At 42.6% G+C, this 144,179-nt stretch overlaps 6 protein-coding genes across 8 annotated transcripts in view; 1 reads left to right on the forward strand and 5 right to left on the reverse strand.

Moving 5' to 3' along the window:
• Positions 1-1,419, reverse strand: part of LOC141925628 (annexin A8-like protein 1) — a 13,944-nt gene extending 12,525 nt beyond the window's left edge. Inside the window, exons 1-2 of the mRNA XM_074830040.1 lie at positions 1,252-1,419; positions 1,095-1,141 (exon numbers count right to left, since the gene is read on the reverse strand). Coding sequence (XP_074686141.1) covers positions 1,095-1,115 — 21 coding nt within the window. The 5' untranslated portion in view covers positions 1,116-1,141; positions 1,252-1,419. The remainder of the gene's footprint in view (positions 1-1,094; positions 1,142-1,251) is intronic.
• Positions 1,420-7,736: 6,317 nt separating this feature from the next.
• On the reverse strand, positions 7,737-78,987 carry ANTXRL (ANTXR like). Of its 2 annotated transcripts, XR_012623995.1 has the most exons (19): positions 78,219-78,987; positions 65,429-65,500; positions 65,220-65,291; positions 62,956-63,037; positions 62,819-62,852; positions 60,781-60,860; positions 60,604-60,672; positions 60,326-60,406; positions 60,155-60,215; positions 53,279-53,377; positions 50,893-50,962; positions 49,672-49,750; positions 45,293-45,388; positions 44,552-44,590; positions 41,325-41,423; positions 39,495-39,662; positions 38,235-38,315; positions 17,565-18,341; positions 7,737-7,791 (listed from the first exon to the last, which is right to left on the reverse strand). XR_012623995.1 is itself a non-coding variant. In XM_074830833.1 (18 exons), the coding sequence occupies exons 1-18, from the start codon at positions 78,377-78,379 to the stop codon at positions 18,111-18,113; spliced, it is 1,674 nt and encodes a 557-aa protein (XP_074686934.1). In that variant the 5' UTR covers positions 78,380-78,987; the 3' UTR covers positions 13,177-18,110. The 2 variants fall into 2 exon arrangements, 1 of the variants encoding a protein (XP_074686934.1); XM_074830833.1 differs by lacking the exon at positions 7,737-7,791 and having other exon boundaries at positions 13,177-18,341.
• A 4,053-nt stretch (positions 78,988-83,040) lies between these two features.
• ZNF488 (zinc finger protein 488) lies at positions 83,041-102,700 on the forward strand. The gene is made up of 4 exons (XM_074830041.1): positions 83,041-83,113; positions 95,362-95,584; positions 99,668-99,896; positions 101,262-102,700. The coding sequence occupies exons 2-4, from the start codon at positions 95,366-95,368 to the stop codon at positions 102,422-102,424; spliced, it is 1,611 nt and encodes a 536-aa protein (XP_074686142.1). The 5' UTR covers positions 83,041-83,113; positions 95,362-95,365; the 3' UTR covers positions 102,425-102,700.
• A 1,313-nt stretch (positions 102,701-104,013) lies between these two features.
• RBP3 (retinol binding protein 3) lies at positions 104,014-125,726 on the reverse strand. 2 transcript variants are annotated; one of them, XR_012623996.1, is made up of 5 exons: positions 122,589-125,726; positions 114,819-115,009; positions 111,846-111,988; positions 108,905-109,991; positions 104,014-107,342 (listed from the first exon to the last, which is right to left on the reverse strand). XR_012623996.1 is itself a non-coding variant. In XM_074830834.1 (4 exons), exons 1-4 carry the CDS (start codon positions 125,634-125,636, stop codon positions 109,663-109,665), a joined length of 3,711 nt encoding a protein of 1,236 aa, XP_074686935.1. In that variant the 5' UTR covers positions 125,637-125,726; the 3' UTR covers positions 108,326-109,662. The 2 variants fall into 2 exon arrangements, 1 of the variants encoding a protein (XP_074686935.1); XM_074830834.1 differs by lacking the exon at positions 104,014-107,342 and having other exon boundaries at positions 108,326-109,991.
• A 10,531-nt stretch (positions 125,727-136,257) lies between these two features.
• GDF2 (growth differentiation factor 2) lies at positions 136,258-139,145 on the reverse strand. The gene is made up of 2 exons (XM_074830042.1): positions 138,800-139,145; positions 136,258-137,198 (listed from the first exon to the last, which is right to left on the reverse strand). The coding sequence occupies exons 1-2, from the start codon at positions 139,143-139,145 to the stop codon at positions 136,258-136,260; spliced, it is 1,287 nt and encodes a 428-aa protein (XP_074686143.1).
• A 4,964-nt stretch (positions 139,146-144,109) lies between these two features.
• The window catches only part of GDF10 (growth differentiation factor 10), a 12,819-nt gene continuing 12,749 nt past the window's right edge, over positions 144,110-144,179 (reverse strand). The window contains exon 3 of the mRNA XM_074830043.1: positions 144,110-144,179. This exon is cut by the window's right edge and continues 960 nt beyond it. The gene's annotated coding sequence lies outside the window, so the exon portion shown is untranslated.

Raw genomic sequence — 144,179 nt, forward strand, 5'->3', positions numbered from 1 at the left:
CTATGCCTTTCGGGTACCTTTGCTAGCATGTGGCAGCAGAGGCCCCTTGCCCGCTACTCATCTACCAGCACTAGCACTGCCAACGCCCCGGCCGGGAGAGGAGCAACAGCACTGGAGCCTCAGTGTAGGCTCAGCCTTTGCACAGGCTGCTGAAACACGAAGCCATCCTCACAAGAAGCAGCAGGCAGGGACTCTGGGACAATTCTTCCCACAAGCAAGACAAGAGCAGTCCAGAGAAAGCCTGTGCACTATTGGCAGTGGTGCTGGGCAGGGGACGGGGCTGGGAAAGAAGACTTCTCTACCACTACTCCTCCATTGCATGTCTCCAGCAGGTCTTTTCTAGGCTATGGCTTATAGTTATCTGGAGATAAAGTCTGGGGGTAAACCTGGCCTTCCACAGAGGCTAATGGGAGAGCTGCCATGGATGGCAGCAGAGCTGTGCACATCACCAGAGCTGCCCGCTGCCTGGCCTGAGCCGTACCCTAGAGGCTGCCTCAGTGCACCCCATGAGCATCCCCCCATCCTGCCACATTCCTCCCAAAGCCACAAGAGTTTAAAAGAGAACATACACAACATTTCTAGCTCCTAGCAGACAGACAAGGTGTTCAAATACACATTGTCACTGCAATATTAAAAACTCATCAAAGATACTGTGGCTTGACCACATCTCCCTCTGTGACCACAGCCTGCCAGCACAACTGGAGACCAAAATGGGGATAGGCCAGTGCCCTGAACTCACTGCCACAAGAGAAGGGAGCAGACAAGGAACCTGCAGCTTGCAGACCTCAGCTGTAACTTTGCTGTTTCCTGGTACCATCTCCCCCTGTACATAGGCACACAAACACCCCCCTGCACCGCTCTCAACTGAAGGATGGGGAAGACTCTGCTCTTCTTAAAGCCAGTGATCACATTAACACATTCCTTAATCAAGGTTTTTGAAGTGCTGAATGCACTTATAGTCAGAAAAACAGTAAATAGGTCTTGCTGATTTTTAAAGGGAAACATTTCATTCCCACACAGTGCCTGATGCAACTTATAAATTACCTTATTACGGTGCCAAAAAAATCAGGGTGTTCAATATTTCCTCTACTTACCCAGGCCTTCCACCATGCCATTGCAGTCTCAGTAGTGATACCTGGGTCTGTTGATGAAGATAACCACACGTATCACACCTCACGGTTAGGGAATCTCAGATTTGAATGGGGTGGAAGGAGAAGAGGAAGAAATAAAAGTTATTTTCAATAAACTTACCACAAGAAAACTGGAATAACTGTACTCCTCAGGAGGCTTATTCCCTCTAGAAGCTTCAGAATGTAACTGGCCTCTCTGTGCTGGGAACACGCAGGTATAAACCACCCTTATCTACAAATTCCATGGGGCAACACCCTCGGACATGGCTCAACCTGTTTTTCACATATGATCTCACAGGAAGAGATCAAGTTGCTTAATAAACAAGGCTTCCCTTGTGAGGAGCCCTATATTCAACCCCCTTGACTAAAGCTCATTATAATTTTTCCACTGCTTCTCCCCACACACACCCTTCCCTGCTAACATTTTGGCCTCTGGCACAGACACAACATGCAAATTATACTAGGTAATTTCTCAGCATAAAACTCTACTGAGACTCAGTGAGTTCTGTTACAACAGAGTAAGCCACTCACTCATTATTACCAACTCTTTCTATCTCTACCTATCTGGAACACAGCAAAACAGGACTCCAGAAACTTAACAAACCCTCCTCTACCTCCCTTCCTTCAAAAAAGCTTATTTAAAAAAAACCAAAACAAAACCCAAACCCACACCACAAACACAGCCACATCCCACACCATACATGTCCTACACCCTACAGTAAAGCTCAATAAAGCAGCAGACTGTACAGAGACTTGGGAGGTCCCCCCCCACTCCCATACCAAGACTTGCATGGCATGACTCAAGAAGCATCTCTGGGCTAATAGGACCAGTGCATTTAAGGCTAACAACTTTCAGTAATGCCAACCCCAGCAAAGTTGTCACAGGGTTTGCAGTAGCTGCGTGACATGTTAAGGCTTAGGAGTAGAGTCTGAAATTTTTTTTTTCCTTTTTGTGTTTGTTTTAAAAAGAGCTGAACAGCTCTGAATACCTTAATTCAGAGAAATGTTTCTGTGAAATCAGCTGAAATATCATATAGTTTCCATCTAGACTTTTGTCAGAATCCACCCATGCCAGCATTTATTTATTTATTTTAAACGGAAAGCTGCCTTGATGGAAATGTTCCCACCAGCTATATCTTAACTCTTGGTATATAGGAGCTTTGTTCCCTCTCACATTCACAGACTCACATGGGACTCTGGGTAAACACCAAACTATGGGCCTCTTATTTCCTTCCCACACACTGCTATTTCACTTAACCCAGCAGGGCCCCTGACGGCCTGGGAAGATGCCCTGGCTATTCCCAAGAGAATGAGCTGTGCCAGCTGCTCCTGCCTCAAACACATCCATCACATGGCGAGAGCAAGTTGTGAAGCAGGAGGCATTGACCTTGGCACAGTAAGCATGCCGCTAGAGTCTGCACTGTCTTGGCTTCTAGCCATGTTTGAGAGGCAGGTTCATTAACAGAACACAACAAGGAGAGCTCATGAGTGGTTCTTCATTCCTCCTCCTGGGGGTAAGGTGGATTCACAAGCAGGGTGGATTTGCTTTTGCTGGATCCCAAGGCTGTGCCTGGCTAGCTACATATGTCTTTTCCCTGTGTTGGGATTTGCTTGGGTCAGCTTGCCATGGAGGTCAGCTTTCTTGGGGATGCCAAAGAGGGCCTTCTAGACAGAAAATCTCAGAGTTACAGCAAACAGCTGTAGGTCACAGAGGGGAGCAAAGACCAAACCAGACAGAAAATGGGAAAAAGCTCAAGTGGTCATTCTTGCCAGCATGAACTAATAAGGCTGCTAAGGGACACAACAGGGGATTTTAATGCAGAGAAACACTGGCCAGATTTTAAGAAATCAATATGGATGGGCTAGGAAAGGTCTGGAGAACCTGAACCCTGCAGCAAGGCTCAGAGCAGCACTGCACGGTCTTAATAGAGACCAGAGCAGTCAGCACTTGCAGGCCAGTGGAGCAGGAGGTAGATACTACAGTCCAATATCCCTTTTGCTTGTGCAGATGCTGTTGAACTGAGCAGCTTTAAACATGAACAGACTCATCTTCACTACACTTCTTGTCCCTCCCTTAACACACATGCTGTATATGCGATTGAGCTTATCTGTGTAGTTCATGCACTTCACTACTGTGTGCCAGAGACACAGACACATCTTTTACCAGTAAGTTATGTAAGGCACAACTTCACATACAGCTCAGCGATTACCCTCAGGAACATGCAAAACTTCAGAAAAGGAGCAGAAGATGATGCACATGTTCTCCCAAGCTGCACTGTCTCTCCCCTGCTGCTATGCCCGGCACAACCATCAGCCAGCAAGAATGGGCAGAAACCTTCAGCAGCAGCAGAACATGCACCATAATCAGGTTTGGTTTGTGCACTTTTAAGCCATTTGGTCCAAATCAATTTTCAGCTAGACAAAATGAAGAAGCTACCAGTGTACTTACCTCTTCTTGACTCCATCCCTGGGACTTTCCAAGCTTGAATCAGTAACATTGGAGCTGCCCCTAACACATAACGAGCCAACATAAGGAAAGTTATAAAAGAAATCACAAGCAGGATTTTGCTCAACTTCTTCCAAACCCCAAAAATATTTAAGGCATGACAAGAAGGTGTTGATAGCCTTAGAAATGTCCATTACTGACACTGCTTCAAGAAGCTTCTACCACCCATTAAGCTCTGGCTGTTCCATTTTAGGTTGAGAGTAGTCTAAAGCATGCTCTAATTTAGATTGAGGATGACTACAGTCTTGCAGGGTGCAGAGGCATCCCCCTTTCCCATTTGTAGGTTTGTAAAGTCTGACCCTATGCCTGAAAAGTTTCAGGCCTGTAGCTGACTGCTTTGGAACACAAAAGCTTTTGAAAACCAGGTTCTCAACTGCTCAGCAATTTCACTTACTCCATGACTTTCACTTCTAATAGAACTTTTTCAAACCTTACAAGAATAGCACAGCTCATTGTGAATTTCACCCCAAAGTTTGATTTATTTGTTTTTTCAGCCAGGAACTTCAAAATCAAGTTAAATCATTGTGAAAACAACAGACCAAACACTTAGAGATAATTTCATGCAAAGCAGTAACTTGATAATTGTATAATATAACTACTTAAATTTGAGGAAGTTAGAGCATACCCCTCAGACCAGACAGGAGAGAGGTATTCTGCTACAAGGCTAAAAAATGGCTAACTTTCTCCAATCCAGTCTGTAAGCAATACCACGTAGAACTGTAGTTCTGGTGAGGACTCAGTTCAGCAAACTGCATTTTTTGTTGGTTTTTTTTTTTTTTTTTAAATGTGTAAAAGAAATCACCAAACTCATGCAGTACTATGCAATCCAGGTATGGACACTACCCCCTTACTTACAAGTCTTTTAGCTCTACACCCATTATTAACAACACTTTGCCCTACATTCTAGTGACTCACACCAGTCTCTTGCCCCAGCAGCTGATATGTTTGTAGAAAGGCTTGCACTTTCTCACTGTGCAAACTACACTAGTTTCATCCTGCAGATTTTAAGCCACTGTGTAAACAAGTCCAGAGACCAGGCACTACCTTCTTCTACTGCTGCTACTTCTACTGCTACTCCCTATTTTTTGTCCTTTTCTTCCTGTTTATTACTACTTAAATGGGTACAAGCAGCTGAATGCCCTCACAATTCTTAAGACCAAATGCCCTTACATCTACTAATCAGCTCACCATCACCTGAAATCAGATCATGATACGGGAGAGCTGTGTAAATTTGCCAGCAAGCCAATCCAAACAAAAAGTTACTGTCTGTTTATGAAAGAGGGAAAATGAGCAGATGGGGAAGGCAGCATTTTTGAGCAAGGAGAGCATCTGTAATGCAAAACTAAAATCACTAAAGGTTAAAAAACTTGTACTCACCTACCTGCCAGCTCAGTGTTCACCTTACCCTTTCCTCTTGTGCCTTTGAACCATCTTATACAGTGAAAATGACACCAAAGTAGGATTATTTCCATCTGAAAATCACTAGTGTAGCTTAATTTTACAAGTTTCCTTTACTACCACAAGCAGCTTTGTGCCAAGTATTGTAAGAGAAAATTCATGTCTATATGTTGAGGGGGGTGTTCAATCACAGAAGCAGCAAAGAAGTAAAAACTGAGGGCTTGATTCCTCTCAGCACCCTTGTAGCTGTCAGCAGGGACAGCCAGTGCTGCACTGAGGTTTGCAGAGGTTCATGAAGGCTGTGTCAACTTGGCCTTTCCAGAGCACCTTTGCTGCACAGGGCCTCTCTGCCACCCGTGGGAGAGCCAGGGTGAGGCACTAACACAAACACAGCAGAGCACGTCCCCTTGGCTTGCTCTGCCTCTGCTCTGCTTCTGACTCTGGCTGAGCATTTTTCTGCTCATTCCTTTCTTGCACTAGTGCTGGTGCCAAGGAATTCCTCCCAGTTGCCCTAACAACCGTTCCCCACACAAAGCAGGCAATTGCTGCTCTTGTTTAACCCCAAAAGCCAACAATGAAAGCACCCTCTGAATCAAAACGGGCAACGGCAGCTCACTTGGGTCTGATGGGGACATGACAGATGCCAAGAGTTCACATGCCAGCAGAGGGTGGTAGGCAGCATTCGGGAAGCTTTCGGATGCTTGTGTGTGAAATACTTTGTGCATGTCCCCACCTACCTCTGCGGGGATGGTTTTCTGTGTAGTCCTTGATGGAACAAGTACAGGTGTCTGTACACAATTAAAGACAGTCCTGTTGCTTGAAATGACCCTGCAATGGAGACAGACTTAAACAGAACAGCGTAAGGGAGAAGCTTAAAAAGTCCCTGGATGTGTCTGAAGTCCAGCTGTTTGTGGCAAGGCAGCAACACAACCTTTACTGCTCATATTGTTTGGCGTATTGGACAGCCTTTCTTGGTAAGATACGCTTTTCTTCAGCTTTTACACACTTAGTAGTAGTGGTGGAGACACAAAGTACCAAGGGCTTAAAACACGAGATCATGGCCCTGTTGGGTTTGAAGAAGTAGGGAGCCAAAGAGCAATCACTGCTTTAAAAAGCTGACAGACTATTAGGGCACAATGTTATCATGACCTTGTCATGAAAAGAAACAGGTATAGGGTTGATACACTAGGAAGAACTTTTCCATCTGGTGTAGATGTTTCTGTGTGTTCCTCTGTCACCTGTAAAATCAGTGGAAAGTCTCCCAGTTATTTCAGTGAGCACTCAGCCAGACCCATGGCCTTTTGGTTGACTTTGATTCACTTCCCACTGCTGTAGAATTGCAGTGATACTACTGAAGTCAGTGTGGCCATGCCAGTTACACTGCAGTTGGTATCCAGACCTCTATCTGTGTACAGTCAGATGTCTTGGTGGACATAGCAGTCATTTGTGTCTCAAAATCTTGACAAAGGAAAACAGAGGCAAAGAGATATGAAATATTGCTTGTCTCTCTTGGGGACATGGCATTCAGTCTCTACTCAAGTACCTATGATATTCATCACCTAAGCAGACCATTTGGGACACTTTACATGAGCACTCACTTGTGCTCATGGGCAGAAGCAAGGCTTTGATAAATGGGTCTGCCTGTGCCAATTTGTCATTCACGGTATAGGCAGGTCACTGAGCCAGATCTCACAACAATGTGGACACTTATACATCCTCCCCCCTCACCTGATGTCAGCTTCAAGGACCCGCTGAAGATTTCACAGCTACTGGAAATGCATGAGGGGAAATTGTTTGGTTTGTATTTTATTGTATGCTTACACACAGCTGTTGCTTTCTGAGAGAAATCAACACATTTCACAAATTGTTTTTGTAACAAGAACGGAAAACGGGGCAAATAATCTCATAACAGAGAAGACTTTTGCATTAAAGGCACTAAAAATAGCAATAGTGCTGCTAAAACAGCCAGCTCTCCTTAAGCTGAGGGCTGTGGTCTAGCTGTGTTAGTTGAAAATCTTCCAAGTGTTCAAGTTTTTTCTTGGAGACCTCTGCCAGATATGGGTGGATGATCTAAGACCAGCCCCTCTATGGTACTGAGGTGATTAGAGTCCACTGGGTCAAACCAGAGAGGATGTGTTCAGGGTCATGGAGAGAGCAAGAAATCAAAACAAGCTCTCCCAAGAGCCAGACTCACAGTGCCACTGTGTCTCAATTGCAGAATGTCAGGAAATATTAATTCATGCCTCAACAGACTACCTCGTGTCCCAAACTGTGGGTTATTTTCAGCACCAATTTTTGTCACAAAGGTGATAAATGAGGGCTGAACATTTCAGACATGGAATCTTTGTCATCAGCTCATAGATCAGCTCAGTTAGGTGCAAGAACAGAAGAGGACTGGTAGTCAGGGCTTGTTCACCTGGAGGATTTTACTCAGCACATGTTTCAGGGTTGATCTGTGTCTCTTCGATAGTGATATAGCAACCTGGTCACAGCTCACCAGTGAGTGTGCCTGTATCAAGTGCTGTGTAGAGAGCACAGCACTGGCTCATGCAAGCTTGGCTCTGCATGGAGGCTGCAAGAGGCAGGGGCATGGCCAAGGAAGGAGTGGCTCTAAGGAAGGTGAAGGAAAGAGCCTGGAAAGAGAGACTGACCGTGGAAGGAGCTGAGGAGGGACCAGTTGTGGAAGAGGTCCATGAGTGCTGGAAGGACGAAAGGTGGCAGCCTCAAGGTCTGTCCAAGCTTCCTTCATGGGTCAGCCTGCAGTGGAAACAGAGAGCACTGAGCAGTGGGATTACCAGGCTACAGTTCTCTAGCTGTGATTCTGCTATTGAATGGCCCAGAAATGCTGAACCCTTCCTGGTCCAAGAACTGAACCTTAGTGGGAGCCTTTAGCCATCAGACCATTTTTAATTGAAGAGAGCTAGTTCGGTACAAGATACATAACAATAGATGCTGTGGCTTAGGAGACAGTCATCTGCTCCAATGCTGGGCATTAGGGAAAGCATCACATTGCTGCAGAAGCTGTGTGATGTCTGGAAGATTGCTTTTGTTGGGTCAGCATGTCTGGTTCTGGTCCTGTGAGCTTTTGGGAGTCTCAGCAGAGACTTTGGCAATTCCTATATGAGCAGTAAAAGTATTGCATTTCATCCCAAGCCAATGGTAACTGGGAAACAAATGGAAACTCTTATCTCAGAGGACTTCTACAATTCCCATTTCCAACTTCTATTTCTATCAAAAGGCAGTTCTCTCTCCTGATGTGAGTGTGCATGCATGTATGTCTTCCTGAATCAGTTTAATCACATAGATACTTACCTGCATAAACTCCCTTCTAAGATTACAGGCGTGCAGCACTATGGACAAAAGCAACCTGACCTACCAGGGTGAGCACATATTTCCAGCAGCAAGCTGCTCCCTGCTTAGTTAGTCCACCTGAGCATGTGGACCTCATGTGGCTCAGGTGAAGGCTGGTCAGTGGTGAAGGTGAGGAGACCCAGAGAAAGAATGGCAGTGATGTGGCCTACAGGTTTTACAGCCAGGGAGTTGCTCCTTGGCAGAACTGATGAACAGAGGGCACCTGGACAGCACATGCACTTTGTGGGCAGTAGAAAAGGCTGCCGCTGGAGCTGGAACTGCTGGTTTAGCAGGGTTTCCACAGCAAAACCAACTTTAAACAGGTTTTTTTTTGTTGTTTAAAAGCAATGCTGATTTCCCACTCTGCTCTGGAGAAGTCTGAGTGGGTTGCTTCACTGTGGGAAGTAGGCTGTTGGGTCCTGCCCTCCAGCAGCAGTCCAGCCAGGCCTGCCTCCCTGACCACCATGGCCACTGTCCCCCTCCTCAGCCCTGGAGAGAGCTGTACTGCCCTTATCAGAGCACTGAGTGCTGTCAGGGGGGTGCAGCCCAAATGGCCACTTGGGAGTGGTGCCATGTGCCATAATGTCCCCACACCTGTGTGCAGTAGCCTCCCTTCCACAGGTGACAGCCCTGCCAAGGAGCATCTCCTGGTTGGCATTGATTTGGGTGTCCCAGCATCCATGCTGGGAAAGGCTGTTAGCCCTCACTGGACAAACCCTACAATAACAAGCCAACAGGCTCTGAGAGCTGATGTTTGCCCTCAACCTGCTGTCTGAGCAGCAGCAGACTTGTGGAGGCAAGTGCTTCTCCACAGCTCGTCCTCTGCATGCAGCTCTCCAAGAGCGGGTTAGGAAAGGGGCTGCTGGGGCCAGATCCTGGCAGAGAGACATCATGAACTTCGCTTGGCTGCACACACCAACAGGCTATTTTTACACTTATTTTCTGCTGTTCGGTTGGGGCTGTTCCTGAACTACCAAAAATACTGGAATGCCAGACGTGAGTCATGCTCATGTCCAGCACCAGGAGACTGTCTCACCTCTTCCCTCTGCCCCAGTGGGAGCTGCAAAGGTACCCAGAGAGGAAAGCTGGCAGCTGTTGAGTCTGAGAGGAGACACCATAGCTACAGTTGCAGAAACTGCCTAGCCAGGAGTGCTGAGCTGTACAGTTCAAACAAACAGAGCTGGGCTCTGCCCTCACAGCAAGGGAAACTGAGGCACAAAACGGAGGGCAGAGAAACAGCCATAGCCTGATTTGCCTGCAGTAGCATCACAGGAGGGAAGGAAAGGCTTAATGCTGGCTGTGACACCCCACAAAAATGGCTCTGCAGAGTTGGTGAACCCAGGGGCACTCCATTAACTCCTTGAAGCCCCTCTTGGCACCAGCAGGCTGCAGCTCAGGCTCCTGGGGAGCAGACAACCACTACCTGTGTGTGGCTCAGGAAAAGAAGAAGAACAGGATTCATGAGGGATGCAGAAAACTCACCCTCCAGATACACCTTCCAGGAGACATGGCAGAGCCGCTGCCTGAGGCCACCTGGGAAGCATCCTGCCTGCTCTTCCCTGGGCTAGGTATGGCTGGCCTGGGTTAGAGGCAGACCTGCTCCTTTGCTCCTGCTTGTGGCCGGGAGGAAAATGAGCTATTTCCTATTTTGACCTGTGAGTCACTTCAGCAATGCAAACCATTAGAATTGGCAAAAATAGACAGAGGGCTGGGAAACTCCAGAGCCTGCAGAGAGCTACAGTTTCTCTCTGCACACTTTTCCCCTAGAGAAGGACAAGTGCTGTGAGGCACCAGTAGTACCTGGCCATATCTGCTAGTTTGGGAAGAGACAGACCCCACCAGGGTCTCTGTGACTGTCCTGGTAGACAAGCTGTCACTCGTGGTGTCTCACACACAGGCTTTGTGCATTTCTGGAGCAGGTCACTCCTGGTGACCCACAGTAGACCCAAGTCTACCATCATGATGACGATGGCTTGTAAGAATTATTAACTACCTTCTGAAGGCACTTGTCTGCTGAGAACATTGCAGCATTTCCCAGTTGGAACCAGGCCCAACAGTCTCACTGCACTGGCATCCCCTTATCAGCAAAGCTCCCAAAACACCTTACACAGGTGGATCAGAAATCCAGAAAAGAAGAAAACCATAAAAGTAACCAGGACTAACCCCCACCTCTAGGCATGTTCACTTTTAACTAAGCTATTCCTGATGCACAAGGAAAGAGAGACACAAAGCAGTCACAGTTGTGTTTTTGAAGAGGATGAGCTGCCACATATGCTAGCCATATTTTCCCATTGGTTTTGGTTGGCCAGATATGCCTTTGATGATGACGGGGAATCTTGGGACTCCTGTTTTCAGCTCAAAACATCTTCCTATGTACTGAAAAAGTGGAGACTACAAAACATTTGAGGGCATTTAGTATTTTACCCTAACAGTGCATGAACCATGATCAGTAAGGAAAGAGTCACTTTATTTAGTAACCTGTTTCAAACGCATGTGTCTTTATTACATGTGGATATGTCTTGACTACTATGTTCCTCTGTGCCCTCTGTGAAGACTCATGCTCTAAATCCATATCCCTCTGCCATCAGACAGAAAAATGTATCCCTCCAATGTGAGGTGTTCTGGGTCACAGGACCTAGGAGATTTCTGCAGAGCCCCTACTTCTATCACAAAGGAACAGACAGTCTGCACCCAAGAATCATGGCCCAGAGGCTCAGCAGGATGCAGGACACCAGCATGGACGAAGGGCTGCTGCATGGCAGTGATAGGCTGGCATGAGTAGAGCTCACTTCAGTGAACTTTGTGGCAGAGACACAGGTGGGGTTATCCAAGGACCTTCATGCAGCAGTTATCCATGCATAACAATCCTGCATCCCTGAAAGTTTAAAAAGAAACATTTCTCAAGCTATGTCACAGGCAAAACCTTTCAGCAGGATGTTGCTTTCTTTCAGGGAACTCTTTCATCTCATTGTCTCACAGTTCTCCTGAGCTGCAGTCACAAATCAGAGTAATACCTGGCTAGGAAACTTCCAGTGTACCCTCCCTTGCAGTGTAAAGAGGGGTCCTCAATGTGCAGGGAGCAAGGAACTTTGCTGTAGAAACCAATGAAGCTTGAGATGAGTCCTAATCCAAAGGGCAAAGTACATTCACAGAGTAAAGATCAGACAGCTTCCAGCACGGGCAACATGCTCGGCCTGTGGTTTCTTAAGGAATGGGAGGATAGGGGGAAGGGCATTTTTTCAGTTCCTGGCTCAGATTGCCAAAGCCAGTAAAATTCTTGCTGCTGACTTCCATGCAGCCAAATAGGGTACGCTGGTGCATGTTCACATGTAAAAGCCACTCCTGAGACTGTGAAGTATGTTTGATGAAAGATGCTATATCAGCACTAGAGGCTATTTATAGTCAAGTCCATAACCAAAGCCCTGGATCTGCACATTCCCAGTCTCTGGGGAAGTTCAGGTCAAATCTGAATTTTGTTGTCTCAGGCATGCATAAACCTAACCAGCCACAGCTGCAGCCAGTGTCAGGGTTTTGTTAATGCAGAACAAAAATGCCCAGAGCCTTGGCTGCAGGACTGCTTTTGTTTATCTGATCTCTTTTGAGAGCCCAAGCCTGCTTTTTGCGTAAGAAGCAGATGGAGGAACAAAAAAGGAGCGAAGGCCACAAAACCATTCTCGGTGAGTATTGTCTTGCCAGCTTGGGGAGCAGACTGAGAGCAAGCCAGGCTCTTTGTCAGAGCCCCTGACTCCACAAGGGAAGAGCACAGCTCCAGGCAAAGGATTTTGGCTCCCATTAGCAGCACAGCCAGTTGGAGCTGCCAAGAGGGAGGGAGGTGCCCGGCTCAGCCACCATGCAGCTCCAACCTGCTTTGCCATGATGACTTCATGTGGCCAACAGATCCCCAAAAATCAGTGCCCACCGTTTTTGCAGATGAGGCTTACATGGGCTCAGGGGGCTGCATGAGTGCAAGGACCAGCTTCCTTTCCCATTGCACACAGGGCTGTGGTGGCCATGCTGGGCAGACTGAGCGTGTAGCACAGCTCAGCAGCTTTGTAGCAGCCTTGATTACCCATAATTGCAGCCTGATGGGTTGGAGATTTTTGTGGCCTACCACTGTTGACCTTCTTGCCTGTCTTATGTTTCCACCAGTTCCCCACCAATCCTCAATGGGGCTTAAAGAGATACAGAGGAAGCATTAGAAGCAGGGAGGGAAGAAAAAAACTAGCCTCACAGACAGTGAGGGAGAAGGGGTCTTATGGTCCAGTCCTGTGTCCTTCAGGCAAGACTCCTAAATATCAGTAGTTGTGTTTGAAGCCTGGTGACTCTGATGTTTTCATAGGTGGGATTTGCCATAGAATTTCTCTTTGCTAAAGTCTTGAGTTCTAGCATCTTATCTTGCATAGTTTTCACTTTGTTTCTATGTGTTAGACAACTTCTCTTCAAGATAGCAGCGGTAAGTTCAGATCCTGTCCCATGTGTTAATCAATGTTTGAGCACTGACTCCAGTGGAATTTACTCAGCATGTCTACCCTGGTACCTGAAATCTAAAAGGGTTTCCAACAAACGATGGCTTACTTCTGAATTAGGCAAAGATTGAAATTCTCATGCTACAAACAGGAAACTGAGGCACAGAACATATGCTTGTCTCTACTCAAATAATGAATCAGTAGCAACTTGGGGATGGGAATTCTGATAGTCCAACCCCATGTTCTCCTCCTGGCTGTGCTGATTAGACACCAGGTACAGAGAAGCTTATCCCCTCTTAAAATGACCCTGCAATGAAATTCTTGGTAGTGTTTAACCAGTAAGCACTTTTATTGGTGATTTTGAATCCATTAAGACTACATTATGTTGGATTATAAGACTTTGGCTACATCTCCCACATTTGCATGCAGGCATTACATTTGCAAGGTTTTCTCAAAAAAATGGAGCAGGCGCATAAAATGCATAAAGGTTATATGATTATAACATGGAAGCAGCATGTCAGTTACAGAAATTTGTACCACATGTACCAGTAACAAACCCACAACCCCAAGTAAAACTTCTTTGTCCCTCAAAAACCCAACTGCTTCCTCTGTCCCTCATCTCCATGTCCTGGCTGTCTGTCAGCCTACATCCCCACTGTTTCTGAAAACACACATCTTTTTCTAAAAAATATTTAGTACAGTACATTTTTCCCCTTGAAAACAAAAACATTTCTCCTTCACTACCCCCTCCCCCCCCAATGAAAAATCTATCATAATCTACACATCTGTTCAAGCACTGTTATATGTTAGGAATCTCTATTGCATTATTCAAAAGTATCAGATCAATAACAAACTTCTAAACAAACTAGGATGACTCAAAAATTCCCCTTCCCCCCAAACTACAGAGAACTGAAAATGCTATACTGCATTATCACACTTGCATGCATGTATCCTGAGCCACCTGTATTTATTCACCTTAAGCCCCTTTTAATAAATAACTGTCCAGCAGTAACATCCAGAAGTGTGCTGTCTCCTCCAAATTAAACTCTATATTTACAGAAGTAGGGCTGTTTTCTCAGTGAAATGTGTTTTTTTAAAAAACAAAACAAAATAACAACAATAAAAACAGCAAACTATTAAAGAGAGAAAGCATATTATTGATCATGTTGTCTAAAGACCAACAGGAGTAAAAAGCATTAGGAGCACCAGGTGCACATGCATTTGAACTGGTACAGTTCATGAAATAATGTCATTCATTGTTATGCTCGCTCATTGAGATGAGGAGCTGATTCTTTTCTTTTTTTCCTTTTTACATTTAGGACCGTCTGCTCTGTAGGCTACGCCCACAGATGGCAATACATGCACTGAGGTTGAAAGATGGCTGTAAATATGCTTTGATCATTGTGGTTCTGTATCAGCTTTAAACACATGGGGTTTCCCTCCCTGCTGCTTTGCACCTTGTGTCATTTCACATCTGTGCTAAGTGTGAGCCAAAGGTCCCTCGAATCCACACTTTTCTCTTGGATTTGGGGAAGCATTAGATACTCACTTTTTGCAAGTTTCAAATGATGCTATATGCTGGAAAATACCATGGAATCATCCCATATGAGAACATTTCTGAGCAGTGTAACTACTGTAATCATAACTGGCATACAAGCATACTGAAACAAACATTGAAATATCAAGCCAGTTAGAGGGATTTTGTCCCTTCATTTATTTTGAGCCAGCTCTCAGCTGATACACACCATTATTACTGCTTTGATTTCAGTTCGCCTATGTTGATTTACACCAGGTAAGGATCAAGCTCAACAGACGGTAAAATAGCAACCAGTTTCTCCTATTACATTGTTATAGTGCCTGAGATCACTGCAAACAGGTACATTTCTACACAACCAAAAGGCCTTTCTGTAGCCAGTGCAGCATATTCACTGCCCTCACCTTTGCAAAGGCAATTCAGTTCAGGTCCACTTTCTCCCCGCTTTACTGGCAAACTAAGCCCGCAGTGCTCCCATCCCAGAAGCTGCAGCCCAGACTTGAGTGATACACCAAATGCTCAATTTTTATATAGTGAAAACGCTAGGGACTCCATTTATGCTGAATCTAATTTTCAAATTCATGGTGCTTCCTGCTTTATCAGATACAGATCTGATCACCTGGAGGCCAAACCATTCCTATCCTCACTGCACTTGCAAGTTATGCAGAAATTGCTAGTATCTATTATCTCTGCAAGACTGGCTGTTCCAGCAGAGAATATGCCCCTCAACTGCAAACAACAGGCATGCTGGGTGTGTGATTGTGAGAAGCTCTCCCTAAGCCAACACCTCCATTCTTACTGGAAGTCAGTCAAATTCTACCAACATGAACATCAATGCAAATCTGCAACAATTCTACTGACGCCTCTTAAGATCTGTACAGGTGCAAGACAATACAAAATCTGGCTTCCAGGCTTTTCCATTAGCTAAAGTTTACTCCTAACCCATCAATTCAACTTTATTAGCAGATACTAATTCTGTAAGCAGGTTTTCCCCTTTATTATTACATCACATCACTTGTGAGATCCACTACTGTTTCAATCTCATCACCACCTGCTCATAAGAGACTTGGCATCTACAGAGCAGTGGTCCACCCCACTCCCAGAAGCAGCTAAACCTCAAAAGCCATGTTTTGTCCCAGCAGGGGAATTGGTTTTATTACCTTCTGCCATTTCAATTCCTGGTTAGCATTTGTTGGCTTAACTATTCTTAGACAGCCAACGTGAGAGGCTGTTAGGTTCAACATTACAACTGGTCTTAGGCCCAGCAAGTTTATTTCACATAGGCTTCCATATGACCAAAATAATGTCAGCCAATGATCTCTGCTTGTAAAGCACCTTCCCCCACATTCAGGTCTCTATCCCCTCACTACAGTCATCCAGTTCCTTTCACTGGTGTCAAAAGTGGAGCTTCACCAGAACTGCAGTGGAAAATTGGACATGTTTTAGTTTTACCTTTCAGCTGAAAGCAACAGAGATAAGTAAGTGATGGCTGTGTGTCACGCTGGCTGCAAAAGGCCTTTCCATTCATAGGAGTACTACTCTCCAAGCAGTTTTTGTAAAGGAAGAGAAACCAAACAAAAACCTACACAGTTCCCACACACAAACACAGACACACACACACACATACACACACACTTCTCTCTCCTCCAAACAGAAATCCATTCTTATGGACCAAATTATGCAGACCCTATTCAAGTGACTAAAAAGAATGAGGATAGGGTTGAGTGCATCCCAATTCTCCTTTGTGATCACAATGAAGTCAGAGGTCAGCAAAGTACTTGGGCATAAGGATGTTCCTCTTGACTTGCAGGACATTTTAATGCATGCAGAAGTGCTTTGCTGGCTCGAGCCTAAATTAGGAACAGCTCCAAGGCCAGCTTGCACCCACAACTGTGATTTCACTACCTGCACCAATATACATGAGGTAAGAGCATAACTCAAGAGAGCAGAGCAGTGCAAGAGGAGAAGGAGGCTCTGTGGTTCTTCTGAGTTTATCTTTGACAGCCTCAGCTGCATACACACGGCATGTCACAGTGATCAGCATAGACCAATGAGAGCTTGGTATGGTGTTCTGCAAGTGGGACTTCCACTAGAAATAGTAAGCCTGCTTTCTATTTGTACCAGTGCAACTTTACACGCCTGTAACAACTGCATGAAGAGGCCTTCAATCTGGAGTAACTGCATGACACAGTTAGTGTTTTATCTTGGACTTCTGTGCCAATAACTACTGTGATGTGCTACACACCCGCACCTACACACAGATGGAGAGATAGGTATATGCTGTGTCATAATGCAACATAAACCTTATTTCTACACCTATCCTAATAACAAAGCGAACCAGCATAGGGATTTGCAGCCACCCTCTCAAATACAATATGATAGGTAGTGGTGGAGAAAAAGCAAGCTCAGGTCTTATTTTGATTCACTAGGGAATGATCTGGGCACAACCCACTCAGGTATTGCTTAGTGAACACTATTCATGGGCTGTCCCACAGTCCCGCGTCATAGCTTCCCACCTCTGTGTGGGTGCTCGCATCACTTTCTGATGACACACAGAATTGAGGTCATGAGTGAGCAGTCATAATGTTTGGGAAATCCTCTAGCCAAACATTATATGAAACAGGGATAAAAGCTCATACTGACACTTCATGCCACGCCTCTCAACCACAGGTAGACTGCAAGGTTACATATAGGTGGGATCTGGACTGTCTAAAGAAAGAGCTACTCATAGAGGAATTCATGGTTGAATCACAAAAGGATCTAGTTCTGCCTGGCAGTAAGATCAAAAGGAAATTTGTCGAATTGAATAGCAATGGAATCAGTCTCTCAATGCTGCTGATAGAAAAAACATCTGCTGTTTGTGTATTACAGCATTCATGCTCCAATTGCACGTATATTTGCTCCATTTTGGACCATGTTTTCTGTACATGAAAACTAAACACCTAGCCAAAATGTTTTTCTCAAAATTCCTCTGAACTTTGGACAAAACTGAACCCAGGTCTTGTTTAAGGTTTGGATTTCTAGAACCAACATCCAGCCTTCAGTTGGCTATCCTATGCAGCCAAGTCTAAACATATGCAGAGATGGCAGGCTCAAAACTATTTTCTCAGGAGAAAAAGATATCCCTCTTCTGTGATAGATTATTGTTGCTAGATTATTGGCACATAGTCTCATCTTACCTCATTATTGTTATAGCCACCTTATAAACTTTTATGGAAATTCCACCTGCAGAACCAAAGGCAGAAAGTTATCTTTCAAATTATTGTTCCATATTAACATCTGGATGCAGTACTGTTGGGGAAAAGAAAGCAAATTCCTCAATGAACTATGTTTAACCAACTTGCAGGTGGCAGCTATCAAAACAACTGATGCACGTGTACCGGCTAAGGTTATTAAAGAATGATCTGACATACCAAGTCAGACAAATGTCATATGTAAATAGATCTTGAAATGTATACATACAAAAGCTGCTACTGTATCTAGATGACCATTTTGGTTTGTTTCTATACCCCATAGCTCTGAATCTATCCACTGCATGTTTACTCAGCACGTGTGGTATAAATATATTCATACACTAAAATTGACACTTGGCAATTTTTTTTTTCTTTCTTCTTTTTTTGCTGACCAGCAACAAATTCTGATATCTTTAACTGTAAACCAATACTCAATAAATATGCTGTGTTCAGCAAAGAGACATGTTTTGTCGAGCAGGGTTTTGCTGCACTCTAAGCCATGGGCTGCGGGGGTGGGCGTGAAGGAGGAGGTCCAGGAGGGGCTCGGGATGGGGGTGGGCCAGGAGGTGGCTGCCTGGAAGGGGGTTGCAGAGACACAGGAGGAGAAGGATTCCTTGGAGCATTGTTGAGAGGAACATCGTTGCGCCGTGGCAGCTTTGGCGGTGGGCTGTAAGGGGCAGACGTTCCATCCGATTTCACCCGAGTGAAGTTTATGCATCTTCCCTAGAGGTAAAGAGAAATTCATTATTCATAAAAAGCAGGTGTTTTGACTCATCAGCAGCTAGCCACAGGGACTATAAGCAGAGGGGCCAGGCTGCACTTAAGAGATCTTCATCCAATATCATTCGCTGGATGAATATCATACACATGACATTCAGACCATGCTGTACTAATGGTCAGCATTAGAAACTAATGCTTTCCTTGGGTTTCAGAGCTCCTGTCTACAGAGAACAGCCTAGGATTGGTTTAAACCAAAAGGGAGCCCAGTGTGACTTTGCTCACATGTGCACTCTGCTCTGCTGCTAGAGCTATGCAGAACATGCCTTAAAGCCACAGCTACTCCAAAGTCATGCCTGTCTTGGTGAGATCCCTGAATGACAAAGCTGTGCTTGAAAAAGTCATAGCAGAGACACAATTATACCAGAGGAACAACCTTAGCAAAGACACCATCTGTAGCTTTCCTTTTCACAGTGATGCTAGCCTACATGGTGTCCATGCTTTGAACACTACACTGGGATAGTACATCTGTCTTCTGTTCTCCAATGGAGATGTGGCTTCCCTCACAAACACCAACAAGGTGTGGGACTTGCACAAAGAGCTCTCCAATGAGTGTGTTTTCAGAATGTATGTAGGATGCAGATAGGCAGGACCTGATGGGAGAACCGTGGATGGAGATTTTAAAACAGGAGTAGCTTGGGTTTGGAAAAATAGCAAGCACTGGAACGTAAATGCATCAGGATTTCATTTAGTCAAAACAAAGCCTTGCATAGGTTCCCACTAACCAAATTCCAGACAGGAAGAAGGGCAGACAGACCCCAAAGACCACCTAGCCCTTACTGTGGGGAGCAGCCAGAGGCTCCTGGGCACTTCAAAATATGGATGGCAGCCTCAGTCAGACACCAAGATCTCTGCTGTCTGCTGTCCTTGTTCCCCCCCACAACCCCTAAGTTTTGTAACAAACTGCTCCACTATTTCTGCAGAGGCCTCATAAAATCCTGCAGGCACAACCTTGTGTGAGGAGATACAACACTTGGCATCACTGTCTCCACCTCCTCACCTAGGGAGGTGGGAGGAAATGCAAGAACCCAGCTGCTACAAGCTTGGCAGAAGCCTGCACCTGGAAGTCAAAAAGGCCTCTCATCATCATGTACAAAGGCTGGAGATGAAGACTTACTTAAAATACAGGAGCGACACTGCCAACAGCCCATTTACAGAAGTTGGGATGTGTTTTCAAATAAGTAACTGTGGGCTGGAAAGTACCCATCCCATCAGCGACAAACTCCATTTGCCAGGACCTTTTCCTTTCTGCAACAGGCTTATTTTGTTCCATGTAGCAATCATCCTAACGAAAATGGCCTCTATAGTTTAGCATGGGGGGAAATGTTACCTGTTTCTCTCTTTTCAAGGCAAACACTAGCTGGGGGAAAAGCAAAAAACCTGTTTGGTTTGTTCAGAAAATATCAGTCTCAGAAGCTATCTTTCCTCCATTATTTTGAAAGACCCACAGAGCCACAATGCTGATGACAGCCAGAGGTTTAGGTTGCACACTGGAATCAACAAACCAAATTCAGCTCAAGGTTATGCCAACATCCCCCAAGCAAAATTCAGGAGAAGGACTCCAGATTTAGAAAAGCTTATCTCAGAGCTAAGAAGATGTAGATCATGAATCCCATAGCTACCAATGGCTGTGGTAACAGGGGAATACAAGAACCCACACCAGTGACAGATCACTGCTAACTCCGTGTTGCCTGGCATGAGGAAACTCTGAAGGTGATTAGGGAACAGGCTGAGTTTCTGTGGCAACCCCACAAAGCACAATTTCCCCTGGAATTCAGGCAAAAGCCATCACAGCTGAACCACCACTATCTGTTTTAAGAGACTTCCAACGCCTGTTCCTTTGTTCATGAAAACTATTTCTTTAAAAAGAAGGGAATCACTTAAGTCTATGGCTTTTCTGAAAAAAGGCAAGCAGCATTATCAAGCGAAACTACTTGTGCAAGGTCTAGAGAGCTCAGAAAATGATTCAACAAATGTACTAACACCCAAAGGGTATACTACCCTACCACTTACTTGGATTGGATGGCTCAGGGCTTCAAGAGCTCAGCTCCAGTCAAGAGTTGTTTGAATGGGCATGTTGTTGCCTGTACATGAGACATACTCAGTAGTTCTCAGTCCCAGCTTTCACCATAACAATTCACCACTACACTTAACAGCATCAGTAAGTAGGATAAAATCCCCTTTCTAAAAATCTAGGCTTGTTACAGCAGGCTTTGGTTATGAACCAGGTTCAAGGCAATATACTGGGGTCAGAGCCTTTGCATGGAGACAAAGGGCAAAAGCCAAGGTCTTGGTTACTTCTGCAAGAAAGATAAACCACTAGATCAAAAAAACCCAAGTGGATGCTTTGCTCTACTCCATCACAGAACTCAAGTCCTCACCAGCACTGCAGAGGCTGTGCTCCATTGTATTCAGAGCACACATGGAAATTCTGCAATACTTACTGCCATGCAATGAACATTACAGATATATTTAACAGCTGTACTGCAAATACATTTAAGAAAACTCAGCCTTAATAAAGTTATGAATTTAGAACAGCTAAATAATCACCCAGGACAGAAAAAAAAAAAAAAAAAAAGTCAGAGATACTCAGATGAGATACACCATATGGGGAGGGAAAAAATTAAGGATAGAACAATCTCCCTCATAGTAAATGCAAAGCTGCAAACCCAAGTAGTGCTTTTGCCTACAAGCCTTTCCTGCCTCTCTGTTGTGTCTATCTCCCAAACATCTATTCCAAATATATTCATAGTATATAATCAAAGGGGATCCCACAAATCTGTTTGCATTACTTTCACTTCAGTTAAAGTGATAGGCGACGTCAAACTGCTGCCAGTTTCTGCCACACTCACTGATTTGTCAGACAGATGGGTAATTTAAAGGCCATGCACTGCATTGTGTCATGAAAAATACGGTTGGGTTGGGAGAGTCTGACAGATATAGGCTTGGATGATCGATGTATGTATTGTGACACTTCCTCGCTAAAGATTATTGGTGTTAGCCTACAATCTCATATTTCAAAGACTTCTGGTGAATACTGGAGCAAATCCTCCTCAGCACTTCAGGCAGCCATTGATAAAATGAGGCCAAACTCTTAGCCAGTGTTAGGATTAACAGCTGAAAGGGAAAGGGAGGAACAAATGATAATAAATCATAAGTCACAGTTTGGACTTATCAAGCGTATTTCATCAAAGGATTTCTAGGTTGAAGAATTAAGACCTCCACTCACAATACTTTCCTAATAACAGAGTGCCACAGCTATTCTACCTAACATACACATCCCTCTGGGGTTAGTTTATGAAAAAATCCATGATGTTTCTCAAAGAAACATCCTAACCACAGGAGTCACAAGAGTTTTAATATTCTGTGTTTGAAAGGATTAAGTAATTTCATCTCCAAAGGCATATAAAGGCTTTTAAACCATAGAGGACATGGACAAAAATCAGGTATCCTGAACATTCACCTATGCTCTCCTTGCACAGGGAATTAACAGGCATGAAGAGCCACCACCACTTTAGCAGTGGTAACAGTATTATTTTCCCTGAAGTGGTGTATCCACTTAGTGTATACACTAAGTGTTTTAGGGAAGGTGTCCAAGTTGCAAGGTGTAGTAATACCATGATGATCTCAGGAACAACAGCTGTCAGTAGCTGCTTTATTGTTTTCTAGGAAGCAGACGATCTGCATAAATCCAGTTCTGTCTGGTTCCAGCCCCGCTCTCAGTACAGCATCCCTCAGATGGTACGACCTGCAACGCATACTGTCATTCAGGCACCAACTGAAGGTCAGCAGTATGCCATATGGAGTTACGCCCTTACTTCAGCTCACATCTGCACAGTCTTCCTAATGCACAATTATTTTGCCTCCCCATATGTCCATCTACTTGTTAGGCTCTTGTTATGCTGCTTGCCAAATTGGCTTTTCAGAAAGTACAAATACTGAAGCAGCGGGATCTGCTGCTGTCCCGACTCCAGCTTTTATCCCAGTGTAACAATCACATGTGCAATTCAGGCACTTTGTACTTCTAGGCAATGCCTCCTCGACCACCTAGGATGTGGTTTTGTGTGTGGTTTAAGGGGGGAAAGGAAGGGAGGAACCTCCTGAAAGCCACTGCATCTTGTTTTTGGGCTACTTTCATCATAGTGCTCAGTACATCGTTCCCCAGAGAGCGCTTGTTCCCCCAAAATCTTTAGCTACTACTCAGCAAGTTTTCAATGGAAGGAAACAACTGTTAAAAGAATCCAGGCAATTCAAAGAATGTCATGGGCAAGTCTCTTCACCCATGATCCTAAGAGCACTTCAGCAAAAAGAATTTAAAAAATCTGCCCCATCTGCCAGTAGCCATCCCTTTTCTGTTCATTTTAATACACGTGTTGGTGTTTATTTACCAAAAATCAAATCCAGTTTCATCTTTGTGCATGCCAGAGTGTTTGTGTAAGTACGTCTGTTTCTCATTTTTAGCTGCATTAGTTGACCTAATAAAAGATATCCTTCCTGTTACAAAATTTGCTTGAGTTTTCATTCACTCTTGGTTTTGCTTATGGAGTCTCAGCGCAGCAACTCCGACTAGCAGAGCAGGGTATCTGACTAAGGAAGAATTGGCTTCAATTAAATATTTACTGAAATTTGTTGGTCTTTGACTTTGTAAGAATATGATACTTGCCTTTACATTTTAGAATGGATTAAAATAATTCCTTTAAAGTTTCAGCATAGCAATCCAAAACACTGGACCACCAAATTAAAAAAAATAAAGTAGCTCTCATCAAAAGCATTACATTTATGATGCTGAAATCTGAAATTAACATAATTTCCTTGGGCTCAAATGAGTAGTCACCTTTCTCCTCAATTTTGTTTACGGATGTCACTGGGATGACTCTGCCAACTTGCTATGGACATGGTTCATCAGCATGTAGCTTCACTTCCTAAATATTTATCGATAGTTCAGTGTAGAAGTGGAGCTCTAAAACTCAGAAGAATAGATTCAGGTTTTTATGCTACCTACAAAACCACAGGAGTAAGCATCTACAAACAGTCAGAATCACTTTAGCTAAGTGAGGCTTTTGATTCACACACCCATAAACCAATAGCATATATACCTTTAAGATCAGTGACTTTTACAAAAGTTGAATCTTGGAAAAATCCCTGTCCTCTAATAAAGAACAAAAGTGTTCTAGCAGAAACACCTATACCGAGTCCTAGAACAGCAACAGTATGGGAAACTTGTTTAGAAAATGAGGTAGATTACGGATACACTAATTTTATAGAGAAAGAGCTGAACCGAGGTGGTACAGAGTTCCCACTATCTGAGTTTCCTGGGCAAGTGTCAGGATTAGCAGCTGTCTCCTCAGGAGCCAGGTTCTACGCACATCAGCCTTTGCCAAAAGCTTCCTCACACTGCACTGCTTCATGCTGACTGTGTGCTGAACATGTCACGGCTCATTAAAACCTTCACAGATTTCCTGGGAATTGCACTGATTACCCTCCAGCATACAGGCTAGAAATTAGTGAGCTGCTGAAACAGTTTGTCACGTAAAACCTAAGCCTGCCTGGTTTTCAGGCACATTCAAGTTAACTTTTACTAACTCCTACTCTTACATTTGGGACTCAGACTGTTTTCGTGTTGAAAAATAAAGTACTGGTAATGTCAGATATGCCCGTATCAGCAGTCTGGTGGTTGATCATGCTTTCAGGTCAATAACTATGTATATTATAATTAATTTCTAATTATATTATTTAACAATTAAGTTTTGATCATCCACATTAATTATACTGTGGTTATTGCATTAATATTTAACAATTAATTTATTAACTTGTAATTAAATTTTATATGTAGCCATTTTATGTTATTAGGTCTCAAATCAAAACATAAACTATCATCAACATAAAATATTTGTTTGCATGAGAATCTAACTCTTTAAATACCTTCCAGTTTAATAAGTCCTCTCTTGTCAATAACAATTTTCTGGGAATCTATTTAGCAGCTCAGCAGTGGTGAATAAAATTGTGGTAATCCAAAACTATGAAGAGGTAAGAGAAGATGGGGTTGACTGAACAGAGGAAGATTTTAGAAGTAAGGTCCATGAAAGTGGCAGTGTCCAACAATAAGAATATAATTATTATTTTCTTTAGTGCTGCTTTTAAAAAGGAGAATCAGTCCAGCCCATTCTTTATCCAGTGTATTATCTGGCCTCTTTATAAGTAAACTCATATCACTTCTGTTCCCTCCTTCTATGATGGAGTTATTGGAGGGGAAGGAAATCACTGCATTGTGCATTGTGAATCACTCCTATTGTAACAGTGAGGACCCTATAATGGCCTTAGGTACATCAGATAAATTAAAATTGAAAATTATAAAATGATAAATGCAAATGCACAAGGATGATCCAAGCAGCAGCAGAAAACTCTGTTTATGGCACTGCGTGAGCAAGGTGGTGCTGCCAAGAGGTGTAACCTACTGGGCTCACTCAATGCGCTTCACACCGCTAAAGGAATTAGACTGAGCTTTAAGATGTGGGAGGTAACACAACTCTAAACAGGACACATGTCCTGACCCAGAAAGGGGCAGTGATATTTAAAAGCAGCTGAGGCACGTGTGGATCCTTCACACAGTCCACGAAGACACACTCATAAGCAAATTTTGTGCATTTTCTCTTATTTTTTAGCAACTAAACTAAACCGCTGACAAGCCCCAGTCACTGTCTCACTGGTGCAGCACCAGGGAGACACAGCACAGAAAGTTAATCCCTGCTTCAGAAACTGACACCCGAGTCACAAATGAGAAGATAGCTGCATACGGTGTGGGAGCAGAGCACACGGTGACAATGAGACACAGCCAAGCAATGCTTTGGGCTTGTGACACATTCAGAGTAAAACTTGGTGGCTTAGCCAAGGCATGGCCCACTTGCTGCCCAGAAAGCCCAGGCAAGAGCTGAGATGCCTCAGCCCCTCTCACAGAGGCAAAGGGGGACCAGCCTTGCTTTGTTAAGAGTCTGGGAGAAAAAATCCTTCAGGAGCCCAGCATACCCTCAGACACCCTGGCTATGGGAGCCAAATAGCTGAGAAAGGATTTATGGGGAGGGCAGGGAGGAGAGAGCACAGGAGCTCTTCTTTTGACACCAAATATGTGATAACCCCATCCAGGGGATCTCCCAGGGGCTGAGGGAAGTAGGTTGCTAGGGCAAACTCACAAACAGGCCCATGCCATGCACCACACATAACAGCAGCAATAAAAGTCATCTTTCGGTTCACTTGCTGGCCAAGGGAAAAGTCAACAACAAACAAAAGTCTTCATTTTTCAGGTAAAAGTAGTATGTCAAAATAAGTTTCACTTGGGCTTGAAACATGTGTTGTTCAACTCAAAACATCTTTTCTTTGAATTTTGGACAGAGAAGGTGTTTCAAAAGAAAAACTGAAAATATTGAGACTTTTTCAAGGGTATTTTTTCCACTTCAGCTAATTTCACTAACATGCAGAAGTATTTACAGACCATCTCAAGAAGCAGTTTTTAGCCAAAACGAAGTAAGTCATATGGAAAATGGTGTCCAGATCTACTAAGGATTTAAGATAGGAACTGTTTTGCAGTAATATTAATAGCTGCAGTATCCCAGGCTACTGTAGCTTCTTTAATCAGAATACCGAGAGTTGAATACAATCAAGTACTGATAGGTTCCCAAGACACACACGTCTGCAGACGCTCCTCCCCAGTTCACAATCCCAACTGCATGGCACTGCTGGAAACTGGGGATGGGTCCTCCGGGAGCAGTGTATTCCGTTAGTTTGAAGACCAGTCAAGGAATACACTGAAGGGAAGTGGGCTACCTCCCACTAGAGAAACCAGCCAGTAATGAGGAATCAGAGGGAGGAATAGCTCAGTCAGGGAAACTGTCCTTTTAAGCTAGGACCGGGACCCTTCAGCAAAATAAACTTTGTGCTGAACGCATTCCCACGATCCAGCTCATACATGCCTGATACTTTTCCAGCTTAGGCACACAAGGAAAGTGACATGGAGACATGAAGCAAGCGACATGGAGAACCCATCCCAGTATTGAAGATACTTGAAGGGCTCTTCAAATAATTTGTATCACACTCCATTCAGCAGGGAGCTGCATGTTGTTTCCAGCCCTGCCTTAGCAGGAAAACACAGCAATGGACTACAGACACCTCCTGAAAGAACGGCCAGAGTCACAAGATATCTTGCAGGAATGCACAAAACATCACATGTCTTGGACCTTGCTGAGCTTGTGGCTGAAGTAACACACAGTGCAGGTCCATAACAAAGCCTGTTGATTCTGAGCCCTAAAAAAGCTGAAGAGGCAAAGGAACAGAAAAGGATAACACCGGGCATAATCAAAGTTAAGGTATATCAGGTATACTTTATATTCAGTAGATCTCAAATTACAATCATACCAAATCCCACCCAAACCTGAGAGAAATACCTTAACCTAAACCTGCACTTACAACACATGATTTACTGTCCTCCTCTCTTCTGACAGGTTTTATGGATGAGGGTCACAGAGTGGAGGAAGTGAGGATAGCCACTGTCAGGTCACGTCATCTACCCAAGGTTATGCAGCAGCTTCGGGGAAAAAAAATGGTATTTACAAGTTCAGGACTCGTGACTCACATCCCTTGTTTTAACCACAGCACCACACATTTCCACACTTGAATGCTGACCAGACTAGAATGTGGTTCAAGAAAAAAACAACAGTGGTTGGTTTGCAAAAGATTTTTCTTTTTCCTTTGGCATTTTCAGGGAAAAGGAGATTACATCTGTCCATCACCTAGAACAGGGAGGGCTTTGGAGGACAGCAACAAGAGCAACAAACATTTGCTGGGTGCAACAGGCTCAGCCTTGAGGTATTGGCGGCTTGCTGGGAGGAGCAAATTAGGCCACAAAGGACCATAACTGGTCTTGCTCAAACTGCAATTAAGTGTCATCGTGCTTTCCAGGGTGAATTATTTGATTGTCTCTTCAGGAGCAAGCTGGGATTATGGCATGCACAGAGGAAGAGCACAATACTTTTTACCCGCCTAGGGTATAGGACAATGTTGGAGACTCAGAGAGATTTCTGGTGAAAATGGTTATTATTTTTCCTTGCCTCATCCAAAAATGTAAGATCCTGGCCCACCACATAGACAAGCTGCCTCTTTGTTTAGAGTCTGGAAACAGATTCAAGTATCTCCAACCCATCTCTGGGTAACTGGTCTTTAAATGGCTCTGCTGCTACCCAGAGCAAGTGGATGGTAAACCCACAGTTCCCAGGTTCCTCTGTGCTTATCTCACAAGGATTTTCTTCTCCTAGGATGAGACTCATACAGCTCATTATCAGTGCTGGCATATTTACAAAGCACAGAAAACCTCTCCTCCCCCAAACACTCCTATGTTAAGTTGGATGGAAGAGCTCCTTGGGACACAACCACCTTCTTATTTCTAGGAATCAACACACCAGGGAAGAAACTCAAGTACCAAAGTCCTGACACGGAACTCTCCTTCCCATTTCAGGTATGCTATAGAGATCTAACACTCTATGCAAATATATTCCTGTCATGTTTTCCCGATGCAGCTTGACCAGTCTATCAAGTACCAGCTCTGCATTTTGAAGTTACTCTTTTTCATGAGCACCCCTTCATGCCACCTCTCATACAAACTCTGTTATACACCCTGGTCTCAACAGAGATTGTGACCTGTCCCACAGCAGTAGAAAAAAGCCAGGTACACTTCCTCTCATTTTTCAAAGCCCTGCTCCACTCAGAGTGCCTGGCCTTTAGCATTGCAAGAAGGGACACTGCTCTTGGTAGGCTTCGCTTCAAAGTTTCTGTATATCCCACTCCTTAAAGTTATTAGCCAGCGAAGACTAAGGTGTCTACTTAGGTAACTATGTTCCCTAGAAGAAACCAAAAAAGGAGTGGAAAAGAAGCGGTATGTTCATGTGCCAAAAAAAAAAAAAAAAGACAGAAAGGTCTTCAAACACTGCAGAAATGACCAGTGTTGCTGCAAAGAGCATGAAGTATTTGCAGCTTTGTTCTAGGAACAGTTTCTATCTGAGACTAAAACTGGCATATAAAACTGGAGGATTTTATTATTAATCTGATGTTTATGTTCAAACCAAGATTAAGTTAAGATTAAGATTTAACAGATATATCTTATAAACTCTTCTGGTTGTGTAGTATCTTTGTATTACTTGTACAAGGGCAGACAGTGATTTGGGTTTTCTTCTGGTACTGCTACATGAACCACAGTAGTTTATACAAGAACAGAGGCATCCAGTACTACAGGTCCTCTGTAGAAAGTAACGATGCAATACTTTTTGATTTTTAGTTATCACTCTGTACAATAACTTTAGTATGAATAATAGTATTAATACATTATCTTACACAGTGTTTTTTATTTCTAGAGCTTGAACACCTTCAGATGAAGGTTACAACATTACCCGTTCTGCATATGGAGAAATGGATTCCTACCATAGTTCGCATAACCCAGCAACAGGGCACCATTCTGTGACCATCTGCACAGGCCAAGGGCACTCATCCTACCTGACCCTCAAGGCAGAATGGCGGGCGCTCATCTGAGAGCAAAGGCTGCAGCTCCAGCTGGAGGGTCTGCACCATCTACCCCAGCAGTGGCTGATGCCTCCACCCAGATGGAGCTGCTGAAGGGAGATGCTGCAGTGTGGACCTCAGACTACAGGAAGTGCCCAGACCTTTCTCCTAGGACATGGACAGGCAGCAGACCTGCCTGCAAAAGGTGTTCCCAGGTGGAGGATCTCCTTCAACAGGTGCCTGAGCTGCAGGAGGTGGTGAGAAGGCTGCATAGCAGCAGGGAGGCTAAGAAGGAGTTAAGATAGCTGGTTCCAAGCTCAGTCTGAAGTGGACCCATGGCCAAACAGCCAAAAACTCCCCCACTAGCACATATGGAAGGGAGGGAGGCCAATCATGCAGAAGAATGGAAGCTTGCAATGTCAAGGATCTGCAGGAGGAAGAGACTTCCTCTGAAGCCTGAGGTGCCCTTGCAGAATCACTTCTGTGCTCTGCAGACTGAAGAGGAAAAGGAGGAAACATCCTGGACATCAGGCAGCCTGGTCTGCTCCTCATATAACAACCAGCATAACTAAGAAAAGGCAACAGGTGATAGTAGTGACTCTCTTCTGAGGGGTACAGAGGCACCCATCTTCCAACCTGATGCACTCTCTAGAGAGGTGTGCTGCTTACCGGGGATCATATCAGGGATGTCACTAAGAGACTACCAAGTCTCACACAGTCCATTATCCACTGCTGTTGTTTCACGTAGGCACCAATGATCCAGCCAGGAGAAGTCCGAGGAGCATCAAGAAGGAATACAGAGCCCTGTAAGTGGCAATAAGGGACTTCGGAGTGCAGGTAGTTTTTTCATCTGTCCTCCCAGTCAAAGGGAAGGGGTTTGAAAGTCGAATCTGGCAAATCAACAAATGGTTACAGGACTGGTGCCACAGCCAGATGTTCAGTTACTTAGACCATGGGACTCGCTTTGAGAAACCTGCTCTACTGAGGGCTGATGGGGTCCATCTGTCACAGAAGTGGAAGAGCATCTTCAGTCACAGGCTTGCCAAGCTGGTGAAGAGGGCTTTCAACTAAAGTTGACAGGGGAGGGGAACCTCAATCCATCCCACTCCTACCAGCTTGCTGCCAGTGACAACAATAGATGCCCAGAGCCTGGAGAGAGATCACAGGTCAGCAGGAGAGCACCTGAAGAGCAGCAAAAAGGAATTCCACCCAGTAAATCAGCTTCATTGGGGGCCCAACTTAAATGTTGCTATACAAACGCACATAGCATGGGGAATAAAAAGGAGGAGCTAGAGACCTGCGCATGCCTACAGGGCTACAATCTTATTGGCATCATGACTGGAATGTTGGAATGGAAGTATAGGGAAGGGACATGAGGAGTAGGTGTCACCCTCTATGTCAATGACCAGCTGGAGCACATGGAGCTCTGCCTGGGGATAGATGAGGAGCTGACTGAGAGATTATGGGTCAAGATTCCACAGTACTCCACCTGAAGTACCGTGTCCAGCTCCGAGGCCCCCAACATAAGAAGGACATAGACTCATTAGAACAAGTCCAAAGCAGAGCCATGAAGATGATCAGGGGGCTGGAGCACCTCCCTTATGAGGACAGGCTGAGAGAATGGGGGTTGTTCAGCCTGGAGAAGAGAAGACTTCAGGGAGACCTTATAGCAGCCTTCCAGTACTTAAAGAGGGCCTGCAGGAAAGATGGGGAGGGACTTTTTATCAGGGAGTGTAGTGTTAGGATGAGGGGTAACAGTTTTATACTGAAAGAGGGCAGATTTAGATTAGCTGTAAGGAAGAAATTCTTTACTGTGAGGGTGGTGAGACATTGGGACATGTTGCCTAGAGAAATTGTGGATGCCCCCTCCCTGGCAGTGTTCAAGGCCAGGTTGGATGGGGCTTTGAGCAACCTGATCTAGTGGAAGGGGAGTTGGAACTAGATGATCTTTAAGGTCTCTTCCAACCCAAACCATTCTGTAATTCTATGATAGTTACTGTAAGTATGTAAGCAGAGAGCTAAGGAAGGCTGGGTAGATTAATTTATGGACTGTTACCCAACTCAGAAGACAATGAGGGATGCACAGCTCCCAGCAATCCAACTGAAACAAGGTAACATGGGGTACAGCATTCATCCAGGGGTGCTGCCAAGAAACAAACATATTGGCCACAGCATATCTATTCATTTGCATGTGCAAATTGTGGATCTGTACATGCAGTCCTAGTAAGCAACTGCACGTGCATTTGTGCACCTGTCTTCTCAAAAAAGATGTACCTTCATTTGTGGGCGTCCTCCTAAGTCAGGCCTGCATAGCTTAGATGCACTGTACTCTAAGTATGATTGTGGAGCATCAGTGAAGTGCTGCCTAGAAAACTGTGATAACAATACGCAAGAGTCTAAATCCCCCAAGCCAGACATGTCAGAGTTGCAGTTAACAAGGGACTAAGTCACCAGTTCTTATCCCAAAGTCACATTCCCTATAAAAAACTGAGAATTAGACCTGACGAACCTGTTCCTTTACCATAAATATCAAAGAAATATCAAAGTGGTACACATGCTTTAGGAATAGCAGAGTCCACCTACCTAACAGAGTCCATCTATGAAGTGCTCAAAGTGCTGTTCAGAACATGGTCTCGCCCTCCGAGAACTTACTGTTCATCTCATTTATCACTGTGGAACTGCAGTACAACAAAAGTGAAGTAACTTACATCAGCTACAGCTAGGGTCTCCAAAGTCACATCTCACTGTCTTAATTACAAGGCCAATCCTTCTTCATCTTGTTGTGTGCTAAGTGGCACCAGCCCTGGGATTTATACCCATCCTTCAGAAGAGCCTCCTGTGGTTGTTGTTACTGAGCATGCTTCTGGCTCCCAAAGACATGGACAGACTGCTAGTTCCACCCAGGGGCAGACAGGCAGCATCTATCTCCAAAGCCTACTTGTGAATTCTTCTTCCACATCAGAAATAACAGGATCTTGGCACCAGTGAGAGGCAATGCCAGTATGTGGGTTTCTTGTAGGACAAGAAATTCAATAGTCACTGATTACCTGTTTCCAGCTGCAGTGCTCAGCACATCCTGGGAACTGTGTTTTAGGACACTGGTCCCACACCAGGGAGCTTTTTAACCCCATGCCATGCCTACTACAGAAGGAATGAACCTTACAGATACTGGTGTCCTTAGCAAAAAGGAAAAAAAAGAAGTAAAATGGGAGCTATATGTGTCCCATTTTCATTGAAAGTGACAAAGTGAGATCACCTATTGTGGCAGGTGATGTCCCCATCTCTTGGCTGCTGAAAGGTTAAGCAAAGGGAGGAAAGCCCTAGAACCAGGCAGCAGTCACTGATGAATACAGTCTGAAGGATCTCAGTGCTGCTTTTCCAGTACTCCCTGTAGCTCTGCCAGTTACTACCTGGGCCATTACAACACATCTCCAAGCAAGTGGCAAGGGCGTCTATTAAAGGCCATTACTTGGTCTTGAGAATAAGCAATTAGAATGAGCTCCAAATAGCACTGGTATGTGGGCAGCCAGCGTGGAGTGACAGGCAGGTGCTGCCATCCCTATGGACTGCACTCAAACTGCTGACCATCTGTATGTAGCAGCCAGAAAGTAATTACTAGTCACTAATAATCCATAAATTTGGTCTCCCACCATTCATCTGAGGAGTCTCAAGTGCCTGGCATGACTTAACAAAACCTCACAGCTGTAAGGAAGGTAAATGCTGTGTTCTCATGATTATTTTGCAGCTGGGAAAACTAAAGCACATAGATGTCTTGGTCAGCATTACGAGGAATCACTCAAAATTTGAGGATAATCAGACCTTCTGAGCTTTAACAAACCTATCAGCTTAAGAGTGATCACTTTGAAAGGGACACACAGAATAAGGAATCCAAATACTCCTGTTCTCATTTCAGAGGCCGGTGTTTAAAATTCCAGCTGCTGTGCCTTGTTCAAAGTCACAGAGTAACTCAATGGTGAGAACTTGAAAGGACCCAGAAGTCCTGGCTTCCAAAATGACCAGCAGCTCATAGTTTATGAAGTTTTTGGCTTCAGTTTTATGGAATGAAGAAGGAAAAAAGGCTTTCAGATTTTTGTACAACAGACTGCTTCTAGTCCCCTTCCCCAGGAAAGGGCTTCGCATGTGCAAACCACAGGGTAGTAATGTTAAAGCACTGCTTTATTCTGAAGTAAAGTCCCATGAGTATACAAGGGTGATGGTGACAGCAAAATCCAGACTACAGTCTCCCTCTCTGTTGCAGGTAATTTTCAGTGACAAAAATGAGATCACTTTCTAAAGCTTTAAAATACACAAGAGGAATTCTGCCTGAGGAGAAAAATGTCTTCTTTTTCTCAGTTGAGGTTTTTGGTAAACCAAGCCTCTGAGAATTTCCTGTGACAGTATGTGCTGAAATGCAAAATGGAATGGAATTGCTGAAAGCAGCAACTAAGCAGACCATTTGAAAGAAGCATCTCACCTTCTCTGCACATATTGGGGCTTTTAATGTCTACTTGCTGGTGTTGGTAACAGCCCCACTTTTGATCCATGAGGCCAAGGGGAAGGAGCTTGAAAGATCCCTTTTGCAGAGACTACCAACAACCTGCCTCACCAGCTACTGTGGTTTCTATGAGATATTTCATGATAGCCAGACATTAATATTTCCCAAACTCCAATCTTCATAGCAGCCCCCTGCAAGCTCAGAACCAAGCTCAGGAGGACACCAACACAGTGACGGGGAAGTCCTCAAGGCAGCCTGAGTATCTTGAGCAACACATAACTGCTTACCAGGCCATGTGGCCACTCTGACATGCTCCCTGTTGCTGGATGAGCAGTGTCCCCACCTCAGAGCTGTCAATCCCTTTCTTGGGCCAAAAAAGTGACTGCTAGTCCTTTAAGTCCCAAATTTCTGGGGGTGGAAGGGAAGAAAAGCAGCCTAGCTCCAAGGGATCCATCACTGCAGCAGTAGCACAAATGCCTGTGAAGGCTTCACCTTTGTACATTACTGCAAGGAAGAAAACCCAGCAATCTGCAGCAGAGCCACTAGATCTTTTCATCTCTTCGCTCTCCTGCTGATTCTGTCTGAGAGCTCAGCAAAAAGCCATCCCACAAATAGCAGCCTATCTGCTAATGATGGGGTAGAGCTAAGTGTGTTTACCCCTTGCTGTCCCATCCTGGTGCAACAGAAGCTCCTGCTAGGGGTGACCTGCAGAAGTTGAGTGAGCAGGGTCCTGTGACCCTTAACTGAGGTACTTGCCAAACTAATAACCAATTTCAGCAGTGGTACTGTAATATGATCTTGAATGGAGACTGAGAGGAGCCAAGCTAAACACTGGGAGCACAGCTCCCAGGAGAAGGGGCATCAGAGCTTCTGCTTGGCTGGTTTTCTTTAAATAGGCAGTTCCAAAAAGCACCTGTGATTTTCACAGCCAGTCCTATTAATGCAATCCTGCCTAATACTGATGGGTCATCCATCCTGAGATCATTTTCTTGATCAGCCCATGGAAGGCATGAGCCAGGGCAGGGGAGCTCTCAGGAGCCTCAGCCAACTCTGCTGTGAGGCCATAACCCAGGGCATGCTGCTACCAGCAGCTCAGTTCCTGCAATGTGAGAGGAACAGGGGAAGGAGGCTGGCCACTAGCCCACTGCTCGCAGAAGGCAGGACTGCAGGGCACCAGTCTGTCTCATCAAGGGGAAGTGTAGGAAAACAAGAATGGAGAGAGACAGCAAGAAGAGGAAGAAACCACAGAAGAAAATGGAAGGGAATGTCTAGGGCAGGAGTCCAAGGGAAGCACAGGTAAGAAGAGAGCAGGTAGTGTGGGAAAGGCAACAGGATCATGATGAAGGAAGACATGAGGATGGATGGACAGCAGCCCTGGGTACCCAGAGGAAAGGACAATAGAAAGGCCCTTGCAGCAGTCAGCTGTGTATTCCTGCACACATGCTTCAGCCTAAATTTTCACTGCAAGGCTCTCACACACACTCTGGAATGGGCTTCACCACATGAAGATTCAAACACAAACAGTGCCATTTTTAACTTCACTTCATGATGGGAGTGGGGGAGAAGTCATGATTTGAAAACCTGGGGTAGCAATACTGCCTCCACTGTATGGTTTGCAGACCCAAAGAGAAGAGGGCTGTGTTGTGGGGGAAAGATGCTGAACAGCTCTGAAAAATGTATAACAGACTTTTGCTTCTCTGTGACAAAACCAGGTACATTGGTGAATGTATCAAAAACATTAACATATTTTGTCTTCCAGGAAAACTATCACAGAAAGTTTTTCTACAAGTATTTTTCAGATTTACTGGGGAGAAAAGCTCCCAAACCACAGTACTCATTTTCAAATGATGAAAGAAATTACACTTTTCAAAACAGTTTTTAAAGAATCTTTTAATGTCAAAAAATTCTCCTTTGCCATCTTCCCCCTGTCCCAAAACACTTGTGAAAAATACTTTTCTCCCTGTACTGTGGATGTTCTCTTCTCTATAATTAGTATTTTCATTAGGCAGAAAAAAGTATTTTGCTATAATTTCTCCCAATTGCTGCAAAAAGCGAACAATATGCCAAACAGAAGCATTAGAAATGAAAAATTAAAACTTTTTTTCAATGGAGGTAAATTGTGAAAGAGAAATTTGGAAAATGTAACCTCAGTGAGTTATCTTGTTCCAGTGCGAAACAGCCTATATATCTGATAATACCTAAAAATGTAAAGATAATAATTTGACTGATTCTGGAAAATTCAGAAATAGGAATTTTCTGATTTATGAATCCAAATACCACTCCCAAAACAGAGTTGAATGGTGTTCCTTTTGTTTTCTGAGCTCTAAGTTTTCCTGAACAACCAAGACAACTATTAAATTATTTAAAATCAAACACAAAAAGGCAAACTAACAAACCCGAAGCACTTTTCCCCCTGCCCTCCCAGATCCCTCAAAACCCCACAAAGCAAAGCAATCCCTCTCTCCAAGATCACCACACAGTCACTGGTGCCTGGATCACACAGTCTGCACCAAGGCATGTCAGGCTTTACTTTCATGTCTACCCAACAGAAAACCAAAATCCATTGGCTGCTGTTAGCACACCTGTACAGGAGTGACCTTGTCCCTGCCTGGGCTGGGTGGAGCAGAGCTGTGGCCTTGCTCCTGGGGCTGCCTGGCTCCTCCAGCTCTGCTCAGCCAGATCTCTAGGCTCTCCACACTGCCAGTCACTCATAGCGCTGACTTGATCTCCCTATTCTTCAGCCACAAAGTAAGTGTGTGCATACTCATATATACTCATGTGTACATACATGTATATTTATACACCTCACCCACACCAAAGGCCCAACTCACACAGAACCAATTCACCACTGAGGGGTTGCTACTAGAAAAGTCAACCAAACAATAAATAATAACCTTGCTCTTTTCTGTGCAAGCTTTCTCCCTGAAATACAGGCCTGTGATGTCCTTTATTTTTTTTATTTTTTTTTTAAAAAACAGCAGAAGGATGACTAGTCATTTTCTTGTTTTGCTTTCAATATTCATCAGCTTTAGTTAATTTCACAGGCCAGGGAACAGAGATGATCCTATTCTTCCAGTGAATCTGGCTCAATAGGATTCTTTCCACCCTATTTCCCAGATGTACGTTTGATTTTTCTAATGTTCTCCCTGATACAATAATCCTTCAGCTTGCTCTGTTTTACATTGCCTCTTTTGAGCCCCTTGTCCTCCCCGCAGCAGAGCTGGAAGGCAAGGAACTGAGGATCCCTGTTCATAGCCAGCCCTCTGCATGTTTCTTGATCATGCAGGCTAACAGAGGCTCTGTTGTGCTCTGCACTGATAGAAATGTACCAACTGAGGGAGTTAAAGGCAGAGGATAGATTCATATTATACAATGTTAGTGCTATCAAAATACAGCTGGGCCTAAAGAGCCTATTCAGAAGCTCTAGATCGTGCTTGAAAAGTAAATAAGGTGTCTCGAGCACAGCTGCTGTGAAAATGTAGCTTAGTGAAACAGTTAAGACCATTTTACAAAACAGCATAGGAAGCTGAGTTTGTTCTCTTAATTTCCTTATGCACCAAAAGAAAAATGGAAGAGACTAAATTTTAAACACTGAAGCTGCATGTTTGGTTAATAACTAGACAAATTCCGTAACAGTATCTTACCAAAAGCCAGAGGGATGCAACTTATTTGCCCCAGATGATGCAAATTAGGGCTACTTTAAAGTCTGTTATTAGATGTGAAAGTCACCCAAGACTTTCAAGCCAAGAGGCCCAGAACAAGGGCCTCTGCACCACTCCTACCCCAGAAAAGCACTTTATGGTCCCTACTGCTGTAACTTGATAGCCCCCTTCCTGAGAGCAAAGGTGATGAAATGTATGAACTCTGGCCAGAGAACGGCCACAGAGGGAAGAAAAATGCTGTTGTCTCTGCTCAATCCTCATGTTTCAAAGCACCACCACAGAAAGCCAAATCTGAAGGTTTTCAGCAGCACTCAATTCTTATGGAGTTGTCCCCCCAGAATAACAAGATAGAGACAACCGTAAAGGTGCCAGGCTCACAGGGAAATTGTGAGAGCTCTGAACTAAGCTATCGCAAGTGACTGCATGCAGACATCTCTGTGGCTGTGAAAGGCGTAAACTCCTTGCTTCCTCCCAGGAGGAATCTCCTGACTTACATTTGGCCTATAGACTTTATCAAGGCAGGAGATACTCTCTGCCTACATACAGGATGTGACCAAGGAATATGTCTTTGCACAGAATTCTACAACAACTTTATTCTCCATCAACTTTGCTATAATTTGTTCATCATCTGCACAGTTCACGATCTCTCTCATTAATCGCTTTATTATTAAATCTGAGAAGCATTTTCATGAAGTTGGGTAGGAAGGATAATTACTGTTGTAGAATGACTACTGCATATTAAATTCAAAACAAGCAGTTCCCCAGAACCCGAAAACAAAGAACCTATTCTTTGACTTCAACACATATGCCCAGAAAAAAAAAGGCTAAGAACTTATATGGCTGAAAAAGGTCTCATACACTACTGCAGCCAGCCAGCTTCTTCCTTGGTCTGCTCAAATCATCACAGTGGAGATATTGCTGTTGACCTTTTAGGGAAATACTTTTAAATAGATGCCACAGCAAACATTGTAGCTCATTTTGAAATCTCTGGTTCTTGTGACAAATTTTTAGCCTCAGAGTAATGTGAAAAGAGGTGAGGTCACCAAAAAAAAAAAAAAATTTAAAAAAAGATGAGGTGGTTGGGAGGGAAGAGCATTGCTGCTAACAGAGAAGTAACATGCCAGTGTGTTTGTGACACCTTACCTTATCCCCTGGCTGCGGTCTCATAAGAGAGACTTGATCATAGCCTCGTCGAACCAAAGCCCACAGTGCATCAAGTTTGCCCTGGAATAAAAAAAAAAAAAAGAATAAAAATGACATGACCAAGACATTTTGGGAAAACAGCATGAGATTAAACTACAGGTGAGTTGATCCTGCCTTTCTGTATTAAACTGTCGGTACAAACATTGCTCCCATGCCCTTGCTCTCTGTATACTGCTTATCTAGATGGCAGAAAAGATACCTCAACAGGCTAACATGCACCTGATATGCAATGGGCTAAATTCAGCCTGCTCAAAACTCACTGAGGATACCTGTAGTTTGATGTGAACAACTCCCCTAAAAGGCACAATTAGACAGGTGTTACGTTAACAAAAGGCAGAACGACCAAAGTACTGTACTGATGAGAAGTGAGCTGGAGCATAGATTAACAGCCACAAGACTACCTACCCAGGCAGGCTTTAAAATTCACAGGTATTTTTCAAACAATAAATTCAGGCACTGTTCAACTGATCTGTGAGCATGGTGGGGAGGGGGCGACCTCATCCCACAAAGCATGGGTTTGGGACATGGTCTCAGGTTTCTGGGATGAGCATGGTATGCTGCTCCCTTGGCCTGTGCTGGCCTCCAGCTTCCTTCTCTGTAAGCGAAGATAACAGCTCTGCCCTGCCTCAAGGGTTGTGTGAGGATACATACATTAAAAGACAGGGAGACACCAGATACTATAATGACACAGGAGAAATGGGGATGAAAGTGTGGAGAGACTGAGTGACTTGCCCAAAATCAAACACTACATCTTGTGGCTGAACTAGAGGGGAACAGAGCTGAATCCCAACCCAAGGCCTTAGCCACAGCACAGTCAAAGCAAGGATGGTGCACTTTATCTGATCCTCTTTGTATGCTGCCTTGAGATGGCACAAAACAGCATCCGCACTCCCTAAGAATTGAAATATCTGCTGTTGCAATCCAAGCTGTGCAAAAGTACCTGAAAGGAAGGTGTGAGCTGAGAGAAGGAAGATCTCTGCTCACACCCTCCAACACCCTCCGCTCTTCCTCAAAAAACTATGGCTACACAGTGCCAGGTGAAATGCACGTCCCGAGAAATGGGCAAAGTTGAGGGTTACTGGTCATTTTTCTAAATAGGGTCTCCCAGCTCCACCATAAGAAAACTTGTGCTAAGGAAGCAGGATGTAGTAACATGCATGACATAAGAGACTTGGTAAAACTGAGGGGCAGACACATTACCTTGATTGGAGTGTACCATTTCCGCTGGGAAGGTGGTTTTCTCACATGGGGCTTTTTCGGCTTGGGTTCCCATGGTTCATACTCCTGTTCTGGCAACTTAATAATAGCATTTTTGGGCTTCTCCAATTTTGCTCCTTCCTCTGTTGACCCCTTGTCTCCCCATCGCACCTGAAGTCAGGAGAGCGTGCTGTAAGTAGAGACACTTCAGCAGTCCCCACCAGCAGGTGGTTTTCACTGACATTAACCTAGTTCCCATCAGGTGACCCAATGCCACCAGACATGAAGCCAAATTTATGAAGGCACCAAACTCCCACTGTAATCAGAAATACACATTTAACAGTCAAATAATCTCACTCAAAAGCTGCTTGAACTACTAGCCTTTGCACCTTCCAGTAACCTAAGGTGATGTGGGAATTCACAGCATCCAGGGCAGATTAACCCATTTCCAAGTGCAACCTGAAGCACTCTGCCCAGCTGTGCTAGGACAGGTGTAATACACTTCCCATTGCCTCATGCAAAAAGCAGGCAGCAGCACCAGCTGAAGGTAGGCAGTCTTTACAGCTAGCCCTAAGCAGGTCCTTGTTCAGTTCAAAATGAAAAAAGGGTCAGTGGAAAAGTACATGAATGGTTTAAGAGCATCAGCCCTCAAACTTGTGCAGCTGCTACCAAAACCAGCTCTTCTAAAGATGACCTTGCACAGTCACAAGAGAAGTCAGTAACTTTATCTTCACATACTATACACTACTGATTTCAAGCTGAAATTCTGATTTTGTTGTCTGACTTACCTCAAACAGAAATGAGACTCTGCATTTAAGGGCAATATATGATCCACGGGGTTACTCAGCATCAAGGATAAAGTTCTCCCAAGGAAAATGGTTAAGGATATTAAAATGCAATATTTCAACTGCAGACTTGCAGGGACTTACCGAGAACCCATTGCCTTCATTCTGTTAACCCTAGTTGGGTCCAGACCCTCAGCTGGCTTACATTAGCCCACCTCCTCCAGCTACCAATTAAATCTAGTGGGAGTTTCTGGTGTGACATCCCTAAAAGTCATCGTTAGGCCCTCAGCTGATACAGGTGAGTGGCAGTGCCCTGCCTTATATTATCTGTGGGTAGGAATATTGAACTATTTCACTAACATGGTTATTTACAGGAACTAGTAGCTGATCACAGCATTATCCACTGATTCCCTAGAACATACATGCCACAGGACATCACAAGGCAAATTTCTTTCACAGTAACACCTCACTTTACATGTCAAGACTGGTTTGTGCATAAATCCCAGGGCAGGATTTGATTCTTTGGCCAATTTCAACACAGATGTGCTTTTGTGCATGAAGAGTTAATGCTTAACTGAAAAAAAACTCTCAAAAAACCACTCAAACAAAAAAAAGAAACAAACAAACAAAAAGAAAAATCAGTGGTTTAAATTCCCCAAAGCAACTGCTTGCTGCCAGCCAGGCACAGTGTAGATAGCACCCTCAAATGCTCAAAGCCAGTGTAACTCTGCCTGAGACAAAAGAACTGGACCCAACTGCCCTGAAGGATTTGATTCAGTAAATTAAAACTTCTTTTGGTGCTTATCCCATTTCTTAACCTGCAAATTTTCTCTTGCTCATAATGCTAGATTCATTTAATTATTCATGTGAATGATGACAGCTTGATGTCTGTTACTTGGGCAGCAGGTGCAATCAGGTGGACAAGCCGTAATTAAATCCCAGTCTCTAGTCCATCAAGGTCACTTTTTAAAAAAATCACAAAAACATATTGCTATGATTTATAATTAAACGTGCTGGTTGTTACAACACTAAAGAACAAGCCAAATACCTCCATCCTCTTAATCCCACCAACACCTCGACCTCCATAATAAGATGCATCCACAGTTGGCCACTTTTTCTTTGGCAATCCATCTTCATCATCTGATTCCTATGGAAAAGACAGGGAGATATTACTGCTGTTCTCACATAAACAGCATAAACTGTGGAAAACAACTGAACATCCTATAGTTCAGTCCTTGGATATCTGGCTTTATCTGTTATTTTCTGACAAAAAACAAAAGTCTCTTGTCTTTGCAGCTGCAATTTTAACTAGGGAAGCCAAAGAGAATTGCCCATTCCTCTCTCCAGGCAGCTTTTATTTAGTCAAATATGCATTCAGCTTCAAAATCACAACTGACTTGTAAGGGAAGGCAAAGTGGAGATGAATCGTACATTATACTGGTTTGCCACTATGCTATGCAGAAAATGCAGCAATCAGTTAGCCCAAAGAAATCATTTATTAATTGTGCTTTTAGAACTTAATGTCACCTAACAGGGGAAAAAAGCTACCACTGTGAGCTTTCTAACATGTGCATCAAACCCTTTTCTCATGGCAGCTGTAACTAGTTATTCTACACTGCTTGATTCTTTTGTAGAGTCTGGCTCAGGCTGTACAGTTTAGAACCAGGACTCAGACTGGAGCATCTCCAAATTGTCAGGAAACTCAGATCCAGAGTTTTTGACCTGCAGTTATCAAGACTGCAGATTATTTTTCTGGAACGTGGGAGAGCCCAAATCAGGGTTTTACTTCAGGTTCATTGTTCTGTTCTTACTTAACTAAAAGCTGGCAAATGTTTCTGGTTCGACAACCCTGGGAACACATCTCCAGCTCTATCATCTTGAGCTGATAGAAGTCACAGGGATTTCTGAGACTGCCTATCAATATGCTGAGTCGAGGCAGCTGAAAGTCACACCATGACACTCTCCAAGTACACAAATAATTGAGGAAAGGGCCCAACAAGCCTCCTACAATACCATCTTCATTCCTCACACTCTTTAATAAAGACAAATAACTACACCTCATGCTGATATGCAGATGTGCCTGCTGCTCTTGGACTGGCCATGCACAGTGCTCTCTGCTTATTTTCATCAGTACAAGTATGTTTCTAGAAACACTGCCTGGACTTAGTTTTTACTAAAAAAAATAAAAATAAAGTGAAATCCAAATACTAGAGAAGGACACAAATTATTGTCAGATTACTAGGTGATACTTTCTCAAAATTGCCCTACATGTTTCTATTGGAATTTAAAAGGAATTGAGAGTCCAAAAGCCAATAATAGTTTTTAAAAAACATGCCTTCATTTTTGTTTGTTCATATTTCACTCTTAGGTTATGCCTTGAAGAAGGGTATTGCCATCAGTTATTCAGTGACACCTGATCTCTCAGCTATGGTTCATGGGTCAGCTCCTCCAACAAATTCTTTAGTATGGGCAGGCAAGACTAGAGCTGACATTTCCGTTAACTAGTAAGGGGGTTTGATTTTTTTTGGTTTGGTTTGATTTTTTTTGTTGATTGTTTTTTTTCTCTATTGTTTTGTTTTTATCCTAAGTCAAGGAAATAAATATACAAGAAAGGCACTGTGGTTTGATGCTGGGTTTTGTTGTTTTCAGTTTGGTTTTGGTTTTTATTTAAGAGTATAAGAAATATATATAAAAATTTTATCCCATTTTGTACCACATCTAAAACAATACCCAGTGAACCACATCAGCAGTTTTAATTCATTTATATTTAATTTCATTGTGAACTTGAGTACTATACAAAATATCCTGCCTCTTCTGTGGGATGTAACACAGATTTCAAGTCTTCATGTCTAACAACCCTTATTCCTGGCAAGCCTGACAGTAGCAGGACACAGTGATAACCGATACTTTTCCAGCTGATAAAGGATTTATACCAATTATCCCCTACACTGAACACATAGCAAAGCAACATCAACAGCTACCACATACATTTTGAAAAGTATGGAAATCTAGTGCTTGTGGTTTAGAACAAATTTTAGATAACTATATTCAGTTTAATAGCAGTAATACTACACTACATCAGTTAAAGGGCAGGTCACCATACCTAGGGAGGCTAGAAGTATAACAAAACAACAATCCATACTGGATAAAGACAAGGCCAAGTAAAGGGATGGATAGCATCTGTATTCTGTGTTATCCCTGAAGGCTTATATCAGCTCACAGTCTCTTTGATTGCATTTAAAATCTCTGCTGATCAGAATAATTGCAAAGCATCTGGGAACTCTGCTGCAGGAGTGCGATGCTCTCTGAAACCTCCTTCAAACACAGCATGGCTGCAATTGCATGCTTCATGACAACACTAATCACCCTAAAACCAGCACGATTTTTGGTGCGTATTCTAAAGTTAAATTGTCACAGTGCTGCTGCCCAGGACAAGCAACAGGATCACATACACATTAATGGTGGCCTCTGGCACCTCAAAACAGCAGCTGTTGTTGCCTCCTGATATTCATGCCAAGTTACAGCAAGTTAGCAGCAAACTGTAAGCTTCTCTTGTGGGTTAGGCAAGTATTTTTCCATCCTAACTGTCTATGCGTAGGAAAGAAATAAAGGCGGGCATGAGTTTTCTCTGGAGGCACTTCTATTTATCACTATTATTTTCATGAAATTAGTACAGTGAAACTAAGCTGAGGTCAGAATCAGTATGTTACTGTCCCCAAAAGAGCTAAATACAACCCTGCCTTAAACAGCTCTCAACCTAAATGGAAAAAGGCTAAATGTCCTTCCAAAGGTCACTCTGCAGCAGAGCCACAGCCCGGGCAGGCTCTTGTCTCCCTCTCCTGTACCAAAGCCACAAGACTGTGGTCTTCATTGTCCTTTCTTCCATCTGCCAGACTTTGTTCCTTACTGCCTATCTGGGATAAACTCCTGCTGAGAACAGCAGCTTTACTGAAGGAGGGACAGCTTTCAGCACAGTTTGAGAAGCAAAGATTTGCCTACACACCCATTTGATGCACAGCAGAAGGAATAAAATACCAAAGGAACTATTGGTCTGTGGACTTCTGAGTTATGCAACTATTTTCTGTGTGGATGGAAATAATCTTGCTGTATGTATATAAAAAGGCCAGAAGGCAGAAATAATTGTCCTGACCCAAAAGACTTCCTCTCCCAACCTTCAAGGTGTCATTAAGACACCTACAGGGCCGATGTTCCTGGGCAGCAGAATACACTACAGTGGCTGCAGACAGTGCAACAGCTCAAAAATAGCATACTTACAGGCTCTGGAGGTGGTGGTGGTGGCGGCTCCTTGATCACCTGCAATATATAAACAATGGGAGAAATCTGAGATAATGGTAGGGTTCATCCATCTTTCTGCTTTCTTGCTCATATCACAGACGAGTTGCTGTGCTCCATTCCTCCACATTCAATCCTCTCATTAGCTCCAGTGCTTTTCAGCAGGCACAAAATAAATGCAGATCAGAAGCTAAATCCATCACATTGAACTATCTGATTAGTCAAGAAGTGCTCTATTAATTCATAATACAGCTCCATATTCTGGTAGTTCTGCCTTAAAAATATCATATAATTACCAGGCTAGTGCAAAATATTCACTCAGAACCTGCAGCACCTCTGAATAAAAAAGAAAGCCTAACTCTTGTCTTTAAAAAGGACTGTAACAGCCTATGCACGTATTAGTAAATCAGTTCCATTACACTCTTCTGCAGCAGGTTTCAAATCTTGTTCTAAGGAGGTCTCAATCCCTACAGAAACTTGGGCCATGTCCACGAGCTCACTTAAACTTCTTATTCAGTGTCAAAATCACATAGGCCTTGCAACATTCAAAAACCCAGACCAGAGTGACTTCAACAAGCACTTTAAGCAATTTGTTGAATCAAGGCCTTACAAACCTGGCAGCATTTTTGTTAACAAAGTTAACCACCCACTCCAACACTTTAACTCTGTGCTTTTGCAGAGAAGAGATGAAACTAAGTCAAAAGAATAAAAACTTGTACTTACCACTGTGCAGCAAAGAGGCCAGAACCACCACAGAAGAGCCAGAGCCAGCAGCAGAAAGAGAATCAGGAGAGCAATAAAAAGGATGGTCCCAGTCAGCTGCAAGCAAGATGATTACTCCTGAGTTATCTGCACACGTCACAAACAAGGCAGGAGCCCTGATGTTACATATTATTATACATACTATTTATACTAGGCAAAATGAGCCAGGTTTCCCTCACTATGAGGTCTCAGGTAGATTGTGCAGCCAATCACTGTTATTATTAGGGTCACATCAGTATTGATTTGGTGTGACAAACCTGTATTTGAAGACATAATTCAGGGAAGCACCTCTTGTTTGTGGTGTGTATATGTATGATTTATGTATAAATTCATGGTATGTTTATATCCATTAGATTCAAGGCTGTTAAACTTTTGTATACAAACCATTTCCAAATCTGTGCTGACAGGTCCCTTAACACTGTCAGAGGGGCACTGCAAACTACATGACCACAGACTCTCAGGTGTGCAGAGTAACCTTCCATCACTAGAGATGCAGAATACGCAAATGATGATATTCCAAGAATGGGAATATTGGCGCTAAGAGCTTATGGGTAACTGCATGTCAGCATCACAGAACAGAGCACAACTTACTTGCTCAGCCTCATGAGCTCCCAAGCCTGCCTGTATTGCCTCTTGACTCAAAACTGCACACAATCACAACCTGAGTGATTATGCAAACTAGTCCTTAATGCTGCTGGTCCTTGGTATGCTTCCTAGGGCTGGTTTGACTAATTTTAATGAGATGCTGTAATCATGATCTTAAGCATTTCTGAATCTTATATTCCATATTTGTCCGCAGACAATGGTGGGACTCTGGGGCTGGATAATTAAGGGTTTACATTCAAAATCAAAGTTAAATTTTCTTTAAAATGACTAGAATACAAAAAATTTTAAGTGTTAACACTTGAAATTACTTTTCAGAACAGCCAGGCAACCAAAGAGAATCATAGCTCTGATTCTCCTGAGTAAATCTTGATGGATTCTTTGCACTCGGAGCATTTCAGTCAGTGTGTTCAGAAGAGGTATTAAGTCTGTATTGTTCTGATGACTACAGGAAAGCAGGTGTTCGTATGCTGCTTGGGCCCTGCAGAACATACAGAGCACATGGCTTTTTGGAAATTAAACATTTGCTGCAGATGGGCAGTGGCATGCTGGGACATGCCATTTCCTTGGACTGCATTGGGATCTGGGATGAAGTTAAGATTAGCTCTGATACTTCAGCTATTTCTTTTATACTGGGAAAAGAAACCTCTTCAATGGTAGATTTTCTGAGTTCAAGAGGTTCAATTCACCAGCAACAGGGGTACCAGAGAACAGGCAAAACCTGGCAGCAAACTAGAGGAGAGTCTGGGACTAGGAAGATGTGAAAAGAGCTTGAAGAAAGGTTTGTGAGTCAGGCTGAGGGAATAGAAGCTAGCTAGAGAGGAACCTGTAAGAGATTTTCAAAGAAGGATAGGTGGGAAGATAAATGGAAAGAAAGCAAATTCCAAAGAAGATTTATGGAGTATAAAGTCCATGAGATTCACCTTATTAAATCTGAAACTACTTCCTGAATTCCCATAACACCAGAAACTGATGCTTAGCCCCTTCTTACAACAAGAGTTCCCTTCACTGTTCCAAGTCGGTTTGTTTTCCCCTCAGACAATGAAAAGGCTGAGGGTGGGAAAGCAAGTACCAGCTGATAAGAGCTTTGCAAAGTCTGGATGAGATCCCAAATAGCTGACTTGGGTGGTACCTAGCTCCTTCTCAGGCCAAATCCTAGAGCTCTCAGGACTGACATGTTCAAGACAGCACTAACACAACCACAGCTCCTACTCCATGCTTTTAGGCAGGTGTCCCACATCTCTGTGTCACAGCCTCACCATCTCTCCACTGCTCTGTGGCTTCTTGTTATAGATGCAACAAACCAATCTATTTTGGGATACGCTATTTAGCTCAACTCATTCATTTGGTCAGGGAGCAGCTGAAAGCCAAGGTGGAGTGCTGTGACATGTGCCAGATCCCCTGCTCAGAGGAGTCCTGTTAGAAGACACAGTACCCAGCTGCAGTTCAGTGCTGCAGCCTTCCTCTATAGCCCCATGTAGCATTCATGCATTTGGAAAGCAGACACTTGAGAGGCATGAATTCCCATTGAAGTCACCTTGCTGAGGAAAGGATGAATACAAGTCAAGTGTAACTTTAAGAGGTATTGCTGCACTCCCTAAAAAACAAATCCAAGCACAGCACCAATGCAGCGCATGAGCCACAGATGCACATACCACTGCTACTGTTACTCCAAACACACATTACCTCCTTGTTTTGCAGCTTTTGTTCCCAGGCATTGCTTCTCCCATGCTAATGCTCATATAAATCAGAGACATTTGCCAGCAGCAGCTCAGGAGCTGCTGGCAGCAAGAAGCTAAAGACCCGTTTTTTAATTATAAAATATACAAAGCATCACAGTGAAGCTGGACTTTGAAAAGGAATTAGCAGACTTCATGCAGCTGAACAGAAATAAGCATGGGGATCACACAGAGGCTTTAGGAGTAGAGTGAAGAGAAGATACTTACTGTAAAGAAAGGACAGAAGGGCCAGCTGGGGAGGAGAGCTGAGCAGGCCAGCTGACTGCCACCCACAGAAAAGGAAACGGGAGAGGAAAGGAAATGGAGGGAGCCTCTAAAACGAGAAGAGTGAAATGCATGAAATCAAGACAAAGTTGGAAACTGAACTGCCAGTCTCCCTGCTTATGGGATGTAACTGGAGTAAGACAGTCTTTTTTTGTACCTGCTGAGAATAAGGCTCCCTGCCTCCTTCACATTCAATCTGCAAGAGACCAGTCAAAAATTGTCAGACTGACAGGACTGGAGATTGGATTCCTCTCTTTATCATAAGGCTACTGAGAGGAAAGCTTCCTCTGTCCATGTTCTGATCTGTAGGAAGCCCAGCTAGAGCTAAGACTTCAGTCTTCATCAGAAATAAACTACATATGGGTAATTAAATGCACCAGTTAATGCCTGTGTTTCACTGCAGATTCAAAAGGTTTTATTGTACCTGAGGTAGAAGAGAGGAGTAAGTGTGAAAATACCAGTCTTCAGTGTAGAAAATTTGGTGAAAAGTTTTGGAAAAATAAAAATAATCAGGTGAAGCAGCAAACACATCTCTGCTAAATTCTGAGTCCCTGAACCCCAGACTGTTCCAGCAATCTGGTGTGAGATTTCCCAGCTTCATTGCTGAAAAGATCAGAAAATCAGATTTGCAAATTCCAGTTACTACCTTTATCTTAATTCTTGTCCTTCTGTTCTGCAGCTGTCAAAAAGGCCAATAATGATTACAAACCAATATGACAGCATTTGGCATAGGCTATAAAAATCCTTTTGACACTAGTATCAATAAAGCTCAACTTTGTATCAAAGTGTTTGCTATCAGGTACTTCAGCAACCTTTGTTTAGTCCACAAGCAGAAGACCAAATCTGTAGCTACCATACTTGCTTGCACCAGCTATGGGCATTGCCTATTTTTACTCCAAGGCAAGGAAGACGACCACTTATCTAGTAGTTACCTTCTTCATTTTGATTGTTTGATTCTAAAATCAGATTTTGATAAGGGATTACTTCTAGCTGTTGGTTCCTGACACTACACCTGGGGATAGGTGGTCTTTCTGACCAAGAGATGCTTATATCACAGCCATCACTGTCCCACAGCAGCACATTCTCCCTCGGCTGGGCTGAGCAGCAGCCTCTTATCAAGAAGCTAATCCCAGGATCTGAGGCTGCTATCTCTTTCTGGTCATCCCCCATGATGCCAAGAGAAAAGCGACCAGCTCCTATCACTAAAACTGTAAAAACACCTTAGCGAATCCTGAACTAGTAAAGGCAAATTGTGGTGGTCTAAGAACAAATACTGTAAGCTCCAATGAAAAAATAACCATGTAAATTTAGAGGACCTTCCACACTGTGGCCCTTCCAGATCCAAGTCCTAGCAGCTGCACCTTTCACTGCAGATCCCATCAGGGATCCCAAAGCTTAATGGGGTGTTGCTTCCTGATGCTCCTTCTCTCGTTTTCCCAGATTCCCTTCTAGTCAGATCCTAGCTTTGAGGTTCTCTCTTTCCTGGGATAGGAATGGGCAGGGTTCCTTTTGTTGTAAATTTTTATTCAGTAAATCTATCATGATTTAAATCAATAATGATTTAAACTTAACTAGCCCTGGTTATTTTTCAAAGAACTGCTGGGATCCAGTCAATAACTGTGATGTGGAAGCTCTAGAGAATTCATGCTCGCTCAAGGAGGCTTTGCCTGAAGAGCCACCGCCTCTTTCCAAGATGTCACGGTTTCTCTGTCAAGCCCCATTGCAATTACTTACACACTGTGTGCTGGTGATACTGACAGAACTGGAGATGAAGGTTAGCCCGTTGTTCATGCTGACTTGTAGGAAAACCACCCTAAAGCATAAAACAGATACACTTATTTTTAGTGTCATCTTTATACCCACTGTTCCCTTTATTCTGGCTGTGTTTTAGCCATTGGCTCATGAACACACATGGATAAAATGTCCTGCTGAGTCAAGACATGTTCACGACTTCAGGTGCTTACCTGCATTTGTGTCTCTGATTGCCCAGGAGCTACCCTTTTTATGTTGGCTTAATTGAGTTGGGGCATATGCTCTTTATTTAAAAACCTCCACTCCACTTGGGGCAAAGGGCACTAGGACAGTGAGTCATAACATAAAGTCTCAGACATTTGCAATACTACCCTAGATAGCACAAGAAACTTTAAGGCTTTTTTTTTTTTTTTTTTTAAAAAACCCTTCTGCAGCTTAAAAAGCCACAATGTGTTGTCTTTTATATCCAAGTAAATCCAGAATACCTGCATTGAGGTTGAAGGGTTAAAACACTGAAATGACAGTGAAACTGAAGAAGAATCTGGCCCTAGCCATTCTCCAATATCAGAGAAAGGGTCTGAAGGAAAAAAAAAAAACAACCAAACAAAAAACCCCTACAAAACCCATACCAAACAACTTTTCCTCACCCACAAATAGGAAAGAGGAGGGAGGCACTCTCCCTCACCCCCAGTACAGTATTTAAGCACCACAGGATCACCCATGGGAAGGTAGGGCCTTGTGGCATGTCTCTCAGGAGTCTGCAGGTTCACAACTGCTGAAAAATAGCAACACTAGCCAGAGCAGGGCAAAACACAGGAAGCAACATCTACAACAGCAGCAAAGGAATTCAAATCAACTATCTCTTTTCAATCAAAATTAAAAGTTTGCCTGGAATTCAATTACCTTTTGGTTTGAAAAAACAGGATATAGGACCAGAGGAGAAATCACCATTTTATGATTCTGTGATATGGGACCATGGTCCAACAAGGCCTTTGGTTAAGCTGCGCTAAAGATCCAACATTGAATAGAGCTATGCTGGCTCATACTAGAAAGGATTTGGCACAAAGGGGATGGAGGTAATCCTGTCACATACACACACACAAATTTATTAGCTTGGCACTGCAGCAAAATTCTGAGCCCTTGGCTCATTAATCCTCATCCAGTAGTCCCCTCTCTTGACATGTGCCAGAAAGCAATACTTACTGTCCAGCATCTTCTATCACTGGGGCAGGGCAAAGTAAGTAAGTATCGTGAACAAGGGTCGGCTTTTCACCTGGAAAGAAATGAATATAACTGTCAAGGATGAAAAAAAAAATTGTCCCAAGCAGGCCACCCCCTGGAGAAGCATTAACACCAATGAGAGCCACAAATGAATTCAGTGTATAGGCAAGTACCAATATTCCCCAATGGTACTGATTACAAAGCCAAGTACTAGTATGATGATTCTTGTTGATGCCAGTATAACATTATCAGGCTAGAGATACCACAGCTAAGAAATGGAAGTATATCTCTGCTCCTGACAGCAGTGATAAGCCACTTTGAAGACAGCTTTGAGCAATATTCATCTTGTCTATCTGACCAGTGCACACAAACTCTACTCATACTGAATACTCTGATCCCACAAGTTACTCAAGGGGTCGAAAGTATAGGGTGCAATTTTTGCCTACCCACTTCCAAACACACACGCACACACAGGAGAAGCCAAGGCTGCACTGTCTGAGCCCAGGGAAAAGGACGAACAGAGATGAAGTGGACAGAAGTGAGATGAAGTGGATAGACACCAGAGGAAAAAAGAAAAACATGGTTGGTCATATATAGGACACAGACAGAGAGGTTCCATGACTGATGTTACTGTAAGGACTTGTTTTGCAGTGGCTGCTCATTCTCCTGTCCCCAACCTTCCCTCAGTGGCAGTATCATCCAGAAACAACCCATGTTTATAGGGGTCTGGTGCAGGCAGAGTCAAATGTAAGGCCATGGGTATTTTTCTGCCTCCCTGCACTCTGCTGCTCCAAGAGTCAGCAGTGCTAATCCTGTTGCTTTCAAAAGTAACATCCAGAAAGTCAAGTCCCATGCAGGAATCCTGCAATGCCATTCCACTAAAAGCACATAAACTGAGGCACAAGAGCACATGAGCCACTGCTGTTGACCACACCTTAGCTCCAAATGGCCCAAAGCAGCTAAGATGCTATTCCAGAGAAAACTGGTTCACAGAAGTCTAACCCAAGTGAATTAGGGGCTGGTAAAAGCTGTCAGTTTATTTAAACCTTAGAGGCTTGATTACTCTTTCTCCCTAGGAAAAAAAAAATAACTTGAGCAACAACAGATAGAAGAGTTGTTCTTTCATGCTTCACTCACCCCAAGCACACCTGAAGACAAAGCTCATTTCCCTGTTTTGGCAGAGATGAGACCATGGAAATTATAGTGATATGTTTTTGGGCAAGCCTGAGGGGAAAAAAGCCAGCCAGCATAGATCAGTGTTGCATCACAACATCTGTTGCAGACCTAACCCAAGAAGAACACAGCACAGAGGAGATGTAGAATTAGGATAGTTTTCCTCCTGTGTACTTCCAGGCCCAAGTCAGCACTCACTGTGTGAAGTCCAGTCAAGGTGCCAGTGCATTAGGGACAAGGAAGAAGAAAAAAAAAAAGCCTGTCTACCTGGTAAACCACAAGAAACAAATTCCTGGCAAAAGGCATCTGTAGGTGGAATGACAGCGAGACCACCAGAGTTTATTTAATGCAGCTTCCACGTAGGCAACTAGGATGGGTAATGAAGGAGCAATTCATACATAATTGTACACTCCCTCCTGTAAGTGAATTCACTGCTAGGGAACGCACCAGTCTGACCGCGACAGGATATGAAAGCCTCTACTGTGCTCTGCCAACAAGGGTAGTATATACAGAAAAGGAGCAAAACTCTCACCATGCTGTGCTTCACCCTGCCAGACATACATGGCTTCTCAGGAATAAGAGACTGCTGAGAAACTGGACACTCAATCTTTTCTGGCCATTCAGTTCTTTGCCTGGCTACTGATGGAGCTAACAAAAGACCCTGTTTAGCACAACGATGACAAGGAGTTTCCATGTTACAGGCTTACTGCGATGAGACCAGGAACTGGTGTCAGAGGAATGGAGCAGGCCTGGGATGGGCCTACTTTATGGTGAGGGTCTCCTGAACTAGTGAATAAAGAGTCTGAAGACACCACCAGGGGATCAAGATAGCATTATTTCTTTTTAGTGTTGATGAACAAAGGAATAGGGAGCAATTTTATTTCTCCTTCTTAAAACCTAACATCCAGTCCTCACTGGCTGCATGAATCACTCATGTGCACCGTTACAATGATGCTGAAATTCATTGTGCAGCAGCACATCCCATGTAAGCCCTCATGACACAATGCCCACAGGTCACACAGTTGAATAAAGATGCATTTCAAGTTTTTGTTAGCTGTAGATCCCTTCTCAGCTCCCCTGAGCTCCACTACAAGGACTCCCCCAACATGGATGAGAGGTAGGCTGTGCCACCTCTGTCACTCACGAGGTGTCACAGCCACAGGGGGCACTGGAATCCATCAGCCTGCAAACTTACTGATAGTAAGACTGTCGTTGAGCTTGAAGCTGCAGAGTACCTGGTCGATATTTCTTGCATGATAAAAGCCGTTGCCTCTTACCACAACCTGAAATGATTCTGTAAGTAAAAATGCAGAAGAGTGATGAAAAATAGCTCGAATACAGCATTTCCTTCCAGAGTGATCTGAATTACAACATTACAATGTACAACAACAATGGTTGTTCTCTGCCTAAACATTCACACTGACACCCAATATTCAGCAGGAAAAGAGTGCTATAGTGGCACTGGTGCTTCAAAAAGCAACACTTGTCTCAAGGTTGCTCCCACAGGCATCCCACTGACCTCCAATACCTTAATTAAAGGTGCCCCAGTAATACTGTGAGCCTGACATGGCTGACATCATCTCATGGTTCCTCCATGGCTTTCGGGCCAGACACTTTTGCTAACCATAAGCACCAGTCCTTCCTCCTATCTCCACAGCAGATGGCACTTAGCTTTCAGCAGCAGCTTTATTCAGACAGATGCAGACAAACAGGACTCCCCTCATAACCCCCCTGTGAATCAGAGAGGAGTCTTTGCATGTGATACAAGTCCTGGAAAAATACAATCTTTCAGTCCATATAAGAACTGAGCCTGTGCACAGCCCCATTGGTATCTGTTGCACATGGGAATAACTAAAAACCTAGATGCTGCGATTTTCTTTGTGCTCTTTCTCCACACCCCTGCAGAAACCACCAGTGGCACAAGAGACCCGCCACATCAGGCACACTGCCTGCTGGCCAGAGCAAGCACTCCTAAACCTGCCCTTCAGATGTTCTCAACTTATGTTGTTTCAGTCCTGATGGGGGGATGGGGGTGGGGATGACACAGGGACAGGACACCTGTGATTTTTGTCAATACTGTGATAAGCAACTTTGATTTGTTCATTCAAGCAGAAAAAGCACTGTCAGTTTTTTAAGCCAACTTTCAATGGTCTTTTTACCTATAGAGCAGTTTCACATCTAGGAAAGCTGCTGTCAGAAGTGAGATCCCAACTGCACATGCCTTCTACTGTTGGCACCACTGATCAAGTTGCAGTGCACTGAGCTTGCTCACACAGCTGAAAAATAACCCTCTGTTTGTTGCCAGAGAGATCAGTAAGGGGATCTGCCTGGCTGAGCATCTGCTGGGACTAGAAATGTGCAGAAGGGAAGGGACAGTGACAAGTTGTGGTAGCATCAGGTGAGTTTATGTCTATTGTGAAACCTCCTGGAGTCAGTGTACCCAGGACAGTTAGAAACAGGAGAGGTAATTTGAGAAAGAAGGTATTAAGAAGCCTGGTTTGGTCTTCTTAGCTTCTCCACAGCAAGCTTTTAAAATTATTTCTTAGTAAGCTATATGGGTAACACTCCTCAGAGCTCTGAAAACAGCACAACTGTTTGCTGCTCTTCCTTCCCTTTTACTTTACACAAGTGGAGAATGACACAAATTGCCAGCCCAAATTGTCAAACTAGGCACAAGATGCACCAGGAGGGGGAGTGGCAAGGTAAACTTCCCTCAAACTGCAAGTAAAGTCAAGTAAAGTCAAACTGCATTGTAGCTGCTACACTGACCACAGAGATAACATCTTTAACGCAGACAGGTGAAGAGACATTACAAATTTGTTCTGTGCCAAATGTATTTTTGAAACTCCCTTTGACGCTACATGCAAGAAGCCAGCTGACAGCTGAGATCCATGGCATACAGCAAGGAAAAGCACAGAAGTTGCACTTTCGTACATAAATCTCCTGCTTTAGCTGAATCCTCCACAGAGCTCACTTATCCCAGCCACTGAGCAGCGTTTGAGACCAGCCCAATACCAGCACAACACAGGACCAATTAATCTTCAAGATACACATAGAAAAATAAGAATAAATTGCACAGAAGTTCTCCACTAGTAGCAAGTAAAACCATGAATGAACAAGTCCACATGCATTATCAATTATAGTCTGACCAACATACTAAAAATGGGAGGAAGACAATGTTGATAGGATTGAGGGGAGCAGTACCTAATTTTTAGTGGTATGAGATCTGGCTTTTGATAACATTTTATATGATGCACTGCCATGTTATTTGAATGCTTTGAAGGAAGGACTTGTTATTGGATGACACTATATGAGGCCCAAATGTGGCTGAAATACATATTCAGCTTAGTCTGCCTGCTCTTCACTATCAAGTTACTGCAAGGCAAGCTAGCATGAGGATGTGGAGGGCTTTAACTTTTCCCTACAAACAGCTTGTTCTTGCCAAAAAATACATTCTCACTACATTGAGGTCTAGTGCAACTCTGGGTGAAGTGGACAAGGATATGCACAAGTTATGATCAAGCACTGGAAACCCACACTATGGTTTTCCTCACGGTAAGTTTCCCTCAGAACAGTGCTCTGAACTGACACAGGCTGCAAGGAACACGGGAATCAGAGAAGATGTTTTGGGAGGGAAAAAAGAAAATAGGTACTGGAGTGCATATTAAAGTGAAATTAAAGTGCACTTTGGCACTTTGCTGAAGAATGATCAAATCTGAGACCTCACTGAGCACATCAAGAGTCAAATGCACAATTCCAGCATCAGCATTTGGCCTCGTTTTTAATGGAGGGGTTATACCTCCTTGTTCCCACTGCAGGTGGAGGGTACTTCTTTAAACAAATAGAAATGGACCATAGGGCAGATTCAGCTGCTTCTTAATCCAGTAAGAATCTGGAGTTACTCTAAGTCTGATTCATGCCTTCGTCCAATCCAGTTGATATGCTAAGAGTTATTCTTTATGAGCATCCCTTTTTTTTGCCATCGGACCTGACAGTCATGGTCAGCCCCAAGGGCAACTGAGTCTCTGCCCACCCACCAGAACTACCTGCCTGGGACCATGCATCACCCCAGACTTGCTTGTAGCCAGCCCACTCCACAGTGACTTGAACACCCAGCTAAGATGATAATTTCTTTTTTTCTCTCAATTTTATATTATAAAAATAAAACTGCACTTAGATTTATTTTTCCTCTCTCCCGAACTAATGGTCTTAAAAGGCAGCTACCACAAAGGCTTAATTGATAGCTATTCCAGTGGCTTTAAAAAGAAGCAGCAAGTAAGAGACTTTCAACACAGAACATCAAAGCTAAAAGCTACGTCTAGAAGTTTAGTCTTGTCAAGACAGTTTACCTCTCCTGCCCTTCTTTTCACCATCACTGCCACTCTGCAGAGTCAGTCATGAACAGTTGACAGTAGTAACCAGTTCACCAACACAAGCTGACAATATAGTTTCAATACCAGACTTGCATGGAAATGTAAACAGGTGATACTGGATTTGATCCTTACTGTTAAGAAGCCTGCCCCTTTGGATGCTCCGGAGCATTAACATGTTCTGGATGATGGTCTGCTGAAATGGCTAATTCCATTTAATTTTGCGCCCTGGTTCTGGCTGCGTCCTTTTCTTCCCTAGTTACTGTCAGATTGTAGATTGTAGCTTTTGACAAGACAGCAAAGGGAAAAAGGTCAGCACTGAAATAACCGGGCGGCGCTAGCAGCGAGATGGTAGGTTGAAGCTGGTGTGCACTGTCTGTGCTGTCGGCTTTGCTTCTGTGACTCTGATGAGAAGCTGACGGCTTGCATCCACACCTGGTAGTTGATGTGGCCAGTAGGATGCCACATCCAACAAAACCTTTCAATCACATCTGCGTACCATAAGCATAATCAAAGCAATGATGCTGTCAAACAGGATATGAGGCACCTCTGATGCTGCATTGATAGCCTGTTTACAGGCTGCATGTCTCGGTCACTTTAAATCAGAGGGAACAAGAAGGACCCAACTACATTGCTCCACATTGGGGACAATGAATTTGCAGGGTCAAAAAGCATTAAACATCAGATAGCTGTCACAACGTGACGAGATCAATTTGTAAATGGACTTGCCAAATAGCCCCGTCACAGAAAGCCAGAGTCCCAGCTGGAATTGTCACCACATGAAAATCGTTTCATCAGCATTTTACTAAACCTCTGGCAAGTCAAAAATGAAGCCGAGATCACCAGTAATCACCAGCACAGTGGTAATTATGAGTTGCAAGAACGGTTACAAGGAGTAGGTCAGCCTGCTCTAAGCCCTGATCACGACTGGCTTCCAGTGAACAACATAAATACCTCATGATCTCGTATCAGGTTCTAAAAATTAGCAGTAACACTGAATAAAAGCCAAACTGATTATCACCTCCTCACTCAGATAGGTTTCATACAAAAAGCATGGACAGAGCCACATTTCAAGACTGTAAACAAGCAAGCTTCTTTGCTGGAAAATGTGATAGTATATTGCTCTCTTTCAAAAGGACTACTATTTTTCAATCAAAATTCTGAAATCCAAATTTCAATTATGTATTTTTTAAAAAAACAAAATTCCTAACTTAGAAAAAAGGGGGAGGAATGTTGCTTTTCTAGAAAATCTTATGTTCTAATTTTCAGCCAGTTCTAATTACAGGTGTATACATACATATTTATATAGGATTCAATGGCTATATATCTTACCTATATTTTATCAGTAAACTATATTAGTAATTACCTAAATTTAAAATGCATTAAAATTCTGAGATGACTTCACAGGCTTCGGTATTTTTTCCATTAAAGTCCATATAAGGTACATTAAAAACACCCCAATCATATTACATATTGAGTAGAACTATATCTGACTGTCCAGTGAACTTGATTAAGAATCTGGATTCATGCTACCATGAAAAAAGTTGTTCAATCCCAGGAGATTCCCTCCAGGACACAGTGGTACACACAGCTATAAAGATGAACCTCTGGCTATGTTGAAGTGGGATAATAAAGGATAATAAAGCCAAGCACAAGTGTAAATATTTGCAACCTCACACTTCAAAGCCTCTTGCAGGAGTTCATTTCAGAGATAAGGCTTGTAGGACTAGACTCATAATAAAAGCTATTACAGGGCTGATTCTTGGTTCTAAAGACCATTTAACCCACAACGACAACATGCACCATTTGGAGCTGCAGTTCTGGCTTCCTCCTATTTTCAAGCTCCCTGCTGCTAATAATAAGCAAAGCTTCAAGCATGCAAGATCCAAGTCTTCATACCCTGGTGATTCAGCACCACACTTCGCTGTCTGCCAGCCTTTGCTGGACAGCTTTCTCAACAGTGACAGAACAAATCTCAGAATTTAAGTGAAACAAGTGCCAGTATTTTGATGAATCAGCAGCAATACACAGAAACTGGTTCTGCCTGATTTATAATGATCTGATTTGAAAGCCACAAAGACACTGAAAAACTTTTACAGATGCAAGTAATGCAACTTTTTTTTTTTTTTTTTAAGGAGGGCAAACTATTTTTAAGTGTACTTGTGTATTTTTAATCACATTTGTGATAAACTAGTTACCCAGCAAGCTTGGCAAAAAATGAAGTAGTTTGAACTCATGAATCAGGAATCAAACTGATTCCTTTTGAAATAGAGAAATTTTACTTTTTGCTGAAATATATCCATTTTTGAAAAGCAAATTTTTTCTTTAAAATTTATTTTCTCAAATGCTTTAGAAAAATATTTTCAAATTTCCATTTGAAAAAAATGGTTTCAAATTCAACTTTCCTATACTCTTAACAGGGTTCCAAACAATTACAAGAATACTATGAAATTGGAACATTCACATTTTCATGTAGCTAAATGCAATTTTTGGTGAACAGGAAAGCTTGCAATACACTATTGCACAAAAAAAAATAAATTGCCTGGTATACAAATAAGCAAGCAAAAAAAGAATTTATCACTATGAAATAAAAAAAGCTTTGAAATGTCAAAGCTTTAAAATTGTTTTTATGAACTCCACAAGTAGATTTTTAAAAGCAAAATACTTCCTTTTTTAATTTTCCCACAGACAAGATTTTATCACAATGTCTAGTCCACAACTATAGATTTAGGAATATTTCAAAAGACACAAGGATATTTCATTTTAAATTGAAATATTCCAGGCAAGATCATATGGTGATCAACATGTGGAAATGAAGAGTGAACAATTTATCTTCTCTGTGATATTTATTAGATTTTTCCTGAGTTTCCTATTTTTATGTTTTCAAGGTTAGCTTTCATGCATCATTGCTATTTTATTTTTATGTGCTCATTTTTACAGTGTATAAGGAAATGGAACACAAGACAGTAAACATCAAATAACTATGCTGTAAACTGTATCTTCCAGCAAACTTATGGTGTCACTCTTTCTCTGCTGCATTAGCCTCTTAAGTACACAAAAACACAGCAAGTGAATTGCTAACGTAAAGTAGAACAAATCCAAGTTAAATATACTAAACATGAAAGGCATGAAATTATCAACAGCTCCTCTGGGAATTCTTCACGTTTACCATACACAGGAAGGGTTCTTTCATTGCGAATAAGTAAAATGTTAGTACTTTGGAAAACACACCAGGTACCTTGGCCTATGCAGTTAATTATATCCAGCTCAATAAACCTGAAATTTCTGTGAATGTTTTGCAAAATCTTGTTCTAACTGCTCACAAGTCCTAGCAGATCCCAGGAATGCAGTCTTTCCAGAAATTTGTAAGACATCACCTCTAGATCCTAAAGCAGCTCTGGCAGTCTGGCTTTATATCACTTTTGTCTCTTCCTTCTCCTGGATATTTTAAAAAGCAGTATCCCCAATTCCCTGAGTGCTACCTCAGTCAACTCTAAACTGGCATTTGGATGCAACAGCTACATGTCTGTCGGCACAATTTTTTTCCTCAAGTGAGAAGGAACACACACGGCTTTAGCCACAGCCTGAAGGGATGCTCTAACACATCCATGGGCTTCAGCTCCAATACCACGTTAGGTAGTTACTGACATTTCACCATTGTCATTCATTTGCCTTATCACATTGTTCTTGTGGAAACTTACCTCCTGCACAAACACTCGATGGTTCAGCCGCTAGGATCTCAATGCAAGATTTCTTGAGAATCTGAAAGATTTAGATAATGGCATTTTTGGCAATCATTTTTACCTATGCTTTATAGGTAAGGCTATACAGAAAAGGGTGCCCTTTTCTGGGTTTCAGAATCCCCAACTTACTGAATCAATGGTTCCTCTTAGGGCATAAAAGCCTCCCGTAACTGGAAAAACATGATCGATGCTGTCAGCAATTGTTGACAGCTGCAGAGAAAGACAATCATAAATCACGAGGAAAACAAAATTACAGTGAACAAAACCAGGCCCTTTCATACTTGCTAAAAGACATCACACTGACATGAAATGATTTATGCCTCAAGTAATTAAATGCCTTCATCTGATGCTGTTACTTGTGCACTAGTATAACAAAAACAAAACAAAAAGAAAGCAAGCAAAGTTACCTGAGTTTCATTGAAATCTTTCACTCCAACACAATAAACAATAGCTCCAAAGCTTCTGGCTCTGTTAGCCTAAAAAAAAATTGCCATTAATTGCAAAGCCATATAATCAGTGAAGCCAGCAGTAGATGCCTATAGGTTTGACATAAGCTAGTTTAGGTAAATGCGAAGGTGACTTACTTCTTGTTCTGCGTAATAAAACTGAACATCTTGCAATTCTCCATCCGTCAGAGCAATAATCACACTAGCAGTCCGAACTCCTACATGGAGGAGAGTTAACAGATTGCATATGTATGACACAAGATTTAGCAATGAAAAGAAAGCTTAAAGTGAGGCATTCCTTTTTGCTGACAAATAAATGCAAAACCGCAAGGCCAGACTCTCAGCCTGATTTGTATGGACTTTATTGGAGATATACCAGCTGAAGGTCAGATGCATAATAGCATGCAAGAAGTCAAAACCTATGCACCTTCATATCACAAGCATAACTGAAGGAAGGGGGAGTACTGCCCTAACACAGTCCATGTACAAACTTCTTTGTTCTGAGTAAAATACATCACCCACCAAGATTACATCTAGACCCTTCATGTGGAGAAGTGGCAAAATGGATCTGCAGAGAAGGAAAGGTTTTCTCTCTTCTACACAAAGCTTGCCCAGAGACTGTGGTAGGAGACACCTCTGCAAAAGGAGCCATCCTACCTTCCCCTCCAGCAGACTTTCAAGGAGCAAGCCAAATTAACATGGCATGAAATGTGCTTCTATATGGGGGGTTCAGTCCTACACTTCTTGAGCAACAAGAGCCGTCAGTGAAATTCATAGGAACTCTGAGCATGTGAAAACCTTAAGATCGGGTCCATTGGAGAAAATTCATGTCTTGCGATAAGACATTTCATATCCCACCTAAGCTTAAGTGAAAAGGTTGCATGGACTTTGAACAGCTATATGTGTAATGCAGTATAGAATACAATATACCTAGAAAAATGGAACATGTTAACAAAATTAAACCAAATTAATAAGCAAACTATGGTTCAATTAACCATTCCACTTCAATAGTTCTTAAGCAAAGTAACTAATACACATACATGTTACTTTTAGGGAAGTATCTGTTATTTTTTCAAAATAATCTGTTACAATTTCAAGTGTCCTTCCCCATACTGACTGAAATTAAAGACTGATTAGTTCTGACAAGTTTCTTATGCCATGCAGTCCTTCCTATGTCATGTCAGACAGACATAAATCTTAAAAAAAAAAAAAAAAAGACCTGAAACTTGGGGGGAAAAATAGCTTGGATTCCTTGATTCCTCATTTTTTTTTCTACCTAGCATGTTTGAAAAAGACTGAAAAATTGGAGATCTTATTTTGTTTTCTTTTGAACCCTTGTTTCTTCCCTGATATCGTAGTTTATAAATCCAGATCTCACGTACTCCTTTTTCCTTCCTAATCAACTTACAGAATAGTTGATTAGACCTTAGTTATATATTATGAAGAGGTAAAATAGTTTTCAGTTGGACTTCTCGGGACTCTTGATTTCACTGGCAGAAGTGCCTGGCAAGCCATGCAGAGTTGCTGCTGAAGATTCTACACTCACAGCCTATTTCATTAAACAAGGCACTGACCCACTTCTCCATCTTCCAAAGAGACCATCAGCCCACAAATTAGAACAACTGCACACCAGGGTACAAACCAGACAAGAAATGTTCAGCTTAACTAATTAGGCCATCTTTTGGCACCGACAGAAAACACAAATACATTTCCCTCTTTAAATTCAGTGAAAATTTACATTTTAGGAAGTCAGAATCTGAGCCCAAATCACTCACACTGATGCAAAAATCTCAGCTGATTGCATTCACACCTACACTAACGAGAACAAGGGCTTGGGCACACAGAGCTGACAGAGCTGAGTGCATCAGTACAGAAAGGCGCAGGAAAATCTGGGTATTCCTGTCCCCTGGGTGCAGGATAGACAGTTCTGGTTGTAACGCTTTGGTCTGTATTCTGCACTGGGTCAGATCTGTGATAATACTGGTCTCCTCTGGTCTTAATAAACCATGAATCATGCATTTAAAAGTAGGGCTGTAGTCAAAATGGAATGTAGTGATTGTGTAACACCAATTCCTTCTCCAACACTTCTTTCGGCGGGTTTACTGCAGGTCACAAAGAACTATCATCCCTGTCTTTTCAATGCAGATATATAACATGAGTGATATACAATACATACCTCCATAGGTTTCATGATAAATCTGCTCATTTGCCTGCAACGAAGTGTAGAACATTGTTAGCTCTTAAGTACATTGGCAGCAAGCAAAGCAAAGTTTATATGTATAAATCAAAGAAAGGAGGTACTGTGATGTTTACCCTTTTAAATCCTTCATGCATGAAGGTGTCTCCTCCAGGCACTTCATACTGAAGAATGTCGAGCCCTCGTCTTATGGCTTCCCTTTGGATAAAAAAACAAAAACGAAAAACAAATGCAGGAGAAAATGTTATTGAAAGTTCTTTTTTCTTTTGTCGAGATATTCCTGTACCACAGCTAGATTATGCACCCTGTCAATACATTGCACGGAGTGCATACACATCAGCTAAAACACTGGTAAAACCAAGATTTTTCAAACCCCACAATTTTTCAGCCAAACATCCATGGGTGCACAAAACTGGACATATGATACAATGTTAGGGTTAACACATTTCTAGGGCACAATTCTGTCCCTGTTCCCTCATTCTGGTATACTGTCAGTCAGGATAAGATTGAACTAAAGTAAATGCCAGATAGGAAACTGACAAACTTCAGACGGAATGAGAATTTAAAGCTTATGACCCTGTCATGAAAACGGGACAAATAAAACTCCGTATTCAATCAATCATCAGGACAGTTGGGATTAGGACTTTTCCATTATAAAGACAGAGACCAAAAGATGAGAGAACAGGATGGGAATGATGAGAATTTCCTATCCTAGACTGGGGACTGATCAGCCTTCCCGGGGCACAGATTGCTCCCTGGTAAGAGAGGGACTTTGATACCATGACCCCTGTTGCAAAGCTTCTTAATCCACAAATATCTGTTAGCCAAGAGGATTGCTCAGGGAAATTAATAATTTAATTGATCACTGATCACTAAAAGACCCTGATCCTTGACAAAGTTTTCATTATATTAATTGAACACATATAAGGCAAATAAGGCACAAATATTCAACAGGCAAGATGTAGGCAGTCCAAACATCACCCCCAGATGCTATGGGGCATACTTTTTTTAAAAAGATAGTGAGAGCCTCTCTAAACTCCGTTTTGCAACTGGGCATTTTAGGTAGCGCAACCCAAATTACAGAGGAAACAGGAGTGAGTCTGGGACAAAGGTAAAATCAGGAGTTGGGATTGGGGATGTCCTTAGGGCAAAAACTACATTTTAACCCTTTCAAAGTATAAAATATCTGAAAAGGCACACATGGTGATCAATACAGAGAACAGGAGTTTAGGAGAGTGAATATTCTAATACCATGTTCAACAGGCTGCCACTGGGTTCCTGTCTACTTTCCACCTTGCAAAGAGCAAATCCACCTGGAAGAAGTCGGCAAGTTTGAGCTCTGTCAGCAAGGTACAAGATGGAGACCTGAGTCAAAACTCAGTGGAGCCAGCAGAAATACAAGACCCTGTGGGGTTTCTGGCTTTGGATGAGGCCCTGGACTACAAAATGGAGAGGATGGTGTTGTTCTTTCAAGACTGCTCCAGAGCCCCCTTTATTTATAGGGCGCACTGTACAACTGAGGACCTCACACAGACAGAAGCAGAGGCAAAAGCAAGGGCTTTAAGCTGAAATGAAAGAAAATACTTAGAAACACCTCCATGATAGGGATTTCTGTGCATAAGGCAAATGAAATCCAAAGTTATTTGGCTTTTTTGGTTCGTTTGTTGGGGTGGGGATTTTCTGGTTTTGTGGGTTTTTTGGTTTTTTTTTTTTTGTTGTTGTTGGTTTGAGGGGTTTTTGGTTTTGTTTTGTTTTGTTTTTTTTTTTAAAGAGAGGATTTGGTTGTGAAGGTGGCAACAATAATTTTGCTTGAGCCTCAGATTCTCTTTCTCTTAAGAAGCCTGTCACTTGGGTTTGCAAATCGCCTCTGTGGCAAACCACGGGTGCTGTCTGAAGGCAGCCCAGGAGAGGGGTGCGACAGCCTGGCGAGGTGGTGCTCCAACACTGGCTACCACTGGCTGCTGGTGTAATGTTCAGGGCTTTGGGTCACTTTGAAGGACACTGTGGGACTTCCATATAGTCTTTTGCTCATCAGCTCAGGGTCCGAGATCTCTTACAGAAAAACTGCCCTTATTTGGGTAGTTGGGGTTAGTGAGGATGTGCATGAATCCTCGACTGAATATGCAGTTTCTCCCTGAAATACTGCGGTAAATAACAGACAGACCAGTGCTGCCTTTCTCATATAAGTCTGAAAACAAAATGGTAATGGGAGACCCAAAGGCCTTCTAATCCCTCTTTCAGTTGGGAATGGTGGACAGGATTTCAGCTGGTGCCACACCAAGAACTGAGACAGACCTCCAAATTCTGGTTCTGGGGCCACTCGCTGCTTGAGAGGAGGGATGGAGGGTATTTTTGGATGAAAGCTGTGGGGAGTACTTGCCTGTTTTCTGTTAGTTTCATGACTGTAGTGCCTCGTGAAGAAAAAACGATGAAAGACATCCGCAACATCGGACTGAAACAGAAGAACAAGCCAGATGCACATCACACACACACATTACTTCAGCAGATTTTAATTTGCTAAGAAGCAGTGAATGAAAAAATAGATTTTATATATAGCAAATTAAAATTATCATCTTAAGAAAACTCTACCTTATGAACTTCTCAGCTAGGCTTTCCACAAAAGAGTAAATCTCAGTCCAATGATTTCTGACACTTCCAGACCTGCGAACAAAACATAATTGATTACATTAAACTTATTTCACAGCGAAATTCCTTGTTCCACTCTGGATTTTAAGCCTGGTCTAGTCCAAAGGTAGTTAGGGACACAAATTACATAGAGGTCTATGGAGACAAGGCGGCTAACTCTGTTGAACAGCAGCTGTGTTGGAAGCTGTAACAGGAACCATCATGACAAAACCCACTGACTCAAAGAGAAGTAGAAATAGGTTTGAAGTGGTTTACCATACCATTTTGAAACAAGTTCAGTAACTCTTCCATCTGCTTTTTTCCTATTATAACATAAAATATAAATATTTTCTTCATATTAATTTTATTTGACTTCACTAAATCATCTACTAGCAGATTATTTACTTTCCTAGAGCACAGCTCTGCCCTTGCAGCCACACAGAAAGTCTTGACTGATCCTCTATTCTCCCAGAACGCGTGGGAGAATGTTTGCATGAATTACTGTTTGTTTCAAAAGAGAAAGCTTTTGAAGTAATTCAGAAGGGAAAGGCAGTACTTGTAGCTAATTTGCTGGACTAGCATTCTGGACAGTCAATCCCTGGCTCCATTACAAATTTCTTGTGAAAACTTGGGCAACTTAGATACATGTACTAATTTACACATTTGTGCTGGCATTCCCAATATATAAAACTGCATTACTGGCACTCCCTGGCTTTTTTCTGCTTAGCCTTACATTCTCAGGGACCTCCACAGTTTGGTGAGACTCAGACATCAAACAGAGCCTTGCACGCAGCAACTCTACAGTAAATAAGTGATTTCTACCATGTGGATCTATGCCATACACTTTCAAGCCATCAAAAGGCTACAAAACATGCGAAGTCAATGGTTTTAAAAACCCTCCCTAGGACAGTGGTGTCAGTTCATTTGTTCTCCTTGCCAGGCAAACTTCTCTATCAGGTGTCTTAGGCAGAAAGATAAATATAACAACAGCACATACAGAAGGATTGCAGGAACTTAGACACTGAACTAGAAAATTTCTGAAATTTAACTACTGTAAAGCAGTAGCTTTCCTCTAACTGCTGTTATACATTTTTCTGAGTAAATGTATAAAAAAAGTAAGAAAATGATCCCATATTACAATTCTCAGTTCTACTATGGGCTTTCCAAGCGACCCTAAGCCAGTCATTCCTTTTCCTGTATGTCAGGTACAGATAAGCATACAGAAGCCCATGTGTGCAATATAATATGGCACTGCCTGCTCTGCAACAGTGCTGGTGGAGTAGAGGAGAAAAGCAAAGGTAAAGGGACAAGGATTGAAAGGAGAACCCTGAAGTACATAAGCTAGAATAAGTTTGCTCATGTAACCCTGTGCTTTCATGCCGCTCTTCTGGAGAACCGGTGATTCATTTGCAGAACAAGCTGGTTATCAGAGTGAAGAAATTTCCAGGCACTGAGCAAGGGCAATAAAGCAGCAGTGACTGCTCAAACCAAGGATCTGGATCCTTTGCAATCTCTGATTTATATGTGCTATGCTACTACAGGTTTATATATTCATGAACAGCACCAATGAAAGGTGCTGGCACTATTAGCAAATGAGCCCTTATCATTAACTGAGCTCATTTTCCTTTATTTTCCTTGAATCTATGCAAAATACGTTTACAGCTGCACCCCCATCCCCCCCCCCCCCCCCCCCCCCCCCCCGGATTTGACACTTTCCGTTTCATTCTGAGTTTGCCATCCCACTTAAATAAAATTCCTGCAATTTCCAGTGGAGTCACTTCCCTACATAGAATTGCCACAGTTTCTTACTTGGAAAAGACTGACCTATTTTGGATAAGGTATCAAATTTCTACTGCCAGCTGCAGAGGCACTGATGCAATCCAAAAAAGAAAGTAGCAACGAATTTTCTTTATAACAGCAACAAATCATCACTTCCAGTACCTTCTTAGGACTTTGGAATTACTTTTATTTTTCTTTCTTTCTTTTTTTTTTTAATCTACCCCTCAGGCAAAGAAGAGCTTGGTAAAACAGCCTAGACACTGAAAATTCAAGAAAATCATAAGCCACAAATGTGGAAAAACATGAAGACTTTTAAAGTGAAAATGCACAGATAACCTTAATACTGTGCACTTCCATGTGCTCTGACCACAACGAAACACACCTTCTTGGAAAGGGTACAGCCAGTGAGACTAGGAATTAGCTGTAATAAGTCTATAGATGTCCACCTCTGAAAAGCTAGGGAGGTCTCTGTCATGGGCTAGTCCTCACAGGAAGCCTACTGTGCTCTCAGAGTGCCTGGCTCTACACCACTGAGCTAGAACCCTGTTCAGCAGCAGTACTTCAGCAGGACAGGGTGTCTCCTTCTCCCCTAGGAGGAATTCTGCACCCACATGTTGTTTATCAGCTGGGAAGTGTCAAAGTGACCCATTCTATCAACTGGGAAGTGTCAAAGCCAGATAGAAATACTAGCAAGAAAATGTTACTGTTTCAAAATCCCATATAAAGAGTAGCAGGGAAGTGGTCAGCACTTAATCACTTTCCTCACCACACTCCTCCAAGCCCAGGTGTGTCATCTCCCACTGCAAATGATGCCCAAATGTCACCAATGCTGGTCATGTCAAACCCCTCATGAACACCAGTGCGGGTGACCTGGCTTATAGAAGAATCTGATTTCCCCTCCCTTGCGCACAAGCTCGCTTCTAAATATCCCTGTTTGCAAAGTATTTTTATTTGCTGTTTCATATATATATATATATATTTTGAAGGCTTTTGGGGTTTGTCCTGATAGTTTCATCTGTTACCGTAGAGGTCTGATCCCGCACCACCAGCAACAGCAATTTTAATGACAGATTAAACAAAAAGTTACAGCAAAGTGTTTGCTAAACTATATACTAAGTTGCCAAATGCTGTCAAATGTTACTCCCAACACTTACAAATAGAAGCTGCCCAACACTACTGAAAATACTGAGGAATTTCACTGCTTTTTGGATCTTATCTTTCACACTGCAGAATCACTTTTGCTGCCAACATAAACTAACCTGCTGCTGTTAATGGCTGGATCAGATTAGGAGGTTTTTGCCTTGGTTTCCCCCATGGCAAGTAGGAGGCTCCAAGCATACTCTAAGATCCTTTCTGACCACGGCCAATGCTTGAAAGCCATACTCATTTTCAACTCAACAGTTACCAAGCCCAGAGAAAGCACAGGGTCTTTCAGTGGTGCTTTACACTACAGGTTACTCTTTGACATCCACACAGCATGATTTTTACAGCAGTTTCAGTGCTTTTGTTGCTTCACTTAGAACCTTCCAGTAACTAAGAACAAACCATTAATCAGAATACCTGTGCTAATAGGAGCCTTGACAGAGTTGGCATGTTGTCCCAAAGTGCCATCAGTAAATAACCACAAACAGATTCCTTGTCTGGCCTTTTTGGCCACCATATGATACATTACTGTAAGATTTCAGAGGAACTGTGAAGACTTCTGAATAATGAGGAAAGAATAAACAAAGCACAGAAAAGATCAGTGCTGTGCAGAAAAAGCACTGGTCATGCGACACACGCTCATTGACCCTCACCAGTAACTAGGAGAAGCCATGAGGAAGTGATACAGCCAGGGAATTCTATGCATCCTGATGTGGAAGTTTGTACCAGTGGTTTCATCAAGCCAGCACTGTGGCTGTCTGCAAAGAAAGACTATGTTAAAGCCAGACCTATCTTTTTGGCTCACATCTTAGAGATTTCCTGCTTTCAGTCATCAGCTACTTGGTTCAACTTCTCACATCAATCAGAATGGCTGCGTCACCCAGCTGAGCCCTGGGGCTTCCTTCCTGCACCCTCCCCACTGAAGAAGCCCAGTGAGCCTGATGGTCTTGGCACAGCACCAAGCCCCACAAACCAAAGACCTCTTTGGATAGCAACCCACAGCTTACAAGCAGTTTGTGTGCCTTTCAGAGTCAAGCAGGATGGTGAGGTTTCAGCCCACGGAGGTTACATAATTCTCATGGCGGAGGAAAATGCAAAGCTGCTGTGGGCAGCCAGAGCACTACAGAATGTATTTCAGGGCCTGTTTCTGATGCTGATACCACTGGGGTGAACCTGGAGCAGGCCCAGAGAAATAGCAGAATTTCCCCAGGTTCATACCTATGCAACTGGGATCAGAATTAGGCCCAAGTGAAGCAAAAAACCCCACAGGAGCCATTTGTTGCGAGCATGCTCCCTGCTCCATAAGCTCTGTTCCCATTACACATGAGACAAAGAGAAGAGTCAGCAAACCACAACATAGGAAAGAATGCGCACCCGGCCTCATCGGGACTCAGCTTGGAGGAGCAGCTGCTGCTGCAGCTCCTGCTGCTGCTGTTTTCCTGAATTTCACATTGCTACCGCTTGATGGGAGGGGAAAACAGGAGGTCAGTGAGTATTTCTGGGGGTGGAAGTGATGTGATTGCAAGGCTTGATTCTGCTCCTGCTTATTTTGGAGTGACTCCTTCTAGCTTGACTGAGTTCTATGTCACTACAAAAACAGTGAGCATGTTAGAGTCATGCCTACCTCAGTCTGAGGTATTTCACTACTTTTTCTGAAGACAACAAAGCACGAGATGGACTGGAAACCTCCTCTTCTTTCCTAACAGGGTCCCAGAGGCGGTGGAAGCTGGAACCCAGATAAATCAAGCAGCACAACCCTGGAATATGGGGTGCCACTCTCAGCACCGTTACTTCAGCAGGCAAAACCCAGGAAGGTAACTTGTCAGGTGTCTGTCCTAGGGCATATGTGATTCACAGTTACAGCTAAACCCACTGCCAGGAGCCTACGCAAATCAACCTCTTGCAATATACATCAGACCTGCAGCTTAGCAGTGAAAGTTAAAACTCCAGCACTACCCAAACAGTAAATATTTTTATTACCACATGTACACAGTGAGAAGGCAGCAGGACCCAAAGCCTTTCCTCCCTGCTGAAGGTGGGAAAGTGAAACCACTTGAAGGTACAGAGCTGCCCCTTGTCCTATTGCCCTGCTATATGCATTTGCCTCTGTTACAGGTTAGCTGAAGACAGCAATCCCAGAGATCCTGGAGGAAGAAAGAGACCCATTATTACTGATGCTGGGTTCAGTTTGAGTATGGTGTCAGGGAAGTACAGCACCCATTGAGTTTTCAAGTTCCTGTAAGTCTACATCCCCTTGAGCTAATGGTGGTCCTGTATACAGCCCATCGCTCAGAAACATGGCACTTTGTTGTTGTTATTTGGAGAGCTCTTTGTGGCCACAACCACACTGTAGACAACAGAATTCTTGCACATGGCTAACAATGGCTCAGCAATAAAAGCAAACCCTGGGGCATCTAGCTTGTTTTGGTTTCAGACGCACTTGTGTGTTCATCCACCCCTCTGCTCCATTTTGAGCTAGCCGAGCATTCAAAGTGACAATCCTCCTCTCCCAAACAATACTTCTTGCGAGCATGGAAGGGACCTTGACTGGGTGATTCATCCAGGCAAGGAAGGACTAGTTTATATTATCTGCTCCAGAGGCAATTAGAAACACTGGCAGAGACAACCATTTGGAGACAGTCCTTCCTTCAGAGTACTTATAACATTAATGGACAAGACAAGTGCTGGAATGGGGAAGGGAAGATGAAGAGAAGTGACTGGAAAACAGATCTTTGTCCTAGGCCAGCACCCTGAGCACAGGACCCGAAGTACCTGAATCCAAAAGGTTTCATGACCAAAATCATTGATTTTATAGATAGCTTTTCTCCTGTAAAACTACTGACAAAGTCTGCAGCAACACTACAGGCTTCTGTAAGTCATGCCTCAAAGGTTGCCCTTTGCTTCTGCAGTAATCCATCTGATCCACAAATCTTGTCCATCTGGTGCAAGAGCTCTTGCTACATCCCCAGCCAACAAAAGAGCACAAAGCGAAATTCAGAAGCCATGCTCAGACTACATTCAACCATTTCAGATCTTCCTGTAAAGTTCCACAGCTGCTCTGAGCAGCATCAGGGCTGGAAGACCTGCTCTCAGCATCCCAGTCCTCTTCAGCATGACATGGAGAGCAAAGCAGGGCACTCAATCCCAGTCACAGTGGAATACTCTTAACAAGGTGCAGGGAGATACAACTCTTGAGCTGTGAATAACTCACAGGGGTCAATTCATCTTCTCTCCATTTCAGATGAAAAGGTTCAGTCCTACTATGCCTCATAAAAACTCACAATTCACACCAGTGTTTGGCCTGCAAGCTCAGACAAAAGTAATGAAATTCTCAATCACTGAGCGCACACAAACAAAAATCCTATGTCAGTGGGAATCTTACGGTTTACTTCCTTGGCTCAAGCCCCAAATAAATCAGATTTAGTTACATGCATAAATAGACTGCAAATGACAAGCTGCCATGGCTTTTTCTTCCCATTAACTGTACACATTTCATGTCAAACAACCACTACCCATTAGCTTTGCCTTGTGTTTTATAAAGAATTTTTTTCTTGGGGCAGAAGGAGGAGAATTGGTTTTCCTGAATATTTTTTTCCTGCCAAAAGGCAAATCTGGCAGAATAATATCAGACAAAATACAAACAAATAAAACCTGGTTCCAATAACATAGGTATGTCTGAAGCTGAATTAAAATTTGCTTTGGAACATTCCAAGCAATTATACCTGGTTGTAAGAAAATCACAGCACTGGCTGCGATATAACCACAACAAAGATAAATGCAAAGGCAAAATACCAACAGATTATGTTTTGAAACAATAAAGAATATTGCTTACAGACAGTTGGAGAGTATGAGAGGTGTCCTGTAGATGATGTGGTTACATTATAAAGGGAGGCAAAAAAAAACCCCGCCAGACAGCAAGGGAGGAAGACAGATAGACACAACCATTTTTAAATATACATGCATAGTAATCAAAGCTATCTAAGGAACAAAGCTGATACTTTTGTTCAGACACCAACTCCTCTCAATCGGCAACTGACCTGCGTCAGGTCCCACATCTTACAATGAACTGAAGTCTGGCCGCAGTAGGTATTCTTGCTTACAGAAGAGGGAGTCCAGCAGTGGTTTAAGTCAGTCAATACAAGATTTTCAAATGCAATTAACTTCGGTGAGAGAACACGTGTTCAGACACCTATCTTTGCCAGCAGTCTGATTTCCAACCACAACAATGCTGTTAGCCACACTCTTCCCCTCTTCACGAACTGTGTAAAACCAGCACAAAACATCATTGGACTGAGATAGTGTAGAGAGAGAAGCTGCAGAAGTTCTCACAGGTCCAGCTCCATCCTAACACTCTTGGGCTGGGACTATGTGGGCGGGGGAAGAGAAGCAGAAGGATACAGGGAAAGCCTGAGGCCAAAAATACTTGCTCTCACTAGTACTTGTAATTCATGAGCGCAAAATATATTCAAATCATTGGCAAGTAAACAAAAAAATCGGGGGGGGGGGGGGGGGGGGAGCAGAGCAGGCACAAATCGTGTTCACCAAACTCTCTTCATTTGCTTTATATATGGCATACTGTGAAAAAACAAGGTATGTGGAGATCAGCAATTCACCATAGTTGCCTTAAAATGATAAAAAGCTGGCCCAGAATAGCAGCTCCCAAAATGCCTTTTGTTCTGATGGCCTTCTGGCTTGCCTGAAATGACTTAGGAAGTATCAACCTCTGTCCCTTCTGACACCTCCCTCCCCCACAAAAACTGGCTTTTCAAGGGGAAGTTGGGGAGGGGGACACAGACCCGAAAACTAAAACCAGGAAGATGATGGGATAGGGTAGCTAATTTCCCATCTAATCAGAGGTTGGGCTCTTCCCCCCCGCCAGCTCCCCACCAGGGACATTCACCTCTGGAGCAAGGCTTACCAAGTTTAAAGAGAGGCAGCTGGAAAACAGATTACAAGTGAGAGGCTGGCCACACTGTAGTGATGTCTTTACCAAATTGCTCTTGACATGGATGCTCTTGGGAGCACCAGAGATGAAGCAAAACTGATGCGAAAGGCAATATTGTTGTGGGCCCAAGAGACAGGAGTACCATGAAGAGAGACTACCCAGAAGCTCAGGGAGACAATGAGGTGTTGATAAAAGGTACTTGGGCCAGCCTCCCCCCCAAAAAAAGAGTTATAATCACTGCTCTAAAAGAACATCAGCCAAGGCCTTACTGAAGACATTTGCGCTGCCATGGTCTGTGCTGTGGAAAAAGAAAACATTTTCCCAAGACTGTGCAGCTCATTTTTCCTCAAAATCCAAACAATTTCTTAGCAAACATCCCAGCAGGAAAAATGAGAAAATACTTTTGACTAAGTCACATTCTTCCCTCCCGCCATTTCCCATCCTGTCCTACAGTCAAAAAACAATCAAAGAAATTTCTTCATATTTGGTAAATGTAAAATACAGACAGCTCTGCAGCTCAGATCTGTCATGTCAAGCATTGCCAGCAGTAGATATTTATGTCAGTTATAAGTCCTTACTTTAAAATGGTTTCTATCTGTTGCACTAATAAACAATCATAATGATGCTACCAGGCACTGTTATAATTAGAAAACACTAGAGGTCAGTCATCCTTTCTGCTGTGCAAGTGCATTTCAATATGATTACAAACAACAGCTGGATGTTAACAACAAGGCAGGGATGAAAGGGAGTTATTTACATACTCAAGCACAAGGATGTCACTACAAGATCAGAGAGTCAAGCAATCGAGTCCCTAAGAGGACCTGTCCCCAGCAGTTTGGGTTGGGACTGAAACAAGTTCTTCATGCCCCTGGACAGCCAAAGCAAATGAGGCAACCATAGCAAGTGAGAACTACTCAGCTATCCATTATGTTGGGCTTAAGGGCTATGCTTGTTAAAAGGTAAACAGGAGATCTTCAATATCACATGTGACTTGATCTTACCACATGCCATAGAAGAGATGGGTATGCTAACTGCACAATTTACCTCATGCAGAGGGAGCGAGTTAGCTGTGAACAGAAAAACTTCTGCTGCTTCAGTATGATAGTTTAAAGTCTTCCACTACACCTCCAAATAAGCTCAAGCCTGCATAACTCGTAAAGTATGACATACTGACAGCACAAGATACCAGACTCTAGGCAGCTGCCTCTGCAGCCAACAAATGCCCAGTTCTCCTAGCTTCAAGAGGTTTGGTCATTTAAGCATCCCCTGAGACAAGGCAGTCCTAACGTGGCTCTGGCATGGTCAGACAATCCTAAGGAGGATGGCAGCAGATCTCCCTCCCACACATGCTGCTTTTCCTTTTCACCATGCCAGCTTCTTGGGCATCCAAGGTTTAGTTCCACTGCTCTGATCTTGCCTATCCCATGGAGTTAACATAAAGGGCTGCAATCAACTTCAGGCAGAGAAAAAAAACTGTAAGAAATCAGTGAGTTTCTTCTTCTAATTGGTAGCATATATATTATACCAATAACTTCACCAGCAGATGATCTTTTCCATATGATGGTTGTTGCCTGCAGGATTAAATCCCCACAGACTTTGCCTGGCAGAATGAAAAGGAAAAATCATGCCCCAATAAATCATTGCACTAACATACAGCGCTTACACGCATAAGGAGAAAGGTCTGTTGTCTTCTTCCAATTTGCCTCCTACTGATGTGAGATTACATCTTTCTATGGGGAAGCAAAGTAAAGCAGATTTAAAGTCATTTTGGTTCATCCAGGCCGACTTTAGAAACAGTGCCTGTCACTCAGCTACAGGGTCATAGGATTAAAGCTTAAAGCCCGAAGTTTTCACAGAGCCAATGCTTCAATGCCATTACTAGACAGTTAATTAAGACTGAATGCATCTAACTCCAGACTGGCAAGGCACCAATGAAAGGAGGAATCCCCAGGCCATGTGGAGATACTCTGTGGCATATAGGGCTGTTTTCTTCTGGGGATTCTCCCATTAGAAATTAGAGCCAGGATTCTTCCCAGATATGTATCAGCATGAATCCAATTCTAAAAAAAAATTACTTCACTGCATTTTCAGATTTGACCAGCTGCTTCTGACTGTCTTCCTGCCTTCGCCATACCACAAATACCCTGGTCGTTCTCAGCACTAATGGATTATCTAGTTCCTTTCTGATGAACTGTCCCAAGATCCAGAGTCTATCCAGTCAATCCGCCCTGCCTCCATAAAGCTCCTCGTGCTGTGCCAGATGTCACAGAATACAGCTGGGACTAAATACACCCTCAGCCAGCATGGGACCCATGGCTCCTAAAAACTGGCACTCTAATATTACCCATATGGACCATAATGCAATCTCACTGAGGCCAAAAGCAACATTGCCACAGACTTGGTGGGAGCAAGGATGGATTCTAAAACCACTCAGGGGCTCAAGTAACTTTTACTACAGCGTTTTTTCCAAAGAGGAACTCTTTGGTATATCTCTCAAAGGTTATAAAGACTCAGTTTGTCACTGAAGTCAAAGAGAACTTTCCCACTGGAACCAAAGTGCATGACTTTTACTTCAACCATAATCAGGTCTAGTCTCCAGTGGACCACTGTACTGAGTGAATAACACCTGAGCCAAGATACAAGACCCTGTGGCCTGCTAATGATATTTGGCATGTCAAAATGCAATTTAATTACAGTATTGGATAGTTGTTCGACTTAGTTGTTGGAATAATAATATTTTGTTAATGTGTAAGCAAATAGCTACGTGTTTGGTGCCTATTTATAGGTTTTACTTAAGTGTAGTACCCTGAGATTGAGGACCTTTTCATAATATATCCTTGTAGAAACAGTAATTGCTCAGAGAATCACAAATCAGTCTTTACAAGTAATTGCAGATGGTGTTGAATCAGAAGTTCTATTTCATAACATATCAAACATGATATATATTTTCACAGTAAATATTTGACTTATCAAACTTGAAGTGAATTAATGCTTAATGAATTATGTGAATTTTAAGCCATCTGTAGTCCTATATATAAGTAATCATACACATGATATTTTTTTAAAAATTCTGTATGGTGCAGTGTAACTGGGTATATTTTAATTATGTGCTATACCAATAATTTTGTACTCCAAAATTACTGGCTATTAGGCTGTATTTTTTTCTCAACTATCCAAATGCCAGTAATTTTAAAATAACTAAATATTCAAAAAAATATAAAAAACCAATCTTCTGTATACCCACTATGGTCAAATTTTCTCCCAACTACTTTTGCTACATTTTCTCTATAAAACTATGATTCTGTAAAAGAAAGCGTATGATTTTATGTCTACAATACTGAAGAGGAACTTTCTTACACAACCAACTTCCTATTGCTTGACACATCTGTAACTGAGCAAATCACTCTCTTCTCTGCCTTGATTTCCCAAATACAACATGAGTGATAACACTGATGACCCCAGTTTTCGGATCTACAGATGAAAAGTAGCATAGGAGCACAATGTGGTGAATTCTAGGGGTACACAATGCCCTTGTAAACAACGAAATTGCACTGTAGAAGACAGATACTGTGTCACAGAGAGAACCCATACTGCAATCACCAACATTTATTGTTCCAGGGAATTCAATACAGGAAGTGAGCATAACAACAGTACCAGTCACTTCTTGAAAGCCTGGTGAGAATGAATTTGAGAACTAACACTAGACCCCCACAGAGCTCTTTCTAGACATGAAGGTTACTTCAGGAACAAGTTCTTAGTGAAAGAAAACAAAACAATGACTATGTGGTGTGTTAGTGCATCTTTTTAGAAAGGCAGAATGCCTTTGGTCTTCAGACCCTTTTGCTCTAAAACCAGAATCACTACTTAATGATAGCTTTTTTCTTCTTTTTGAATATGGGAATATACTGGCTCCTGAGTGATGGTGGCTTTTTGCACCACGCAGGCTGTGCAGACGGTCTGATGGACTGAACAGTTCTCCCAACTGGGAAACAGCACAATGCAGACTTCATACCTGGCTTGTGGGTAAGCATCACGAAGAAAAGGCTTCAGCCTTTCATAATACTATGTCACATACGTAAGGAAGGATGTATTAGATAACACAACCATCACACTGAGTATATGTGGGAGACTAACAACTTACTTCGTGAGTTTAACCCTTGGCTGTCAAGCCCTAGCAGCGCACCAGGAGAAACAGAAATTTGTGCCTTGTGAAAAACACCTGCGGACGCACCAGTTTACCACTCACTTTGCTAGCACTTGCTGTAACATGCCTATAAATGTGAGCTTAACCATACCCTCTGGCCATACCTAAATTTGGCTAACACAGTATTAAACAAAAGTATTTACCAACCTATTTTAATAGATGTAACTCAAACACAGGTTTAGACGATTCCAAAGAAGCTGGGCAGAAACAAATTTTATGAAACCTTACAGTGAGTCTGTAAAAAGCAACCACTACAAACAGTCTAGTCTTAACTTTAGGTAGTCTGCACAGCCCTGGCACTGCTGAATCCCACAGATGACATCTCAGGGCTTAGCCCAAATCTGGACACCAAGTTCCAGGAGTACTGGGGGCACTGACCAACATCCCCTCAAATCCAACGCTCGCAGCCCATATGCAACACACGCTACAACCTGAGGGCGACCACATCTCCCGGGTTTGCACGTGCAACTAACCCAGGATAAAGCACGGTGTTCCCCTAAATGCTCTGCTTGGGAAATGTGCAAGTTTTGGAGAGCAAAAATAAGGACCCTGCCCCACACATCATGTTTGGCACCAGGGGAGGTAGGAAAAGGCACCCAGGGAGACGGGGGAAACAACGTCCCTGCTGCTGTAAGGAGGCACTGAAGGGTGAATAAACGTTTTCAAATGCGACTGTCACTTACTTATCCAGGACGAAGTAGAGATCAAAGGCACCGTGACAGGAGCGCTGCTCTTCTTGCTCTTCCTCCTCCTCCAGGCGGGCGCAGGAGGTTAGGCTCCCCATGGCCAGCAAGAAGCAGCACAAAAATGCTGCTTTCTCCACGCTGCTCCTGCCACTCGCCATCTTTTCCTTTCCTTAATTCTTCCTCCTCCCCCAGTGTCTCTCTCGCTGCAGACCTTACAGGCTCTTCGGAAGCACCGAGGGCAGAGGAAAAAAAAAAAAAAAAAGAAAAAGAACAAAAAACCTCAAACCACTAACTTCAGGATCTCAGCTCAACCCTGCAGGCTCAAGGCAGCCCTGCCCGCCGGGCACCGGACTGCTGGCTCAGGGCCGGGGGCTGAGTCCGGCCGGATGGACCCCGGAGCCCCGTCCCCATGCCCCGCCGCCTGCCCCGAGCGGCTCAGCCCCGTCCCGCACCGAGAGAAGCGGCGCCTCTCGCCAGGGCCGGAGGCAGGAAGGGGCAGAGGGAGGGGAGCGGGGGGAGGGAGACAGGATCTGATGGGGGAAAGCTGAACCGGGACTTTCCTGTTCCGGGATACCGAGGTGGGAACGGCTGCTGCGAGCCGGGGGCTGAGGTTAGGAACCGCTGCGCCCCAGCCCCGCCGCCTCTCCCCGCGGGCACAGGGCGGGCGGGCGTCCTTCCCTCCCTCTCTCCTTCTCTCGGCCTGCCCGGCAGCCGCCGCGGGGAGGCGAGGGGAGGGGAGAGCAGCCGCCCCTGCCGCCCGTGCGCGCTGCTCCGCGGAGGCGGCTCCGCGCCGGCTGCTCTCGGGGCTCGGCAGCGGGGCAAGGGGCAGCGGGGCCCGGCCGAGGGCAGGGGCAGGCCGGCTGCACGGCGGCACATCGCTGCGCCTCCCGCCCTGCCTCCCGCCCGCAGACTCGGGGAGCGGCGGGGTGTCCTGGGATGGCTGGGGCTGCGGGGCGTTAGCCGCCGAGGCGGAAAGCAGTTGCTGTAGGAGATGGGCGTCATTGCAAAACCCTGTGACAAACCGGGGGGGACGGGACGGGACACGACGCGAGGGGGCACTTGTGAAAAATTTAGCTGCAGGAGATGAGTGCAATTGAAAAAAGGTTATTGACTGGGGGCGGGGGCAAGGGCAGGTTTTCAGGACCCTCTCATGCCACAGCAAATAGTTTCTCTTCCGTGGTAAAAAAACTTAGTTTACTCACACTGGAGCCTGCACACATCCTGCAGGCAATGAGTAACGATTAAACGAAATCTCTCAATGGAGGCTTTGCACAGTAGCATGGTCACTCCTCGCCTGATGCACACAGGTTACAAAGCACAGCCCTGAAGAGCTGACCCAGCTCATCTGGATGCTGTCTCCAAAGTTTGAATAATTAGCGGCTTCCAGCCGCTTCCCCCTCCCCCACGCTGTGCAGCCCCTAATTAACGAAAAGAGCCGCAGGGAGGGGTGCGAGCAGAGTCATTTTGCATGACGGAGTCGGGAATAGACGTTTATCTCTCTTTCCTGGGGGCAGGCTTTTGAACGAGAGTCGAGGCCGAGGGACTCCATCCCGTGTGGGGTGCTGGTACGCTGCCCCACCGGGCAGCAGCACCCCCCAACACCCATCGCTTCGCTGGGTGTCTCTTCACCCGGGAAGCCGAGCGATAACGCTCCGGCCCGGAGCCGCTTCTACGTGCCAAGAGGAAGGAGTGACCCCTCCTCTCCGCACCGAGGCCGGTACCCGAGGGGGCGCAGGGCCCACCCGGGCGGCGCTCGGCCCGCTGCCCTGCGGGGAGGCGCTGGAAGGCTGCGGGTGGGGTGTTTCGCCGCAGCACACGGCAGCTCTGTCCTGGGCGCTGCCGGCTCCGCCGCAGGCGTGCGGCTGCACGGGGAGGCGGCGGGGTGCCCCCACGCAGCCGGCGGGCCCTGTCCCTCTGCGCCCCACAAGGACACGCGTGCTCGCGGCGCGCCAGCCCCCGTCGGACCCGGTGCCCCCTCCAGCAGCCCTTCGCGTGTTTTGTGCGGTGTAGGTTGCCGCCTGCAAGTCTGAAATAAAGTTTGCGCTGCGGGGAAAGCATCTCCGTTTCAGTTCCCCGTTTCTGTGCTGGACCGAGTTCAGACACATCCAACCGCGGCGGCGGTCGGGAACTTATCAAGAAAAGATTAGAGGGTCCACCGGTTTTCAGCTGCTCGCCCAGCTTTAACTATGCACAGCTAGAAGCTGAACACACTGCTTGAGCTAACCACTTTAAAGGGTTTTGTGCACTGGCCAGTTGAGACCCAGCGATTACTTAGATCATGGAGAAATACAAGAAACCCACATCCTCCCTGGTGACATTCACAAAAAATGAGCAAGAGGCTGCCGGGCAGCAGGAATCCCCCTTCCTCCCGCTCTGCCGGGCTTCGGCCTCGACGGTGCCCACTAGCGTCCGCAGCCGGCACGGTCCCCGGGAGCCCCGGTCCCCGGGAGCCGCAGGCCCGGCACCGCGTCCCGGCCGCCCTCGCTACCCCCTGCCCGAAGCGGCCGTTCTCCCCCGCAGCCACCGCGGCCTTTCAAAAGTAAATCAAAATGCTAATAGCTTCAGGTTCCCTCGGTGCTTCGTGAATATCTGATTGTTTCGTAAAATAACGCGGCAGACTTCAAGGGAGTCTCCAAAGCAGAACAAGGCACTAGGAAGAAAAATTTGGCTGTAACGATTTTCTGATAATGTGCATCGCCCTTCTCTGATCACTAATAAATCATCTTACTCGGAAGGAGAGCAGGCTGCCCGACCTGCCTTCTCCAAAGGATACGCGGTCCCGGCAAAGGGGGCACGTTTTGAGGCTCGTTGGGTTTACGCCAAAGCCACGATACCACAGCGATTAGCGCTGGCTAGCGACTGCCGCGGTCAGTGCCCGGCGGACAAAAATCCGGGTGAATGTGGGACTAGCGGTTTGCCAGCGCCCCTTGCCCGCTCGCCCAGCCCCTGCGAGGAGGGCCGGGCACGGCGGGGCTGCCTCTGCAGAGCCGCCTCCCGGCGCCACAGCCTCCTGTTCTCAGCAACGCGGGTTGTCCGGTCTGCGTGAGAGCCTCCCGTGTCTGTCACATACACCGGGCAAGCCCGGCAGGTCCGACACCGGAGCAAGGTGGGGTCAGCGCTTGTGTCCCGGGGCGGGGGAGCGGGGAGGCAGGGCGGGCCGGGCCGGGGGCGCAGCCCGGGGACTGCCGGTGGCCCGGGCACCCGGGCTCATTTCCTCGGGTATTGCTCGAAGGAAAATCACACCAACCACCAGCTGAGCTGACCGTAAGGTGCGGATCTTACCCTGGGACAGGGGTTCCCTCAGCGCACTCTCTCACAGCGATTCAAGCTCCGCAAGGCAGGTGGCAACGTCTAGTTATCCCTCCCCGCGCCTTCTGTAGCTATTTGCGTAAAGGCTGCGAAGATAGAAACTCTTGCGATACGAAGTGCGGTGGGAATTGTTCATCTCGGTTTCCTGACATCTGCACCCCAAATCAGGAAGTGTTTCCAAGGAAGTATTAAGAGGTGCCACCGGCATGTAAACCCGTCCCTGGGAGGGTGGTTAGGACGTGGATTCCCCCCCCCCCCCCCCCCCAGCGGCGGGTCAGCTACCAACCCCCGTTACTCTCCATAACGTTGTTCGTTCTGCCCGAGCTGAATTTTAAAAGAAAACACAAACTCTTGACTTCACCCTCTTTAATCCCTGTAGCTCAGGACACGTAGAGCGTGATTCACTCTCTTTATTGGTGTAAGATTGCTCTTTAATTGCAGCAAAAACCCATCCTTTCAGAAGCATTAAAGGGTTGCCGTTTCTTTTCCCAGTGTAAGCCAATATTCAGATTACATGGACACTAATCAAATAACCCGCGTTATTTCATTTGTCAACATGTTCATAAGAATTTTCTACCAGGCGTTAAAGGCATTTATATGGAACGACATCTTTCAAAAGCAATGTCGCTAGTCCAAATTTAGGGAATATTTGACCATGACAAGAAGTTTGACGGTTTTATTTTACATCCCAGCTGCACCATAAATCGTTTCATACCTCAAACATTCCTAATTTTGTTTCCTGCGAGTACTTTCTATGAAGCAGTGATTTTCATTTAAGCCACTCTTGTCAATACCCGCAGCTCCCAGAATAACCTTCTATCCAAAAGTGTTTGTCAGATGCTCTAAAGGACAACTGGCAAGAAGGCTTTGGAGGTGTTCCTGTTTGCTTAGGGTTTCCCCCCAACTTTAAAAGAAACTCCTCTTGTTAAAGTACCGTTAGGAGGGGGAATCCCGTCCACCTTCCGAGCCCCCCTCGCTGCGGTCCGCAGCCGCTCCCGGGATGGCTCCTGCCAGCGGAAGGGCTCCGCGTCCCCGCGGCGCGGGTGGCAGCGAACCCCGGCGGAGGGGGGCGGTTCAGGGCCGGCGGGGGGGCCGGGGGGCAGGCGCCTCGGTGGGCGTTTCCCGGGGTCTGCTCTGGGCGGGGAGCCGGCGCGGGGCGGGGGAGGGGGGCGGGCGGATGCTGCTGTGCCGGGGCGATGCGGCGGGGGGGGGGCTGCCAGCGCAGCTCTTGGGGGGTCGGGCGGCCCCGGCCATGGGATGAGGGCTCCGCGGGGACGCGGCCGTAGCGGGGTCCGCGGGCTGCGCGCCGGGCGGGCAGGGGGGCACGGCGGGGCCCCCGGAGCCGGAGAGCCCCTGTGCGCGAAGAGCCTGCGGCGGGACCCCCGGGTGAGGGGGGCCGGGGCAGAGGGGGCGGCGGTGGCCCGGGGGGCGGGCCCGGCGGGGGGAGCCGGGGGGGGCGGGCCGGGGCGGCCGCCCCGCCGCCGGCAGAGCGCGGGCAGCGCGCGGCGAAGCGGGCAGCGCCGCGCCGTCCCTCCCCTCCGGGCTGCGCGGCCGCGGAGCGCTGCGCTGCCCTTCCGCAGCGGGTAAGGGCGGTGGCGAGGGGCCGCGGCGTTCCGGGCCGAGCCGGCGGCCGGCGCGCACCGAGGGGGCGGTGAGGCGGCCCGAGGGGGTCCCCGACCAGCCCGGGCGCTGCCGCAGCGCCGGGACGTGCCGTGCTCCGGGGAGGGCGGGGGGGGGAGGTGTCGCCGGCGAACAGGCGAGGGCACGGGGGTGCCTCTTATTGACTAGTGCTTAACCCCGACCTCGCCACCGCCCGCTTCAATGCGGCAGCGAGGGGCCCCGAGGAGAGTCCTCTGGGCGGCGGGTACCGTCCCTGTGCTGCCGGGGGGCGACAGGGTGGTGACTCAGGCCGGGGGTGAAGGCGGCACTCCCCCCGGTAACTCCGAAGGTGGTAGCCCTATTCCTCCCTCCCGGCTCCTCTTCTCTCGCCGAGACCTCTCGAGCATCAGTTGCCCGTTTTCTTGATTACAGCTCTCCTCATCCTTCCAACTTCTACAGGTGATCAGAGCATCGTGGCGGTTTTAGGTACTTACTTGGGGTCTAATTGCTTTTAAGAAACTGATGAACTTTCTTTGGAATACCTCACGTTGTTATTCTCTATTTGTATTTAATATAAGGATATGCACGTTCCTTAGCAGCAATTTCCTACTGGTTAAGTAAGTTAGAAGCTGCTATTGTCGCCACTTTAAAATGTCACATTGTTCTTTACATTTGCAAATTCTTCCATGAAAGAGTTTCTGTAGGAATTCAGTCCACTGGAAATGTCTGAGGCATTTTAATGACTTTATTCTATGATCTGACAGATACTATTTGGAAAAAAAAAATCGATAAAAACTTGATGGAAGACATGAATTTTAAATAGTTTAATATTTTTAATATAGTTCCTCTTAAATAAAAAGCAGTTGCGCTCATGCATGAAATTCGGAATTTAGTAATAAATTATTGCTCAGGAGCTAGCTCTGATTTTTGGCTTTTAGAAATGCAAAATTTAGTGCTTGACAACTCTTGTTACCGTTTTTAAATATAATTGCTACTAGAGAGGGATTTATTTAGGCAATAGGAAGACTGGGAAACTAAATTGAAGATTTATTTCTTTTAATGTGTAAAACTACACCAAAGCATAGGCTGCTCTTTGAGAAAGTAAATTCATTCAGTATTTAAGCATCTTCCATTATTTCAAAGCAAAGTAGAGCTGCCTTATAGAACTCCACAGATATATCATCTTATAGAAAAAAATAGCTTTATAGCCATAGAAATATTAATGTAAAATCAAAATATTATTTTAGCTTCTATTATCTGAACATAACATAACCAGATGAGAAAGTACAAAAATAAATTCGGTTCAAAGAATTATAGATTGTATGGAAGACTTTGTAGAAGAAAATACTTGGCTAAATTCCAGTATGTTATATATGGATATTTCCATGTCTGTAATGCTGTGAATCCGTTAATATAATTTTCCTACAGCACAGTCATATGTTACTTGCAAATGCTATTAATAAACACCAGGTCAAAGAAAAAAGTATTTGTTGGGAAACAAATTATTTTAGGTCAGACCTATTTTAATTTACAAAATTCACTTCCCATTAAAAGGTTTTTTTGCTTCATTGTAGTGTAAAATAAGTTGGTTTTGTTGTTCCCCACAATTTCACATTACATAGTGTTCTTCAGCTCAGTTACCTGCTGTTATTGGAGTTGACATTATGTAGTAAGTTTAGCATTAATGTAAATAAGATTAATGTAAGTTAATGTTACTTAGTACAGTTGAAGAAATCTCCATTATTAATGACATGAAAGTGACTGCTCTTAGTTTTATAATATTTCTCTTCAAATACAGATGATGAACATGCAAAATGACAAAAGACTATATAGTTGTATGTATAGTTGTGAATGCATGTATGTACATATATGTATATGCTTACACACCAATGTTAGTTTCCCGTCAGAAAGAAACATTTAAACAGATGTAGCACTTTTTTTTTTTTTTTTTTAAAAAAAATAATTGAGAGCTATCAAACATAAATAGCAGGACTGTTAACAAGAACTTACCTTGTATATCTTAAACGTTAATCAGATAATGTATTTTCTTTTAATTTGTGAAAAGGAGACATGAATGTGAACTGTATGAAGAGAGAGCAAAAATTATTTGTGACTCTTTTCACAAGTTACACATTTTGGTTCAGTCTGTGCTTGGATTGTGTTGGTTGTCTGGTTGGTTGTTTCTCTGTTTTCTGTGGCTACATGTAGGGAATGGTGGTTTTGTTTGCATGTATGCCCGGATGAAGGATGATGCACAAATCTCTGTGAGAACAAACGTGTTAGTGCAAATTGCCATGACTGTGGACCCTATTTACGCTAATCAAACAAGGATTTTGCTGAAAGTGGGTACACATATCTGTGTGAGAAGTAACTTTCTTACACTATGTGGACAGATGAGTAGTTGCCTTCTCTGTTCCCACTCCCATGGAATAACTTTGTTGCTTTAACATGCACATTCGTTGTATGCTTTTTTTGCATGTGAGAAAAGTAGATGCATTTTTACATCTGCTTTCTCTCTCTTCCTGATGGTCCCCTGTAAAATTCAAAACTCCTGTGACATTTTGGGGCATTATGTCTATTGGTGCATGATGAACACCAGAGCAGCAGGAAAAGAAAGCAGACCAAGTCTCTGAGGTGACCACTAGCACAGTTCAGGTCTGGAATGTGAAATACTGTGTGCTCTGAACTGAAATATATCCATAGAGTGTACTGACGATCCTCAGTTCTGTCTGAGAAGTTAAAACATGCTCCCTTTATCCTACAGGAACCCTTTTTTTTAGGTCTTAGGCCTTGAAACCACAAGAGCAAAGTGGTGGATAAAGGTAATGCTTCCATTAGACAGAACAGCTGTAGTCCAGTGAAGAGTCAGCCCTTCAGTACAGTGCCCTGCAAACACAAGTCTTTGAAAGCCAGCAGACTACAGAGCTGTAGTCAACTCCTCTTTACCCACAGGTCGATTGTCTGACTTATAAATGACTTTTACAAGTCAGTACCATCCACCAAGGTCCATTAGATCAGATGCAGTGCCAGACAGAAGCACTAATCCTGCCTCTGGGGCCAACCCAACTGGAAAGCAGTGTTCATATTTTATGCATCATGGAGTCAAATTCCTAGACTGGTCTGTCTGAACCACTGGGATAGCAGCAAAGAAATGTATTTCATCCTTTCTAATTAGGACATCAGGGTATTACTGTTCCTCATTGTACAGCTTGAAACATCAAGAGCCCTCCCAGTGCCTACGCTGCATTTTTTGTATTCAAGCACTTGGAGGTGTGGAACAGAGACCTCAGTTACTCTGTTGCTCATGTTCTACCAGATTGAAAACCTTTAGTTTACTACAAGGTCTGCTAAATCAAAAAAGGCTTCACAGGGAGCTATGCAGATACAGTTGTATCATACATCCCAGCCAGTCACTATTAACCAGGCTTTCCTGCTATGTGGGATAGTGCATTCCTCTCCTGCCTACCCTCTTTCCTGCCATGGAAGATGGCAGCAGTAGAAATAGGGGTTCAATGTGGAAATTTCCTAAGAACACAGGGAAGTTTGGTGCTGAGCTGCAATTTGGAAGTGAGTGGGGCTAGGGTACATGACCTCTCTGGGACTTGTTCAAATCTCAGTTATTTTCTCATCAGGCTAGATCTGACACTCAATCTCAGGGATTTTGTCCTGGGCTTCAGGTAGAGAGTGGAAATTGCATCCTTGTTGTGGCCTTGGAGAAGCGATTCAATATGCATCTACTTTGGAGAGGCAGCTCTGCATGTCTGTGGGGCAGCTACAATGCATCAGGAGAGAGCCCACTTCAGCTTCAACTTTCCCTATCCTCACAGAAAATAAGAAGAAACTTGGAAGCTTTTCTTTCAATCTGCACTTCCAAATGGCACCTCTATTTCACAAGATTTGCTTAAGGCAAACGTGGAGCTTGAGGTATTTACTCATTTCCAAGAAGGGATTTTAGCTCTGTCTTCTTCATTATTCTCACTGATGTTTGAGAGATTGTTCATAATAAAAAGATTTGGCAGCTTCATGATTCACTAGGCTGGGTATCCAGCCAAGATATAATGATGGTTCATCAGGAGCTGTCAGCTTACATTGCATGTACTGGGGATTTCAGGTGATTGAAGACAGTCTGAAGACCACAGAACCTTAACCTTAAAATAGTAAGAACTGGAGAACTACTCCCTGAAGATATCATGACGATACAACAACAAAATTGTGAGCACCCCATAAGTGTGGAGGTCTCTGATTCACAATAAAACCTACAGATTGACTTCACACTCTCCAGAAAGGGCCATTTTCTGGAATCTGAAAGTAGACACCAGGCTCTTCACTCTGAGCTGCCTCATGATCTTTTCAGGGGATGCTAGACGATGAGTTTCCCTGTTTCTACCCACTATTTTTAGGGGCTTGTCAGGTCAGAGTTGTGCAGCTGCTGCTGAAAGAAATCTGGGGATGCCTGGAATGCCAAGGGAAAACTATTTTCATACATCAGGCTAGTTCAGTCCCAATTTAATTCCATTCTTTTCAGATTCAGTTCATCTCCGCAGTCAGCAAATTCCTCCTTATTGCATAGTTGTATTTCCTTCTGCTTCTTCCCAGATGCCTACCTCAGGCAAGCTGCAGGGACTGAGTCACCCCAGGAGTACAGTGGATATGTTCAGAGCAGCAGTACATCAAGGGCTATGAGGAACTGAGAAGAAAGGTACTCACAGTATGCCCCAGTCATAGCCCTGGACAGCAAAAAAAATCTAGTCTCCACAGGTTTTATTATCATTATCTCAGTTACTTTATCAGTGCTAATTCGGCTGTTCCTAATGCATAGATGGGAAGTGGTTCACTGGCAGGAAAGGGCCCTCTTTGGATCAGCTGGACCCTTGCTTCTATGCAGAATCATTGCTGGGATCCAGATTTGCCACCAGTGAAAATGGGAGGATGAAAGAGCATTCTCAGAGCTCAGAAATTCAAGGAATATTGTCTATGGGCTGTTTCTCAAAGATGGACCGGTTGCTAAAGCTGAGACTCAGAAATAAGTGGAACATGGACTAATTTTCTTAAAATCTACAGCAATTCTTTCCTTTCTAAGGTAATCCAAGACTTTCGTATACTCTGCTTGGGATATAATGGCTGTCTGAAGGGTAGCAAACCCACAGCTGGCTTTGTTCACTCAAAACAGGCTGGAAACAGCAGCACATAGCTATATCTGTCTGTCCTTTCCATGTACACTTGTAAGATTTTCTTCACATATGTGGGATTTTCAGCTGTAAAGGTATGAAGGTACCACTTCATGCCCAAAAGGAAACAGCCCCCAGACCTGCACCCAAGCTGAAGCACAGAAGCTCCATCTTGCAGCGACAGTGAGCTAAAAGAAAAGACTTGTTTAGACTTTTCATGCTTTAAAAGGACTTTCTCAGCTTGTAACTTAATAGATTTAGGAAACAGGTTGCAGTTCCTTTCAGGATTTATTTTTGTGGGTTCTGGAATTAGCTATTTTATCTTTTAAAACAAGAATTCTCCATTCCTTTCTTTGATTTCCTGCCAGTTTCCTTCAATTTTAGTTTTGATTCTTCTCCTTTGCAGTTCACAACTTGAATAAAAAGAGAATAAAACCTTGCATGGAAGGAAAGCAAATGTGTAAAACCCAAGAAGTGGATTTTCTCACTTTTCCATCTCTGATTCCCTTGGAATTCCCTTCATGTGTTAAGAATCCTCAGTTCCTTATAACAACAGAGTATAATAAATGCTGCAGACAGAAGCACTCTGTCTACATCAGCTCAATTCCTTTAATGTCTGTAGTTTATTGTATGTGACACTGCATATCTGATCACAGATTCCTCAGATTGACAGACCTCCTATTGAAATCAAAGGCAGTTTTGGCAGCGGCCACAGGATTTGTGCATTGGCACAAACTCACAGGTTATACTCTTCAGGGAAAACGCTGTTACACTTTTGAGCACAGAGAAGTAAGTTAAAAGGTGAAGGAAATTATAGTCCCAGTATTTAATATTTCTTTCTTTTTTTTTTTTTTTTTTCTCTTTCAGTTTTGTTGTCATGGCAAATGCAGAGCTTTTTTTACATTAATCCCTCCTCTGGAGAAAGTCTGGAGGATGTAAAAAAGGTTGGAGAGACAGTGGGATGATGCTTTCCAGGATCAAACACTTTCATTATTTTTTACAAGTAACTTCTGTGCTGTGGTTTTTTTTTTTTCCAACTAAGGTAATTGCTTTGAAAGTGATATAACTATATGCAAATTAATGCACTGTTAAAATGGAATGTAAAGGTGAAATAGAAGTAACTGAAATTTTTAAAAAACAAATTAATTTAAGGGAAGCAATTTTTATTATCTCCTTACATTTATGCTTGTGAAGAGCTGAACTAGCTAATTAAATTCTGGCTGAAAAAGTTCCCCTCTTGCAAGGGGGATTAATTTGTTTCCTTCACACTTGCAAAGTTGTTCATAATATTAGGCAAGGCTACCAGTGCTTTTATGACCACCAAGAAACTCCAAGTAATGCCATATTCAACACTGTCACTGTGTCAAGGAGAATCAGGCCAAGTCCTATGAAAACTGGTCTTTCTACATTTGGGCATTTCCAGACATTTCTTAGAAGAGCCTGCACTGACATCTGAAGGCCATATAGTAGAAAATCAGGGATCTGAAAATTAGCTGAGAACCGTTCCTATGCCCTTCTCTCACTTCCCCTCTCTAGAAACACATTTTTCTTATGAGGTGAGGGAGGTATGTAAAAATTTTTCAGGAAGGCAGAAGTTGCAACCCTAGCTAGTTAATGGGTTGCTTTGCAAGTGCTAGGAAATGGGGAAAGAGGAGGAGAAGGCTATTTGCAGGGTTCCAGCTTGGAAGAACATTCAGGAAACGAAAAGATGACTAGCAATTTGTGTCTGAAAGCAAGCAGGCTGTGAGCAGTTGCTGTGAGCACCATCTATTTCATGCGGGTTTTGATGGAACATCCACAATTGCATAATCCATAGGGAGTTGCCTGCCCATAGGTACTTGTCGTTTGACAGATCTGTCACACTTCTCAGAAATCAAGATGCAAAATCCATCACTCAGGGACATGGTATATGTGTATCAGATACTCTCTGAGGGATGAAGAATCCCTTAAACAGCAAGTCTTTAAACTCATCCATATGAAGAATTCACATCTGTGACAGATAGAATATGGAGAGTACCCATTGTCTAACAGGTGATCTGACTCTAATGTGCTACTAAAGCACTATAAATATTCATTTTATTTCACCCTTTCAGAGACATCTATGTGGGTGAGCCCAGAGGGATAGGAACTGCTTATGCAGAACATGAACGAGAACAGCAGGATTATGTTGCATGTGCGGGATCATGTCTCTGGGAGGCATTGGCACTCCCAGCACTGGCAGTTTGAGGCAAGCATATCATTGCCTGCATGATACAGAGCTGCCGATATGACCTTCACAACAAGGGTTATGACAGAGTTCTGTAAACTTTGCTATACGGTAGAAGATTTACTTAGTCAGATCTATGACAGCTTAGCGAATCTGTAAGAAATGAGAGCACAGCAGAATTATTGCTCCTTAAAGGAGGTAGCCAAAATGTGGAAATCAATAGCATAAGACAAGAGTAATTGGTTAGATGAAGTCCTGGAGAATTCTCTGTTATGATAATTTTCTCTGTCCTCTGCTCACTATGAGGAATGTGAGTAATTCACCTATTTCAGCCCATAGAAGAAAAATGCCAGGCATTTTAGAATACCTTCTCCATTTCTTATTATGACTCCATTTGTAGATTCTTAATAAGTATGACTTTCCTTGGACTATGAAGATGGTTGGCAAAGATGTGAGATTTGCATTGAGACCGGATTTATAATTAAACAAGAACTCAAGTACTGGGTTCATGGGTTGGTGTAGAATTCTCATTCAGGTTCAAGTCTGAAGTTCCTGAAAACTAAGGAAAGTTTTGCAAAAAAACAAGCGTTCTTGGTTGTGGCTAAAGTTTTGGCTTTAGATTATAACCAAATGAAAAACATGTAGAGGTTAATCTGGATCCAAATCAAACCTCTGTCCAAATTGAGAGGTATTTCAGATTTATATTCTGGTCTCCTTACATGTGATCTTACTTTATTCTAGCTCATTTCTGTCACCTGTTTTAAGCATCACAGGTGGTGCTGCTATATTTCAGCAATGCTAATCTACCTGCTGTTGCTCTCAAGCTATGAGGTTGCATTGACTGTTATGCAGCAAACCGTCTGTGCTGCATGCTGCCAGAGTGTAGCCACATACCTGCTGATGCCCTTGGAGAATCCAGCAGATGCTCTTCTGGCAGCAGTCAGACCTGACCTTGCACACAGTCATTCCTCAGCTCTCTCTGGGTTTGCAGTGAGTGGTGGGAGGACTGAAAAGAGCAGAGCTGATTAAGGCCCTGGGCAATCTCATGCCCATACCCAGTTGAGATTATTTACAAGTCATGTTTCAAGATTCAGTCTTTACTTTTGAGGAGGTCAGTATTTCAGTTCTCCAAGATAAGTGCTGTGGCTACCAGAGAACCCCCTACCACCCCTCACCTGTGCAGGGAGCAGGACTTGTTCCCATATTGTCCTGTAGATGAATCTGCACTTTGCAGTGCAGACCTCTGAGCGAGTGCTGGCCCAGGTTGGAAATCCCACAGGATGCAGCACATCCCTTTGCAGAGGTAGCAGCTTATTTTTAAAGCAGTACAGTCACGCTTGCTCGCTGTTAGCCCTCAGCTGATGAACTTGCCTCTGTAACACAAGCTGAAATCTTGTCCATGCGGAGGGAAGAGCTTTCTCATGCTATTTGGTGACTGTAGAAAAAAGATTCACCCTTTCTCTTCTAAAGATGTTGTAGAGTATCACCACTTTCCACTCCAAGTACCAGCAGCCTACTAAAGAGAATGCTATAAATTTAAATTACCCTCCCTACCTGACATAACCCTGACCAGACCCTATAAAACCCAGTACCTGTGGCGGCACCTAACCTCCTGTTTGAGCAGAAGGTGGCAGAGCGAGTGACCCACTCATGAGACAAGCAATTCATGCCTCACAGGGTGCTCAGAAGCTGCAGTGATACAACATGCTAACAACACCGGGGAGTCGGGGATGTCCTGCTGTTGCTTTGTCTTGGGACACTGTGTTATACTGAGATGTTACACTAGATGGTGCATTCGACAAATTATTTGAAGAGATTGATCTTCCCATGCTGAAAGCTCTTGGAGCAAGGCTGACCATAACAAGCCCATTTGCTGTATATACATGGTAAATAATTTTCATAACTTTTCACAAAATTGATGCTTCTGTACAAAAGTTGAATGCAACCACAGCTGCCAAGGCAGCGCTTGAGACTTTGGCATTAATGTCTGTAGGTTTGGGGGATATTTTTGTCCATCACAGATCTTTGACTAATTCACAAGTCACTTAGAAACAAGCAAACTGTAGTGTCATACTGAGGGATGCTTGAGTTTGGATAGAGGAAAGATCTGTTAGAAAATATTCCTTATTAACCTGCATTTCCCCTATCCCATCAATCTAGGTGAATTAAATGGAACTGAAGATATGCACATATTGATTTATTTGCCCCATGGCCAGATACTTTGCCGTAGGGCAGTGCTTCTAATGAGGAGTGATGGCTTCCCTTCCCCTCCCCAGAAGGGAGGATTAACCTGCAGGCAGGCCTGTGGGACAGTGCATACAGACAGGACTCCTATGTCCAGGCCATTAGTTCCTGCCCTTCCCGTTGGGTGTGTGGAAGCCCTTCTGTATTCAGGATTTGGGGCAGGGGAGTAGGCAGCAGAGCAAGCAGCACACCTATTGCTGGGAACTGTTGACAGCTTCACCAAGGAGCGCAGAAGAGCCCTCCGGGTTGGAGGCGTGGGCTGTGGATGTGCTCTGTGAACTGATGGTTACAGACCAATCTTAAGGTAACAGTCCTAGAGCGCGTCCTGCCCCTTTGTGACTTTCTTTGGGACATACGTTATGGCAGAAATCACTAGGTGGTGCTGTTACACATAAATCTTACAGTTTTTCTTGATATCCACACATTTTCAGTCTTTGGAGAAATGGTTCTTGTTAGGGTTGGTTTTACCATACCTCTTTGAAAAGCTGCTGAATTAGAGGAAAGTAGCAGGCAGCAATAGCTAGCTGGAAGGGAGTGTAGCTTCTTCAGACCCTTGTATCTATGCTTGGGCTGAGATTTCTGGAGGAAGAGACTGACTGCACACAGGTAGCACCCACCCTCTTCCTGGGAGAAGTCTGTGTGCTCAAATCCAGCATCCTCCCCCATTGAAAACTCAGCTTTGAGGGCCCTGGATTTCTGTTTCCTCTGGAGTGATAGCAGTGTGCCAAGACACAGCATTCTCTTAGTTTACATGGAGAAATTCAGATGAATTTCATAGAAAGGGAAATCTTAGTAAGATAAGTTGCCTTCTAGGGTCATAAATGGAGAAGTAAAATAATGTCAGAAGAGATTATGGATTTCCTGAATGTGAATTCTTTAGAAAAGGAACTGTCCCAGGTTATAATTTATTTCTAAACTACTTCTTACTGAGAGAGACTTATAAGCATCTTAGATCTCAGATTTATTTTCTGATTGGTTTGGAACTTTTATTTTTAGTATTATTTAAAACAAATATGTCTTGATGGTTTTCATTTCTAAAAATTGGTATAGTTTAAATGGAAATACACACATACATATTAATATGTTTCATTTTTTAGGTAGATTCTATATATTGTACAAATGTACACATAGATCCCATCATTCTGTCCTCACACCAATACTTACTTTAGGAGATTATTGGGAAACCAGGCAATGAAACTCATCATTAACAGAAAGCAGAAATCCAGTCTATCCTTCTAGTGACTAATCTCTGGCAATCCATCCAACCTTCTTTTTTACCTTTCACATTCCACTCTTTGCCTTGGTTGTCTGGTTTAGGTCTTCACCCCTCAGATGTTTACTACTTACTGCATATGTAACCATGTATTTTAATATTTTAAGGGTAAGGCCTTAGACCTTGCCTACCAGGAAGAAGTTACACCGAATTAACTATACTGATTTAGAAATTGATTTAGTTAAATCAGTGCAACTCTCCTGAGCACTTTATATCACTTCAGTTTAAGTCATGAGTCAATGAGTAACAAATCAATTCTGTTGGCAGAGAGTAAGAAAGATTAGACTGGATTTTCAGCTCTTCTGTCTCAGCATTTATTAGGCTAAGACCTCTTCAGGGCTTGTTGCTGTTCTCTTTAATTTTCTCTGCCTAATGGACCTGATCCAGCTCTTGATGGAGTAAATGAAGGTTTTCCATGACCTCCAGCTGGGAGCTGGAGATGGCAATATCTTTATTAAAAACCTAGAGAAGCTTAGAATGACAAAATACTCAAACCTGCCTCCTCACTGCATACAGAGTTCTCAGATTGTGGCTCATATTGCAGAAATCGCCCCTGATCTGAAAAATGTAGTATTATTAGAAAAATGTAGTATTCAGGACAGGAAAATTCATCCTCTGAAGATAGCAGTCTCTAGTACCATTATACTTAGAGTATCACCATGCAGAGAGTCATAATATGACTCGATTTTCCCAAAAACTGCAGATAAGTAAGATCTCATATATATTTTGAGATGGGATGAAAATAATCTTTTTGTCAATCCCCACAGATTTTGTGCATTCAGGTTCGATAGACTCAGGACTCAGGTTATTCCTGGTTTTGTACTGGCTTAACCAGAAACTAGACTGATATACTCCCAAATCAAAAAGCACAGCTTTTTCAAAATGTGTTTCAAAAAGTGTTTGCTTTTTTTGTTGTTGTTGTTGTTGTTCTCCTTCTCTATCTTTCTTCACACTTTACAAACCACTACTAATAAATAAGAAGGATATCTGAGAGTACGCTGAATGAGAATATGCTGAGCTCCACTCACTGAAAATTTTGCTTACTTATTCCTGGCTGTAGAGTGTAGAAGTGTAGCAGGAGTTGAACTCTTGGAGTGTCTGCCTATTCCAGAAAAGAGTAACTAACTCACTTGTTTACAAACCTAAGATTTTTGTTTAGTGCAAAGTAATTTTTCTCTTTCTGAACTGGATGTTAACAAAGCTCTAAACTCTGTAACCAACGATGTCCTGGCATGCTCTTACAATTCACCTACAACTCCTGGAAGCCTTTATATTGTACGTAGTGATGTCCCCTTCCATTTCCATCTCTATTCCAAATGTGTTCTCTTGCTTATTTTACAGGTTTATGATGGAACTTACATCTTTGCCTAAATTCCTTTGGACAAATGACAACAAACTTCTGCATCACCATTTTCCGGACATATTGGCTACTGTTCATACCACACAAGACATTCCCAAAGAAGTTGTTTTTGGACCATGCATGCTCCAGAACACCCTGCTGGACACTGTAGCTTTTATTGCTCTCAAGTGTTCTGATAGACGGAATATCCACTATGTATTTAAGGTAGGAGAAAGTAGCATTTAATGTTAGTTGTATCAAAAAGGGTTACACCATCCCTGAGAAGGTAACTTGGCCAAGGGGTAGATTTTTGTTTTGTTCAGCACAACTAACAGCTCCTTCAAAGGGGAGAAGTAGCCAGTGAATTTTTGATTTATGAGCCGTAGTCTGGAGGGACCTCAGTGAAAACTGTTTCCTTTGCAGGCAGAATACAGAGTCCCATTTCTATGCTGATGATTGATGACCTTCTTCAGCACTGACTGGGAATAGGAGGAAAGAGGGACAAATTGTTTACAGATTTCATGCTCAGGTTTTATCCTTACAAAGGACAAAGTTATCTTATCAGGAGGTGTGACAGCCCTGTGAGAGCAGAGAGGGAAGACTGTGGCATTGCACTAATTCATGCAGGTGGTACATTCATGGCATTTGTTGACAGATCTGAGCAAGCGTTAACCCAATTCGCTCAGTTATCCATGAAAGTAAAATCACAATGGCAGTGATCTCATCACAGGCTGTGTAGAAGGTATCAGTCAGGCAATCAGTCCACACAATCTTCAGGCAGCCACAATTTATTGCTATTAGTACATGGGCCTCCTAAAGTTACTTTAGATATGCCCGTCTGTGTTACAGCTGCACTTCTCAATCACTGTAGAGAAGCCACACAGATGTCTGTGAAACAAAAGGAACTGTCATATAGGGAAAATCAGAAATCCCAGGACTATGATAGAGTGTTAACTCTCCAGCCCTAGTTCACATTTTTTTTGTTCTCTAGCCGCTGTTTATCATAACATTTTCATTTGGACGATGCGTATTTCTCATGCTGGCCCCTTTCCTTGGCTTTCTGTGTCTTGGAGTGCATTTCAGTCATCATTGGTCCAGGCGAAGACAGGGAGGTAGTGTTTTATAATGTGGGGCAAGCAAATTTCCCACATGCTATGTCATGGATGTATCTGGGAGAGATCCAAGTTCTCTTAAGATTTCTGTGCTCTGGTGGAGAGAAATCTGAGGGAGTATGTATAATATGGAAGATGCAGCCCTTGGGAGACACCTGCTTGACACTTTTGCTTTAAACAAATTAAGAAAGAGAAAAAGAGGCTTCAGGGGTTTTCTGACTGTTTGAGTCTCTGGAACAAGTTTGCTTGCTTGGACAGTGTTATTAGTACTCCAGGAGAAATACAAGCTCTTTGGAGAAAGATCTATCTTGAAACAAGGGTTTATTTATGGAATATGTCTGTATTTCTCCTGGGAGTTTTGGAATTACTGTAGACTCAAGAAAGAGCCTCAAAGGATTTCTACATTGGAAGAGCCCTCCAGAGGGATGGCTTTCATGTTTTGCTACATTTGAGCTAAGTAATTGTTATGCAGCCATGAAATTGGATGCCTGAGTTGGCTCAAATCTCTGTCTTTTGGCAGTAAATACATCAAATTCTGTGCAAGTAGCTGTCTCAGATGCAATTGGTGGTCCCATATCCTGATAGCTACTCGTAACTAAAGGTAAACCTTTCAGAAATCAGGAACTATTGTTAAGCTCCTAACTGTATGAATAGACAATTAATTAACAATTCAATCATGACACTGTGTTGTTATCATGGCACTGAGGTGCAAAACAAGAAATGGGTTTTGATATGCTGGCTATGGTACAAACAGAATACATGCAGGAATAATTTGGTAAGATGGATTCTTTGTAGCTGAAGTTCATGTTCATCATAGTTCAGCAGCACTCCTGCAAGACTTTGGGGAATATTATTTCTAACAAGTGTTTCCTCGTCTTGCGCTTTTATGGTTAGTCCAAAAGGGAGATTTAAGTTTTTTCTCTCATCCTCTTGGAGACCCTAATTTGAGCTCCTTGGGCCAATTTGTATGCTTGGGCAAAGAAAATGCCTTGGCAACCATTGGCACAGGTGGTTCTTTCCAGCAAACCATTCATCCCAGCAAAGCAAACTGGCCCCTGACAAAGCTTTCTGTCCCACTGAGTTCCTCTGCCGCTTAGAGCTTCTTGTGGGTTCCAAGGAAGAGTCTTATTCTCTCCCTTCTCCAGCCTCTATCAAGGAAGCCAGATCGCCTCCATAGCCCAGCTGTGATTGAGCCTGTTGGGCTGTGAAGCCTTTACCTCACAGATGAGTGCAAAGGATTCATCTCAGGGATTGCCATCTCCAGAAGAGGGTGGGCTTGCAGGGTTTGTAGTGTCCCCAAACACATGGAAAAACTAAAGCTGCTTTTAGTTGACAGCACCCAGATCTTATGTTCTGTCTTTTACTTCTCCCCACCTTCTTTAAGCTCTTAGCTCTGTCCCTGGAGTCCTGGTTCCTGGAGGAGCTGTGTTCCCTTTGACTTTGCTTAGAGCGCCGGGTGGATACTCAGTATTTCTGAAACACAGAAACTAATAAATGACAGCCTCTGTCATAGCTATTAGTTACAACCACTGTGTGTGGGTGGGTGTGCTTGTGTTGCTGTCAGACTTTTGTATTTCTCAATCATTGTTAATTACCATGGCATTTAGAGAGAACCAGCTACAGGGCATGCAGATTTATTTTCTCCCTTATACTAATTAATTATCATCCTAATCGTCCCTTAATGTTTCATGCTTGTATTCAAGCTACTAATGTGGTCATACTTTTCATGGTAGGTAATAGTCAGAGAGAGTTAAAAACAGAGAAAGAAATAGCCAAAATACTGTTTCTGATACCAAACACCAGTGAATGGCTGTCCTGCAATTAGTGGAAAACAAAGACCTATACATTGCTTGGGGTGAAATTTAGATCATACTTGTCATTAGACATTTTTCATTTCCAAACTTCTTCCTTTCTAAACAATGACTTAGTGCTTCAAAAATCAGTTGAGGCTTTTTATTCATGTAAATGTTGCCCTTGATCGCCCTGTGTTTCAGCCTCCAAGCTTTGAAAATCTTCCCCATCTTTCAAATACTGCAGAGGACATAGATCTGCTGTGGTAAACACCAAAGAAAAACCTATAAAGAAATAAATCATTCCCTATTTAGAACAAATGCCATAAAGTAACTGAGATGGGAGCCACACGTTGACTGAGAAAGACAAAGCCAAATGTTTTAGAGTTATATTATTTCCAGAGCATGGTCAACCTGTGACTACATGACTCAGGAATCCTGTGAGCAGTAGACTTAATATTATTTTTTAACTTCTGAGTGCCTGACCTTGCAACCTAAGAAACAGTTTTTAACTTAATCTGTTTGGTATTTCTGAATGCACACATACTGAAAGTAAATCAACCCCTCACAGCTCTCAGAAATAATTGAATGAAAAATATTCATCTGATGAGTTTTTATCTGGTTAGATACCTTGAAATTAATGTAATCAATTTATCAAAAGCAGAAATAGGAATATATAATTTTATTTCTGAAAAAGGGATGAGATCATATAAGTGCTTCTTATTTGTATTTATTACAATCTATTTTTTATGTAATCTTGCCAAACAGTTATACATGAAGATGTGTCTCCTTAGGGTGCTGAATCAAATAATCAAGATTGTTCTTACACCTCCTGATCCATATCCTCCTATGTTAGTGAAAAACTCCACATGCAACTGCCCAGAGTGTGTGTTCATTTCTGGGCTCACACTGCACTGATCCAGAGGTCTGTACATCTCACACCCCCCAGACCACAGCACTCGCACCTCTCCTGATGCATATCCCATTTTCACATGGGATTGAGACCCCTACTTACAGAGGAGCACACCTTCTGTATCTCTGTGATCCACACCTGACATGGTCCCATGGGACAACCTGCTTGGACAGAGGACATCATCCTTGCCATGAGTGGGCTAGAGACTGACCAACGTACCAGCCCTGCCATTGCCATGAGAAGTTACCTGTGAACATCGGTGTCTCCTTCTCCCTCCCATGCAGCTGTATTCCCAGAGCTCTTAGCACTCACGCTGGGAAAGCCTTCTCCCTATGGTGATTTTGGATTTGGTGATACTGGCATATGAATTGGGCTCACAGCATTGGCATACTGGCCCTGTGTGAGGAAGAAAACAATCTTTGTTCTTGAATTTGATGGAAATCTATTTTGGGTCCCAAGACCTGAAACTTCATTTCTGTGTCCTGTCTCACAGGTAGACGTTACGTCTGTGCACAGTCCCACAGGACTGCCTTGGATGAGACTTGTACAAGCAGCTGCCAATAGCAAGGAGCAAAACTTGGAAGCTTACTTAGAAAACAGTCAGTTATATTATCGCTCTACCAGGAAAATCAACAAAAATGAGGAGCTGCTTGTCTGGTATGATGAGGAGCTTTCCAGCCTCTTGGGTTTCAATGAGATAAAAGCTCAGAGTCCCCAGAATGGTAAGTACCAAATTGCTGACTGCAGGGGTCACTAAGGACTGAAGTGAGTCTGCAACTTCTTTAGTATGTGGTGATATTGTTATACAGGAAATATAACCTGCCTGAGTTCTCAGCCAGTCAGCTAGGGGAAAAGACCTTCCACTTTGGGGATTGAGCTGAAGGCATGAAGCAAGAACAAATTTAGAGTTCTCAATGCCATTTTCATTGCTACTTTCCAGCAGAGAATGGTGCACTAGGGATTAATGCTGAAATTTTTGAGCTGTGTAATGGAAGTCTATGCACCTGACTACCTTGGAATCCTAAAAGCCTAAAATATCAATTGGAAATATGCCATTTTTAGCTCACTGAGGAATCAGGTATAGACTAGTGTTCAGCTTTAATCTTATGATCAGGGCTATAAAAATACATAACAATGCAAACAGTACCACATACAGCACAGTCTGCCTGTTTAGTGTGGGACACAGTGGGAGCAAGGAAAAGGGCATGATTTTAATTCTGAGATGTTGCTAGAAATTTATTGCTCTAAAAGAAATTGGCTTGGCAATTGTTGAAAAAAAAATCTAGACTATGGAGAGACCAAGCAAATCACTGTCAGGTCCATGCTAAGTTTGACTCCAGCTGTCATTTGCTCCAAACTTTGATCTAGTTAGAGTGGAATAAAACCCTTTCTACATTCCCTTTAGCTGATTTAAAACAGTTTATATAGGTTGGTTAGTAAAGGTGTAGGTTGGTAAAGGTGTGAGTTGGTAAATTTATATGGTAATGTACTTGCCTGTAAATTAATATTAAATTAATACAGACACATTCATAGCAGGAACCCACTAAATAATTTTAACTGATTTCAGTGTATTCTGTTAGCTTCTGTGTAGACACACACTGTCAGCCTTTTGAATTTACCAGGGCAAAGTATTATCTACACCAGACACACCATATCTTCTAGCCTGAAAGCTTTAAACTAGCAGGTATAATGTTCCACCCAAACCAGCAGCCTTATTTTCTTATAAAAAGTTCCATTTCTGTAGTTTGGGAAGTGATCTAAGCTGTTCTGAGCCTACAAATTAGTGGTTTGTAGTTCTACCCAACCAATGTACGAACTTTCCTATGTATCCCAGGCCTCAGGTTCTGTCTGGCATCATTTGCATTTAAAAACTGCTGTGTGTTGTGAAATAACATAGCACAGATACTGTTTACAAAGGTTAAGATGTGCCATATGTGTCTGCACTGCCATTAGCTCTACCATGTTTAATCTTGTGTGATACAGGAGACGTTTCTGGGTTTTTGTTTGTGTCAATGACAGGGTCAGAATCTGTATCCATCCGTGATTCTACCTTTGCAAAACTCACCATCTGTTGTCTGTTTCTGCAGAGTTGAGATGCCAAGAATGCGACCGAGTCTTTAAATGTGAGCATTCCTATCTCTCCCATGTGCGCTTCCTATGTGTCCCAGAGAAGAGCGCCCTGCTATGGAGAAAATTCCAGAAACCTAAGACTGAAAAGAGCAACTTAGCTGAGCAGACCACGAATTTTCACAGCCTGGCAAGGGATTTAGAGATCAAAATGGCAGCTTGTACAGATAATGCCCATGGTCTCACAGGAGAAAGAAGAACAAAATCTGAAGAGCCTGAGAACAACAGGTGCAGGCAAACAGTGTTGTTGGAGAAAACCAATAATCTGAGTGAGGAACATAACTGTGGGGGCAAGGAAGAGGTTGGGGGAGAGCATGCATTGGCTGGTTCTTTCTGGAAACTGAGGTCAGAGAGACAGTCAGCTAGGAAGGATGCTTTAGAGCAGAAGCAGAGTGCTTTCACTGAGGTCAGGAGGATGAAGGAGAAGCTGAGAAATGAGAGACTGAAGGAGCCAGGACAGGAGGATACCACTGTCCCACTTGGTAAAGAGCAGATATCAAAGGAAGTGCTGCTGAACTCCTCCCGTAGTGCATTCTCCTTTGTGTGGCCCACCAGAGCCCGAGGAGAACAGAAGAGTGCTTTTAGCAAACCCAGTAAGTGTCTAACAGAAAGAGCTGCAATAAATTCTTCTCAACCCATGAGTGAGTCACCAAAGAGCCTCGGGGAGCTGTCTAGCTTCATTGCTACCACAGACATCATGTGCTGCAGCACTCTTCTCAATTCCAAGTTCTTTGTCAGTGATCTGTGTAATGCTCAGATGCTGCAGACAAGCATTACTCGGAGCAATGTTTTCCCATATACCTCAGAACCGTGGCCCAAACAAGCAGGAGGACAGTTACAAAACACAACCACCACTTCTTCTTCCTCCTCTTCCTTGACTCTTCTTCCCCCCACCTTCACGTCCTTTGGAGTGGCTGCCCAGAACTGGTGTGCCAAATGCAACCTGTCCTTTCGCATGACATCTGATCTAGTCTTCCACATGCGGTCACATCACAAAAAAGAATACTCCTCAACTGAATCCCAGTGCAAGAGGAGACGAGAGGAGAAGCTTACATGTCCCATTTGTCATGAGTACTTCCGAGAACGCCATCATTTATCCCGGCACATGACTTCTCATAATTAGAGCTGTGCAGACAGATCTCACTGAGGGACTGGGCAAGTTGGGTAAAGAAGGGGAACATAGTTCACTTGTATCCATTTCTTTTTGAGTTTACATTAATTTCTTACAGGAAATCACTGTTTACAGTAATTTATAATAGATGCTTTGCAAAAAAATATAAAATGTTTACAAGAGTCTGAGTGGGTTCTAAGTTTTGAAAACTCAACCTAGCTCTTGTCAATCTATTTTTGAGGAAATAAAATAGTGAAATGAATGCACATGCAGTATTAATTTGCAAAGAGTTGGGACCAAAATTATTGTTTTGCAAATGGAGTTTTCTTTGCTTGTATTTGATTTGCTGGTGTCTGTGCAGTACAATGTAAATACAAAAGCAACAACCACCTCATTGAATGAGGAATCTTTAAGCACTAAAAAAAATAGAGCTTATATGCTAAAAGAAAGGAAGCAACAGTTTCTAGCAGCTTTGGTGGACTCAATTCTTTATGTTAGCTGAATCAGCTCTCTTATCAGATTTGTGAGTCTGAGTAAAAAACTTGTATCTCAGTGTCTCCTTGGCTTTGAAAAGGACTTGAAGTTAAGACTCTGTCTGAAATTTGTGATTGTCAACAAGTGACCAGTAGACTGTCAAAGAGGATGTGACTTGTAAATCAGTATACCTGAGCTCTGTTCTAGGCTCTGCCACTTTTGAAAAATCTTTTACAATCAACTTAGATCTGTATCAAAACATGACCCATTGTCAACATTGCGGAGGCAGGGAGCACAAATTCTGCCCTGATGTGTGCTTGCAAGATCTGTGTGACTTTAGTAGGTGTACAGATCTGATGGGGGTAGAATTTTGTCTGTAGTATTTAGGTTTTGGATATACTGAAGGAAGCAACTAGGGTATTTGAGTTACTATTAGCTACTGATAGATAAAATCTGCACACTAATTGTGGATGACAGGCTCTGCTCTGCTAACAACTAGAAGAGGAATGGACATCCACAAAATGATACAGGCATACGTGAATTGCATTCCACTAGACCAGCTTGTCTATCCTCTGGTTTCTACATGAGCCAATTCCAGCTTTTTTTAAACGAAAGTGCCAAATTATTTCTACAGCCTGTCCGTCTGAGATATTTTTCTCTTGCCTACTTCGGTTTGAGATCTGCTTAGTTGCAGAAGCAGATGAGTTTATACTGCTCTAGGTGTATAGGGGGGAAGCAACAATCCTGTCTATTGTTACTGCAAGCTCATCTAATTTGCCTTTCATTACTTTTTTAATCTGTTTAGGGGATTAAATGCTCTTGATAACTTATGACAATGTGTTCTTCAAGCAAGCATTTATCTCTCTTGCATAGTATTTTTTCAGGTTGTCTGATGTTTTTGTTGCCTGTCTCTGAGCCTCATCTGCTATTATTCCCTTTTAGATAGAGAATGATCAGAAACCACTCATTTCCCAGACAAGAGTAAATGACATTGCAGTATGTTCCTTATTATTTTCCACCATACTGATGATACAGTCCAGTGTTTGTCTGCTGCACACTGGACAGAATTTTTCTTTGAGTTCTCATGATGATGCCTAGGCTGATAATGCAAGTATCAGCAAGTAAACACATCTGAGTGATAAAAGACAGACTGAGAGTTTTAGGCTGTCAGTTGGGATCAACTTACGACACTCATTGTCATCTCTTGGGAGATTTCTATAAGGAGACTGTATTCTTCCCAGTATATTGCTGTTGAACATTAATACATGGCAGTTTCCTATTAACATAAACATTTGGCTTATTGCAGGCCAACCACCGACTGTGCACCCCAGCTTTATTTTCCCAACATAAAGTGATTAAACTGTTACATTATGCCTTTGAGCTCAGAAGACATAAATTGAGACTGGAGGTCTGGTTGGATTGTAACACAGCTTTCCAAGGTCAGTGATGGAAGGTCTTTCACTGGAGTCATTAAAACCCAAAATGAACAAAAGCTTTGAAACATGGAACACAGGGAACAACCTTGCATTGAGTAGGGGATGATGTGGTTTCCTTCTAATCTTTCCATCTCTATTTTGTGTCCAATAACATTTACTATGTAAGGAATATATTTATGGCAAAGTTTAATGGGCCAAATTTCACTCCATCTGGTTTTATCTGGGTGCCAGCCAGTTTACTGTGAAGTCAGTGTCCATAAAGTGTAATGAAGGTGTAACTGCATTCATATGTGGTTAGGGTTATAGTTCCCATTAGTAGTTTAGGCCAGATTGTGATCTCATTTATTCCAGTGCAAATCCAGAATAATTCCATGTTGCTACTCCTGATTTACATCAATTACTTCAAGATCAGTCTGGCCCAGTATAAACAAGACTAAAGATTTTTTGGTACCATTGCTGCAAAATGTTCTCTTCTGTACTTACTGAGAGATGCCATGTTTTCTTAACAGTTTTATGGTTAGAAACCTAGCTTCAGATTTCTTCTGGAAAAAGACAAGACCAGCTGTGTAATGCTCCCTAGTATTACGTTGGCGCAGCGCTTCAATATTACTCTGCTCCAAGGGCCTATTTTTCCAGTGTCCTACACCTGGCGTATCATTTAGATCAGAATGAAGCAATACCAAATCTAACCGGTTACACTAATTTTGTGTTGGTGTTGGTGATCTTGAGAAAGTGTAGAAAATCAGCCACTGATAAACAGCCACTGATAAACAGCTGCTGAATCTCAAAACCTTTTCCAATGGTGTGTTAGGTCTACATACCTAGAGGTCTCACCAATAATCAAGCTTCTTCACTCTGCTTATGGTATGATACTTAAGCAAGCAGCAAGGCTAGAGGGAGACACAGTTTTCCTTTATGTAATGAAGTTGTTTTCTTTTGGGGGAAAATTAAAGGTAAGAACTCTTACCCAGTTTCTTTGTGGACATATCTCAGTCACAGCAACTTACAAACTGTGACGACAAGCAATGTATAAATGCCTTCTGTGCACAGAAAAGCAAGAGAACCAGTTATGAAAAGTGGCACAGCTGACTCAATGTAAAAATGAAGAGGAGAGCTTTTTAATCAGCTTTATTTCTGGTACTGTCCTCACCTCCCCCTGCTGCAGGGGCCGTGCAGTTTGGTCCTAGCATGTAAAGATTGGGGATTTTTCTCTTGCAACATGGAAATCACACTGCAGGCAAACGTGTGCAATACCGCCCTTGTTCCTTTGTAGGTGGCCACTGGCATAAAAATTGAGTGAACGAATTGTTTCTTATACTCAACTGAAGTGTTTTGTGAACTAAGACTTGTTTACACACACAACTGACCAATATGACATCTTGTTGCCTGCTACACCTGTGCTGACATCAGAGCAAAGCAACATAGATGCCAACAGAACCAGAACTTGATTCCTTATGTGTAAAATGAACTCTTGTGTAAAGCCCCTTGTGCAGGCAGAGGGAATGTCTTTTATGTGTCTCAAGTTTAACTGAGTGTCTCATCTAAGCTGGGTTACATAAACCAGGGGGCTTATCCAAAATTTCTGCAGATTTTATTTCTTGAAACGAAAATATTCATATTAAGGCTGAGTGAACCAAATATTGCACAGGCAGAAGGAAGCCTAACGAGACAAAGAAAAACAAACTTCCTATAATTGAGTCATGCTGGTAGCTTTTTTCCCCTTATGTCTAGAAGTCTGAACATTTAAACTGGTGCAGATGAAAGGAAATCCTGCTGGAGGAAAGGCACTCCACTAGAGCAGGGGGTTCATGAAGAAATGGACTTAAGGAATTCATGAAGGACTGCATTCTGTCCCAGTGCAATACTGTGATTTTACAGAAGGGATCTGTGTCTTTTCTACAAGTAGAAACACTTGGGAGAAAAAAAATAGGATTTTGTTTTTTAAAACAGGAGGAGACAATTTGAAGTCAGCTGACTGCTTCTTTTCCTGTGTTTGTTAGCAACTGTCTGTGTCATTTTGATCAAACCACTGTTTCTCACATCTGTTTCTGGATCAGTGAAAAGGAACATAACACAATGCTGTCAAGCTTAGGTGTTCAGGCTGTGTTTCTGCAGTGGGTTGTGAGTTTACCGGTAGGGAATAGCAGATTAGGATATTTGTTCACTCATTGATCCCTGAATTTTTTCCAATGAAGATGTGTTTCTCCATCAAAATGGCACTCAGATATGCTTTTGAAGAATATATATTTACTTGCTTTTTTGGGGGGTCGTTTTTCACTAATCAAAGCAGTCTGTGGGCTCCCATTGGTCTACAGGGCACAGTTTGAAAATCACTGGACTAAGGCAGCTTCTGTGGTATGATCAACTAAGACTCTCCAGAGAGCAAGAACGCATGATTTTAATGGAAAAAATGAATAAGCTGGCTGCCATTTCTTGGTCAGAGTTCTACGAATGCTAAAAGAAGAAAGATCATACTGCTAGGAAGCCTGATACACCAACTCCTTTCTTCCTGCCTTTAAAAGGAACATGATTAGGATTAAACTTTAGGAAGCTATTCTAGGTGGATGGTAAGGAAATGATGTTATGAACTGTTGAATGTCCATGTCAGCTGTGGAACCAGAAGAGGGAAGGGTGGCAGTTTCAGTGTATTCCCTGGTGTTCCATGGAAGGGCACTTCCAAAATTGCTTGTCCCTAAGAAAACGTCTAACTTTTTCATTTTAATCACAAACCATGGGTTTTCCATAACTAATTTTCATTCATAGTTTTGTGATGTTCAAATCTTTCAATGCTGTGTAATTTTGTATACAATTACTGTCTGTAGTTTTGTGGGCTCTGTTGATCACACTGTGCTGTGGTCATGGTTTGGTTTGAGCTCACAGTTTTAGTGGTCACTAGAAACATCAAAAATGCCAGATGGAGCCAAACCTTGGGGACATACATACAAAGTGGGACATACAACTCAAGATCCATGTCTTTCTTGACACTGTAGAAGAAGGTGGCAGATCCATGCAGAAAGCATCTGTGGGAAAAAAAGAAAGTTCTTGACCGCATACATGATAGAGATCTGCTTTAGTTCTGAAAGTGTGGATTTAGGTTTCAGGGAAAATTCTGTTACCTATCATAATTCCAGATGTTTTAGAAATGTTTGGTACCTCTAAACACTACAATCTCACTAGGTTCAGTGCCACTTGCCTCAGTGAGTCCTGCAGACTCTGCCTTTACGTGTATTTCCCTTTTGTCAGTTCTGAATTTACCTCCTTTCAACTTCACCGAATTAAAGTGAGATAGGATATAGTTCATCTATCCAGCTTGTTACCTCTCCACTCTAAGAAAGACAGTCTTTTCAGTGTCTTCAAACAAGATGTTTCCTGTGATCTTACCTTAAGCAAAAAGTACAATCTAACACAATTTACACTACACTGTGTCCAGGTTCTAAGCTCATTGAGATGGGTATAAATATGATGTAGCAGTTTGTGAAGACAGGAAAAAATAGTTTTTTAACACATTGGCCTTTGTTAAGCCTGATAGTTTCAATGCCAATTAGCCAGTAGATGACCTATGAAATAGTAAATAATATTTTATCAACTAATAAAACTTGTCAAGGTTTCACATTAATTTTCCAGTGAAATTGATCACTTCAGTGAACTAACAGCACTATTGATTTCAAATGGACTCACCAGCAAATGCATCTTCATTGTTTGTTTTCCCAACTGGATTCCAATTTCTAGACTTATTTATTATTCATAAGTACTTACCATATTACTACGGGAAGAAATTATTTGCTCTTTGTGCCCCTATGGTATAGCTTTTTGTCCTTGAATGGATGGCTAAAGTTTTTAAATGTTGGGTTTAACAACTACTATTGTTTGTACATGATAGCACAACTGATTGTGTTTAGGAAAACAAAGCAGTATATCTGGATCATTTAGATATTAAAGAGGCTTAAAAGACATTAGAAGAAATGCATTATTGTTGTTTACTCATTCATTGACTACTCCAGTGTTTTCCATATTAAGAATCTTTAATATTCTTCATACATATATCACTTTACACAAAATTCTGTATGAGTTTTAATTAATTTAAATATTTTCCACAACACTGAGAAGTTCAACAACTAGCTAGTGAATAAAAATCAGAACACAAAAATGACTCAAAAGAGTCCAGGTTAGCGATCGTACTGAGTGTAGTTGGTAAAACAAACAAGTAGTAAAAAAGATGGAAAGTCTATTTGGTTGTTAAAATTATTTTCCTGTAAATACTGAAAGAGATTCTCTGCAGTCAGATATTTAAACACAATTAATTAAAAAAATGGCAGTAACTTACAAATGAGCAAGTGAACAGCAATGCGTAAATACTCCAGACTCTAACTGACTAAATTTCCTAACTTAATTACCTTACAGCTGGCATTTTGTAGAGACGAGAAATTTTGAGATCTAGAATAGAGTTAAATGTATTTCTAAATAATTACAAAGACAGGTGGCTAGAAAAGAACTGTAAGAAAGACAAGGAGGGCTGTGCATTGATTATGCTCATGTTAATAACCGTTAGTTGCCCTGGAATACACCATTACTTAATAAATACCTTGTTAGCAGGGTGCAAAGGATATTTCTCTGCTTTCTTCTTGTCTTTGGGGCAGGACACACAGCAATCTGTTTTTAGCCTTAAGTAAAAACATATTATTCTTTTCCCTGGGTCTGTTGATCTGAGCACTGGGTGAAAGAGTCAAGGTACTGCCTTTCTCCTGCTCATTCCCCACTCCTCTGCCAGATACTAGGGGGAAAGCAGGCATGTACCTAAGAAATACCAGGAGTCTGGGCAACCCTGACAGGCTGGGAATGGTTATTTTTGATACATCTAAATGATGAAATAGAGGAGACTTAAATTAGCTCTTGTAGTTTGGGAAACACTCTCTCAACAACTGTTAATTCTTCTTTAAGATGTATAACTAGAAATGTACACAATTTCCAAAGGCACAGAGGTGCCTTATCTATCTTTGCATAAATGCTTTGAGGTGATTCACATGCCTTCAATACTGACAGCTGGGATTTGGAGCTAAATCTTAAAAAAGAGACACTACAACAACTAACATTCACATTTGACCACAGGAGAGGAATCCAGAAACCCTAGTGAATTATCCAAATATCTCAACCATGCCCAGAAAGAGCTTGGTTCCACAGAATGGGGGTAAAAAAGTCAGCATGTTGAAGAGGAAGACACTTTGAGCTATGTACGGGGGACAAATCACTGACCATAGAGATTGATTAAACTCCTTTCTAGGGTTTACATTTGGGGAAGTAGATTTCTTTGCCTAAGAACTAGGGGCATGTTCCCCAACTGGGCTATCTAGAGCTGTGCAGGTGAGCACTGAGCATCTCCTTTGCTTTGATGAGTGCTGTTTCAGCTGGTGTTTCTGTGTGAGGAGGCACTCCTTTCCCTTCCCAAGAAGTGCTCTCTGCAGAGGTGACTGATCTGGAGGTGGGGATGGTGATGTAGAAGTTGGTATCATCTACTCGATACGTCTGTGGGGAATGGCAGCCACCACTGGTTTGTTCCCCAATGATGAGAGCTCTGCCCAGTCTCTTCATTATGTATACAAACTCTTCAGCAGCCCCAGCTGTCATAGCACTGGTGAGGATTATTAGCCCCTTCTGAGAGCCATACCTCTCCCCTGTCGGACAGGATAAAAAGCATCAGAAATGCATCCATTTTCAGAGATTTATTTGCATAATGAAGCAAGAGAAGCCAAGATACAACACACTTCATTTCCTACCTGCTATTAACAACCAAAGAAGTTTGGAAATTTACTTTTTACCTATGATGGTATTAAAGCACTTTTTTATACTAGCCCAGCAGCTAAAAAAGACTGTCACTCTACGTGGTGCTCTTGTGCCATTGGTTTCTGGTTATGAGCTCCAGCAGCTGGGAGGCCAGCTCAAGGTTACCGCTGTTGGTTCTTCTGTTGCTTTGACTTTTACGGGAGCTTTAGATCCCATCAGAGGAGTGGGATAGGCAGGTGAAGAAAGTGACATTTTCCACTGCTCCTGCAGAAATACTCAAAGCTCAGCCAGCATCATCTTCAGTTTCACTCTCATCCCTGCTCTAGCAACATGGCTGTCATAGAGCTTGGCCTGCAATTTATGCAGGCGGCATTTTATGAAATTATAATTATAGTGGTTACCCACAGGGTTTTTATAGTCTATAAATGGAAGCTGTTACATGGCCTTTGTCCCAAACCCTTCAGCAAATACCCCTTTATTATTAGGATCTGAGCCAAGTTATCTCATTTTCTTACATAAATCAGCTGACAGGAGTAGGAGGTTTTTTGCACCTTCTTTTCAATATATCTGAACACGCTACATACTTTTTGAGAGGTTAGTTCCTTTGAAGAAGTGGCCAGTGCATCATAACTGTGACCTGATAACTCGAAAACTACTCTAAACTGCTCTAAAAGTGTCATTCTTTAAGTAAGTTACAGTATGACATATAATTCTCATACTAAACTGTAAGAGAGGAGCCAATAGCATGGTAATTAATTTTCACACCATCTTTGCTCTTCTCATTTCACTATAGACGTAATATCCATTAGAAAACCCTTTTTCACAGTAGATATATATAATACAGGACCAGATCCAGCTCCTTTGAAGTTAATATGAGTCTGCCTGTTCTCTTTGATGGGAACTGGAATGTGTCCATAGTAATCATATCCCTTAGCACAGACCACCTCTGACTGCCTGGGAAAATAGATGGACGTTGAAGCCTGTGACAAAGTTGAACCATTTCAGCATGCTCCAAGCCAATAATTGCAGACACAATTTTGACACCTTTTTTGGTACTGTCTTAGCTTTAAAGGGAAAAATTAAAACCGATGCTTAAGGCTTCTTAGGACTCTAACTGCACTTTATGAGCACTGAAGAGTTCTGTTTCTGCATGTTGCAGCATCCTTTCAACTTCCACAGACAGCAGGGCAGAGGGGGGTGTGTGTGTGTGGTGTGTGTGATACATTGCCAAATGCTCCAAACTCACTCAGATGTGCAAAATTTTCTGCTTTTCTTTCTCTCTTACATTCTCTGGACAAACTGGGCTATTGTGGGTGTTCTCATCTACTGAAATAGTGGATTACACAGGTAGGAAGTGAGTAGCTACATATAAAACTATGTGTGAGTATTGGAAGAGATATTACTAGAGGTCTATGCAGCACAGAATTTGTTTTTAATTTTGGCAACTTTTAAAAGCAACATGTCACAACTGCTGTACCAAGTATTCAACCAAACCTCTGGGGACCAGTGTACAAGCATTTGTGCCTAACATATCCCATTCCTAGGAGCGATAAACTTATTTATAGATGGCATTGAAAGACATGGCTGAAATGCACATTTTTGTTTTTACATTCTCTGCACAGCTTGAGCTAATTGTGGCAGGTGCTTTCACCAAATTAGTTATGGTGTCTAATGGGTCACTTTAAAATACACAAGGAGGGACATCTGAAATGAAAAGCTACTCTAAAAAGAAATTGTCATTTTACCTTTGAGCTGTGGCTGGGTCCATATTTCCTTTACTGAATCACTGGGTCTGTCATAAACTTTGTCCAAGAGAATTTGCTGTCCTTCATCAAAGAAGTATGAGCACAGGATTGCTATGGAAGTGGTGGAGCCTCCAATATTGTACCTTTTCAAAAATTAAAAATATTAAGGAAACGATTGAAAATTTGTGGCAGATAGTAAATCTCCCTTCCAAGTATTGTTCCTTAACATCAGTACTGAAAGGGCTTATGGCTACATTTTGATAATTTACATTAATTCTTCCCTATCAGCATTTACATATTTATCAGAGAAACAAAATCCTGTGTAAGTGTCTTGGACTGTTATTGCCCACAAATGACTTCAAAAGCAAACATAAAACTGAATGGTCTACACTTTTCTTGATTCAACCTGGAAAAAATTCAGAAAGTAAGCAAAGACTCTTAAAATGCAGAGAAACATCAGATTCTTGTCATTCTTCTATTCTGAATAACCCATGCTATTACTGACATAGGCAGCATGAGTAAATATCTAAACCCTAATATATAAATGTAGATCCCAATTTAAGCAACATATGTTTGTAGGACTGTCATGTTCTTATTTCTTGCTGCACACAATGAGAACACTTGGAGTTTGGCACCTTATAAGATCAGGACATTTCTTTTTGTGCCTAAAGATTGCATTAGCTGCTTCATTTAGGACAGTCATGTTTGAAAACTTGGGTTGTAGTTTAATTTCATACCATTCTCTGAAGATTAAATTCACTGAAGCACCTAAGTATCATCAGAAAACCCCTGCTATGAATACACACAATGGAATACCAAATTATTTTTTGTCTCTCACTTTTCACTAATATTAGAGCATGTACAGCATTGGAAATGTTCATACTTTCCTCACTAGTAGTAGACAGATACAATGCTTTCCTGTAGGTGATACTAGGAGTGCCTGGCACAGACATTCTAGCAAAAACCTGCTAGAAAATGAGTTTTGTTCAGTGCAGTCCATAACTAAGTTTTTTTCACCTCCAGAAAAGGATTAGACAATCCAGGAGGCCTCTGTTCCAAAGACTGAAGCTACCTCTTTATACTGCAGCATTTGGGAGCTGTATGCTGGATTCACACTGTGACCGGCTAGAACTGAAATAAGCCTTTTCAATTGTGTCTTGGGTAGTGCTGTGCTGCCAGGAGGTCCTGTTGCTGCTGCACAGCCCAGGAGGCAGCTAGATCCAGCAGAGCCCAGTTTCCCACAGCTGCCATCATGGATGAAGTGTGTGGTAAGCAGGCAACTAGAGCAGTGCTGGAGAGCTCTTCCTGGGACTCTTGCAGGCAGTGAAACTGCAGCAACTTTAGTCAGTAATAATGACTGAGCAGTTGCTAGAGTTTTAGGTTAACTTTTGGAGGCAAGTACTTCATTACAGACTTCTTGTGTGACATTAGGGAAGCTGTTTATCTCTTCTCAATGCTGTGAAGGTTAAACACATGAAGTTCATGAGTGGCACAGCTGTTCCATGAAGGGAAACTATTAAGGCGAGAGACATTATGCATTATGGTTAATCCCATACAAAATTGAAATTATCAAAATACGAAGTTCATGAATAGCCCAGCAGTTCCAGGGAGGGAAACTTGTAAGATGAGAAACATTATTCATTATGGTTAATCACAAGCAAAATTGAAATTATCAGTCTTGCCTTAAAATCATAAGATTGGTTTAGGGAGAATTTCAAAAGGTAAAATGTTTGGGGTTCACTTTTATATGGCTTCAGACACTGGGTCTTTTGTGTGCACTCAAAGGGCTGGAAATACATTAAATATAAAAAATCAAAGCAACCCAAGAAAAGAACTATAATGAGACCATTTGGTACCTGAGACGTGATTTCACCTTTGCTGTTTTATTGCCCCCAGCCCTGATATAAGTTTTAGCTTGAGAGAAAACCGGGGCAAGAAAGAGGAAAGTCCCAGTCCCATCTCAAGTCTATTGGAAGATGGTGGTGCCTTTGCTGAATTTTAATTCAGTCATGGGTGTATTTTGCTAGTTGCTGTCCTGCCTCCTCTGTGCTCACACAGTGAGATCTCTCTCTCTGCTCTCAATGCCGTGCTCATCTTTTTCTGCACATGCTGCAAATTCCAGAAGAATGTTAAGAAGATTACCAAATACTGAGAGCCCCATGATGGCAGTGGACATAAGTGGTTCTAGCATATAAAATGAGTTCTTACAAAAGCCTTCTTTTCTTTAGTTGATATTTGTAATGCTTTGGTCTCACAAACATTAGCTCTGGACCAAACTAAGGGAAGGACTTACCTAAATATTGTATGGAACTGCATATTTCTGATATTCATCTGCTTTGATAGCTGGCAACAAAAGGATGCCATCTTCTGGCTCATAAGATTTGGAGCATTGCTGACACACTGGAGTGTCCAACACAATTCTAAGTTGAGAGCAGGCATATGATGCTGTAGCTTGCTGCAGCAGCGTCTAGGAGTACTACAGTACCTTTAAGCCACCTTTGTGCTTAAGGCTCATTCTGTACAGGATAATTTAACACTGCAGATATGGCAAACCAGATGTGGTAATACAGCCTTATGCATGGTCTGTTTTTTTGACTGTTCAATCACTTGACCACTGCCTGCAGCAAAAGATTTAATTAAGCCATGTATACATATATATATAATGAATACAAGGCACATACAGAGTTAGATTAGAAAGAAATCAGAGAAAACAGATGTGACATCCAGGATTGCATTCTGCAATATATTCCCTAAATATGCCTATTTAGTTGTAAACATCTCAAGTGATGGTACAATTTATCTTGAGATATACTCCCAGACTGTTATTGTTTTCCTTGGCTGTTTTCCTTTTCTCATTTAATTCCAGCAATGTTAGCCTGTAAACAGGACAGTAAGCCATGTAAAGCTAATTCACTGTTAGAAATAAAATGCTGTTTTGAAAGAGCTTTGGTTATTTGCCATTCAAAGGTTTACCTCATGTCTATGATTAATGCATCTGTGTGAGCAATTTTCCTCCAAACATGCTCTACCAGTAGGTCGGACACCTGGGTTAGAAGTTCAGAGTCTCCAAACATATCGAATCTCAGATAGCCGACGTTGTTTTCAAATACATTTGTGTGGAATGAAAATTTAATCAGATCTTCAAATACTTCTGGGGAAGGGATCTGAAAGAGTTTGGAAAAACAAAACATATCATTTGCTGGCACTGATAGCTTGGCACAAGATTTAAAAAGAATTATGTGGATCAAGTTTAGTCCAGGTGGGACATATATGAGGAATGTGACCAAGTTTGAAGAACATAATGAATGATATTAAGATTTTTGCATATTAAACACAGGTTAGCATTGGCTGCTGCACTGTTTTCCCAGTATAGGGTGCCCAGAATCTGGATCAGGCACTTATTTGTCAGGGCTCCGTTTATTTTTCAAAAAAAAAGGAATTTCCTTGGACCAAAGTGTCTGCAAAGGCTACAAGAACCATCCCCCAGCCTGCAGCACAGGCCACTATCTCAGGCCTACCACCCAAACCCACTTGTTTCCTTTTGCAGTTCTTTCTAAAGAAGGCACTTGAGACTTTTACAATCTCTTGATTGGCCTCAGCTGACAAACAGCTGCTAGCTACAGGTGGGGTTGGCCCCAGCCCCTCTTAATGAGCCAGTCCCTGTGACAGTGAGGAATCTGATGTGTTGGGCATGTGCTAGGATACTCATGAGGTAGACATGTTAAATCTCTTATACGGTGGCCGTGTGCCTGCAGTCTCACGTGTTAGGCTGTGATTAATTTCATTTTGTTTAGCTTATGTTATTAAACAGCAGACATTTTTTTAATAGCAATGTGTAGGCATCTAATAAAGTTATCCTAGCAACCCCTACATGCATTGAGACATAGCCTGCTCCTATTGCCAAACTTCTGTTTTGCATACATGTGTCTGAAAATGAAAGACTTGCCTTCACTTTAAGAACATAAGGCTTTGGGATATATATGACTTATGTGACCTTCAACAATTTGGCCTTTTCTCCTCAGGGTTGCTGTGAAAATGATTTTATACTTGCTTTTTAATCAGTTGCCCTCTGTCATAGTTCAGCCCCAGATAATCCATAATTTACACCCAAAAGAGGAGTCAGTAGTAAGCCATGTGCTAAAAGGTGCTCTCCCAACCTGCAATATACTGCAGAATCTGGAATGCATTTGGGCTTTCTGCAACTGTAGAGGAGTCAGGCAATCTCCTGCCCTACAGGTAGCGCTCTGGCCTGGGGTTGCACTCCTGCCAAAAGCAGGTCTGCCACAGCAGAAAGAGGTTTTCCAAGGTGCGTAAATGCAGCTGTATTTGACACAGCTCAAGCACTTTGCCTTTACCTGGGGGAAAATTACCCACCATATCACACTTCTGGCTGCCCCGGGCTTCTTCATCATTCAGTGCCTTCTGTATGCCAAAAAGGCAAAAATTTCAAACGTTAACTTAAAAGCCCAGCTGGCCAGTAGTTGATCTGATGGTAAGAGCAAACTCTACTGAGTCCTTTTCTGTACTTTCTTTCTCATTGTACCTTGTGAAAATAACCATTGTATCTGGACTGTATGCATATCAGTCCAGCACTACTGAGTTTGTCACTTCCAATCCACTTCCCAGTGACAGCAATGCTACTTGATCTGCCCACTGTACTTTGATTAACAAATCACAGTTTTGAAGAATATATCCAGCATGCATTTCATTGTTCTGACAGAGCTTATATAGTTCAGAGGTACTGGTCCCCCTAGGAAAAAAAAAAGTCATCACTTATTGGTAACATCTCCAGATAAAATTAATGTGCTACTCTCAGCCACTTGCTAATGATATTTTAACTGAACGCACAGATTTCTTAGCTTTGTCTCCAACAATAATTGCTAGATGCATACCCATAAGCATGTTGATTAAGAACAACCCCTCTGTCTATGTCTGGTAAATATTTTTTTTCTACTTGTTCTTTTACTGTGCTGCATCACGTCTTTGTGCACTGAGGACTTCAGTACTTGCTAGCAGTGTTGCTGACTCTTGGATTTCAAGGTGAGCAGATTTCTTTTAAAGCCTTAGGTCTCATAGGATAAAATGAATATTCAAGGATCTCAAAGAAACTCTTCTTCATCTTCATGGCTGCAGGAAAAGGTATGAAAATATATCTATTCTAAAGGCTCTAATACCAGTAGTCAAATGAAAAGCACTCAGAATGTAATTTTGCTGTGCTGGGGAAAGCCTCCTAATTTTTAAGCAAAAGAGGGGAGGAGGCTGAGACTGACAGTAGAGAGTAAAAACTACAGGTTCATGACACTGGCACTTGGGCCATGTGCTGCTGGTACCTAAGGGGGTACCTACCTAAGGGGGTACCAGCTGGTACCTTCAGAGAGCAACAGCGCACTTTCCTTTGGAAGGCAGGGCTCTGTTTGCAGGCCAAGGACAAGCTGGGAACAGGATGCAGCTTTAAGTAAGATCCTGCTGCTCAGTCAGGCAATGTTTACATACAAATGACTTGATGTTAAATATAAACCCTCAGGTGCCTTAGTAAGAACACTATAAGCAATGTGGCTCAACTAATGGACCTCTAAGCTAACACCACTTAGGCCAAGGAAGAATTGTTTTTTGTTAACTATATAGGGTCTCCAGCCCTATTCTGCAGTCTCCTTCTGCGAGTAGCCTAACTGGAACAAGTGATGTGACACAAAATAGGACCTAGAATGCTGCCCTGCAACTCAGGCATGGAGTTTCATCCCTAATTCTGCTACTGACACATACCTCAACCATGGGCAAACTACTTTTTCTACTGTGTCGCTCTTCCCTCTTCTCTTCTTTTTCAGCTCTCCCCTAAGTTGCTTTGTCTATTTAGATGGAAACTATATTTTCATAGCTAGTACTGTGCTGACCATTGCAATGTGACTCTGATTCCCATTAAGGTTGCTTGTGCTGTCAACTGCCAGCTGTTAAAATACTACCAGCCAACACCCCTGTGCCATTGCAAATCTTGAGATTGGTTTAAGAACTGTGAGATTTTGAGTGCTGGGTGGGGGGGTTGCACCTTTCTTTCTTAGAATAACATTTGGGTTCCTTGTGTACCCTCACAGACTGGAATGGAACCATTCATCCTAGTAGGTCCCCCAGCTCAAGGACTGAGCAGGATCAGCTATATCCCTGACAGCTGATTCTCACTTGCACTTAAAAATACCCGTATCACTGGGTGATTTCCAGGCAATCCAGTCTAGTACGTCACTAGCCTTACTATTACAAAGATGTTTTTAACATCTAGTGTAAACAGTCTAAGTTCACTACTTTCTACAGTTTAAGTGCATTACTTCTTGGCCTATTTACCATGGACAAGGGAACAGATTATTCTCTTCATATTTGAAACAGCCTCTTATGTATCTGAAGACTGTTTTCATGTCTCCTCTCAGTTTTCTTCTCTCTGGAATAAACAACTCGAATCTTTTAAACTTTTTGGAGATGACTCTTATTCAGTCTTCTCTTTACTACTGTTCCTCTTTTCTGCTGTCTCCCCATTTGAGCCACATCTTTCCAGAAAAGCATTGCCCAGTACTGCACATAGTATACACTAGCTGAATTTTCTTTAGAGCTGAATGTGGCAGAAGAGTTCACATGTCTTACTGATTATATTCCTCATTATCCATTCCAGTTTGATCATTATTATTATTTACTGCAACAACTTGACTCTACTGACTTGTGTTCAGATTATGAACTCTGAAAAACCCACATAATTTTTTACAGTGCTCCCCCTAAACAAGCTGTTTTCCTCCCAGAGTTGTGCAGTCAATTACTATCACCCTAGAAACTGTGTAAGAACCCTGCATGTGTTCTCATTTAACCTCATCCTGCTTTTCACAGATCATTTCTCCAGTTTTTCCAGAATTGTAGCTTTGAATTCTAATCCTGCCCTCCATTGCACCAAGATAGCCAGGATGGGGGGTTTACCACAAGCAAAAGCTGAAACCCTCTGGGACAGTGCTCTGGAAAGGATTAAAAGAGGTTATTTAAGGCTCTCAGTCCCCATTGAGGGAGTGCAGGGCAGAGTGAGAAGCTGTACTTTCACCCCGCAAAGGGCAACACTGCACAGTGGTGTGTAAGCCTGCTCTGACAATACACAGCTTGTAATACTCATTGCAAGCCAGTGAGCAGTTATTTTCTAGTCAATGCCCCGGAAGATTACATTTGAAAGCAAAATCTGAAAACACGATTCATGGCTAAGTTTTGATTTTCATCCAAAACCCATTTAAAGTCCTTAAAACTAATGGCCAAATCTACTGTAACATTAATATCAATGGAAAAAAATTAGCACAAATGGATCTCTTTGGTGGGATTGTAATTGCAAATATAACTGCGTTGAGCTTGAGTATCAGGATCAGAAGATGAAAGGTATTAGAAACAGAACCGAAATGATTAATAAAGTGTCATATTCTTTTCTGCACCAAATACAAGAAGCAAGCATGAATTGCAAAAGGTGATGAGTCAATGAGAGTTAAACACGAGACATTTTTTTGGCTTGCATGATCTTGTATAGTTCCACTGAGTTTACTGTGATTATGTTGATATAAATCAGCATTGTATGGGCCCAGAACAATTTTTTTCCACCTGCTAGGAATAGATGTAGGAATTTGATTATCTATCTTGACACTTTGAGGCTGAACATTTTAATTTCACTCATTAATGAAGGGACATAAGCAAACTGTACTCCTTTCTGGTGAAACATCTGTAACTATTGCCTCCTTCAGCAAGTACAATACTCTGCTATGGATACATATTATTTATCTGGGAAAAGGAGGACTTTAAATACAGAAATAATTTCTGTTTATAAAGGATTCCTTTTTGTCTTTGATCATCATTTTCAGCTGCTTATCTAAGACATTAATACAAAAATTCTCTTAGGCATGAAGACTGTATTAAAAGTATTTGGGCATTATCAAGGGGCCAAAAGAGTCACTCAGGGAGACTCTTGTCACTTAAGATTGACATAACACATTTGCCAAAATCAGGCAGTAGTTCTTCCATAGGTAGTCTACAATACTCAGATATTCATGAACACAAATGTTTCAGTATGAACGGAAGGTATGACTGGAGGGAGAGAGGCAAACAGAAGAATAAGAAGTAGGGATTATTGAACTGCACATCAGCAAGTTTACAGAGCTCTGCCTTATAAGCAAAATGCTGTTTTCTGAATCTCAAACAATATATACAACATTTGCCACTGGGAAGTCTGACTTTGGAAAGTGGCATTTATGCAGCTGACAACTCCAGCTAGCATTGACCTTGCTGCTGTCATAGAGGAGGCATATTCACTACCCTGTATTATGCTTCAGCAGCTATTCTAGTGTAGCAGATGCAAAGGTCTACACGCATTTCACTTGTCTGTCTCCTATGTCCCATCCCATCCTTCCTGCAGTTATTCATCATCACTTTCATTTAATTGTGTTGGATCTGCTTCACTGTCAAGGTCATTATCAAGAAAATCCCACTGTCAAGGGAAAGGGTGGCTTGGAAGGTAGGTAGCATGACAGAAAAAAATAACTTTTAGGTTTTTGAGGAATAAATGCGATACAGATTAAAAGAGCCACTATTTCCATGTATAGGACTGTCCAAAAAAATTAATAATTTATAAATGCAATTAGTGCCATCATGTAAGCTTCACTGTGATCTTAAGGCATTTGCTCTCTGGGGCGTTGGTACGGGGTATTCCTGAAATGTTCTACCGAAAGCAACCCTCTTGGCCCTGCAAAAGCAAGGCAGGAATGAAGGTACTCCTCTGCCCAGTGCTCTGTGGAATAGGTGAATTTTCTTTTACCTCTATCACAAGGAAAAGCCTTTACTTCAATGACTTCAGTGTCTTCGTTCACTCATCCTCTTTCACCTTAAAACGTCTTACGACTGCTCTCTTGTCTCTCTGCCTCCCAATTTCCTTAAGTACTATGAGGGAATGTATACACCTTTGGAAACTATTTTAGCTTCATAAGAAACCTATGCTTCTCCACTGTTATTTATACATTATTTCCCCTTGAAGAAATCTCACATTTTCATCCACACTGTCCTGATTTTCATCCACACTGATGTAATTTCATTCCTATGTATGTATGTCTGACCTCTTCCCATCACTTTGCTTGACAAAGAACTGAGATAAACAGAAGCATTAATTACTATAATGGCATTTCCTCACTAGCTCTATCAGGATCAGGATTTCATGTCATGAGACAAATAAGATATTTGTCCTTTACATCCTGTTCTCAACATTCAAGGTCTGAATAAAGTAAGGTTTGAACAAGTAAAAATAGCCAACAATATCTATTAACAGCCTTCAGTGAGAACAGTGATTAATTTGCAAGATGCGTCCGCTTTACAGAATGGGAAGAAATTTTGATGTATCACTACTGGTAAGTTGCTAATAACATAGCAGGGAGCTCTGTCAAAAACATCTTTAGAGTGAAGTTTTCCACACCCAACAAATGTAGGAGGGAAAGAAAGTGATGGAATAGAAAAATCCTTTAATTAATTATTTCCATTTAAGCTTATAGGCAAGAATGGGGCCAGAATCTCTTGGTTAACAAACTTGATAAAAATGCACTCCTCTGGCAACGCTTAGACTCTGTCCTTGACCTTAGTGTTGGAGATAATACCACAAAGGTCATGCTCACTTTAAATCATGCATGCCAAAAACTTCAGAGGGTGGAAGCCCATAGATTTCCTCCCCCAGGAAACATTTAATAGTTATCTGACACTTGGTATACTCTGGCTCATTGCAAAGGCAAATGCATTCTCTTCAAAAAGTAATTTCATGAGTCCCTGGAGAAAAGACGTCTCTGATAGCCATGCTAGAGCAGTAGCCAGAAAGGAGCTAACTCCATCCAAGAAAGGGATCAGGTTATCCTAACCCTTCCTTTAATTTGAAGATGGAATTTTAACAAGTGCTCCTGGGAGCTCCCTCCAGCACAACAATGAACAAGAAAGATTGCCAAAGCAGACCAGTGTATAAATACCCAGGCTCTGAACAAAGCATAGACTGTTATGCAAACCACACAGCAAGGGCAAAAGTAGATTATTAAAAATCAATTTCTCCCTGGGGTCACCTAACTTCCACCCAGATACTTCTTGCAACGTATTTCTAGGTCACTGGGAAACTGTTTGATGCTGAGCATGAGATACAATCAGAACAACTTTCTGCTGTCACTACCAAAAGAGTTACTTGTTATTCTGGTGTAATAGAAGTCAGGTACAGCAATTTTATATAGAAAAATCCATTAAAGGGTATGTGACTGCATGTTTTGTGGGTATATGCATTTACTCTGGTCCAACAAAATTTTTCTTAAATTACAAACTCATTTTGTAACCAGTGGGTTTCTGCATTAATTTATTACACCTTGAAAAGCCATAGCACTGAAAGAAAGGGGATCACAGAGACAATGAGATATCTTCCTTCTAACCATGAAGCCCTGCATATTTGCTTGGGGCAGATGGCAACCGGCACAGATTCACAGCCTGAAGGTTGTTCCCAAAACGCATGCATCCAGAACTACCATCTACTACCACAAGTTACTACCCTGACTTGCCTTAGTGTCAGAGAGAGCTCAGCCTCCAAAACCCCACTCAGGCACTGGCTTCTCCTCTGGGTACAGGAAAATCCTGGTGGTCTTATGATATGGGATAGAAACAAGGTAAGATATCTGACTAGTGCTTCCATTCTAGCTGGCATCAGTATAGCTGGGTACAAGAGAGCAGTACCTGTTTTGGCATGATCCCTGGAATGCTGTCCTTGGCATGTTCAGGAATGTAGAGTAATTTCAGGTGCTCATCATCAGAAAGAGCTTTCAAGTTAGCAGTCACCTTCCTGGCCAGCTCCTCTTCTGTATTAATCCTTTTATAACTGTCTTTGTTGATGTTCTTGGTGAGGTTGGATGTTATAACAGCCCCAATGTCCACAAAGGCATAATTATCTGCCACAAGCTTGCCTACAGTTTGCAGTGTCTGTGGCACCTGGGCACGCAGGTTGGCAATGTGCTGAGCTACAGCCATGGCTTCACTGGCCTGGATGGTGATGTGTGGCTCCACCCCAGACACACTCCATACTTTGCCAGTGACTGGGCTGAGCACCACTTGGCTGGGGATGGAGGCATATAGGGAACTGTTACCAACACGATAAATGCCCACTGAGAGGGAACCACCGACGGTGGGCTCACCAATAACTGTGGCCCGGTGTAGATCCTTCATAGAGCGAGTGAAAGCTTCAGCTGCTGAGCCACTCATATGGCTTGTTAGGATGTAGATGTCCTTGAGGGAGCCATATCTCTTGCCGGTGACTTGGGGGAAAGTCCACACTTCTGTGCTGCGGGAGGTACTACGATCGAAGACAGTATAGAGGTGTTGACGAGGCTCAGGCTCAAAGAAGTAGGAACAAAGTATTGGGATGGCAGTGGAGTAGCCACCTGTGTTGTACCTCATGTCAATAATCATGGCATCTGTGTCCACCAACTTGTTCCATACCATCTGCACCAGGTGGGGCCCAATGGCCTTCACTGTTTCTGCCTCAGCCATCATATCAAAGCGAAGGTAGCCCAGGTTGCCTGGCAATACCTCAGTTTTGAAGAGTGCCTCAATGATGTAGCTCAGCTCCTCAGGGCTGGGAATCATGTTTGGAAGCTGTTCTTCTGGTGTTGGTTCCACATGGCTGTGGAAGACATGAAGCCGATGGTCCCCTGAGGCCTCCTGCAAGTCACTGGTAAGCTGGGAAGCCAATGTCTCAAAGTCTACAGCTGATCGGTAACCTCCTTGGGCCCGTTTGGTGCTGAGCATAGCATTGGCCTTACCAGCCACTTCTGGGATGGCATAGTGAGCCTCTAGGAGTTGCCCAGTACCCTCCAAAAGTACTCCCATGTTCTTGTGGAAAGCTAGCACCTCTTCAGCCTTCTCCAGTGCATCCTCAGCCAACACTATGGCATCAGGCACAACTCCTCCACCCATCCAGCTTTCCCCATGGTTGTCAATGAAGGTGATAACAGGAACTGTGACAGTTAGGCCACAGGTTATTCCCTGCTCAGGCTGCAGCAGAGGGAATGTACGGGTGTGTGAGAGGCTTCCTGCTGTGATCTCACCAATCAGTGTGGCACGGCCCAGGGACTGCATGAGGTAAGCAAACTCCTCAGCAGCTGTAGCAGTGTGGTGGCTAGTGAGCAGGTAGATTCCACGCTGAGCCCCATAGGGCTGGCCCAGCAGTTCTGCCTGGCTGTTGTGCTCCTGTGTGTGGTTGGTGCGTCTGTCATAAGTTGTGAAGAGATGGACAGGACCAGCAGCAGGATCTTGGAAATAGGAGAGTAGTACAGGCACAGCAGAGGAGGAAGGGCCCCCAGGGTTGTAACGTAGGTCCATGATCAAGTTCTCTGTATTTTGGAGGGGCTCCCACACTTTGTGGACAATGTAAGGTCCCAGCTTAGCAAGCACAGAGGCATCTGCAAACTCATCAAAGCGTATGTAGCCAACATTGCCTGGCAACACTGACACCTTGAAGACAGTATCCACCAAGGCGTGCAGCAGTTGCTCATTGTCAGGTAAGTCAGCTGCCACAGCAATTGGCTTCTCAGCAGAGGGGGCAGCAGCTTCATCTGGCATCATGACTCGGACCAACAGGCGGGGGTCTTCAGATAAGGTCTGCATCTCAGTGTTGAGCTTAGTGGCCAGGTCCTCTGCTGACTGCACAGAAGAGAAGTCAGAGGTGACGAGGTGCCGCAGCAGTGCTGGCACCCTCTCCACTAAGCTGTAATAGTCCTTTAATATGTTTGCGAGTTGGCTTAGGGTGCCAGGCACTGCTCTGCGCACTGCCAAGATGTCCAAGGATTTCTGCAAGGCTTGCTCTGCCTCAGTAGCCACACATGGCATCACCCCACTCACCTCCCAGCTCTGTCCACCTCCACTCAAGGGGCTGACAGATCGTGACACGGGAACCGTCATATAGAAATTGGAGGGGCCAATACGCAGCTTCTGGATGTCCAGTGAGCCCCCAGCTGTCTTCTCCCCAACAGTGATAGCCCTGTTCATGTGCTTGAGGATGTAAGCCACATCTTCAGCCACTCCTGTGGTGTGGCGGCTGATCAAAACAATTACATCCTTGTCTTTGCTGTACCTTTCTCCCAGCACCTTTGGCAGTGTCCATATCTCTGTGGTGGTGTTGGACGACCGATTGTATACAGTCTCAACGTGCAGCATCTTGTCATCTTCATGCAAGTATGAGATGATGAAGGGGAGGCCAGAAATCTGTCCCCCAGTGCTGTGACGAAGATCTATCACCAGGGCAGATGTCTCTATTAGCGTCTTCCACACCTTGTCCACCAGAAAAGCTCCAACTTTCTGCACAAATTCCTGTCCTATGATATAATCAATCCTCAGGTAGCCAACATTGCCCTCCAGCTTGTCATATGTGACCACATGCTCAATAAGACTCAGAAGTTGTTCATGAGTGGGGGAAGGCTCAGCTTCTTGTTTGGGAGCTGCATGCAGTGATGGTTCATAGGAAATCACCAGTCTTGGGTCATTCAGAGCACCCTGCACTCCAGCTGTCAAAACACTGGCCAGCATTTTTGGATCAGAGATGTCCAGGATCTCCCCGCTCTTGATTGCTTGTTCAATGGCTTCTTGCATTCCCACTAGGTTTTCAGGATAGCAGTAGTTATCCAGAAGGACTTTAGCCATGTCCAGCACTAGGGTTGGCTGAAAGATTTCCTCAGCAGGTATGCTGCACATGATCAGTGCTGAAAACAGGAAGAAATGTGTCCTGATCATTTTTAATTTGTATGGAATAGAAAAGAAGGAAAGAAGTCAGAAGCTCTTATCGATCAAGATGAACGTAGCTCTCCAATGACTCTCTGTGAATCACACTGAAATCCCTGTGTTGAATCCAGGTGCACTGAACAGATAAAAATATTTTATCTGCATTAAACCTTTAATCTCATTAAAATGGAGTGCATCATCCGAAGTGCACCAATAGATGAAATTCAGCTCCTTACTTTTTCACAGACCTCTTATGAAACAGTAATAAACTTCAATCACCAAGGAAGATCTTTCTGGCAGTTGTTTCCAAAAGGTAATGCATTGCCTGTTATAAACTGGTCCTGGCTTATCCTGACAGTGAATTGCTTACATGCAAAACTTTGATTTTAACCACCATTGCAACAGCAGTAATCCAGTCTTTCACCATTATTTATGAAAAGCTTATACCCGAAGATTCTTCAGTGACTTAGTTGTATCAACATTTAATATTTTTTCAAAAGTTGTTGACAATACATTGTCTTTGGTGTTTTTCAGTCTGAGCTGCAAAGGACTGTTCTTACATTCTATGACTAGGGGCTCCAAACAAGGAACTCCAGACATTTAGAACAGCTCATAAAATCCAAGGTAATGACAGCCTGTTAATTTCTGCACTGAGAATTGCCAGCATTTTAAACAGGACTTTGAAATACATTTGCCTCAACATAATACAGCTAAATCTGAGGTGACTTTAATCTTCATAATTTGCACTCAATTAGGATTTACTTGTAATACCATTGAGTAACATATGGTCATGTCTGATGACAGCTCCCAGCCAATAGACTTTAGGCTCACCATACCAAAATAGAACTTGGGGGGTTGTTTTCTTCTGCTCACAATGTATTCGAGACCCTATTGTATTAAGAGTTTGAAAGAGGATCAGAATATGCGGGATGCAGCTGCAGGCTGTACCCATGTGAGTTGTCAACATTCAGAGCTCCAGTATGAAATGCCAAAGACATGCAAGAACAGATTCTTGGCTTTAAGTCTGAAATGAGTTGTTACCCCAGCCATTCTGCTTGCTGGAGTTAGCTGCAAGAATAGACTAGGGACTCTGGGAAGAGCATGTTTTTGTATTGCTTTCAAAACATCACTTGTTGCTATGTATGAATACGTGTGTAGGGAAGAGTCTAAAGATGGTCTACCCTGGGTAGTCTGGGTGCACTCTGTTGGTGTCATGTGTGGGTGCCATGAGTGAAGCCTGCCACTCACATGAGCAAAGTTTAGTGCAGCCCTCTTTCTGGCTCATTCAGTTGAAGGAGTTTTGTGAAGTTCCTTCCTTTAACATGTCCATATAGGAACAGCCTCCTCTATATATGCAGGTACTATTTCACCCCATCGTCGATTTGCATGTGTATGTAAATGTACAAATGTAAATCCATCAGAGGGAACAATTAAATTGTTCTAAGAGCCCACTCAGGAAACGACTGCTCTACGGCAAAAGCTGTAAAACTTGATGTTATAATGACAGGTGTCTTTGGCAACCAGGCTGTGCTATCATCTGTAAAAAAACCTAGTTTAAAAAACATTGCCACTTGCCTTGTCAAAGGAGAGGCCTAGAATATAGTTGAAACTGTTACTGATAATGTATGAATAAGTAATTATGCTCCAAGTGTGTAACAGCATCACTCTGTGTGCCTCACTGGTAGAGAAGCAGTGAGATTCAGATCTGTTGTATCTTTTTAATTTTGGGGGGCGGTTCTATATTGTGACAATGTGTGGCATCTATCACAGACCTAACTCCAGGGCATTATCACCAGTTTGAATTGCTCTTCTTGCTTTCTTCCTCCAAAGAATAATCCAGCACTTTAGGGCAAATGTAGCTGGAAAAAACTCTCCAGCATAACCACACTTTGTCCAGAAACAGACTTTTGAGATACGGGGTTTATTGTCAGAGCTGCATTAATTACTCATGTGGCCAATACAGTGGACAGGACCCTGGGCAAATAGATCTCTATGGCTTTTCTAAACCATGGTTTTTCTGTCTGTCTAGCTTGGAAAGTTTTGGGGTCAAAGGATCTCTTTTGCTACATTAATGTCTACCACATACCCTACCTTTGCTTCCAACCTCTGATAGTGTCTCTAAATGCTGTTACCAGAGGAATAATTACACACACTGTACTGTACATTAAGACAATCAATTCAATAGTCGAGAAATAGTACTTCCTAAATCCCCAACTTAATTCTTAAACACCATGTGCTCTGTGCACTGACTCAGGCAGGGGATGTCTGAAATAAAAACATTATGAGCTGTGATTGTATAATTAATGCATATGACCAAGAGGGGGATGATGCATAGATAATCTTAATTCTGACATTTCCCACTTTGGAGTGCTTAACATTTTAACGCTGCTTGCAATTTCTGTGTCTTCCAACAACTTTCAAATAACTTGAAAGGGAAGATATAGACTAATTGATTTTGTTATGTTGAAAACAAAGCATAGCAATAAAGAAAACATATGTATGATCTAAAACAATGAAGTAAAAATGTTAGATAATTCGCCTGCTGGGCTAGGGGGTTGGGTTGTTCGATGGGTCCCTTTATTTGTTTCTTATTTCTTTCTTTCTTTTACTCATGCTGGGTGCTGAAGGAGGGCATGCCCAGGAGCCAGTGAGCAGGGTTACAAAATGGATCCATTGTGACAGGAATTGGGAAAAAAAGTACAATAATCCATGTCCCTAAGAATATGTCAGGATGCATCTTTATTTCTGTCTGTCTGTACAGTAGCTTTAAGCATGCAGCTTTCTATCCCAGAAAAAAGAATGACATTGCATGTTTATGGAGCATACATAGTACTTTCTGGTTTAATCCAGTACATAGTATATAATGGACACATATTTATATTAAACTATTTACTAAGTATGGCATAATTGTGGAAATAGGGTTAAATTATTTACCATATGCATTAGAGAAATTAATATTTTCTGTATTTCTTGAAATTCAAAATTCAATTTCACAGCAAATCTTAAAAAAAATTATTTTTTTAGAAGGGCCTTCTTTTCAGTGTATTCTTCTCTGGCACTTTCTGCTTTTAGAATAGAAATTAATATAACTTGAAATGACAAAGCATTACTCAAATTACCTCAGTTTCAACTTGTTATGCAAAGGGTGTTATAGGGTGTTACAAATATTATATATGAGGTGTTAACAGTCACCTCATCTTACTCTGAATGTAACAGACATAGATGAATTGCCATGAAGATCATACTCAGAAAGGAGACAGTAACAGACAGTAACGGAACATTTTTAATCAGGGTATGAGCCAGATAATTACCTTCCATATCTAAATGAATTCTACATATCCACTGCTAAACTTATTATATGATTTTTTTTTTCCTAGCATTTAAGGATGTATTTCCACAGATTCATGATATTCTTCCCCAGTGAGGGCTTATCTAGAGGTTAAAAATCATGAAATGGTCCTTTCCTGCCTGTGATTGTTGTAAAATCATAAGATTAGAAGAAGACATTTTCTCTGTTTTTCTAACATTTATTGTGCATTATATCATGTTCTAAAGATTTTCATATCAGAAGGGCTGGAAACTGTAGCTGAGGTTTTTATGACATTAGGGTTTTGAGAAACATATACAGGATTGTGATTAGTTTTACCCGGTAGAGGTCAAGATATGGCAACACTCCACAGCTCAATTTATTCCTCAAGTTCAGACACATATTCTTCCTCATGCACTTTACCACTAGCACACAGAAATAAAACTAGCTCCACAATGTAAACATCAAATAATTGCTTTTCTCCACATGCACAACTTAAAAAGCTAGGACAGTGGAAAAAAGTATTTTTCCACACTGTATCTGCTCAGTGATCTATTTCTCTTGCCCTGGATTCAATATGACATGTATCACTCACTGATACCTTGGTAATTCTTTACTGATGGTGTTAGAAGGTGAGAATTCTTCCTTTGTGTGGTGTGGATTCTTCAAGCTTTGAAGAATGACTATTTACTGACTCATTTCTTGATACATATAGCTTAAATTTTTATCAAACATGTTGTTTAATGCAAGTCTGTTCACTGAACTCTGAGTATCTAGATCCAAATTCTAACTGTACCATCAATTCTAATTTCTCATATAAGCCAAGCCAAATTTCCTACTTTGATTTAGGTTTGAGCTGAACTCTATAGCTCAGGCCTAGCTTTAGCTTTTATAACTCATAAAACTTTATGATCCTTTAAAATCTGTCCACAAGTATTTCATTTTCTGACTTCCTGTGTGTATGAACTTCCCACATACTCTGAGAAGAGGTATTTTCTTTTATCTGTCCCAGACTAGTCTGCATGCACAGTCTGCATCACTCAGATCACATGCTAAAAATCTTCCACAAGAGCGAGATTAAATGTTTTGCTATATATATTTCGCTTTATATATTTTGCTCCAATATTCCCTGTTTCTCATCTGCAGTTGATCTCACCATTCCCTCATCAGGCCCATACAGACCATTTGGTCACTAATAAACTGCAGTAGCAGGAGGCTCATCTGAAGGTGGCAGCAAGGGCAGTTTTTTCACTGGCAGAAATGCCAACAGGATAAAGGTGAAATTGGAAATAAGCTACTTTTGGTTTTAGTAGAGCCTTCTAATATAGCCATATTTTAAATTATATGCATGAATTAGAAGTAACGTAAAGGTGATATTGGGCTTCTAAATACCAAGAGGTAGGGTTTATTAGCTCAAGCACAGGACTATGCTAATGAAATATTTAATGTTTCCAGGACTTTGGTAAGTATTTCTAGACAAACCTTCACTGCCTTTTATAGATGTACAAGTCTGGGTCAGTGCTACTTCATGGCTGTCTGCAACGGGCATGACTGGATTGCATAGGTATGGTCTAAGACTGTCTTTTCTGTTCTGTTCTTGTACTGTTTGGTACAAAGGAAACCTTGTTCCCGAGTAAGCTTCCTAGGCCCCTTAGTAATACAAATAATGAATACTATCACCCTTAGATTCCTTTATAATTCCCATGCCAAAAGAAGTAATGTTAGGTTTCTGTCCCTAAGTTTTTCAGTTCTTATGTTGTACAAACCTGTATTGATTAAAATTAAAGCTGTTGGAAGTTCTCTTTCACATTTTTTTTAGTATTTAAAGCTTTCCATTTTATGAGAATGGAAATAGCATTTCAAGTGAGTTCTTTAATGATTTCATTTGTAACAAGAAAAACTTAAATCCAGAATGTGTTGGATTTTTATTTACTTCTGTTAATACTCCCCTTCCCTCCCCTTCCCTCCCCTTCCCTCCCCTTCCCTCCCCTTCCCTTCCCTTCCCTTCCCTTCCCTTCCCTTCCCTTCCCTTCCCTTCCCTTCCCTTCCCTTCCCTTCCCTTCCCTTCCCTTCCCTTCCCTTCCCTTCCCTTCCCTTCCCTTCCCTTCCCTTCCCTTCCCTTCCCTTCCCTTCCCTTCCCTTCCCTTCCCTTCCCTTCCCTTCCGCCATAGTCTAGGTAAGCAGAAGATTCAGGAGGGCCCCAGGAAAATGCATTGCAACTATCTAACCTGAACTAATTCAGGAACATAGCTTTGAATTTTGGCAAGTAATTTTTCAACAAAAAGGGGAAATTAAGGTGCATTCCTTGGAGAACTGGTATACTACGGTTTGCATTATATTGTCTGTATCCTCTACGTCCTACATTTCTGATAGATTTACATGTTTGTTCAGCATGGTGCACCAAACAGAGCTAGCTGATAATAAATAGTGAATATTAAATACTGCATCAAGAGCCCTCCTAACCTAAGGTTATTATTTGAAACAGTGAGAACTCTAGTCAGCTACGGTAGCCTTTGTTTAGTGGCCATGCACTGTGAACAGCTGCCACCAAACCCATCTGATTCCTACGAACTGTGCTGCAGAGGGCCTGACACCTCTGTTGACTGGTCAAACACATCCTGGTGCTGTTGTCTGCCATGATGATATAGGATAGAAGTGCCCAGCATATCCTGGCAGACCAGCTGTTGGCATCTTAAGCTATCTAGTTTGTTGTAAAGAACTAGGTTTCTCCCCTGTTTCTGGATCAGAAGTTTTGGTTGCTGGCCCAGTACCAAGGTCCAGGCTGTCAGGACATTGCTCGCTCAGCTCTTCTGGTGTGCTGGGCCAGCGTGAAGGCTTCTGTGAGGGCTAATGGCGGGTCTGCTGGGGTCCAGCTAAACTATCTGCCTCGGTGAGAGGACAGACTCTGGGTGTCCCACTTTCCAGGGCTACAGTGAAGCCATTCTCCTGTGACATATTCAGCTGAATTATGACTGACAGTCCAGCAGAAGCTCTAAGGGAAAGGAGAAAAAAGGAAACAGGAACAGCTCTGCAGCAGTTAGGAGGGATGACATGTTCCTGCGGGAACCTGGATGCAGCAGCCAGTGCAGACGTGGCAGTGGGGCAGCTCGGAGAGTGCAAAAAATGTTGTGGGCAGCCCAGAGGAAGACGGCAGGAGGCACCTTTAAACTGAGAGATTTTAAGGTATCATGTGAGGGAGAGTAAGAAAATATGTGAAGACAGCGGGGGCGTAACGAACAGAGCTGGCGCAGAAGCACCATGCAGCCTGAAGATGGCGCCGAGGCAGCACGGAGGTCCCTCACAGCCCTGAGATGGTACTGAGGGAGCATGGAGGCAGGGCTTAGAGAAAGCACTGAAGGCTGAAGAGAAGCCAAAGATTGCTCTGAGGCGGTTTGTAGGCCTCAGTCAGATCCGGGATCGCATGGAGGACGTCTGCACCTCAGGCACCTGCGGTTAGATCCTCCAGTCTTGCAGATGGACGGGCAGAGCTCTTGGAGCCCCTCGCTCTGTGGAGACTGGGGAGGGAGGGTCCCGCCCTGCTGTTTGTGCTAAACACACGACAAATGGTACGTTGGGGAGTTAACACGGGGAGAAGGGAGTCAGTGGTTACTAGTCAGATGCAATGTCCTTTTGGCTGTTCAGAGCGGCCTGAGTGGATGTGGAGCTGTTGTTACGCTGTTTGAGGATACGGTCTTGCCTTCACTTGTTCATTGTTCATTTACTACTTGTTGGCTTTGTCAGCTTGTTCTGTGTTCCCATCTATACCCTTCAGCTCTTCTTTGCAGTAACAAACTTCCATTCAGTGCTGCCTATGAGGAGCTATGGCAAGGTACTGATACCTCCTGGAGCTCACAGTGTATGTGGACCTACATGGTGCATGGCCATGTGCATTACCTGTGAGGTAATGGCCAGGCTCTGGGGAGGCTGGAGAGAAGAATCAGCTGTGGTCTGGGAGCAATGCTAATTGTGTTAGAGCACACTTGTGTCTGAAATGATAAGCCTCCTTGAGAGGCAGTCCAAAACATATTATTCTGAATATCAGGAACTGGCAATTCTAGCTTAACATTTCTGTATTGTCAGGATCTTTCCAGTATAAAGGTGCCTGAGCAGATACTAGCCAAACACCTCCAGATTCCCATGAGGCCATTGCCTCTTCACCTGTGGAAAAGAGTGAAAATTGAAATCTTTTTGACTTTTAGTGATTGCTGGTGCTGCCTTGTTAAGTGTTAAATTGCATCAGCTGTTCTTTTGTGTTGGGACATGTCACAGAGGAGTGGATGAGATCAGAGGACATTGAGTCTGCTGTGTACACAGACAAGGTGGGAAACTATGTATCTCCTGACCAACTTCCACCAGCTTACCGTGTTTATTTATTAAGACTGAAGTGCTAAAGGGTAGCCTTAAAATTGACTGTGGAGTCAGCTGGTGATTCTGATGTTACACAGATAGTTAATGGGCCTGAGAAGGAGGGCATGCTCTAGCTTCTTGTTTGTGTTAAATTAAGTTTTAATTTTAACTGTGCATCTGCTGGACAGTGCACAAACCCAGCTTGCTCCCCAGTAGCAGCAAGCTGCTTGGTTGACTTTCAGAATCCAGTGATGAGAGGGGGTTTTCTCAGTGTCCGTTGGGGCCCAACTTGAATCAGGGGGCAAAGTGCTTTGCCTGCTCTTTGCACCTTGTATACTCTCTAGCACATCTTGGCCACCTGGCTGATTCATTGCATCCCAAAGCAGTTGAAACACAAGGGAACTTGAGCAATTGTTTAAAATCCAATGTTCAGAACTACATAAATCAAGCTGCTAAATTTACAGTGTAAAACCAAACATTAATTTGACACACAATTCAGCCATGCTGTAGGTAGCATCTGTAGTCACTACTGGGTTCTCATTTCTTCTTGACCCTGATCATCACCCTATGGAGAGATTCATGCTTTGTTTTACTACCGTACCAACCAAAATGTTAAGACTGTGGGAACGTGACCATTAAATCTGGCTGGAAGAGTAGCTGATTTTTTTTTTTGGTCGAAATACAAAAGTGACTTGTAGTCCAGTTTTGAGATGGGATCTGAGTTTCTGAGCCAAAAATGGCTTTGGGACTTTTTTTTTTTTTTTTTCGTCCAAGTAAGCTTTGGAAACAAAGATCAATGTTTGACTTCAGAATGTGAAAAAAAAAAAAAATTGATTCTTGAGAATTTATCTCTGTGTGCATGTGGGAACTGGTCTTTCCCCTTCTCCACTTTTTTATTTAATTATGGACAAAGTCCTATATTCTGTGAAGTCAGAATAGAAGTAGGACCTTGTGTTTGGATGACTTGAGGGCACACAGCTACAATTACCTTGACACATGGGTGAATAACTTTTCTAATGTGATCACACCAAGTGCTTGTTTAGTGGTTTCTTTTACTTGATTAAGAGTTGTACAAAATGTCATGAGCTCAGGAGAAATGAACAAAACAGGTAGACAATACATGGGGTTCTGAAAGGAGGAAGACATAATGATGACTGTAACATGACGGAAGCCAGTGGGGTGTGTAAAATGAGAGGACTGCTGCGGGAAGCTTAAGAGGTTAATGACATGCAGCTATGGATGGATGGAGTTTGCATGGACCCAGATCTCGGATCTGATCCAATTGCAGCCCAGTTCTAAAGGAAAAGTCTATATATCAGTCCAAATATTCTGGTGAATCATGCTTTGTACTTATGGTTTGTGATGTAACCAGAAGTTCTTGATGGAATTACAACCGCCCTGCTCACACTCACCTGCTATTTGCTCTGTATTAAGTTAATAATAGTAAATAAACTGTGTATTAGATTTCAAGCTGACCTGTTCGTGGCAAATGAATTCGTCTTGCCCACAGGCTGCCCTAATTTAAAACATATGAACATATGTATCGTTTTAAATCCTGTTGCTTCCATACATTAAGCTACTGTTTAGATTTTTGCCTCATCAATATTCTTCACCATTTTGAACAGATGTGTAGTTTGCTGTGGGTTTGGATCAAAAGTGTTCTCCGACAGATTTTTTTTTTTTTTTTTTTTTTGTGTGTGTGTGTAAGGTGGTGGAGGAGTAAAAGTGAGGTGGACTGTGGTGGCATCGTACAGCACTTACACCTATCACCCGAAACCAACAGAAGACACCTTGCTGTTGTACAGGCAAAACTTTCATTAGAAAGGAGATTTACTTTAATTGCAAGAAAGATGGGGTACTTGTTTAATGAAAATACAACTGAAGTCAGGAGAACTATTGTATGATAGTATATTTCCCATACAGCAGTGTAAGTCTTATAGAACACAGATAGAAGTTTTCAGTTTCTCCCTGACTTCCAAGGGGTGAAAGAGTTTTGTGTGTAAAATAGAGTTTCTCCTAGGAATAAATTTTTAAAAAATTGGAGCCTAATGTCAGACTCCAAAGAACATGTTTAGGCTTCTAAATACGTAGCCTGGGCTTTTCACAAGTGCTGAGCTCTGCCAACCCCCACTGCTCTTAGGATACAGCTTCTAAGGCTGAACGTCGTTTGACTGCATGTTCTTGCAAAGAAATACTAAGAATACGCAGTAGGTCAAAGTGGCTCCTTATCTTTGTGTGGAGATAAGGCCTGCTGTTCCTCCTAGGAAACAGTGTCTTAGAAGCGGAAGGCTGCACTTCTTATCATTCAAGTATGTGCCATAAAGGGGTAAAAATAGGGACGTTCAGGATAAGAAAGTTGAAACCAAGGCACCTGCTACCCACAGAAGGAAACTTGGGAATAGAATAAGACTGAGAGTCTCTTCTGTTTTGAATACTGCCAATCTTCACTTACAGGAGTAAATAATTTGCCTGTAAAAGCCTCTGAGATTACTGATATGAGAAAAGGCTTGCAGGATTTAGACTCCTGACTTTACCATGCAGACTAAATTCCATTTACTGAGTTTTACAGAAGTTGAAAATGTCACAGTTGGCTGAGAGAATTAGATTTCAACATCTATTAAACATTTACAGGGCATCCTAAATCCCCATTGAAAATCCTTTAGTTTGTGACCTAAACAGAAAAGTTGAAATAAGGTATTCAAATTCTATCACTGTTGCCAAATAATGCATAGTTCATTCAATCTCATAATATTTTAATCCAGGATTCACTTTGCCATGATACATAATGCAGGCTATTTACAATGAATGCCATTCTTTAAATGCCAGTTTTCCTTTAAAACAAGCAGCAACAACAACAACCAGCCCCATACCCTGCTCCAAACCTTATTTGCAAGGATTTTCATTTGCATCACTAATGTACAGATTTACAAAGAGCAGAAAAAAGGGGTATTCTTATTATTAGAGATTCTGCTTTGTGTACTACCTGCAACCACATTCTGCCACTTTCATCCCTTCGTAGTTATATATCAAAGTGGGCACACCAGCATCATCCTTATAAAGAATTGAAATTGAATCCAGTTTGGTTGGAACACAACAGGCCTTGGAAGCTTTCTTTGGGTTTTGGAGATGCACCAGAGTTTGGACAATAGCATGTTTTGTTGGGGTAACGTTATCTGTCAGAGGGAAGAAGCAACCTCCTTTACACTCAAAAGCCTCATAATCTTTTGGTGCAATGATCCAGGAATCCCAGCCAATCTCTTCAAAGTTCACATGGAGGGAAGTTCTCCGGCAGTGGTTGGCTCCGATGCTTCTCTTGCTTCTGGAGGAATGTTGGTGGGGCCCAGCGATGGCCTTTTCCTCTCCCTGTTCTTCCTCTTCAGATGAAGTGTTGTTCTTTCCTAATTTCTTTAACACACTTTCTTGTTCATGAACAATCATCTCCCGGAGCTCCACTTTGGTCTCTTTTGTCCCATTGCTGCGGTCATTGGAGAACACTATTAACAGGGGCAGATTTTTAGTGTCAGGGGTAACACTGATATCCAGCTTCCCACAAGTGAAACCACCCAGAGCCTTACTCTCTATAACAACTTCTAGCTTGTTTTTAGCCTTCAGTTTGTCTGCCCTGACCCATCTTTTCACAGCGCTGGACACTTCAAACATCTCCCAACCACACTCCTGGATATTGTGGGAGACAAGGAAAGATTTGGTACTTTCTGGGTTTTCCCAGTGGTCACCATCTAGAACATCATAAATGACCATGTTGCCTTCCAGCGTAGAGAGAGACCCAACTTCCCTGTGACAGGAGATATAAATTCTCAGTTCAGCTCTGGTGATTTCCTCATATCGTGGAATAGAGATGTTGAAGAGCAAGATGTGTTTCTGAAATGGATTTTCTTCTGGTGAAGCTAAAGAAACAACATCTGCAATAGGAAATTAAAACACGTGGTTACAGTGCTTCTGACTGTCCAAGTAACTTGCTTTTAAATGACTCGAGAGGTATTTTGAGGGTAAAATAAGAGCATAGCTACCCAGCATTAACCCCCCCCCCCCAAAAAAAATACCATCTTCTGACCAAGTTTCAAGTGCAGGTAGTGAAGCTGTGGGCGATGCAGGTCAGTATTAAATACATGAGTAAGGCATCTGGAGAGTGTTCAGATTTAGCAATTTCCTAATGAGATTTTTACACAAAGAATTCCTAAAAAACCCCTATGAATTTCCTACTCTTACCATCATGCAATGGGATGAACTGCCCTCCTAATACAGTGAAGTATACTATGTATTTAAATGTCTCTAAGAACTAGCTGTGCTGAGGCTTTTGTTGTTGTCTTCAGATAACTTTGAAAGCAGCTTGGATTACTGTGAGTTTGGGGAAATGGAGAAGTTTTTGAAAATCCTGAATTGAAGCTTGAGGGTCTGTCTAAATTGAGACTTGGTGATAAACAGCTTTTCATGCCCAGGTCCCAGTCTGTTCCAGGCTGGATTCACTGAGCTTCTGTTCTGTTTCTTTCTTCTGCAAAGCTCTGTGCAGTACCAGCGACTCTGCCTTGGGAGGGGCACGTATTTGGCTGGAAGGTCAGACTGGTAGTGTTTAAAAGTCATCACTGACTGATGTCTGTTTGATGGTCAATATAAGATAATTAATCATGTTTGGGTTTTAGGGCAATTTTAACTGGCTACTGTTGACACTTCACAGTGTATACCCACTAAAGCAGTTGGAGAGAGAGAGATATGGAAACTATAATAATCTAGCTCATACTGTTAAGTTTTCTTTCCATTTCAGGACTAGGGGCACTAATTTGGGAATTTGGAGTTCTCCATAGTGATGTTATCTGTGTATGTCTATTTTCCATATAAACAGAAGCTTCAATTCTCCCTTTCTCATTTTTATCACAAGGATTGCATTTACTTCTAACCTTTTTACTGCTTATTTTGATGGAGCTTTTAAAAGTTTATTTAATGTCACAGACAGGGATCTTAAATTTTTTTAGTTGAGACAAGCTTGACTACCCATTTTCATATAAGTCTTTCCATCTAACCCAGAATTTTGGGGGAGCACTGCTGTTCCTTGCCTGGATCCAGAGACACATTTCTCAGTTGGCTGCTGTGGTTTTTAAGTATGTGGAGAGCCCACCGGAAAGAAGAGCTCTCTAGTATGGATGTCTCAATTATAGATGATCAAAAGTTCACTTTCTAACATTAAAACTCAGTTCCAAATCTCTAGCTTTGAGAAACATGATTCCTGTAAATCCTGCTATTCAGTGCATCATCTCAGTTGATGCATTTGAGAAGAGAATATTGTACAGTGAAAATATCAAAGAAGAAAACTAAAGGTAATTGTATTTTTTTAAAGATTGAAAGAATCTACAAAGCAAGACTACAATCCAAAATTTTAATGTTTCGTTTCTAAAGAATGTGTGGAAGTCAGGCACTCGGTTCCCTCTGAATTTCAAAAGAATCTGAGTACCTACTGTCCATGTACTTGTCTAAAAATTTTAGTCCACATATTTAGGACTTCTCCTACCTTCAGTACTGAAGCTCCTTACAATATTGGATGCAGGGATGGAGGACTTGTCTGCAGCATATCGGTTGTATAAATCAATCATGAACTGTGGTGGTTCTTCTTTGGTCTTCACTTGTGAGGGAACTCTTGACAAATTCAAACTCCTTAGTAAATCCGTCTTCATATTCTCCAGGAAAGATTTAAAGTCGAAATGGGTCTCATCTTCCACTTCCCCAGGATCATGAAAGTGTGCATCAGACTTTCCTATAGCTGATAACTTGTCCCAATCTTCCAAAGGCTTGCCTCTTGTCAAACAGGCAATGATGTTGAAAACAGACAGTGCAGCTAATACTCCCAAATAATGCATTTCTTCTATATTTACTTTCTGGTGGAGAGACAAGAGGACAAGAGTATTTTAGCTAATTAAAAGGCTTGTTTCATTACAGACAGAGGAAAGGAGATGGAAGGCAAACAACTAGAATGCCCTTTGCAAATCACTTCTTGTGTTCTTTTTGCAGTCTGCTTCAAACCCCAGCCTCTTGTCAGTTGTCAAGCAGATTGGTTGTACACTTGCCCTTATCAGAGTCATTGATGCCATGCTTCAGCTTCTGTTATCTAGCAAAGCTCTTAGTTAATGAAGATTCTGTAAACATCTGACAAACACATGTGGCTGGTGGGAAGGACATTGTATATTGTAAAGAATCCACATTTCACTTTAGGGTCATCATTGCTTAATTACACTCTTCTATCATTTCCTTGCCAGCACAGAGAGAAGCTTTCTTAGGGACGTAGAAGATTACACTGTTTTCATCAAGACTATAAAACAGAGACCTAGAAACTCTATTAGCTATTAGTAAATAACATCTCACAAATCGTTATTAGAGTCGCTTCATGTGCCATCAGAAAATCCCCAATCATTTGATGGAGACCTGTGATTCTGCAAGATGTGATCTCATCACAATACAAACAACCTTAAAACTTCTTTCCGTTTATCAGCCAAGAGCTATTGTTTGTACACAGTGAAATATCTGTTTTGTGTCAAGTTTGCTTCATGTTGTTTGCCATTTTCAGTTTGATTCCTTTGGTGTATGGGAATTTAGTCTTTTTTTGAAAGTATCTTATATATTTCTTAGATTCTTAATGGTCAGTCCAGTCCAAGAACAATCAGTCATTATTTCAGTGACCTCAGAATGAAGACAGAATTAGGCCTTCTAAGGCCACATAGAAAGTAGAAGGTCTCCGTGAAGATGCAGAAGATTATCTATGAAGATACTGTTATCCATGAGAAGAGTGGGCCAAGGCAAAAATACAAGACTGATGGCAGAATTTCTCATGATACAGAAGAAAAAAAACCTAGTTTATTTATAGATAAAAATATCACTCGCTATTTATCTTAATGAATTCATTATGATTTAATCTAATGGTACTTAAGTGTTTTATCTGTAATATCAATGTATCATTTTTTCTAAGCACAACTCAGTCCATACTGTACACATGCCATAAAGTCTGAATAGTATTATGAGCTTTTACATTAAAAAAATCTCATTGCAAAGATGCAGACCTTTTGTCCTTGCTGGCCATCCTTCTCCAGTTTTCTAGCAGTGCATACACAGTGTTTAAAGACTTCTCAGATACTCACTTACATGTCTGTTCAAGTAACAACTGGGATCCAAGATCCTGGTTAATAATGTTCCTATGGTGTAAAATCAGAAAGAATTATTTGTCATTGATCCTGGTCTCCTGCATAACAAGACTGTTACGTTTTACTTTTTACCTTTGTGTTTCCTAGCTGCATGCAGACCCCAATTACTTGTGTTTGGCTAAAACATAAGTTTTTAAAGGTCTCCAGAATTTATCTGAAGATGTCAAGGAATCGAAGATTTCTTCAAATTTGTAGCACTTACTCTAAAAGATTATCATTTACACATAAAAACCAATGGTACTTCATTTATTTTTTCATTGTGCCTGGCTTCACCTAGACAGGAGTTCTTGTAACTTTCTGGCTGGCTTAAGGAACCCCATAGTGCTGGCATTTTCTCTCTGTCGAAGTACTCGTACAGTGTAATCAAGTTACTTCTCAGTTTGCTTTCTGATAAAATAAACAGATAGTACTTCTTAGTCACATGTTATAAGACATTTTCTCTAACTGTTTTTGTTTCTTTTTCATGTCTCTTTCAGAATTTGAATGTCTTTTTGAGAAGGTGAACACTGGTGCTATACTTAGTTTTCTAGTGGCACTCCACCGGTGCCATATGCAGAAATAAAATCTCCTTTCCTTATGTGGTTCACTACTCCAATGTGTGCCTTTTCAAAGCTTGCATTAGCTCTCTTTACATAACATCACCCTGGATGCTCATACTGTGCCATAAATCCATGATACCCACAAAAATTGTTTTGAGTTATGGCTTTCAAGGGTGCAGTCTTTTACTCAGTAGGAGCAGTCTCCATTCCATGTACCTAGATACTAAGTTCTGCACCTGCCTACATTAAAATGAATTTTGATTACATAAAGTGCAGCTAGATCAAGTGATCTATGTAAATACCTCTCGCCTAAACTCTGTCTTCTGCAAACACTGTGGGGGTTGTTATATACAGGCTTCCAGTTCATATATAAAGATGTCAAATAGTGTCAGGCCAAGTGTTAGCTTTGCAGAAACTTTACAATGAACAGTTTCATTCAGTGGCAATTCCTTTTGAAAGCTGCTCTTTGAGGTTTGGTGTGAGACAATTGTTAACTCATGTGATACACAAATATATTAATATTGTTCAGTGGTTTCTTTCAATTATGCAGCCTTGTGCAAGTGAATTGAAATACTCCACAAAAACCTAGGTACATTCTGGTTGTTGCTGTTACCTCTGGCATGTTAACATGTTAACTGTGGCCTCAAGGAATGAAATGGGATTTGTTTTAGAAAAAAAATGTCCTTAACACTTTGCTGGCTAGTATTGGCTGTTTTTCTGTTTTGTCTGTCTTTAATCATCCCATTTTAATATATCCTCAATTCTTTCAGGATTAGTTAGTGGAATTATCTTGACCTGCTATTTTAAGTGTTTGTCAATAGTAACTTTCTCTAGAAACTTAAACATTGAGTGGAATGGTTTACAGGATGTTCACAGAAATCAAAAGATCTGTTGGAACCAGGAGAGTAAAGATATCAGTGTCTTCCAGCAGCAGCTGACTGCATTTGTGCCGTTTCAAATGCAGTTTCTTTTTCTAGAGGAAGATTAGACATCCAAATACCGAAGACCCGGGAAGTAGTAGCTTAAACCACTAAACAAATAGTGGTTTAAGACCTTGTTCACATTGGAGAATCAACCAGTACAGCTAAACTCCAAATGAAATAAACTTTACTAATAAGAGAATTATACTGCTTGTGTAGTAAGGGTATGCCTTGAGAGCTATGCCACTTAACAGGTATAATTTTGTTTTGCCCATCCTAAATAACATAGTTTTGCCAACAAAACTTTAAATGCAGACCGAACTTTTCAAGGTTTTATAGGCATCTTAATGAGTATAGGAGTAGCATTTTCCCTTATGTCCTATAGATATAACAGATCATAGGATGTTATCTCTTACCTAATTGCTTGCATCAGCACATCTTGGAAAGAAAGTTTGTACCCAGGACTAATTCAAGATATAGAAAAGATTCTTTAAGGAAAACAAAATGCAATAGGTGAGAACTTAAGCATACCAGGCTAATACATCGTGCTGTTCAGAGCTGGTGCTAAATGGGAGCAAGACTAGACCTACAGAAAAGGGTAGATTTTCATAGAGAACAGAAATGACAATGATTTAAGATACTTTGAAAAGTTTTATGCTTATGGCTGTTCTGTAGGAATAAATGATGAATTTCTGAGAACTTTTAAATTTGTCTTTATGCATTAGCATTACTTTGTTAACTGTAGTTGAGTTTCTCATGATTTATAAAAACACAACACATTTTTAAGGGAGATCTTTAACGGCAACAGTATACAAAAGTTTGTCCCAGTAGTGCCAGTGAAAATCACTGTAGTGCTTTGGGAGAAGAAGAAATGCCTAGCTGGATCCATGATCTTTTGGCAGTCATAACTGGCAGTCGCTACAAGGTGCCTTAGAACTATCTACTTCTTATTAAGAGCTGTTTAGGAGGAAGTAGCAAGAACTGCTGTGAGAGTAATCTTGCAGAGACTACCATACACACTGAATCTTGCTTTTATGTAAGTTGTCAGGAACTACCACATTTACACGCCTCTGTTGCCCGGGAATTTGTACCACATGAGCATGGAATATTGGTGGCAGAAGTTACTTAGCACCTTAGCACCATAGGAGCCTTCCAGTTAGTCATTCATCAGAAGATAATGTGTGTAGTATCCCTCCCCTAAACAATATGACTCTTAATAGGACAAGATAGTGCAGAAGGTTAGACTGTCTCTTGAGGAGGAAACACTCCCTATCTTGCACTCTCTGTTACTTCACAGACTTCAGAAGTTTGTTACACTCCTGGTGTGCCTATGCTATTGTACAGCAGGTGGGTGAAAATGGAATATGTATAAGTGTGTCCTGTCATGCAGGGACACTGAGAAAGAGGATTGACAGGCAGAATGATAGAACATGAGCTCTTAAAGGAGTGCTGCAGTTACAAGGACTACCATAAATGTACCAACAGAGGATTGTACAGGAGTTAGAGGGATGCAGAGACTTTATTTCTGTAAAGACTTCTAACGGAACCACTGCGAAATATTGTGTCCCATTTTGATGTTCATTGTTGGAAAAGAAAGTTAATGAAAGTTCTGGAAAGAGTTCAGAAAAGAGCTGTGAGAAATTGTTTTGAGGCTTAGAACAAGACAACAAAGTATCCATTTAAATCTTAGCCAAAATGTAATTTGACACTGCTCTATATACTAAAAATACACAGTGAAAGTATTTTGGATAATAGATAAAAGGGATCTAATAAAATAGGTTACAGTAAGATCCAGTGAATTGAAGCTAAAGCTCAGCAAATTCAGACTGGGATTAAGCCACTGCATATGAACAAAGAGCACTAACTTTTGGAACAACTACTTGTAGTCCAGTAGAGATATTCTATCACATGAAATCTTTAAAGCCAAATTTATGCATGTTTTTCAAAGATATTCCCAAGCTCAAAACAGAAGTTCCATAATGCATGGTGCAGAAACTACTGAGCAAGGTTCTTTGATCTGTGCTATGCAGGAGGTCAGTGAAGGTGATCATAGTATTCCCTTCTGTCTTTAATCTACTGAGGTGCATTATGACAAGCTTAACATGTATTTACATGTTTCCATCTAATTAAGAGAATGTAACCGTGCATTTATAGAAAGACAATTCAACTATTTTAGATACTACTGTACCTTTAATTTATTAGCTTTTGTTAAAAGCATGTAACAATCTAGAGGATATAAA

Source organism: Strix aluco, chromosome 7 (assembly GCF_031877795.1).
Source record: "Strix aluco isolate bStrAlu1 chromosome 7, bStrAlu1.hap1, whole genome shotgun sequence".
Classification (NCBI taxonomy): Eukaryota; Metazoa; Chordata; class Aves; order Strigiformes; family Strigidae; genus Strix; species Strix aluco.

Bases quoted from the DNA above. Each gene is read 5' to 3' on its own strand.
- RBP3 (XM_074830834.1), bottom strand. From the start codon at position 125,636: ATGATCAGGACACATTTCTTCCTGTTTTCAGCACTGATCATGTGCAGC. The intron at 115,010-122,588 runs GTACTGCTCTCT...AAACTCTTTCAG, and splicing joins CAGGGATCATGCCAAAACAG to ATCCCTTCCCCAGAAGTATT. The intron at 109,992-111,845 runs GTAAAATGACAA...CCTGTCCGACAG, and splicing joins GACCCAGCCACAGCTCAAAG to GGGAGAGGTATGGCTCTCAG.
- ANTXRL (XM_074830833.1), bottom strand. From the start codon at position 78,379: ATGGCGAGTGGCAGGAGCAGCGTGGAGAAAGCAGCATTTTTGTGCTGC. The intron at 60,407-60,603 runs GTAACTTTGCTT...CTTTCTCTGCAG, and splicing joins AAGATTTCAATGAAACTCAG to CTGTCAACAATTGCTGACAG. The intron at 44,591-45,292 runs GTAAGTACAAGT...TATATATTGCAG, and splicing joins GGCCTCTTTGCTGCACAGTG to GTGATCAAGGAGCCGCCACC.
- GDF2 (XM_074830042.1), bottom strand. From the start codon at position 139,145: ATGCATTATTTGGGAGTATTAGCTGCACTGTCTGTTTTCAACATCATT. The intron at 137,199-138,799 runs GTAGGAGAAGTC...TTCCTATTGCAG, and splicing joins AAGGAGCTTCAGTACTGAAG to ATGTTGTTTCTTTAGCTTCA.
- ZNF488 (XM_074830041.1), top strand. From the start codon at position 95,366: ATGATGGAACTTACATCTTTGCCTAAATTCCTTTGGACAAATGACAAC. The intron at 95,585-99,667 runs GTAGGAGAAAGT...CCTGTCTCACAG, and splicing joins ATATCCACTATGTATTTAAG to GTAGACGTTACGTCTGTGCA. The intron at 99,897-101,261 runs GTAAGTACCAAA...CTGTTTCTGCAG, and splicing joins AGCTCAGAGTCCCCAGAATG to AGTTGAGATGCCAAGAATGC.